The following is a 144,179-nucleotide window of genomic DNA, read 5'->3' on the forward strand; positions in this document are numbered from 1 at the left end:
AGTGTTAGGGTACTTTTTACTATCACTTTATCACAAAAATTAACAGTCTCTTCTCTTGAACTTACGGGATTAAAAAATTCTTGTTTGGCTATAGCAGGATTTAATTCTGCTTCAGACCCTGCCAAAATGCTTGAGCCAGCACTGATATTACAACTGTCTTTGTCCAAAATGAATCATATTGCAGTCTTTGTATCTGCCTCAGTATGATGTAGTTCTAGACAAAGTCAGTAGGGGGCAGCATGACAGTACACCTCTGTTAAGTATGAGATCATGAGAGTATTAAATGGAAACGTAAGAGTGAATGGTGTTTCCTTTCCTCCAGCTCCGGCCTTGAATGGTGATGGCAGGTCATTTGCGGTAGATTTAAATTTGACAGCCATTTTGATGGTCCAGTCTAATCCTCGGGGGCCCCCTGCATTGCGAAAGACTCTTGATGAAAACGCGGAGGAGCGAATTGGGAGAGTGTAGACACAATCTGGCAGCTAAGACTCCTGTAGGGTGCTGGAGAATATCAGTGGAGGGAGAATGTGCAGCCTGGAATAATCCAGGTATTTGTGTGTGTGTGTGTGTGTGTGTGTTGTGTGTTGTTCATATGTGTTTTGTCCTGTCTGTTTTGATTTGTACAGAACTCTAACCTCCATCAATCACAGTTTAGCCTGCCAGTTTGGGTTGAATGGCCAGGACAGAGTGGTGCTAACACAGCTGTCTGGTACAGTAGCTGACACACGCAAACACACACAAGAGCATTTATTGTAAATCAGCACACACACACATGCCATGCCATGAGACCAACATCAGACCCATAAATCAGTCGCTTTCATACTCCTGAAGGACAAAGAGGATAAAATGAAATTATTCACTCATATTTTTCCTTCACTTGTCATATTCTGTGTTGTGTAAGAAACATAAATTTGTTTACTTGTTCTGCTGATTTACAGAAGAGCACAACATAACATCACATGAATCATTTTCTTCTGTTATTCCCCCCGCGGTGGCTGCTGCTGACAGCTCTGTGGGTACATTGTGGGGAGGTGTTAGCAGTGCAGGCTCTCTGCTGCTCAGACGCTACTGAAGAAGGATTAGGCGAATGTGCACCATTGTGTACCTTCACTGGGGAGGAGGATACTGGCTTTGTAGGTGGGGGTTTGAATCTAAAGATGGACTCAATCTAATGGGACTGCGCTGCTGTTTGCTGCAGAAAATGTCAACCTTTAAATGTATTGTTCAAAATGCTTTCTGATTTCTTGTGAAGGTTAAACACTTTAAGATAAAAAAGCTGCTTTATTTTTCGACTTTAATTTTTCTCTATTTCATTTCCAGCATGGTTTTGCCCCTCTGACCTTTTCATTGTCTCTGTATTTTGTTATAATAATAATAATAATGAAGTTTCATTTCATAACCTCAGTGTCAGTTGATGTATGAGATGAAAACAGTCACCTGATTCGAAAAGAATAAACAGGGTTTTCTTAACAAAGTGTATAAACACTAACATAATCTGATGTCAACTATTTAAAAATAACATTTATTATCTGAGTGATGTACAGATCATTTAATGGGAAGATGTGGCTTCATTACTGGACAGACCAAAACTCAAAGTCAGAGGCAGAGGTGTGACTTTGGTCACAAAAGCTCACTTAGCATACATCACACTATGCATACGCCAAAGGCAAATGTCTGAAATGTAATGTAAATGCAGTGCCTCTTGGTTAAGATGGTAGAGATGCTCTGCGAAGGGGAACTAGAGATGATTATTCAATAAAACAGCTAAGGAGGAAGCAACTGGGGTGCAAGAGAGAGGACAAAATAGACAAAAAAATAAAAAAGTCTGGGGGAAGAAAATGATTCTTCCATATCTACCCAAGGATTTTTTTTAAAAGCACCTGTCTTAGGGGACACTTTAAGTGTGTAAAAATAGAAAATCATCAAGCCTACGGCCTCCTCCTCTTCCTCCCACAGCCTTTCGAGACTACATCTGAGACAGCAATGGTAATTGGTTCTGAGAGTTTTTGCACCAGCACTTTTAAATGAATTCTTAATTTGTGAGGCAAACATTTGTGGCAACCCCCGAGGAAACTGAATCTTTGCGTGGGAGCTCTCATTCCCCAGCCTCAGGATCTGCTGGCATTGGCTGCCTCCAGCTGCCTCACTGTCATCAAAGGTGAAACACAGATACATCAGCCATTCACCCCACAGCACAGCCAGCCAGACAGAAGGAGAAAGATTGGAGGAATCTGCTGCAGCAGGGTATTTAGAGGCAGACAATCGAAACACCACTGTGGGTATACCGACATCTGATATCTTCCCTTAACTTTTGTGATTTCTGGGGCTGGGCTTGAGGTGGCATCGACTGGATTGCGAAACATACCACAACAATTACCTGAACTTTGCTACTTATTTGGCAATCTTACTAGCCTATAGGCAACTAGCTAGACATCTAAAATGAACTAAATAGAGAGCAAAAGTGGCGATCAAAAGGACATTTAGGTATTGTTAATACCCAGCTTTCATTTTAATAGAACTATACCGAGTTGTTGAACACGCTCATGGGGGCAATACTGCATCATCAACTTCAACTTCAATGAACTTTGACATGCAAATACACTCTATAAAAAAGATAGCTTGCAGAAAGATGTGGAAGCTTGCTATGTTGGCTTAACTAGCTTAGCATAACATAGCTTTAACTATGTACATTTCTGAAAACAGATGCCCAGAGTAAAGAGAAAATTGGAAGGAAGCTCACAGCACTATTGTGACTGGCTAGCACTAGCATGTTACCTGTTGGCTAACATGCTAATAGTTAGCTTGACCACTACACTGGTTCACCAACTAGCCCTGCAAGTGTCTTCATTCTAAGCTTCTGTGGTATTATGCTGGAGGCCTACCAATAGTAATAGGCTGTTTTATGAGCACAGGTGAAGCATGTTTACAGGCAATCAGGATTCAGGACTGTAAAACCTGTTGAGGTTGTATGAGGGTGAAACCTCTAGGAAGCATATATGATATAACATGAGACATTATTACCGGTACATGAAATTGATTTTCATGTCAGTGTTACAAATGATCTGGTGGTGTTCAGTACTGCATTGAGATTCACCTTACTGTTGCAAAATACTGTATCTGTTATGAACGTCTTGGTAAACTGGAATAAATGGATTTAGAAAATGTCGCTTCATACCAACAGGTGATAAGACATCAGTGCAGATTCTTAATTTCTAATAAATTTTCATTTGTGGAAGGATAAATGGTTGCATGACGTTATCCTGCTACATACCAGGGGGCATCCTTGCTTTTCCCAGTTCTACTTTCCAGATTAGAAGAAGAAGAAGAAGAAGAATCAGCTTTATTGACAGTATATATATTTTTTTTTAGATACACACACTGAATTCGTCTTCTGCATTTGACCCATCCTTAGTTGAACACACACATGCATCACCCGGCAAATTACATGCAGTGAAACACACACAGGAGCAGTGGGCAGCGTCAAGCGCCAGGGGAGCGTACTGGGGGGGGGTTAAGTGCCTTGCTCAAGGGCACATCAGCCGTCTAATGTGTGTGTGTGTGTGTGTGTGTGTGTGTGTGTGTGTGTGGGGGGGGGCAATTTTTCCTGCCCGTCCGGTGACCCTCCGATCACAAGCTCTAGGCCACGGCTGCCCTCTGTACCATCAGTTGTAAACAGACACAGTTGGCATAAGGTTTATCGATTGCAGACTACTTCCTTTCTGACAGTTAGAATTCCTACTGACACAATCTGTCAGAAAAAGTGAGACATCAGAGAGGCTCCCAGCAGGACTGAACTGCTGAGTAACAGAGGGAATATCTGGAGCGAATTCTTCAGCATCTCTAATAATCAATTTAGGCAAGGATGCTGCTGAAGTCAGCAATAGATTAGGGAGAATCACAGTGTTCCTTAACCCTAATGACAACTTGTCCATCTGCCAGCCTGGATCTTAGCTTGCAACACACATACACAAGTGCACAGGAACTCACATTTCTCAATATAGATATGAGTTTCTGACCTTTCTCACTGAACGCAGTGCAGAACCCATACTGTTTTATTTCTATAGAGCTATAACATCCCATTTTTTAAAATCTTTTCCAATTCCCCTGCCCCCCTTTCTTCATCTATAATTGGTGTTGCCTGAGGTAGAGGGGAAAGGTGAGACAAAGATACGGACTAGTTAAGGGGCATAGTGCAGGATGCATTGTCAAGTGCATTAACTGCATGTACTGCATATGAAAAAATCTTAATTTTAGCCAAAAACCTTCACCTTTTCTTGAAAGGATTTTCTTTACAGTGCTCCAAATGTTCAAGTGTAAAGCCGAAATGGGGGTTGGGAAGCCGCTTTTCACTCAGCCTCATTATACCACATGCAGTAGGGCCTTTGTCACACAGTTCAAAGTTTTGTGTTGATAGATGTTTTTCTGAAAGCAGAGATGTGATTTTAACAAAAATGTTCCAATTAAAGATTAAAGCCCACTTTGTGATATTTTCTCAAACGGATAAAAGACCAAAGCTCTTAAAGGGTGGCAGTTTCCCGGCATGCCGTGCTTTCCAAGTGGGATATGAATGGTCACAATGACTGTTATTTCTTTCTCAGAAGGCAGTTTGCCATTTTCTTACCAATTTACTTCCTGCAATATCCCTTTTCAATCCAAAGGACTTGTTATCGCCTGACTACCTTTTTGACTTCCTACAACCCCCCCCCCCCAAACACACACACACACACATACAGAGAGAGAGAGAGAGAGAGTCTTGTTTCCATCACTTTTGGGGACATTACGTAGACTTTCATTAATTTCCTGGAGGCTTAACCACCACCTAACCATAACAACAAACATTATTTGCCTAATCCTAACCGTAACTTCAACCTTAAAGCAAATCTTCACTCTAATATTTAATGATATACATTTTGTCCCTATAAGTTGTTCACATTTGCAGCCCATTTGGTCTGTTTATCTCTGGGGTGCAGTACATTAAAAATTCCTATGTTATATTTTGATAACACACAAAAGGATGATCTTCAAGTGAGCTACGCTCTCTCCAGCTTTATTAGTCTCTTTTGCTTTGGCAGCCAACAGTACAATGGATTTTGGAGAGAACAAAAGTTTTGATGTGACTTTTCGTTGAACTAGATTCACGAGTAGGTTTCTGACATAAGGATCCACCTAATGGGCAAAGAAAAAAAAAAGAAAAAAGGACCTGTGAAAATGCTGAGCTAACTGTTACACATGTTTACTGCAGCAACAAAACAAAAGCTTTTGATGGCAGATTATTGTTTCATGTCTTATTAAAGCCAAATTAAATCTGAAGTTACATGTTTATGTAAGACACTTTGTATGTGAGTCTCTGCCATTGTTTGCATAATTAGATTTTCTCTTCAACTGCTTGAGCACTTGCTCTGCATACTGCTGAGAAAAACTCCATTTGGAACAGAATTTTTCTCATTTTTTTACTGACTGCTCACTTGTAGGGTCAGCTGTGTTGGCTATTTTGAAGAAACATTCCACAGGAACAAAAAGTGAGAGAGGACATATGCTTCAGTACTTCCAGTAACAAAACAACTGCTCATAGGAGTACTTATTAGGGCAAAACCTATCCTAACTTGTAAAATCCTGCCACTGTCAATGTGAAGTACCTTTACCAACATTTCCTTACATGTTGTTCATCTATTGATATTTGTTTACTTTATTAAATATATCTTTATTACTTACAGGTTACTTATCTAGGTATAAAAATGACAAGAAGACAACCTAAAGATAAAGTCTTCCCATCTATCTGCCCGTTGAAATAACTTTCTGATACACACAGTTAAACAAACCTATTTAGGGAGATTTTGGAAGGAAAACAAACTGTCTGCCTCCCTCTCAACAGAAGCACAGTAAACATACTCAGTTTGCTTCTGGCACTGTAGGACTTGCTGTACTGTTGTTGAGAAAGGGAAATGTGTTTTTGGTACTGAATTTTTGCATGTAAATGCTCTCTGAAACTTAGACTCGATGTTAAATAATATGAAAAATAACAGGTTCCTTGCTTTAAAAAATCCTCACACTGACTTACGACTGGCACAGTAACTTGACTCCACAAAAGGGTCACAACCTCCCAACTGTGTCAGACATCACATAACCTCCCACTGTAATCCTCTAGTGTCTCCATAAATCATTGGACCTTAAGACTCTTGACGTAGGATGGAGCACACGACTGTCTGAGAGACAAACACTTACAGCGATCTACAGCTCAGTCAGACACATTTAGACAAGTGATTATACTATTAGATTTATGTCTGGAAATGCTCTTTGAGGGAGCTCATTGGTCCTGAGCAGCAATGACAGAGATAATCCTGCTTCACCAGCACACACAAAAACATTAATCTACAACAAGGCCCAGCAAAAATGTCAGTACCTTAAGAGAAGGTTGTGATAGCCATGATCAGTATGATCAAACATGGTGAAACTCTGCCTGAGCCAATGCAGTTCCAGATCCATTTCAGTCATTTCTTCCCTTAAGATTCCTCATCCTGAGTTTGGTATCCATTTATTTATTACCCATGTATTTATTCAGTTATCAAGATGGTTATCAAGATCAAAATAGCTATCTAGACATGTCTAGGATGTCCAGAAAGGAGCAATTCAATGTAATATTCCTCCAGTGCCATCGTCCTCAAAAATTCAAACTACACAGATAATTGGTTAGTTAGCCATTTGCAAGCAGCAGTGGATGGTTAGTGTCCATGCTGCTCATTAGGAGGATTGACAAAGTTGGAAGAGGTGACCCTCGACTGCTTTACTTTAAAAAAGGGGCACCAGTCATAAAAAACACAAGGTCCTCATTACTTTCTTTGTTGTTTAAAAGCAGGTTTTTCCACTTGTCGTTGTTGAGTCGGTGGTGCACAGTGCGAAGCACAAAGAACAAAGAATCAGATCAGTGTGATCTGAAGGAAAGCAGGTCTCAAGACGAGCTATTTGAGATCAAGCAGAAGATACTGAGCATAGACGTGTTTGTTATTTCAGAGTTAGAGGTAAAGAGAGCAAGTGAGCAAATTAAGCCAGAAAGAAAGAGAGAAAGCCAACCTACAGACTGTTTGGAGAGACTGGGAGGACATAGGGAAAGAGAGAAATATGAAGAGATGAAGTTTGTCTGACGTGTTAACATTTTTTATGGCTCCTCTCTTCTGTCAGAATGACCTGTTGCTATGGAAACAACACGGACCATATGTGTGAATAAAAATAAATTTCACCTCGTGATTACTACAGAAACCTAAATTGCCATCCAGTTTTCTCCTGTAAAAACATAACACACCAAATTTAAAGCCAACCTCACGACATTTTTTTTTTTATTTTTTACAGTGAATTTTGTATGTACATCTGTATTACTCTACACACTCAATACACTGACACTGTCCAGTCTTTGCACATGCTGACTTAAACCTCACACAGCTGCTTTCAGCTGACCAGTCATTAAACTCATAATGTGCAGCCAAATATCGTTGTAACTCCCAGAACTTTAGTTTGTTTACCATTAGAGCTCCTAGCGTTTCTGCGGATATAAAATGTGACACAAGCTTTCATTCTTGATTGTCTTGGGGTTTTAGTTTTTCACACTGTAATGACAATATTGCTTCATTAAAGAACCACAAAAAGCTAGCCTGAAGCTGACTGAATTTTATTTCACTTCATTCAGACTGCCATTGTGTTTGTGTCAGATGATTTCTCATTGGAGTGGGATGGTGGATTATTTTGTTTTGCCCAAAATTAACAAATTATCAGTCAGGATTTGCTATTTTTATGATTGATTGGAAAATGAAATCACAGAAATTTGACACTTTGAGTGTCAAATTTGTGTGTCTGTTTGTGTCTGTCTATCCTGAGCTTTATCAAATGGAAACTATCAAAACAGAGATTTCCCTGCCCCAAGAAAATGTTCTGTGGACATGAGGTCTTATTTCTGAGAGCTAACACACAATCACTTCCATAGCTGCTTCAGTCTCATCCACACGTTTGTTTTTTTTTCTTTTTTTGAAGCCATTTTCCTTTTTTACTAATTCCACTTTCAAAGCTCTGACTGGTCAGCTGTTTCTCCAACCAAGGGAAATATAGTCCTCAGGAAGCACAACTCCAGACCTGTTTGAATTTCTTTAACTGGACATATTGACAGCAATTCAAAGGTCTTCATCCAGGCTACTTAATGATGGCTTATTTCTGTTTGTGTTGCTGTGGTATTGTTATTGTTGTTGTTTTGTTTTGCCCCGACCACTTTCAGTTGAAATAGAAACTGCGGTACATGTTGCTGGTTAAAGTTGATTTTTTTTTCGTGACAATCACAGAAATATGCCAGTTAAAGAGTTGCTAGTTCTCTAAATCACTTACCAAAGCATGTGCAACATGCAAAGCAACAGTGTTATTATTTTGACAACCCTAACTAGCAAAATACAGGGAAAACTGGATCATAAGGGGTTAAAGATTAAGTTCCCTGCTCAAGAAAATGTCAAAGGGATTAATGACATCACAAGAACAACTTGAGTCTCCACTCACCAATGTTCTTTATTGGTTGGGGATTTCATGTGGCACCTTTTTGGTCACAAGCTTCACCCCGAGTCTGAAGCTGAGGCTGACCCAATTGGCCTTCATTGCACTCACTCTGTTTGATCTTGCTGTGCTCTCCATCTGAGCTTTACCGTTCAATAATGCCAGAAACTCACCTGGGAACTGCGGCTACGTCCTCACACTTATCAGTAGTCGGTTCAGCTGCAGGAAACTGTACTGTAGAGTCCACTCTGACCTTTCTAAAGCAGTGTGTTAAGGAGGCATGCTGTGTTGTAGGCAGTATGGTTGGTCTCAAAAGGGAAAACAGCAACTTGGCATCGAACAGTGCACCTGTAGCAGCAGCACAGAATGTGTTAAAAATGAGCAGACTCCAACTTTTTGTCTCTTTTCATTCTCTGCGTCTTTCTCACTTTTTCCTTCCTTTACATAACTTACCTCACTGCCTTCTCTCAAAAAATATTGCATAGCTTTATTTGGAAGTCAATGTAATAAATTTCTCTGTGTACAAAGACAGTGGGAGGGAGGTGGTTATGAAAGGAAGAAGAAGAAGTCTTTATCATGTTGATTTCTTGGTGACAATGCAGAAACCCTGTAGTGCCGCCGGTATTAAATTTAGCTTGTGTTTTGACTGCTTGTATACACTTTGCTTATTTTTGTCAGAAATATCATGAATATATTTTGCAACACTCCATTATCATTATTTTTATCTTTTCCACTTAATTAGAAGCATTGGAAATGACTGGGCAAAACAAAGGCAACAAGTTACTGCTGCACGCTATATACACAAGATAACATGATGGGTAAAATGTACTGTACAGTATACTTTGGGTGCAGTTATACTGAGTAACATATGGGTTGGCCAAGTTTCCATCAAAATTTAGTTAGTTAGTTTAAGTTAACTGAGTTTCCAGATAATCTGCAGAAGAAAAGGCAAATAAATGCACTTTTCCATTGGGATAAGGAATATAAACAGTTGGTGGCACGAATTGTCTAACTGGTGTTATTAAAACACTGCAGAAGAAGAGACTGCAATGAGATGACATATGGGATTTCTGTTGAGGAAAGTAATGGTCTCCTCATCAGTAAAAACAGAACTGATTTTTTTTCTCTTCAGTGGCGCAGAAGTGATGTTGGAATCACATGCCTCTTTGTGTTTTGTCCTTTTTGCTTTTACTGATATATCAGCTTCTCAGCCAACATTGTGCAATTTGAAATGTGCTTAAAAACAGCTGGATGGAAACATACTGTCAGTCAGTGTATTAATTGGACAAGTGCTAACAACATTTCATCACACTTAAATAAATAGTTGATGTATGTATAGAAACTGCTGTTTGCATCGCTGAATGCAAACCCTCATCACAAATAGCTACCATGCGCTGAGCTGCTCTCTTCCCATCAGTGACAGGCTTTAAAAAAAACTCTGAAGCTGATGAATGCATCAGAGCCAAACAACTGCACAGCTATTTGCATATACTGTTGACCAGGGGAAGCCCTGATTAACACCAGGGATGCCCATGGTCCCCGAGCACAGTGTGTTGGTACACCTGTGTACTATTTCCATATAGATTGCCTGTCCACCATTTCCATTTTGATATTGCAGGAAAGGTGGAACATATAGATTTGGACAGAATAGACTGTGAGAAGAGCAGGGAGTGGAGAGAGACTGAGCAAGCAGAGGATATAATGTCTACTTAGTGTGGAAAGTACAGCTGCATATTTCATGATCAGATATTCTGCCTCAATATGAATGCCAACTGACAAAAAGGAGGAATAAGTCCAAATGTGTTCAGGTTCCAAAGCCCTCAATGACCCTGTACATCTAAATGCAGAAAATTCTCAAACAGCACAAGTGGGTTGGTGTCATTGAGGTCACAGATTTCATGACTATTGATTTTATTCTGCAGGTGTGGTAAAGAATTTACAATATCTGAGGAAACCATATTTATTAAACAGTTTTCTTAGTTGATATTTTGTGTAGGAAATATTTCTCCCCTATGATAGTCAACTGTACTTTTCATTTTGGTATATAATTCTTTTTGCTACATTCAACATTTGTGAGGATCCTTTGTGCTGTTAACATGGAGAATGGAAGCTAGCAAGCTAAGCTAACTATTTGCAACTAGACTGATTCCCATAATTAGATAAAAATCAGAATCAGGTTTATTTCCATGTGTAAAGATATTTTGGTGCAAGTAGTAAGAGAAAGCAAAAAAATGTCACAAAGCATACATTTCAAAATAGAAAAATGTACAATAATAATATGAAAATTCATAAACAAATATGTAAAATATATTTGTACATTGCCTGAATATTTAATACCCTGTTATCTCAACATGTGCTGAGTCATTGTCAGCTACTGCACACTTGCTATTTTCCTAATTGAAATGAGGGCGTTAAGTTAGTGTTAGCTGTCTTTCAACTACAACTCAGCAACTGCAAGAGGAAGTCCTGTAACCTCGTAATTCAAATTACAACCCAGAGTAACATGCAGACAGTGAATATACTGCAGAAAGTGAGGAAGACATAGATATAAATATCAGCTCATCACACCCACTAAAGAACACTGACGCTGTCGTAAATAAAACTTAATCTCCAGTCAACTCTGAAAGCTGTTATTTGATATTACGATGATATTATAAACCCCACTTTGTCATGTGTGGTTTCTTAAAAGCTCTCATTACTCCCACTACAACATCGAGCTCACCTCGTTTAGTCAACACAGCATTTAGGTCTGCTCTGATATTTTTCACTGACACCTTAACTCTGTTGAGCTTGATAGTGAAACACAATGTTTCACGTGTGTCATTCATGAGAGGGCACCTTGTCCCCTGAACCAAGATCCTCATTAAGAATCCAGCCCTGACCCCCATCACCCCAATTATTGCATACATTAATCCCATCACTCTTCCTGCTGAAAATCCAACCCCCATACACACACACTCACACCAAAGCTTCCCTACATTGATGGCTCACTGATTGTTTCTTTTGTGCTAAAATCAATCAGGGCACAGGGTTTATTTGCGGCTTCCACTGAATATGCACTCACTTAAAGTAATTGGACTTTGCTAATGAATGGTACTGTGACTGTCACGTGTGCCCACGAATAAATATAACAGCCATCAATGCACACAACACATACTCTGAATTTAATAGTTTTTACTGGACCTGCATACTATAAAAACAGAGCAACTCTGTCCTTGGTTCAGTTTTATTTGAGCCACGCTTTCCTTCCTGCTGAGTCGCACTGCTTTTAATCTCTATTTCATGCCACTCAAAGTCCTGTTGATAGGATAGTTGTGCGCTTCTTCACACCCACTAAAGCAGTGACAAGTGTGAGTGAACATGATGTGCCCAAGGTTAAAAAAGTCATCCAGGCATCTTTTTTCCCCACGCATTTAGCTCATAAAAGCCCATCTGTCTCCCCTCTCTGGTTCACATCTCTCTCGACAGTCAACAGGAAGACAGATTTTCAGTCCTAAAAATGAGGAGGAGAGAGACTTTCTCTTTAGAGGGATTCAGAGTGCACAGTGGATGTGCTGGCTGCCAAATACTTCAGACTAAATGGATCAAATTCTTATCTTGGAGGTTGGGTAATTGTTAACACTCCCCACTCTCTCTCTTGAGGTCACTCCACAGTAAGCCTGTTGGAGATAATTGCCCTTTCTCTGTCTAATGAAGATCCAAACAGAGAGGAGAATGAGGAGTCGTAGGTGCACATATAAATAAACATACTGTCATTACACATCCAATGGCAATAGGGTTAATTATTTGTAATTTTTTATTCTACATTACTGGAAGCACATTTTTTTCTATTTGTGCTAAAAGTTAGCTTCAGTGATGGATTATAAAAGGTTTTTCTGCCTTTTCTTGAACACAAAGAAGGAATAATATAATAATTTAACTACTATTTGAAAGCAGATAACAGAAGCTGCCAATTTTTGTTATCATGGTTGTTCTCACACAATGCAGTGACATTTTTCACAATTTACCCATGAGAACATGAATTCTAGTTATTTTGTGTGTCCTGTGTTTGAGCAAAGAGATATAATAGAATAAAATGGCCTGGTTACGCTGCGGTGGAGAGCCCTACTATGTCCACGGGGACAGTGTGTTGCTCTGCAGAAAGAAAAGTCACGAAAAGGTCACCACTTCAGTGCACCTGCTGCAGAGCACACATCTAAAAAACAAAATGAAGAGAGCTATCAGTGTTAGGATGAACTGATTGAGTTTAACAGGGCTTTTTTTTTTTTTAGAAACTCTTATGCACAGTGCTGGTTTTACTCGCTTTAAGAGCAACTACTATGTCTTCACACCATTAATCGCTTAATTTGTCTATTTTCTTGTTGGAGATTAAGTAGCTGAAAAGGTCACCTGTCAGAGCCTGAATTAGTGGTTTAATTTATAGAAAAGGTCTTCCTCTGTTAAAAATTAATGCTGTATATATTAAGGCTTTTCTTGCAGTTCTACATTTTAGTAAGGCATCCTTTGCAAAAAGTAACATATGGCTTTACTGATGGCTAGTGAATATGTTTTTACTCACGTTTTTTGGATCAGCTTTCAGGCTGACAGGCTGTGACTCAGTAGTTGTAGTTGTCAGGTGGACAGGTACATATCATATTTGACTTTCATGCAGGAGACTGGTTACAGATTTGAAACTGAAACCGACTTGCAGTTGAGTGACTGCTTGATTATGTAAATCAAACAAAAACCTTAATAAGAAAGAAAGTTGATTGCTGAGTCTCATTGAGTCTCCCCTGATGGTCAAATTACCACCACCCCAAACTATTGTACGGACCTCCAAGAAATCCAATGTAGATATTCATGTTTCCAGCTGGTGGTGATCCCTTAGCTTTTCTTTTGCTGCCATTACTGGCTCTACTGCTTTGGTTTATGAACAAATTCCTGCAAAACTAATGACATCGGGCTCAGCTATACTTTGTGTTCAGTGATAATTAAAAAATGTCAGCATGCTGACACGCTTGAGGGGTGAGTGTGAACATGGAAAACATTATACCTGCCGTTTAGTTTGATACATTGAACATTCATTTAGAATTCATTTAGAACTTAAAGCACCGCTGTGCCTCTGATTACTGCCACACAGAGCTGTCAGCATGGCCGTAGACGCTTGCTGGCGCAGAAAAAAAAGTCCTTCAGTGCAATGAATTGTGGTCTTGTGAAAAGTAGTGCGGGCTACATAACATGGACACATTTTTTTTTGTATATGCTGAAATGTTTTAGGCTCTGTATAGTGGATGAATTTGCACACAGTTCAGACTATCAAATAAAATGGCAAACTGTGATTAAAATTCAATATCTAGTAAAAAGTGAGTGACTCTGGACACAACCATAGCCAGTCTTGCGTAGCTGCACCAAATGTTGCTGTGTTTATTTATTTTGCCTTATGTGGTGTTCACTTAGGGCTGAAGCATGAAAATATGAACAGATTTCCACAAACAAGAACTTTATAAGCCATTCCCCCCTGTCACTTTCTCTCCTGCTAATTACAAGCACAAGTAACAGGTAATTAACTTTGCATATTTTGTGAGGTCTTGTACATAAACTCATTGACTCACCTGTTTCCATCTTGGCACATAACACATCCCCTCATGTATGTAACTAAATATTCACTCAACTGTAGCAATAAAAGGATGCTGCAAATCCTTCAATGTTTTAGGCAGAGCCTGAAAACACAGAGAAAAACAAAACATTAAGCATTCATCTTCCGATCCCAATTTGTCATGGCAAGAAGGAGGAAGAGAGGGAGTGCCGGCAGCAGACTGTAAAGTGAACGGGTGAAAGGAAGTGCGAAGGATCTGTTCGGCTGTGACATGTTGTCTAGCTGTGTCAGAAATCGCAGCTGTTGGTCCTAATTACCAAACTGTTACAACAAAGCGTTTGAGGAACTTTCGGGTCTTGGAAGGAGACTGTGTGTTTGCGTCTGGTGAATAGATGAAGCGTGGAGAGCCATTATTCACATCAAACTCCAAGTCTGACACTCTTGAAGGAAGAATGCAATAATTCATTATCACAGATTCATCCAACATTCAACAAAGTTGCTGACTCATGTAGCGTGGCCCTGCTTTTAGGGGCTCTGTGAGAACCAATCCAAAAGCCTTTTTTTTGTGTTCCACTTGTACTTTCATCCTTAAAGTAAGAACACTGTGCCACAAAACATTTCTTCCTGTCTGAGAGCAATTTCCTGTCAGGGAGTTCACAGGTTGATGGTGATATGATTCCACACATGGTTACCTTTGGCTCTTTGAGATGGAGCCCAAAAGCACGGTTGGCCTATCACTGCAGATCAAGAAGAAGCAGTGAGGGGTGGTCTTAAGTGAAGCCTGAGTGTTGGTGGCTGATAAGCTGACATGTTGTGGTGCCCCCAGGAGCTCCCTCCCTGCTACCTCTTTTTCTTGCAAACACACACCCACACTCACACACAAACACACCCACACACTCGATGTTCCTCCTTATCTCCAGGGAATGAGAGCCCTCTCTCCACCACACAATCGTTCTGCCTTTCCCCTCTCTTTATCTCCTCATAGTCATTTATTTGGGAGATGAAATCAGAGCAACTCCCACCGCTAACATGCTGTAGCTCTGGAGATGTATTAAAAGAGGAGAAAAGATGGGAGGGAAGAACAGAACAAGTGAGAGGCATGTGAACCATTATGGACATGAATTTCCCTCAGGATCAATAAAGCACCTATCTATCTATCTATCTATCTATCTATCTATCTATCTATCTATCTATCTATCTATCTATCTATCTATCTATCTATCTAAGGAAGGAGGTCAAAGGGATGGCTGAGAGCAAGAGATGAAAAGGGTAAAATGAGGGAGTGAGGTGAGTACAGGGAGAAAATAATGGATAAGGGAAGGTACAAAGAGGTGTATACTATTAGCACCAACTTATTTCCCTCCCCATTGTTGATTTTCAATAATTTAATTCAGTGTTGAGTGGAAGTGAGAAAACTCGAACGGTGAAAAGGGCTTAGTGAGGCAGAGGATAAAATCTGGATAAGATGAGGAATAGAGCTGTTGGATTAATCTTCAGTAAAGGGGGCTGACACAGTAAAACTAAGAAGAGGAAATACAGCGTAGTATAATAGAGTCACACCAGAGAAAAATATCACGTGGGGGAAGACACCAGGCTGAATTTGTCTGTGGGTGCACACAGGGGCAAAATGATGGAATTGCTGTGATAAAGAGAGTAATATATGACAGGCTGAATCTGAGGAGAGTCGGGCTCTTTCCAGGAAATACGACCCAGACTGATATTGGAGTGGGCTGTCATTTCTTCTCTATTTGCCTGATAATTGTGGGTAGACTCGCCTCCCTTAGACAGCCTAGAGGCCAGATGATATCTTGCACTTTTGTCATTGGCTGACCAAAGGTTACTGTGGAATAAGAATCGCCTGAGGAAGCTATGAGAAGATGCATCCTAACATCAGAGGAGCTTCATAGGCAGTCATCAAACATTGGTGAATTAAACTTCTGTCCTTTTGCACATTAAACAAGATATAAAATGTTAGTTAGTGAGCTTTAGGGGTGCTAGTTAATGGTTTCTTAGGTCTGCACAGGAGCTGGCTAGCTGTGCTCTCCTGTTTCCTCTGATCATATGCAACAGTATGTGCAGCTGTCTGGGACATCTCACTTTTGGCTCAGTCTGATAAAAGTAACATCAGGTGAGAGAAAACTAAGCTTGAAAAATAAGATAATTAATCCAAATCAGTATGCCAGATGCCAACACACTAGCTGTGCTGTGGGAGCAGATCCTCTTACCACCTCGAAGGAGGATTTTTCTCTGGTGGTGCTGAAGTGTCTGTAGCCAACAAACCATAACTATGACTAAATAACTTGATGGGTTTTCTGAAATTAGAGAAGACCAAATGCACAGTGGGGTGGAGGGTGGGGAGATGGGCCATTAATTCTTTAAATCTTTCTTCCACCTAATTGCACAAATTTTGGCTTTAAAAGCAGCTTTCAGAAGTGTTTTATTTGAGCCAAAAGTCCATTTGTTTCATACATTAAACATTGAAAACCTTATCTAAGATTCTTGCTTTATTGTACTTCATCTTCCATTGTTTGTTGTGTTGCTTATCTCATTTGCTTGCCGAATCAATTTTTTTCTGGTTTTGCAGTTTCTTAATGATAATAGCTCCTTATGCTTTTCTGTGTCTGCGGTTGAAGATGGAGAAATAGAAAGAAAAAATCAGTTTATTCATGCAAATATCCTTTTATCTTTGCAAATGATTTTGTGAAATGATGTTCTGTCACTTTCATGCATATTAAATTTTTTTGTTATCTGACATATTGGTTTACAATCTCAAAAGTGAAAATTCTATGTTTTAAAGAGACTTAGCATCGCTGGGAACTTTCTTTCTTTCTCCCCCACTCCCTTTGGTGCTTTTCTTTTAGAGCACCACATGGCCTCTGCAGTGAAACACTAAGAGTTTCTCACACTCATTCTGCTTAGCTCTTATCGAAGCAGCTGCTGTGAACCTCATATTTGAGGTCAAAATTTGGGCATTAATTATCTTTTGTATTTACTTTTTCATGAACAGCAGGGATTTTAAGTAAGATATGCTGTCTTATATGAAGGTAACAGGCACTAATAGGTCACTCAGACAGATGTTTTACCAAGTGAGGTCTTTTAGTTTTTATAATTTATGACAGCAGAAGTAATTTGGTATTTCTAATTTATAATTACATTCATGTGATATTCGGAAAAGCTAATTACAGCTACAATACTGATGAGCTGCTGATTATCATATGTTTGATTAATTCAAAATGATGTAATTAAAATTGAAGTAACTGTTGCGGTGATAAACAGTAGCTGGAGTGCAATAGAGCAGCAAGACAGTGATGGGAGTGATGCAACAAACTATAAGAAGAGAACATATTGCACCCAGAAAAAGGTGCAATTGTTTTAAGCAATTTAAAACAAGATCTACAGATCTATACTGTTCTGCACAGAGTGAGTGCAAGTGTGCTGTGCTGCCTCCCTACATTATTAGATTTGGTGGGATGATATGTACAAATAGTTCTATAAGGTTGTAAGTATCCAGATACAGGTAATGTTAGATTTTTGCAGTTACAACAGACAAAAAGTTTCGATCTTTTATTTGCATCTTAAGTACGCAAACAAAAAAAAAGCCACTCAGTGCTTGATGACACAGTCTCTGCCACAGCCACATAGCAAATATTTAAAGCACTGTCATAAAACTGACAAGACTGACCTCACTTGATAAAGTGTCTGTTGACAACTTTTAAAACACAAGGCTGTGGACTTGAGGCAACATGTGTGCACAGGGCAGAAATGTAGCATATTTCTGTAATGCATGCATATGACATTTTGTATTCCCTGCTTTATTAGTTTTTATGACAGTCTCGCACCAGCTTTTCAACAAGCACCGCTTGTAGTTTCACAGAATAAGAATTCGATAATTCAATCTCCCCTTTATGAATTAAACATCCATTGACGCGTAATGAGCTGCATTTTTTCAGAATGTGCCTACTATGCGCAAAGGCCATGTTAAAATGACATGCATTATGTTTAATGCACACTTTATACTATATGTGAAACTCTTTAGAAGTCAAACAATCATGTAGAATGTGTGAAACATTTGCATATTTTATACTTTCATGATTCACTTTTGCAACCTTGAAAGAACTTACAACTTACTTTCATGGTAATCTCTCCCACTTGCACACAGCTCAGGAGCAAAAGTCATACACAATCAGACTCATACATATAAACACGCTCACAAACATGCAGGACATAAGTTCTGACTGACAGCAGAGAGGTTATGAATTTAGGCGCCAAAGGAAGTGTGCCTTTTTTTTTTTTTTTTTTTTTTTACTCCTACAGGGTAGAAAAAGGAATGATGAAAGGAGAGTTGTGTACCTATGGGAGGTCAATATCGACACAACCCCAGCTCAGTAAATGACTGGCCTGAGGAGCTGAGTAGTTGTTCAGGGAGAGGCAGATTGAGTACATGGCAGCACTGTAACAGTAATACTGCTCCAAGCCTGAAGGCTCTTGGTCACTGCCATCACTCCTCCAGTGATCCCTGCTGATGGTGCTTTGCTGTTTCATGGGGCAGAAGAAATGTAACTGTGATAGCTGTTTACAGATTTGAGTTGGACACAGAGAGCTACAGAAAAGTTTTCGAGCTAGATCCTGAAAACAACAACAAAAAAACTCTTGCAGTATTGTTGCAGGTATTTTTCTTCCAGAACTGGTATAAGCTAGCTGAGCCAGGAAAACCAGGATGGTTACAGAGCTGAACCAATAACCTGACACAAGGAACAAAGTCAAACCAAAGAACCAAAAACCAGAGACCTGACCAAAATGTTTGCACAGAAGAAATACAACCAACTACGCTGCTATAGAAATTCCAACTTGTTGCAAATTTTATGTCTACATCAAATTAATCAAATAAAACCAGAAGTAAAAAAAAAGAAGAAAAAGATGTTTTAAAAGCTCAATTAAGGCAGCTGAGGGATTTAGGGAGTTTTCACACCTAACATGCAGTTCAAACAAACTCATTTGGTTTTGATGGTTTGGGCTTGTATGAAATCAAACCCCCATGCGGAATCAACAACCAGGTGGTCTCAGTCCACCCTCAAGTGGACTGATTTGTGGTGTGAAAGCAGATGGACCAAAGACAGGATTTGTGACAGTAGGTAGGTAGGTTATATGATTGTAGTAGGACTGTACCAAATCTAATTTTTAATATGTGAAGCTTCTAGTGAGATTTTGAATGTTGAATGTTGCATTTTTTTTTTTACACCAAAAGATAAAATATCTCTAACCAAAACCCTCAGTTTGAATAAAGGAAATCAGATTAAAACCACAAAGCAAATACATAATTGTCTTATATACTAACAATAGGTGCTGCATGCCAGTCCCTGAAATCGTTATGGTGAGTTTGTGTATCGATGATGATACAAGATGACAGCCACCAAAACTGTACAGTGAGTTACCTGTCAGTCCATGTACAGCAATAAAAACTTTGGCTATAAAAAGAACTTGTGCAAACATGAATGAAAGCAGTAGAAAGCAGTCACTTTAGGATGTGAATATCTTAGCAATCACAGCAGACTAGATTCTAAAAAAAACAGTTTACCACTAGATGACATCAAAGTGATAGAAACAATTGAATGCATCATGAATCACTTAATACTTCCAGTCACATAGTGTTTCTAACAAGTATTTGACAGTCGCTCGTGTAATATCTTTCAGAAAATCTTGGATCAGACGTTACAGCAATCAAAAGATCTAAGAATATAACGCCACAGAACAGAGAGTTATGGGTTACAGTGTATGATTCACAATAAGGCTAGTACTACTTTTTTATTTTTTTAACACCCTACATACTCACTCATCCACCCACCTCATTTTTGGGCTCTCCTGCCCCCACAGTGTAATTTGAAATAATTTGCCATAGTGAAATATGTCTTTAATCCAGTCCATCGAGTGGGGAGGAATTTGTGAAACAACATGACATGCTGCAAAACCCTCATGGTGCCATATTTATTATTTTACCGCTGCAGGAAAACAGGTGCTATACACCTCAGTATATTTCATTTACTCTGTGTGATGTATTCTTGGTCTGATCTATCCATTAAAAACGCACTGCATGTTCCCTGCTTCTCTCTAACACACACACTGACACACTCACTGAGATGATGCTGGGGTAACAGGTCAGCCTTAAAGTGGATGTTGCTGGTTTTTCACTGGTAGTGCAACACAGTCTGAGTGTGCATCATGTCCACAAAGAGAAAGCAATAAAATCACACGTTGCTGCTGCTGTGTCAGGTGTCAAGCAGACACAAATTTAAAAAAAAAAAACACACACTCAGTGGAAATACTAAGAAATACATGCAAGTCAGTGCGCTAAGAAAATATACCCAAGTGACAAGCGAAGGAGGAGTGAGACAAAAAGAGGCAGAAAGCAGGCTTGATGTGGGCTGCACTGTTTAAAATGTCACCTAATATGGCTCCCCTGTGTTGTACTGAGTCTTCCTATTGTCTCTGATAACTATGAAGTGATGCTGTGTCCTGCATATTTATCTCTACCTTCATATCTTTAATACTGGTGTTTTCATGGTTCTTACTGTACAGTATGTTGGCTATTGTTGTTATTGATCAGGCTGACAGAGGCAGAGGGGGCTGCAGTCAGGTGCCACCCTTGCTATTGATCAGTAGCTGCGGCAACATAGAAAAAAAAAATCCTGTAAATGTCAAAAGGAATCCTTTAGAGTCTCTGAAGACTGTATGTATAGGAGGTTGCATCTGCGTGTAAGTCGAAGAAATCAAAACATAACAAACTTTTCTGCTCATCTGTGACTATATGTTAGATGTTTTCATGTATGTTCAAATTTATCTCTTCTTTTTTTATCCCATCTGTGCATACATTATGTGTGGAATGCAAATATTATTTTTTCTATGTTTGGCTCTGTGTGTGTGTGTGTGTGCTTGTGTGTGTTTTGGTGTGTGCGATTTCCCTGAATTCATGAATTCAGAATGAATGCCGGAGCCAGCTCCCGCAGTGCCTTTTATTTAATGTGCAACTCAACAGCAGAGTATGTTTACCAACACACATATACAGTACAATCTGTACTGTAATACTCAATGTTGAACCACAGAGTTTACTTGAGTTGAAATTAACATTCTAACTGACTGAAGTATAGCAGCAAAAACAGCAGAATTATAATTCACAGGAATGTAAAGTAATACAAAAGCAGGGCTATTTATGAATATCACATGAAAAGACACACTCACAAACACTCCTCACATAAGATAAGATAAGATAAGATGAACTTTATTGATCCCGCAGTGGGGAAATTCAGTTGTTGTGGCAGCTCACAAGGACAGAAGAGGAGTGCAAAGAGTGTGCAAAAACAGTTACAAAAGAATGTAGAGGTAAAATAATTTAACAATTTACAAGGTAAGTAAAAACAGTAAACTATACAGCTATATAGAAGTCCTCCCTTTTCCTTTGAACCGTGACACCAAGTTCACATTCCTGAAGAAATTCAATCCCTGTTGCATCATCAGTGACGTCGCCACTAACAATGAGCTTCACAAGCTACTGTAATAAGAGCTATTATGGTGGAGGGCAGTGGACAGGGAAGAAATATTCTTCTGAGGAGCCAGTATCAGATTATAGACTGATGCCACTGAGTGCTACACCAAGTCCATCTTTATATTTGTGTCACTTCTGTGGTTGGAGTCTTGTCTCTCTAATACAACATTCTCTGCTTCTCATCCTCTGCTAACATCCTCCTTGTGGGAAGTGTCCTTTTCTCTCCATATATGCTCCCATCGGACCACGTAATGCACATATCTTTTCTTATCACTGTTATGCTGACAAGTCCCAGTTATATACACCTATCATCTATAATGTTCCCAATAGCCTAACTCCATTACATAACTGTCTTCTGACTGAACCGGAATAGTGGCTGTGTCAAGAATACATGCAGTTCAACAACAAAAACAACTTAGTGGTCCAACATGTGGTCTCTATAGGTGCTTCTCTTAGATACCTTCACTGAAACCTACACCATATAGACAAAAGTATTAAGACAGACATCTTTATGGGACTGTTTTTCAGATATTTTGTGGGGTCCCTTACTTCCAGTGAAGGGAAATCTTAATGCTTCAGCATACCAAGACATTTTGGACAATGCTATGCTTCCAACTTTGTGGCAACAGTTTGGGGAAGGCCCTTTTCTATTCCAGCATGACTGTGCTCCAGTGCACAAAGCAAAGTCCATAAAGACATGGTTGGATGAGTTTGGTGTGGAAGAACTTAGACTGACTTGCACAGAACCCTGACCTCAACCACATCCAACACCTTTGGGATGAACTGGAACGGAGATTGTAAACCAAGCCTTTTCATCCAAAATCAGTGTCTGAATTTGCAAATGCTCTACTGCATAAATGGGCAAAAATTCCCACAGAAACACTCCAAGAAAAGCCTGTGGAAAGCCTTCCCAGGAGAGTGGAAGCAGTTATAGCTGCAAAGCTGTCTGTATTTAGAATGTAATATCATTAAAGCCCCCACTGGTGTAATGGTCAGGTGTCCCTTTTTGTCCATATAGTGTGGGTGTCATAACTGATTGAGCAGCCTTACCTTTTAAGGTCGAGAAAGATGCTGAACCTGTTTTCTACAGCATCTCCAAAACACAGTCTTTCCTGTCTTTCAGTGACATGGAGAAGGTCAAACAAGCTTTTATCTTTTTCATACTTGACAAATGCTTCTCTCGTTATACTTTTCCTGCTAAAAAATAACTTTTATGTCTGCAACTGGTTCAGGATTCAGTTGGCAGGCATAGCACCTGTCGTGCTGACATTATGTTGGTTTCCAATATATTTTAGAACTGATTTTAATTTTGCACATACAGGATATAATATAATAAAATAACGGTTTTAGAAAAACAAGAAGGAAAAATGAAGGAAAAAGGCTTAACTTTTGCTCTTGTTTGAAGACAGTAATGAGTAATCCTGAATAATAATTAGAAAATGTAACTGGTTAAAGACCATCAACATGTAGAAAATAAAAATAGAACCTTTTATTTCCACATTAACAGCTATCACCTCATGGCACAGTGATGCCTTTGATGGTGAGAAGGTGAGGTGACTCAGGGCTGGCTTGTGTACCTTGAGACAGGAAGCACATTATCCACTTCATTATTCTTTCCATGTAGGAAGCGAGTGGTGCAACATTATCCTACAGATTTCATCAAACAACATGTCAAGGTAAATGACAAGTGTTGTGCTTGAACTTGCACATCTGAGGGGCTGAATGGCAGGAATTTCAATCCAGTGCCTCAAGGTGAAGACATTCAGTATTTAACATACAGTATGTTTGTTGTCAGTTAGATTATTAATATACATCCTTGCTTTTTAACTGAGCAATATGCATGAATTTTGGATTAAAGAAAGTTTTCAGAGGGTGTCTTGATTACATTTCAGTAATTATTTTATAGCTTTTACGCTTTTCTCTGTGTGTGTGTGTGTGTGTCTCTCTCTCTTGTGTGTCACACACACAAACACAGAGTCACTGACCAAACTTAAAAACAAAGCTAAAAAGAGACGTTTCATATTCGGAGCACATTATGTTCAATAACACTGTGAGAAAAAAAGTGGTCTCAATTTTCGTCCCTCATTATCTATAATTGAAAAACAAATAAAAGCACTGTTACTTCTTCATGGATGACATAAAAATATTTATTTCCCCAGTCCAAATTGCTGTGACGTTCAGCACACCATGCATCTATTACAACAGCCTCAGGGGTTTGGACACACACAGTGTCAGGCAATCACAGGAAGAGTGTTCTCAGGTAATTTGCAGAAGCTATTTGTCTCAGTGCAAAGGCTACAGAGAGTTTGGAGTGTGACTGAGAGGGCAGGGGAATGGCAACAAGCCAGGAAAAGCGTTTTCTGACTCAATGTGGGAGGTTGGATTTACTTTAAACATTGCTGCAGCCACAGCATTCACTCATCACCCATATGTAAATGCTGTTTACCCAGCACTCAAAGTGTGATTTAACAATTACACATGTCCCCCGGGGGTGTTTACACAGAGTTTACCCAGGTCAGTAATGCTGTCTCACACTTTTTCCTCCTGTAAATCCTAGGGTTTCTTGTTTGGTTGTTGATGAATGATCCTCATGTGAGTACAGAGCAGCCTTCAACCTAACACCTACAAGCCAGAATGAAAAAGATATTTGGTCATAAACCAAAGTACTGATGATGGTCCTAAAAAAGTCTTTCTGTGGGGGACATAAATGTTTCTTTAAGCCTAAAACAGCACTGAAATGTCTTTTGTTCAGAGATAACATCGTCTGATCACAGCTGCTGAAGAACTGTAGGGTTCCGTCCTCCTTCCATGCTGCGTCACCTTAAAGACCTCTATTCTGGTCATGTGAGGAGGCTTTTGGGGAAGGTGTTTTGCTCAAAAGAAAGTGAACATTATAAACTGCATTCTGTCATCTTTGTATAACCTTGCTCACCAGTCTGGGCGAACGCTTTTATCAACAAACTCAAGTTAGTGTGAAGAAAGGTCAGCACTGTATAGCTGTCAGCAGTGTAGACCTAAAGCCATATTCTCTCAGCAGGATATAAATCAAAGATGTGACTGTAGCAGCTCACTGATCTGTATGTGTACCTGTTTGTATATGTGTGCCTGTGCAAACTCAGAGGAATTACCTTCTTCTAGTGACTCTTTTTGTTTTTCCTTCCTTTCCTTCCTGATGTACAATCCTAAAAGGTCTGCTTTTGATGCACATGATGATGATGAGGACGATGATAAGCTGTCTGACATTCACTGGACGGGCAGAGAGCTGAATCTCAAGTAGCACAAGATTATGTGTTGTGAATGTTATGTGAGATATAAGCTGATGCATGCAATAGACAGAGTTCGTAAATGACTGTGTCCTATCCATTTTAGTGAAGTCTGGAAAAATGGTCAAATGGCCATTTTTGTCTTGAAATGTAATCTAATGTAATGTAAAGTATGATGACTGAGTAGGAGCTGTCAAATGTTGAATACTGATTTTTCATTAGTACCTTCCACATCCATCTCTGCAGACTCTAGTGGCAGAACTAACTAATCTCCAAGACCCACATTTATTAAGAGGTCTCATATTATGAAATGCTGGAATAGAATGACTAATCATGGCTTTCCCCAAAGGGTCTGCAGGAAATTTAAGAATATCACATTTAATGCAAAGTGGATTACCTTTTAGCTTTCATGTCCTTTCCAGGCATGGTTCATTTCATTTAACTGCCTCTCTGATGAAATAGATGGAAAAAAATATTATTTTTTTTAGTTCTTACAAAGAACAAAACACATTAAAACTAAACAGCAAAAATAAAAAGGGTTGCTGAAAGTTTATTCCTTTTCACAGATGTCTCAAAGGAAGCTGTCAAATATGCAAAAATTATCCACTTTTTGATACAAAGGTACAGAGAGCAATTTCTTGTACGAAAATATTTGGTTTGATGAGTTGCTGAAAAACTAATTTAATGAAAATTTCCTCAAGGCTACAGCAATCCAACTGTAGTCTGTCTGTAAAAAAACATTACTTCATGTTTAGACAGATTTGTTTTCTCTCTGCTGTAGTTCTGTCGGACCTGATTTATACTGAGAAGTTGCTCCAAGCTGATGGATTCTTTTCTCTCTTTTCTCTGTCTCAGAAGAAAGTTTCTGTTTCTCGACTGCAGTGACAAGCCCCTTAAAAGATTACTGTACGCACAGTAAAACCTGACCGAGAGGCTTTGTCGTCCACTATGGCCAAAGTTAAGCAACCCCCCCTCCAAAAAAGCATAATTAAGTTGGTTTATTATCTAAAGCGACATGTAAACTCATCTAACCAGCTCACCACCTCGACGCCCTCTTCTGTACCTGTTTACTCTTCTCCGTGTCAACTGAAAACGATTTCCAAATCAATTAACTTTGAGAAACACATTGAAGCCTGAGGTGTAGCAGAACCGGTGGCATTGATCATGAGAGGCGGACAGGCAATTTGCCACTTGTGTGGACTTTAATCATGCAGTCTAATGTTTAGAAGGGAGGCTATTTGGATTCACAGTTAAGCTTGGGAGCTGCAATGATTTGTAACTGTGCAAACAATAATAATTTACCGCTTAGCCGATCAAGGTATTTAAAATAAACTGTTTAAAGTTCTAGTTCATATGTTGCTTATAAATATGACTTTATGTACAGGTATAAACTGGACACTGTTACCATGGGAACAGGCCTGGCTTACGTAGGCCACGAACACCAATAGTAAACAAGAGATGATATGTAAATGTAAAAGTCATTATTATGACATTCATCATCTATCTAATTAATACTTTCATGCATATCAGCTAATGCTTGACATTTGTGACAAGTGATTGTCTGATTAGCTCCATTTATTAAGGATGCCTTTAATTTTATATTTTGACTTGGTGTAGTTTCCTGATAGCTGAAACATTTTTTTCTTTATTGTAGTTGATTAGAACTGGTTAGATGGTGAATGAATCAGAAGCAGGCAACAGATATTCAAAGCAAGAAACAACTTTGCAGCGTGTAGCCTACTGTCAGATCCACTGTATGTTTTATGTTTGTCTTCATTAGCATTTTGTTTGCTTGCTCCCACATATGCTAGCTGCTTGGGTTGATTATTTATCTTCTGTTTACCACATGTTTGCCCATGATTAAACAGCAGAACAGTTTTTGTGCTATATTGCAATTAAGGAAAACAGCACTATGAATAATGCATGAGTCACAGTGAGAAACCTTGAATACCTTAAGCCTCTTTCAGCTCATTGTTTTGATTTGTCGACTGCAAATTTATTATTTGGGTTGACTCACATACAATAATTATTTAATGGATTGCATTAAGAAGCATATACTTTAATAGATAGCTTATTCTGTTATTCTAATGTTGTTAAAACAGAATAAAGTGCTGGATTATAACACACAGCACATGGCGACATATGGGGAACTGCATGCATACATGCAGCCCCATAAACTCAAACAGCAAAACAAAGCACTTTGGAAGTAGTCTTCAGTTCACCTGTGGTGACTGTAACATTTGTTTAACAGGAAAGACTCTCTGGCACATCATTTCCCATCCTGTCTGACTGTTTCCTCCTACCTCCCAGCCTCACTCTCTCCACTGTTTTCTTTGTTTTTCTCACTAATTACAACTAAAGGTGAAAGGACTGGTGTTAAAGCAAAGGCTGTTGTGTTGAGGAAATGTGTACAAATCCATTGATTCGCCTGTTTTGACCTGACATTCTCACACCTGTTTTCCCATCTCTGTATTTCACACAAATGTCACTTATATATTGATGCATAGACAAACACTTTCTCTCTCTCTCTCTCTTTCTCTCTCTCACACACACACACACACACACACACACGCACACACACACTGTAACACACAAGCGTCTTGAGGTAGTTCATTGTTAAACTACACACACATACACCTCAGAGCATGAGGGACATAGGGAAAATGCATCAGGTAGGGTGGAAGGGCAGGTCATTAACTGAACCAGCGAAACATACATCTCTTACCTGTCTTGGCAGAGAAGCAGCCAGCAGTGTTATCACACACTCCATCGCCCAACCATACTTAGACCATCTGGGGATTGTATTCGTGTGCATATCTGTGCTTGTGTGAGATTGTGTGTGGGTATCTGTATGCATGCCCTCAGGTTGCCCTCGAGGCATACAGTCACCCACAGACTTACCTTGGTTGGTGACTGTGGAGAGGAAAGGGCAAGGCTCGAGTCTTGACCTCAGTGGTTTTCAGTAGATTATGAACAGGACTTCAGCATTCATACAGTGAGATGTGATGATGAACCTTTTATTTTGTGACCTTTGTGCTTCGTGTGAATGCCACAGATGAAAAGAAAGAAAAAAGTGGAGAACTGGTGCACATTGTCTGATAACAGATAAAAATGGCTTTAGCTTTGTTTTAAGGCCTTTTCCATTGACGGTCATGGATACAAATGTGATGGCTTACAAAATAAGAAAACGTAATCTTTAAAGCTGGTCTGAGAACTGAGTTTGGCTCTGTAGTTATAAATTCAGCAGTACAGTTCATGTAAAGAACACATTTTTTAAAGCTTGTCTCAACAGAACTCTCGCATGCTTAGATATGTAAGTTAAGAGCATTTTAGCTGTTCTAATACATATTTATACAGTAATTGACACAAAGCTAGTAGTAAAATCGCAAGTTTTTATTGGCAGTGTTTCAACCCAACACAGGTTATCTTCAGGCAAAGTGTTGAAGAATGTTCTTTTGCACTAATGTTTGGCTGTAACTGTTGCTGTCCATGGTGCTGAACTAGTACTTCACCATAACATCCTCAGTACTGGCGGGGTCCATATTCAATGCCATGATAGTTTGCACATCATTATAATAATCTTATTTGCTTTATAATTAGGATAGGAGGTCCTGTCATGGTCTTTTCCAAAGGACATAAATTCACCACTTATGTATGCTGGTGAGCGTTAAACAACATAATCACATTACAGCAAAGCACAGATTTAATTCTAACTGAGCGTATTTGAATCAGGCTGTGAGTTTCATTAATATTTATTAACAGATAAATGTATTATAAAGGACAAAGAAACCGAGAGGTGCAAAGTGAGAGAAGCAAAAAGTAAAGCAGAGACAGAAAGAGAGAAAAACTGAAAAACAAAGCTGTTAAGATGCTACACAGATGAAGGGATGAAAGCTGTTAAACTCTCATCTCTCTCATCTCTTTCTGTTCTCTCCATGACTAAGCACAACTTTGAAGATGATGGTACTGATTTCACATTCAGAATAAAATAGCCTCTCCGTTGCTTGAGAAAACTTTGAAAAGAATGAGATTTTGGTTATAGTTATGAAGGCGAGACAGTGGAAAATTGGTATTCTTAAGTTACAAAACTGCGAAAGGGTTTGTTTCAGGATACGTTTTTGCACAGCTCACATTTGAAAGAACAGAGCACGCAGTTTATCAAGTAATGACCTTTTCTACAAGCAAAATGATTGGCTGCCATTTTGGGTAATTAAGTTTTTGCTACATCTTATCACACTGGAAAGTACTACCAAAAACAAATTTGTGAGATAAAGCAGATTTGCTTTTTCAGTCTCTTTCACAAGATGGGACTCTGAAGAAGAATAACTGAAGATAAATCTCAATTTCAGCTACTTTGGTCAACAGCAAACAAAAAAAAAAGAAAAAAAAAAGTTTGGATTAATTTTGTGCACCAAGTCTTATTTTCGCTGCTTTGAAGTCAAGTTGGCTTGTTTAAAACTATTGAATACATGTTTTAAAACTTCACTTAAAACTTTTAGTTCCTCTGTGGCCACTTGTCCATTTGTTTGTTAATATACTGCCATACAATATAATCCATTCTATATTACTTTACATGTATATTTCTTTGCTATTGAAAAGAAACCTGCAAAGAGGATTCTTACAGCATACTATGACACTATATATAATTTACAACATAATCCTGAGCCAAAAGCATAATGCTGGTGAAACAATTGCACCTGCTTCTGACTGAAATGAACGAAGTAGTGCTCACAGCATCAAATTGCTTCTGATTGGAAACGCAATCATCAGTTACTTCATAATTGCATTTTCGTGCTGTTCTGATCGTAATAAAATAATGTGTATAACGGTGTGCATACATTATAGCTAAATTACCATTAGATCTGCAGTAGCTCATCACCAGGTAAAGTGTTAATTACAGGGGAATGACAGAAGTGCTCCCAGGGGCCCCTGCTGAATGGAGTTTCATAGAGAGAATTAGCGGGCGAGACAGAAGATTCATTTTCCCTCTATCTCTCTTTGACACACACATACAGAGAAACGCTTACACACTCACACACACAGTCTGTGTCCACGTGTGTGTCCTTGCAGTCGCAGCTGTCACGAAGCTTTGGTTTCACCCCGGTCGACCCTTTGCTTTCATGCCGTCGTGTGCTCCCTTTCAATTTCAGTCCGCCCCACGGTGGATACAGACCATTTTGGAAACTGCTGAGTATATCGAACTTTTCTGCATGGCTACCAAGGAAGAAAAATCAGCTCATCAGAAAAAAAAAGCTCTCAGGGGTTCCAGTCAGGATGAGACAAGGAATGGTCAATTTACACCTTGAGAAGATGTTGTCTCTGCAGCCTGTGTCTGTGCTGTGGGAGTTTACTGTCACTAAATTGCTCTATTTAGAGCAACACTGATGAGTCATGTCCATTTTATATTAATTACAGTGCATATGAATGGTGCAAAAGAAGTTAATAAATTATGGCTCTGTTATGCATGGTGATTTATTATCTGCATAACTGAATATGCATTTCTTTTGTTTAATATTTTATTTAATAATCTATGGATTAGCACTTATTCTGGCACACCATACAAATTTTCCAGATGATCTACCTAAATGCCTTAAGGGATCTCCTGACTTAATCCAGCACCACCATGCGGTTGGTATTTGGTGGTGAACGAATATGACTTTTCATCTAGCACCTTCAACAAGTCAAAATACTTTGCCTCTGCTGCATTTCGCAATTTTTGCCATTTAGCAAATGTTAGTATTTTAATACCTTAAACTTAGATGGTGAATATGGTAAACATTAGCATGTTAGCATTGTGGTTGTGAACATGGCGGCATTTAGCCTAAGCTACAGCATCACAGAGCCACTGGCATAGCTGTGGCTTCTTGATCTTGTTTATACAGTTGATATACTCTCCATCAATCGTGATACTCTGCTACCAGGGATTATATATACATACATCTATATACTCTACCAAGCACCATGTAAAAGTTTTTTTTCCCTGTCACTCAAACACTGTCTATAATAAAGTTCACTCAGCAGTGGGTGTTTGCAAAGCAAAGACCGGTCTGAATCACTTTTCCCTTTTAATCATTTGAGCTACTGAAACTATCACCACATATTTGCTCTTTCATCACTGTTTGCTTTTCTTTCTCCCCAGTATCACAATTCCCCATCTGCTTCTATTTGTTACCGGAGATCACCTATTTCTACCTCCAGCTGCTTCATCATTATATTTCCACTCATAACCCTCCCACATCTCCACACTGCAAACACACACACACACAATATCTCTCCCCTCCTCCCCTCTCTTAGATTTTGATTTGGGTTCGGCCAGGGCAAGTTTGCTTTTTTCCTTGTGCATGGCAGCTAATACAGAAAAGGCAGGATAGTTGATTATTGTTTGAGAGATGTGTGTGTAGGAAGACAGAGCAAAGAAAGAAGAAACAGACAGGGGTGTGCAGCGATTGTAAGGATTTATTTCATAGACAAAGCCTCCTGATGGGATATGTGCTGTTCAGCTTTTCTGTGCCTGGCAGGAGGGTTCATGGCCCCACTGTGCTGCTCAGGACTGAAAAAGGCAAAGCACTCATCCACTCATCAGCCTTTCACTTGTTCCTCATCTGGCTGCTACCCCTAGTGCAGCACCAAACAGTGCACACTATGAATTGGTGGTGGTGGGGGGTGTTTGATATCCCTGACACTGCAGGGTCTCAAGGCACTTTAGAGTGTCACAAATAATCTATTTATATGTGTTGGTCAGGAGAGAGAGCTCAGAGTGTTATAAACAACCGGTCAAGAATGTTTCAAAAACATTACCAAAAGGAACCAAAGGTTAGGACAGTAAATCTAACAATTTTAAAAGGCTAGGTGAAGAGTTAGAGGGACAAAACACATGGCTTTTAAGTTTAGGTATTTGAACAAATATAACACAGAAGTTTTTATCACATCACTTTCACTGTGTGCAGTTACACAATATTGTAACCAAAGGTTGGATGGAAAGGTTTATGAAACAAAACAGGTGTGATCAACGTCATTTAGATTAGTTCTAGCTTTTGAGAAAATCATTTTGCCTGCTTAAATGTGCCAAGAAAGTAGAGATTCCATGTGCCTATTTGTTTGGAAAAACAATATTTTCAGCCAAATTAAAAAACAATGGTTTCCTACAATTTTTTTTTTCATTTTCACTATCAGTCAAATTATCTTTTTGAAAAGATTAACTGTATCAGAACACTGAGCAAAAGCAATGACACAAACCCATTTTCTTCTTCCTTTCTTCCTTAACAATGACCTTTGTGTGGACCCTGCCAACTCCAGAACTGATCAGACAGAGACTGGTCCAGCGGGGCCGCCGCCTTTTTGGTGTCTGCCAGAGAGCTGTTGCCCTTTCCGCTTACAATTGCACTTCCATTTCAAGCAACTGATTGTTGTAGCCATGCCCAGGGATTCTGTAGAAGAGACATTTAAAGCTGTGCCCTTCTGCTCATTTTACGGCCGACAGACCATGGCACCATTGGCTGGACCCTTGTGCCAACTACAATTGGACACTGAAGCCATATGAATCAAATGCTTACACCTTTTTGGACTCAACCAGGCAAAGGGAACCAAAAAAACCAAAGTAAAGCCAACATGAGCGTCCAAACTGCACAAAGTGTTTTATGATTGCTTATCTGGGATGGCAGGGAAAAGCATTTGAGTATAATAAACCTGGCTGAACTAAGCTTGTTTACACAATTGCTTTGTATAAAGTAACTTCTTCTTCTGTTTTTACTATTTGTCATGGACTGTGTGCTTATCTTACCAAGATGGTGAAAGAGAGAGAGGAGAGAGATAAAGGTGTAGGGACATCGCTCCGAGCATTGGAAAACAACGAATAAAACCATACTGTGAAAGAAAAACATAATCACTGTGACCACTGTGAAGAAAGCATAATTGGTTTCCATCCTTGTGGTTATCTCACATGAAGGTGGATGCCAAGATTTAGTGAGAGGATAGCCAGTGTCTCTGTAATGGTGGATATGAAGAAAGACAGAAAGAAAGAAAGATTTGAAAAAGATTTAATGACTGTTTCGCCATGGGAACTCTGTGGTAAAGTCCTTGTCGTTTTAAAGCTCCAGAAGTCTTTGGGATGCTAGATTTAAATATGGTGTGGCAGCACTTGTTACCCCTGGTGGTAAAGGACTCAATGTCCTCAGACACACCACAACAAGAAAGACAGACAGAGAAACGAAGATAAAACAAGGAGGAGCAGGGGGAAGATTAGAGTACCAGTGAAAAAAATCTGAGAGTGCTGGCAAAGAGGAATAAAGAGAGGAAAAGAAAGTTGAAAGAGAAAGATAACAGCCAATAGAATATTCATGAACGTCGCCTCATATTCATTCATGCTCTGCTGCTGGGGATGATGGGACCTTGACACCAGAGTCCCTGCTTTCTGATAAGCGTGTTTTCACATGCTCCCACCCACCCCATAGCTCCTCATGGCCCTTGCATCCTGGGCCCCTGCACCCAGCTAATCCTCCACCTCTGTTTGCATCCCCAGCTATAGGGACCAAACTGTCTTCTTCGCCAGAAGCCTCTGAGGCGCTTCAGCAGTAGTACTTACTGTGTAATATGATCAAGCTGGAGCAGAGCCCTCCACCACTGAGGACAGCTTGCTGTGGAGATAATTTGGACCGAAGGAAAATCACAAATTTTTCCCCCTTACACGACTAGCTGGATCATGGTGCGTGCGCAAAAGGAACTGAACCAGAACACTAGAAAGAACCATGACCAGACGAGTTACTGCAGTGGCTTTTGTCATGCTTTTCCTGATTTTTCAGCAACAAATAATTTGTGAGTGCATATGTATGCAGTCATGAGGATGCCTGTAACCACACAGTTAGCTCTAATCCATGGAGAAGGTATAAACTGTGTATTAGAGGCACTGCAGCATGCAGTACCATATCCACCATGGTCCTCGGGGTCAGGGTAAGTGTTACGTGTGTGTTGTTGCATGTGCAAGCACAAGGCGATTTCATCTTACATCCAGGTGCTTTTCAGTTTCTTCGGACTGTCGTGAAGTACATTAAGAGGCTCATTTTCCATACAGGAGAAAGGTGTGTTTGTGCCAACACCAACACCACTACCTTACCTGCACTATTGAATACCAGTAAAATGTTGCAGGTGCCACTTGTGAAAAGGGCCGAAGTATACTCCTGTCAATGACATCTGCCTCTAGTTAGCTCCTCTTTACAACATACTCAGCTATTCAGCATCCCCCTCTCTTTTATTCCCATTTTCTGCACTTTCTGCATTCACTCTTATTCAGTTCCTCTCCTCTTTCCATGCTACCAACACTATTCAAGCTCCTTTGTATACATGTGTTACCATGGTGACTGGCAAAAGAGCTGTATAGCGTCATTCAACATTCTGTGTTAGATATGTTATTTGCTAAATGTACATGGGAAAAGGGCATTTTTACATTTATCATAATTTTTATGTATACAAGCTGTATATTTTAAAAAAGAAAAAGAAAAGTTCAGACTTTAGACTCCTTTTGGTCCATAATCTGTATTCATTCTATTAATTCTTCAATCATCAAATGCCTACACTATGTTTTAGAAACCTCCACACCTATTCAACTACCTTCAGTTTGCTGGAATTCGCATGTGGAATCTGCATTAGTCAAGCAATTTGTTTTGGTGTGTGAATTTTTGTTTGACATATTCCCACATGCCCAGTGCCATTCCAGCAGCTCAGACTACATCTCTGACGCCTTCATACTGTATGTTTGAATCATAAACATGTGAATAGTTCATGTTTGTGAGAATGATTAAAGCATCCAGAAATTTCATTAGACTGACTAACCCTGCTGATGAGCTACCTGCAGCATGAAGTCTGCTCTTTGATGCTTCAGTTCAGTGCAGGGAGCTACAGTCTATTCCTCCCTTACTGTCTGAGTTTCATCAATAATCATTATGGTCTGCTCTGAAACATTAACATCTGCATGGTTGGAAAGCTGATGAGTTGAAGTTCAGTGTTTGTCAGAGATTTTTATTTTTCAGGCCAGTGGCCTTTGTGGAATGATGCTGCTGGTGCATGCTAGACTTAGTGTGAGACTTAGGCACAACAATACTTTGAGTTGAATGCTTATCATCATCATGCTAACATGCTTACAGTGACAATGCTAACATGCTGATTTTTGCAAGTAGTCTGAGTCACCAGATGTAAACTTTTTTAACTTTTTCCGTAGAAGTCTGGCCGCCGACTCCAGCATTACAAGTTGCCCTTAAGTTGCTGTCACTCACATCAGTGCACACGTCAGACACAACTATCGTACAGTATTTCTTCCACAAATAAACACATGCATGCACACGCTCTAAGAGAGAGAGAGAGACTTACTCACCATGTTTTTTAGTTAGCGTAGTTTCTCAGTTTAATCCTCAACTCTCAACTGTCCTGCAATATCAGTCGGCTCTAAACGATAGAAATAATTGTATGTCCAGTTGACATTTTGCTCATTACAAAGACCTCAACTGAAATTACAGCCTATGCCACAGATGTAATTGATTTGCCTTGCATCTGCAAACAACATCATAACCACTGCAAAGTGCAGGCTTGTGTGTCAGTATTTCAATTTATCAAACTCGCATGTCTGTGCAGGCTTCCCAGGTTGAAACCTTCCTGTGCTGTTCCACCTTTTACAACCACCTGACGTAACTCCTTTGCACTGACATGCTATCCAAACAGGTCTGGGTTTCTCCCTCTTTTAAGCTTTCTGACAAAAGCCCTGTCTTCACTCATCATCTGTCGCTCTCAGTGAAGTTCGTATGATCACAGTCCATTGTTGTTGAGGCTGATTAAAGCAGCATCAAAGTCTTGGTCTCTGGCTTTGAATACATCACATGTCAGCTTTATGTGAGAGTGCTGAATGATAAGCATATCTTAAACATCCCTCTTCAACCGAAGATGCGAAATGCATACTTACTAACAACATCCTTTTTTGGAAATATATCTCACTTTGTGCAACCCTCATAATTGTTCCTATTATACCGTGTGGAAAGTTTGTCTTCCAAACACATTCATTAGTTGAATTGTGCGGTTTGACAAACACGCTTCTTATTGTTTCTGTTTGATTCCTACAAACCAGGGCCTGTAATTAAAAGAGAAACAGACAGAGGGGAGACATATGGAGAGTTAAACTGCCAAAGTGATCTCCAAATTGCCCAAACAAGTAGAGGAAATAAAGGGTAGAAAGTGACCTCTTCACTGATGCTAATTTTGTTACCTCAAAACCACACAATAATGACTTGCAAGCCTGCATGAAATTTATGCACATAAATCCATATTTATGCTTACAGAAATATTGTGGAGGATGTTATTCACCCAGACTGAATGTTTGTCAACAGGGCAACTAAACAACAGCATACAATGTTTTTTCTTCCCCATGCAGTCTGGAAATAACCCAGTATTAAAACCTTTACACCACTGAGACAACAAAGTTAGATGTTGCCTGTCCTCATCTAGAATCAACACACAGGAGCTATAGATGAATGGTTACACCCATAACAAAAAACAAAACAAAACAAAAATAATAAAAATATAAAAAAGGAAAGAAATAGTCACTGAAACCATATTTTAATCCTCTTTTATCTGAATGTGTTGCTGTAGTAACTTCATATAATACAGTATTAAACCTGACATCACTATCGTTGGGCATGTGCCACCAGGCCAGGTCCACTTTCCATGTTACATAGATAACCATGTTCACATAGTGGAAATATCCTGTTACACATATTTTTGGTCACCGCCATCAAAGCAGCATTATCTCTCTGTTGACCCACGGGCTGACCTGTTCCGTTAACGGGTTATGCTGAAAAAGTGCTGAGTGGCTGTTTCCCACAAATGGGATTTCCTTATCTCTAGTCTGAGAGTATTCTGTCAGGGGCAATAGATGACTCTCTCCATTCTGCTCTGTAATTCATTTCCGGGCTTTCTCTTTGCCTCATATTCTCCTCCTTCTGAGAGGAGAGATAGATAAAATGGTGAGAGCCAGTTGCTTGCTGATGGTTGTTGACGATCTCAACTTCACAAGGGCAGATAATATGAATGCAACAATCTTTCCATCAAGATCATGAAAAGGAAAAATGGAAAAAGAAATAAGGAGTACAGAGAACATCCAAATTTTATTTCATAATTAAAAATTCATATACATATTTAGTTATTTAACATGCAAATTATAGAGATAATTTTTAATTTTTAAATCCAAAAGAGCCTTTGCAGTGCTATCAGCTCAGCTGATTTATGCTAATCTGCTGTGTATATAATTTAACATTTGCATTCTGCAAGAAGTACACTTATCAAGTACCACACACACACACACACACACACACACACATACTGATACTGGCTTCAGTGCAGTGGTCTGTTGGTGAAACCTCTGGGCTCCATGCCAGCAAACTGCCATCTCATTATCTCCATTTACACACATGCCGTGCAACTGGTGAGAAAAGTGCAATTCATTGCAACAGTTGTAAAGGACAGGTGAAGTCAGGACAGTCCCTGCACAAGCAGCAGCAGCCAGCACAGCGTGGCTGTGGTAAATGTCTGTTTTTCTTCCTCAGAACTCAGTATTTTCTGACAACTTAAAGACACATTTGCAATTACAATGCATATGTTTTGGGAAATATCTGTCTTAAAAAGAGCGAAGGGAAGGATGCTGGTTTGAGATTTTATTTTTTTCCAAACTGGATGACAGGAAACCTTGAAGATGGAAGAAACATATTACACCATGAACAAAAGATGTGTCCTTGTTTTGAGTTCAATGAAGAAAAAAGGAAGTAGTCCTGGATGAACATGGAGTGCTTTAATAGTCTTAGATTCTTTCCTCACTCATGTCCTTGGCCATATTGCAGTTCATCATGTTGACACTCCTCTTGCTGCCCAGGTAGCAGCACACAAGAGCACCCTTTACTAAAGTTGCCAGTCAAGGTCATTAGTGAGTCATTATAGCTTCCTCCTCACACATTTTTCACCCTTTTAATGATGCGTGCATACACCTGCCAACAGACAGAGAGACGAGAGTGAAAAATCATCCGTCTCTTTTTCTGACCTCCTCCCATGCTCTTGCTCTTTTAACTCCCCGTCTCCACCCATCTATTAATGCCAGCTCTGCTCTCCTCTCTGCTCTGTTATGTGGACTTGGTGCAATATCTTTCCTCTCCTCTTCCTTGACATTGATTCCAGTGATTTAAATCCTCCACCTCATGACACAAATTACTTGTAATTTACAGCCACCCCTCCATTTCACTCATAATATGCTCCAGTGAGAATTCAATGTTCCTTCAGTCTCTTCGTCTTGTTTTTTTTCTCCTCTCTATTCTTTGTTCTTTGTTCCCCTCTACCCCACACCCACCCACACACACACACACACGCACACACACACACACACACACACCCCAAGTCACACCTTTACTGCCTCACGATTTATAGTCTTGGCCGTTCCTCGTAGCAAAGAGAAAGCCTATGCAAGCACAGGGTGAACTCTGATAAAGTCTAACACCTTCCTTTTGAAAGGGTGCAGGGATCTAAAGCTGGAAAAAAATGAAGTCTCAGCCCTGCCACTTAAATAGACAAAGGATGGATCCATCAATACTCAGCAAAAGATAATGTTGGCATACATCACAAGAAAAGCCTATTTTACTGTAATACCCAGGGTATTTGTTCATTCTCTGGTTTGAAAAAGTCCCTAAATTGATCAGCTTCCCCTCAAAGGCTCTTCAGAGGCTCAAAGGGAGAGAAGGAGTGAAAATGTTTTAACTTAGCATGAGCTGAGGGATACCGTCAAGTTTTTGGGGACAGGTTTTTTTTTTTTTTTAATCTTTTTTCCGTCATTCTTTGGAAACGTCAAAAGCAGTTTGCTGGTTGATTCAACTTGTGACAGCATGAGTCTTATTGTTTCCCCCAAGGAGAACATTTAAGAGTACATCAAAAAGCATCCCATCAGATGCATTTTTCCCTCAAACTGGTGAGGACCTCACTTGGAAAAGAGAAAGGGGGTTGGACTGTGTCGCAAACCATTGAGTGGAAAATGCTTTGTGTCTGCAGGTAGAAGGCTTGCAGATATGGCACTTCAAGAATGGAGGCTCCAATCACCTCTGAAATGGAATTATGGAACACTTCACAGCTCAGTGACATTTGAACGCTTTCAGCAATACACTATGAAGGAGAAGCGGCTTAGCCAGCTAGAAAATGATACACACAACCGTTGTACAGACACACTGAAAATGCACATTAAGTATTCTTCTTAACTTTTCTTTGTATGAAACCCACTTTTCTCAGTTTCTCTTTTTCCTTTCTAGTCTTTTTATTTTTTCTTCCTTGACCAAACAGCAATATCTCTACCCCAGATTGTGATTGAGACCTTGTGAACTTCAAAGTTATGGTGTCAATAATGCGCTGAGGGGGTGAATACAGATATTTGGGAGATTGTCGAGGAGAGCATTGTGAAATAAACTTTTCTTGTCAGAAAATGTTCAAGCAACTGAATGCTGAATAATACATGTCTTAAGCGGTTTCTTTGACTGAGAAAAAGAATGTATATAAATATTCTCCAGGCAATGGTAGTTTTCTGACCTTCAAGCGCTGATTAAAAGAAAATACAGCTCCTCAGAGAGTGTAGAGTGTAGACACTGCAAAGATGGACAGGTATGATCAAAAATGAGCAGAAGATAAGATAAATGGCACCGTTATCCATAGGTGTTACACCATTTAAATAATAATGCAACTCTGAATTGTGGTCCAGCTTGGCTCACAAATTCCACAAAAACAACATCAAGAGAATTTAACACAATCACATTGAAGTCCTGTGTAGAGTGAGATTTTTGTGTTTACATGTACTTTGTTGCCAAACAACAGAATGAAGACAAAAACGACAGAGGCTGCGTTATATCTGCGTTTTAGACATCGGAGATACTTAAAGCACAAAACACTCAAAGATTTCTCTCATTAAAGTTTTATCAGAGTGACGGGAAAGCTTTTGATATGCCTCTTTTTTCTTATTTCATTGTTCCTTTTTGTCTGTTTGTCTTTTTTGTTTGTTTGTTTTACTTAGAAATGTTTGGCTTATGAAGACTGATTTAATTTTTAGTTAGAAGCATTAAAGTAGAGTGACTGTCCTGCACTTTCATTGTACTTAAAATATGCCAGCAATACTACAGACCAGAATTCCCTTTTTATGTGTGGCAGCTCAAATAGCTTTCTGCTTGGATGGTGGCTGATTAAATTGCTGATGTTGTGTGTGTGTGTGTGTATGTGTGTGTCCGTATTGATTGGAAGGAGGAAGGCTCATTATATTTTGCCTGTAACCACAAGAACCACCAAGTACTGTGTTATAATTCTAAATTTACTCCTATGTTGAAACTGCCCCAAGACTTTTTCTGTTATTTTGTGCTAACTTGATGAAACAAATGCGGTATATGCACCATTTTAAACTTAATGTGAATAACAGTATTAGATTTGGCACAGTGTCACACATGGGGCCCTTAACAAGACATTACCTGGTGATTTTGTAAAAATGCACGATCTACTTTGAGGCTCTCTACACTTTTCACTTTATACTACTATAGAAATTTGCAAGCAATGTGATTATCACAAAAATAATTGTCACACAGTGAAGACTCCATGTTAAGTAAAGTGGATGCATTTATGCAACACTTTTCTCCAGATCACTTTATGATTTGCCTCTCTTTCAGACATACACACACACACACACACACACACACACACACACACACACACACACACACAAACAACTTCAATCGCCATTGAACAGTTTGCTCCTGCCCGATATTGTTATGTTTTACAACCAGCAATCAATCCATGCAGAGCTAGGGCTGGTTTCTGCACCAAAGGGATTAAAGTGACAGCCCAGTTTTAGCTTTAATATTCTACTGTCATAGCCAGAAGTAACAGTTCAGTGCCAATGTAATTTTTATTTGATCTCTCTGCTTTATCTGTTTCCAAATGAGCCATAACACTTTTATCTTTACATATTTGTAAAATAATTTCTTTATAAATCATAACACCTCTTATTGCTATTGATCTAGAAGCAGATATCAAGCCACCCTCCTGGTCTCATTTACTTTCTTGACCTCACCTCCTGTTTCTCATCCAAAAACAGGTCGGCTTGTTGGAGTTGATCCTCTTTCCTTCATGATTTCAGAGTAGGAGTGATGAAGGAGTCTGCAAGTCTCCTTAGAGTTGACTCTTACAAACCTCTTTCCAACTGTGGGCTCTGACTGGTCTTCACTTTGCCCTTGACTGACTTCATAAGGAGAATTTAATTACTAAAAGTTCTGGATTCTCTCAGGTACGAACGTGGTGACCTATCAGGACTTATAATGAGTGGCAAAAGGGTGAGTGAAGTACAAGGGGCTCGGGGGTTATGAGGGTGTCATCCAATGAGAGTGTGAAGCTGGAGAGTGAAACATGCCAATGAGCTGAGCTGAAACTCAGTTCATTGCTGCTGTATATCTAAAAAATGGTGGTGTAAATCCACAGAGATCCATTGTAAACACAGTATACAAAGGTGAGAGTAGATGGGAGACTGGGTTTTTTTATTGTTATGCAACAAAGCTGGCTTCTCTGTGAATGCAAGTTCAGCTAGGAACACCTACATCAAGAAAAAGCTATACAGTTTTTATAATTTATAGAGATTTGGTAGGATAGATTTTTGGAGAGAGCTCTCAAAAGGAAAAAAAACTAAACAGTAACAAGGATCCTGCTGAGAGAGCTGATATCGATTCACCAAATAGAAATGAACATAAATGTAAGTTAAATAAACAATAAGCATTGCAAAAATACAGCACACAAAGGGGTTTGGGTGGTGGGGGAACTGGAGCATTGGTGAATATTTTCAGGCTGTTATGGCTCGACTGTACACCTGTGTGAATATTACTGGACATGACCGGTTTGCTGGTAGCCACACAGCTGATGACGATAAAGGTTGTGAGGCATGAATGAAATCATTACTGCTCTCTACAGTCTCAACCTGTCATTAGCTCTCAAAAATAGCTCCGGTTTTAGCTTTGTGACAATTGATTTTTTTAAATGGTTTGAATGTGGTTGTTTAGCTAAGAATTAGGATAATTCTCTTAGCACTTAGAGGAAAATTAAATCCTTTGATTTATCTTCTGCACATATTTTCTACAGGTGTGCCATCACCCTGCAATGTTGTCCAAGTATAAATTAAGCTCAAGACTGTGTTTCATTAGTCCTAGCGTGGTTACAGACCTCTGAATTACCACCCACATGTCAGATTTGTTCCACAGTTCGAATTGGTTTGGTGTTGTGCACATTGATTATTTCCTCCTGCTGGAGACACAATCGATCGTTCACAGTGCAGCTCAAAAATTAACAATGGAAACATCATTTTGTCCGTTCTGTGCATATTCTCATTAATCCAGGTCATATCTATCTGACTTGGTTATATATCTCTTAAAATGTTTCACCTCTCATCCAAGAGGCTTCATCATTTCATGCTCATCAAGACTAGGCTAGGCTAGGCTAGTCTCCCAGTCATCTTGTTCCGAGCTTACAATACGCCCTATATGAGTTAAAAATAGCAACAGAACAATAGTGAATATTGTGGAGAAGATCAGTGCCCATACAAGTTGTTGTGAGTTGCCTTACAGCAATAGCAACTCTTAAGTTAACATATTTCATGGCTCAGCTAGTCTTATTGTTGAAAATGATGTCAGTGGGATGAATACATCAAAACACACAAACACACACACATAGACACATGTGACACAAAACACGATGTATGAATGAAAGTGAGACAAAATGGAAACATACTCTGATCATCAGGCTACATTAGTACACTATCTTCAAGTATACACTAAAGCATTATTAAAATAAAATATTGATTTGCCTAACCCAAAACCATACTGCACACAACAAAGACTCTAATAATGACTCTAATAATGATGCCTTCAACAGCATGTAGGAAAACAAATAATTTAACGACTATGTTTTTTAGTGACTTGCAAGGATGTCGGATGTAGTTTTCAGTTTATAAATTGGTGAGTGTAATCTCTTGAAAATGAGTGACATGTGATTTGGTTAAACCCAAGTAAAGGCAGGGAATGAGGATAAGTATATGCAATTATACTCTTTTTCGAAGTGGTCTAGTGAAAAGCGTGACAATACAATTGGACCAGCTATAAACCCATGCTGTAACTGTATGCAAAGCAGCCAGACATAAAATCTATTCTGAGGAAGCACAAAATGTCGAGCTGGTCTCTCGGTTGTCAGAATGGTAAATGGCTCAGCCAGACTATAGAATTCCATTACAATTGTGATATCTGTTCATGATGTCAAACCAAAAAGGTAAGGAGCCCCTTGGCATTATCCAAGGTGCATTTGATTTCATTTTCACCTCCAAAACGCAAATGGGACATCTCCTCTCCAGAGAAACAAAAAGAAGAAAGCCTCCTGTGTCTTCAGTGAGGAGACTATTAAGTACCTGAACAGGAAATGGCATTTAAGCCAAGACTAGGCTGTCAACAGTGGATATCCAAGCCACCAAATAACATATCCTCAATATTTTCAGTGCTTTTATTTTCATTTTTATAAGATTAATGCTAAAATACTAAAATATCTTTCAAAACAAGTTATTTAAGACATCTGAACAAATATTGCTCTACAAAACTTCTTCTCTTGATGTTAATTTTACTCATTTTATTCATTTATCGCTGGACAAACCCTAAACCTTGCCAAAATGCTTGTAGTGTATTTCGAAGATGCACAGCCAACATCTGTCCAACGCACAGAAGTGAGAAAATTTAAATATGCAGAATATGGGGAATAACACTGGCCCTCAGTGGCATGAAACTCGCAGAAAATTCTTGGGTGAGGAGGAGCATCAGTCTTGAAATGTGTTACAGTCCAGAGTAAATGCTGCTCAAAGACTTTATTTGAGTTCTTAATGCCACTCAGGGCCTGTATTTTTGCCCATAATTAGCATATTTTCTTTTACTTTCCTCTCCTTTGTGTGTATTAATTCAGACCTGTTAAGGCTGTTTCTGTGGATTCCTGACCAAGATTTTTATGACCAAATATTTGCTAAACTGATGATATTCTTTCCATATTATACCTGCTTAACAGTTTTAATGTTTGCATGTTTGCATACTGACAATAGCCTAAATGCACTGCTGTGCTGTAAGGTAGCACGTGTGTCACTAAACCCCTTCTACTGAGTCACGTGCCCCAGTAAAATCTCACTGTATTTAGCTTCTGAGAGGGTTGGCCATGAATTTAGAGTGATGCCATAAATCTAATGTTAAAGTTAAAGTCTAGGCTGTATCGCAGATACGTTAAAAGAGGGCCATTCAAAAATAATATTCCAGGTTAATTTCTGCTAGCGAGTGTTGAACATCAGCAGTAGCCTATTTGACTGCATCTCTAACCAAGCAACAAATTTGGTTTACTTGTTGGTAAACTTGTACTTGTAGGTTGTTTGCAAGCAACATTAAGTATCACAATCAAAATGCAGGTTAAATAAATCAGTGCACCTCATCTTGTCAATGTTGACTGACCTGGACAAATAGAGGAATTCTCTTGTAGCCTGACATGATGTTCTGAAGTGGAATCTTGACTAACCTTAACATCTTGAGCTAGCGTGACTATCCTGGTCTTCTCAGCATTTGCTCACAACTGCTGTGCCGGGATTGATCCCATATATGTGCCTTGTGACCATATAAATTAGTCACATAAAATACAAAACAAAATAACACAAAAATAGGTCTTACAGTTTAATGCACATTCTGAATTAACTTGTATGCTTTCACATTACAGCATGTAAGGTTTCCTTGTAACATACAATAGAGACATACTATGGAGAAAAACAAGAAATTTTATTCTTACAATTAGCTTTGCTTATGAAACTTTGAAATCCTTTGTGATTCCTGAGTTCAAGAGGCTTTTATTCTGTTATGTCCAACTTGGAGAACAAGGTATTTCCATGGTATCAAAAAGCATTAATTTGCTTTTGCAAGAATACTGTGTACACGATGCAATTATCTATGCATAATTACCTCTTGCAATATGATGGATTTCACAGCTTGTATTTTACAGCATGTGAACTAATGCAAGTTGACAGGAACAATTCCTCTTCATTAGAGCATTCCAACAACCTCAGTGACACGAGATGTCCATGTTCACACGACTGGAGAAAATACATGAACCAACACTACTGCCATATGCACTCTTCTCCTGTCTGCAGTCTTTATTAATACTGAGCACGATATTCCAGTGTAGAAACACATTCTTATAACTTGCCAGCAGTATCCTCCGAAACAGAGGATTCCAGACTTTCATCAGAGGGACAGATGCTGGCAGGTGGATTCTTTAGTCCAGTCACAGTGGAGCACATTTGCCAAAATGTTTCATCAGTGTCATACGTTGGCAACTGTGACAACAGAGCTTACTGTCATAGATGCTTCTGTGGAGCTGCAGCAGTGGATACACTGCTCTCTGAAGATAAGTGATAGTCACAGTCCCTGTACAGGATGAAAACACAGTCCCTTGGATGTGTTGTGTGTGTGTAACGTGACAAAATTGAAATCCAAACAGGAAACTGTAACATTTACGTTGTACTGTGTAAACACATGCTCAAGTTACAACTTGTGTGTGTGTGTTTAACATTGTCTTTATGTGGATTCTATCATCCATTCAGGAAAATGCAAGTTTGATTAAAAAAAAAGGTAATGTAAACAGCAATGTCTGAAATCACTACCCTGGAAAATTAAAGTAGCTGTTCATTTACATGCAAAATCCACATTATGTGAGCACTACATTAACTTTATACTAATTTAAAGGCATTACGCCAACATTACACCTACGTTACTGGTGTTCAACACTTCTACTTCCTATCCAAGTCTGGGAGTGCCTGGTATAATTTTAGAGCTTTATACAGAACTGTATGTGTGGATTAGGACTGGATACCAAACCACACCCACTAGTGTCTTCCCATAGGACCCATACCAACTGCATCCATGGTGTGTGCACCTCTGCTTGTTTATGTGTCATCAGCTGTGTTAGAGCTCTTGAGGATGGTAGAGTGTATTGCCTGTGAAATATATATATCTATTTTTTTTGCTGAGCCCTTTTTCCTTAGCTCATCCTTGCAGTGTGAAGACCATTTGGGGGCCTGTTGGAGGGCTGGTAATTGAGGACATGGAGGTTAGAGACAAGGCCCTCTTGGAAATCCCCAGCAGATCAGCCATTATCCTGCACTGAGGATTGCATATCGGCTCCACTGCTGACATTTCCATTTATACCTGTCACGTTTAAAATCGCAGTAACAGAAAGAAAATGAGACAGAGAGAATGGAAGGAGGAGACAGTTGGTGTAAGCCTTGTTTATGACTGTAAACAAAAATTTGAAGTGTCTTTCAGTGTGCCACAACGTTAGATAGGGCTCTTGAATTTCCCTCGGGATCAATAAAGTATCTATCTATCTATCTATCTATCTTGGTATAAATGAGCGCTGGTGGAAGGTGTGTGTGCCATGTATGTTCTTTTTGTCTTTTTGTTGACAGTGTTTCACAGGGAGATTGTGATGAGGATTTTAACCTGTTCTCTCATTTTCTCCCTAACAATTTGGGCATAGATAAGCCTGAGAGAAATTAGGGTATCTTTATAATGCATTTAAATAAAATTGAACTTTATGAGTTCGATTAAAAAAAAAATTATAGTGCTACATGCTTCAGGACATGGATTATATCAGTCTAAATGTGTTCCACACAGAAATTAAGGCAGGCTTACTTGATATTATAAATTACGATTGTAAATTTTTTGAAAAACTGTATCCTTCATAAATGGTTTGACTGCTGCTAAATCCTTTCTCATTGTACTGAGATGTAACAAACCAGTAAAGACTAATGACTGTAATGAAAGATGCTGTCACTGCCACCATTATAAAACATTACCCAGAGCTTATGTGGGAATTTGCAGCAGCAATACTTCAATAACACGCCGAGAAAGAAATCGCATTGGCAGCTAATGCAGTTGTATAATGTCCATTTATGGCTTTAGGTGTTCTGTGTTTACAAATACACTGCCTGTTGTTCTTCTCTAAGACCTCAGTATTCCTACCAGTCAAATTTCCTATAACACCCCTTTTTTTTTTCTTTGAATTCACATAAAGTGTTTCCAGAGAGGCTTCCATCAGCACCAGCTTTGTGTCAGTTGGCAAGATAATTGCGCATGTGAAGTTGACAAGCAATCACGATTATAGGGGAAACAATTAAATGGAGCAGGAGGAGGAGGAGGAGAGAATGAGAAATCTATAGTTTGAGATAGGTGTACCAGTATTATTTAAAGTAAACTTAACTGATGCACTGACAGTGTACCCTGGCCTTTTTTATATGGAGTTGTTGATTCACCTTTGACTTTAACATGACTTGTGTAAATTGGCCTTTGTTTGCATTCTACCACTCTTTCTCCCTTCAATAATCTGGCAGCAGTCTGGAGGGACAGAGTGGAAGATCACTCTGCCTCCCTATGGAAGCAAAGGAGGTGAGAGGTCTCACACGAGGAAGAAAAAAATTACATCCAAATCAAAACAGCTGCAATTTATATGTGCCAGACACCCATGGGTCATGAGCGGGAGGATCTATCCACTTGTCTTGGAGTAAAAGGCCCAGGGGATCAGCACAGTGGTAGGATGAATGAGGTGTTGTGCCTGACACCACGAGATTCGAGTTAATAAATGGCGTGCTTGATCTGGGGCTAGCTGTGCAATTGTATTTGGACAGTCTGATGAATTGGGGACCAGGAGCTGTCCTCACTTTTTTCTTAAGCAGAGGTGATAACTCATGTTGGGAAACTTGGTGGTGTCTTTAAACTGTAGGTTTTTCTGTCAGAACAGCAACAGAGAGTCCTCACACTGCTGGCTGGAATACAGAGTGAGTGTTAATTTGCCACTGAAGATTCTTATGAAAAATATTCAGAGAAAACTCTTTTTTCCCCCACTGTGAAAATAATAATAAAAAATAATGACTAAAAAAAGTTAAATTAGAAAAATTTTGTAAAGTGTGAAAGACTGCACAAATTAAGCCCAAATTATCACATTCTCAACCAGTGAAGGGCATGAGTTCAATCACTTCTATCTATAAAGCTGTGCATAATTCTGATTGATTAAATAAGATCCTCCACCTTCTAAGTGTCCCCCCTTTTAGGAATGGATTTAGTTATATTCTTGACCTGTTGCATTAACAAGCAGGAAATACAGTTTCTTGCATAATGTGCTTTTTTGAGCTACAAATCATGATTATTACATTTGGTTGATAAGAGGTATACTTGTAACAACTGACTCCTACCATTCCCAGAGTCTTAGTTATCTGACAGCAGGATTTCAAATTGTTCACAAATGTTTTGGCTTTCCAAGATGACTGAAGTGTATGAAAAATACAGTATTTGATTTTTGTTAGAACCAAGACTGTTTGATGCCAGAAATGTCCTTTCATAACAAGGCATGTGACTGATATCACTAACCTGTGTGTCAGCTTCTGACTGCTGTCAGGTGATCTGCAATGTTTACAGTCCACAGACTGAACCAGGACCCACTGGCTGATGGGTGTGTGACTGTGACTTCCAAATTTAATTTGATCAACTGAATTGTTTGTTTTTCTCTCCATTAGACAAATGTTAATCTTATTCGATTGAATAAGATGACATTATAATTGGAAATCATTATCACGGCTTTGTAGAACAACAACAATTACAGTAGTGGATTAACAAATTGCGTTTTCAGAATTGGATGCAAATTCGTTCGTGCCGCATCCTGCCATGTTTTTGTTTCTTTTCCTTTTTTGTTGAACCCTGAGGCCTGTACTACAAAGATCGTTAAGGCACAAGTAGATCTGATTATAATTACATTTGTGTATTCCAAAAAATTCATGTGTTGTTTGAATACATTTTTATGGTATGTAGGATATAACAATTTATCTTTATTTTTACAGCTGAAGCCCTGGTGGTGTCGAATGGACTTGGGAGCAAAAAAAAAAAAAAAAAAAGTGGTAAGTACTTTTATATCTTGAAAGTGCAACTAGTTCAAGACTTCAGTGATTTACCATCCCACACAGAGTAACAGTGAAAGCATATTCATAGTCATATCTATACTGTCATCTGTGGCTGCTAATCATGGATTAAAAAAACCATTTATGTTTATTTTCTCCCCATAATCCACAGCATGTATAAAAGGGGGGGCTGTGGGACTGTAAGCACACAACTCTGATGTCTCACTTTTGCTTTTATATGTTTTGATCTCTTTTCTCGAACATAACCTGCTGCGGAGCGAATTAGTTGTGCAGAATAAATTTCCATATGCTGATTAGAAGTGAACCTCCTTCATAACTCTGAAAACCCAGAGTTGACCCTGATGCTACCTCACTAGGCACAAATCTGCTCATAAATGACTCAAAATATCTGTGAGACACACTTCTTACACTTTGCACAGTGGGACATCCCCAAGCTCTTGTTGAGTTATGTTATCAAGAACTTGCAACAGTACATGTGATTCAGTGACCGCAGGCCCTGAGAACTGACTTTGTCATGCTGCTGAATTGTATAGGGTGGCCACAGATGCATGAAACTGTGTGGGGTTATTTCTTTGAACCACATGCTAGATAAGACCAGATTGGTCTCTGTTGCGATATCGCCTGAAACAACAAATCACATACCTCTGATTCATTTCTCTCCAGCAGGGACAAGGAGTACGGAGAAGGACAAGGTGTACTCTTCCAGGTACAGTCTCCTCAAAGGAAATAACTCATAAAGCAATGTGTTAATCTGTGAATGTTATTGTTTCGTGTTTATAAATACAGTATGTCTCTTTCTGCATGGTTGGAGCTGGGAGATTGGGATATTTTTGACTATTTAGCGCTCTCTGCCTCATATAGATTGGGTCAGTTTTCCAAATGTTCATTCGCTTTCAGTTTACCTGTGACTATGCAAGCTACCAACTGCACCCAAAATTACTGAATGACCTTCATTGTTGCACAAGAGACACAGCTATAATTTTTCCAAACCATACATGGGCAAAATCACTCCTTCATTTTTGTATTCTGAAGCAAGCCTCAGCTGAGCTCTGTGCCCAGAATAGCATGTGAATGGGTACTAGACAGAGCTCGGTATGACTATGGCTATGCCAAATTACCACTTGCTTACATGGACACAAAACATGAAACAGTGCTGCTTGATTTGAGTGTCTCATGCCAGATGCATAATGCATCAAGAGTATGAATAATTTACATAAATAAGTGGGGGGAATCTGTTTGGTGCTCTGCCAATCCTTTTCTCTTCTACTTCTACCTAAAAGGCTATTTTTTTCTTTTGTAAAAAATCAAAGTAAACCTTGATATTGAAGAGACAGATGGCAGACAGGGTGAAACTGAGCCTCCTATCCAAAATCACACTGTGATGGTTGCCATGGAAATCAGGAAGTGGAGCAATTTGTTGGATTCCCCATAGAGGACGTGGTGGTCACTTGGTGCACTCACAGAAACTCATCCACATCTGTAAATATTTATGTACTGAAGTGTTAAAGTGAGATTTTAATGTATTTCATGGACAAACAAAGAAGCAAATTTTCAGTTGTACTTAAATTTTCACTTGGTAATTATGAGTTAATTAATACAGGTAATAAGAGGGTAATATTTTGACAGGTTATTACAGGGGTAATATCATGGTGCTTACAGTGGTAATAACACCAGAACCAGATTCATCCGCTCACAATAACAATAAAGTTGTGTGGGTAATATTTCTCAGTAATAAACAAAAGGATATGTTTTATAGCATTATTATTGAGATATTTTTGGCTCATTAGATATCACCAAGAGATCCCTATTGTCATTACTAAGTATTATTCTCATTTTTAATGAATAGTTTACATTTTGGGAAAAATAAAAACTCATGTACAGTATGTACAGTATGCATAGAATGAGCTAGAACTTGGTTAAATTAGCATGAAGACTGAAAGACTTTCTGTGTCCAAAGGTAACATAATCTAACATAATTCAGAAGTAGATATGAACTCAAAGCAAGAATTACAATAGTAATAAAAAAAAACTAAAAGAGTAAAAAGACTAAACATTAATCTTTAAGATGTTGCTGTAAATTATTCTTAATATGTTAATAAACCGAATGAGCCAGACTGTCAGGTGGTGATGGTGGAGACAACATGTTAGTTTTATTTTTAGTAGAGAACCTCCCTCCCATCCAAAGTGCCATGTAGTGTCTGATTTTAATCAGAGGCGGGTTTGCTGCTGGTCTTGCAGTCCTCAGCTCCCATTAAGAAAAAAACAAAGAGGAAGAGTCTTGAATACGTTCTGTTGCTAGGAAACTGAAACATCATTATGACGACTTCAGTGTAAAAAGCGTGAAGGTTTATGTCAATTTCTGTTCATAACTCACTCATCAATTTGATTACGTTAAGCTAAATGAAAATGTCCACCGTGTAATGTCCCAAATTGGATGCATTTTCGTTTTGATTGTGTGATGATTAAATTAATTGCTTTAGTGAGGCACAGTGTTGTCACTCTTAATTGCCTCATAGGTGCAAACTTAGGCAAATTTAGATCAATAAAAGCATATAAACTCATCAATACCATCAATCATTTATTTCAGTTTTTTTGTTTTAGCTCCAGTGTGACTTGTTAGCAAAGTTTAAATTATAATGTTCCAGTCAACCCACACTTCATCCCACCTATGTCAGTATTCGCTTTAATGTTATGGTCTGTACAGCCTGTGTATATTTGCACCACATGCAATATCTTTATTTAGTAAGTATCAGCATTAGATTTTCACCACCCACATGGACAAGAGCCAGAACATGTGTTGTTCAACAGAAAAGTACTCAGGGTGAGAGCTTTTCTACAGCAAATGCTTTCCCTTCAGTCTCAGCCCTCTTTAAGATGTCTGTGTTATTGAAAGGTATGTATTTATCTGTACTGCTGGCCTTGATTATTCATGGTTCCAAAATATAAACACATAGGAAGCCAAATGTAGACAAATTAATGATACCTTGTAATAACATAAAGGATAAATACGGCTGTGGTTTGATAGGAAAGCTGACTTGGTTAAAATTAAAGGAACAAGATAACAATGAACTTCACATGTTTTCAATGCTTTGTTTGGTTTGTTTATATCTGGACAATCATTTACAGTGGCATCCTCTTGGAAAATAATCCATTTAGCACTCTTCCTTGCAGGTAATAACTATTAAAGGTTGAAAGCATACTATAAACATTTAGTTTTTCTTCTTTCTAAAGTTAAAGAAATCTATCTTGTTCCGAGCCATGTGCAATTTCAAGTCATCAAAAATTACTGTGCATTGTTTTCATTGTGCTGCATTCATTAATGTAGTGGTGCAATTGAGCATGAGGTTCACCACATCTGTCAGAAAGCAGCACATTTGATGCAATCATTTTTCCTTAACCATTCGGTTTGTTGTAGATTGGCAACACTTATATTAGGCCATCCATATTATGCATGACCTGCTATGCTTCCAGTTTACTGGATTACCTCCATATTTCTGTGCAGAAAGAGACAGTCCTATATGGTCCTTATCATCAGGATATAGTAAAGAATATAACATAAGCATGAAATGTGGCATGATGTTTCATGTCTTTTCTGGACAATCAGCATCATAAGCCTTGCCCGGAGCTAGGAGCTTCAGAGAGCCTCAGTATCACTGCTGGGGATGTGCTAAAGTCCTCCTCCAGCTTGGGGATAAGGGCAGCACTGTACTTCATATATCTGATTAGATATGCAAAGCATGTGATCATGCTGCACATTTGGCTCCAGTGGGCATCTCGAGGCTCTGCTCTGCTGCCGGACTCGTCAAAGAAAACCTATCTCTCAAATTGTTTCACAGATAGTTGGCACTCTCACACTTGCACTTTCATTCCTGTCCTGGGCGTCCATCTGGCTCCTGCTGATGTGAGAGCTGTTGGTATGGAGGCACTCTGCAGGTGCTTGTCTGAGTGCCAGTTTGGACAAATCACGGCAGGTAGCCATTACAGACACTTGTCTGCTTGTTAGGCGGCGGCATGATGGGACAGCCCACATGTCTAGTTCACTGTTGCTTCCAAATGTCACTTATTTCAGGCTGCCATGTTGGAAGGGATAAAACAGGTACAATGGCGGGTTGACACATTGCTGACACATGGCTTCATGTTCAATTTATATCGGGACAGACATGCAGTCTCATACAGATGGATACTCACAGGAAAAACTCCCACCTTCCACTTCACAGCTACATGAGTACTTGAGATTTTCTTCTTCTTTGTCCACAGATAAGATTAGTCATGTGGTTTTAGTGACAAAAATAACTCAATCAATCCTATGTCACACTGGAAGCTAATTTGCTGTTGCTCAGCAGTACTACAGACATACGGGTGAGCAGATATAAGCTGCTGGCTAAGTTCACGGCTTTACAGTAGTCAAAACACAGATGAATCACAGTTGCCCGGTGATTAAGGGCAACAGACAAGACAGACAAGCTCTGTTCTTAGTCCTATAATACAACTACACAGCTGTTTATTTGCTATCCAGACTAGTCCATAATAAAGTAAGCATGTTTGCGCTAACACACTCCATTTCTAGTAATCTGAAATTTGTCTTGTGTTGTGCTTTTAAGCTGTTTAAATATATTTAGTCCAACAAATGGGAGGAACACATACCTAATCCATTTTCTTCATATAGGCAGCAGAGAAGGCATTTTTCAGAAATAAAATGACATCAGGGCATTGTGTGGAGCCCAGGGAAAAAAAGAAAAACAAAAACAGATCTCATGAATGAGAAATGAGTAGATGAGTGAAGAAAAACCCTCTCTCTCTCAATACAGGGAGACAAACAGAAAGAAATAAAAAAAATAGTGAGAGATGGTAAATGGAAGTTTGTCAATTTATTTGTCTGTGAGACTGTTGTTAGAGAGTCATGGGAGGAAGCCACTGGGGTTAATTAAAGCCTCTAAGAGGCAGAGGTTGAGTGGAGGCTATTAACAGGCCTGAAGCAGCCACTTTATACCTACAGGGCACACTATAGTGTCTCATTTACATCCCTCTCCGAGATGATCAAGCTGCCATTGTTCTCTCTCAATGGAGTGGACTGGCCTGTCATTTCATTCACCTCAACATTAGGTGCTGCAGCCAGTGCTGCTGTCTACCAATAAGTGTTTGTGCATCATTCAAGTGAAGCAATGAGCATGCTATTCTACAGAGGGTGCATCTTTTTCAAGGAACCTCATATGAAGGCTGTGCCCTCAATGACCCCTCACCCCAACAGCAACTATTCATTCATAGATTAGCTAGACATAGTGACTCTGACAAGCTTTAGATTTCTTTTAGATATCTCTGCCTGTTAAATGGGTATGAATGGGCATAAGAGTTTAGGTATTTCCTTTTTTATTTATCTTTAAAACCAAATATACAAGAACTAAAGTGCATGGAATTAATTGAGCTGTTTTTCTTCTGTAACATCAGCTACAAATGTTAGCATATCCAACTAACTAGTAACGTACAGCAGCAACTCCACACCCAAAGTGCATTTCAGGATAAACAAGTACACCATTATCTACAACCAACTAAATTATCTATATCTGTATTAATACTCAGAATGGGTGGGGCTTAAACTGGAAGTGGATAATAATGAGTTGATCTGAAGTTACAACTACAGATATTGACTCAGTTTGCTCAGATGATATTCACACTTGTAAAAAGTACATTATATGTAGTGGATACTCATTTAGCCGAGTGTCACTCAACCCTTTTTATATACAGATTACCAGAAAAAGCCCAATTCAAAATTAAGGCATTCACTGTTTGGAAGTGCTACACTGAAATGTGCGGACAGTGGAAGGGAGATGGTGAGCGTTGTGCATGCAGCTTTAGCCTCAGTCTCTTCGTTTGATATCATGTAGCAGTCAAGTGCATATTCATTTAAAAGGTTATCACTTCACAGTCAGATAGAGAAAATAATAATAAGTCTAGAGAGCATTTTCAGCCAACTCATGAGGTTAAACCTTCTTAATTAGCTTTGTAGATATAGCTGATAAAATCAACTGATATTCGCCAGCTGAGAACCATAAATGTAACACCTGTAACCAAGGCTTAGGTCAGCTCCAACATACTTTTACTTACTTTTGTTTCAGCAATTGTCAATTAAGTTGCATGACACAGTTATCATAGTTGTCAGTATTTACCAACTGCACTGTGTTAGTTGGCTTCTCTACCAAAGTGCAAGCACATGCATGTATATTTGAAATGTGTCGCTGATGAATGAAATTTTTGGATTGACACTGTTGTCCCCCAGTGCAAAATACAAAACTCCCAGCTGGGAAAAATGTGGACAGTGGAATGACAGCTTTTGTGACAGTTCAGAAAACACACAAAAATGGAAAGACCATTGAAGTATTTTTTTTTGGGGGGGGGAGCTAAGTTTTTGTGGAAGCTTTGACATTTAAACTTGACTGTAGTACTTTGCAGTGTGATGTCTTTCAGTTAATGCTTAGAATTGACCTTTTTTTTTAAACTCTGAAAATAGTGCTTTGTCATCATATGGTAAAAATATGTAAAGAGCACAGGTTCTTTGACAACGAGTGAGTTAGTAACAATACAAAAGAAAATATATTAAAAAATAACACAAGTCTTTAGAAAATGGTTTGGGGGTTGAAAGGAATGACAAAAACAAAATGTGAGCAAAAAGATTTTCAGGATGGTGGGCAGGAAGTGGAAAAGGCTTCAAAAGAAGAATAAAAAATGAAAAAAATAACATGTCACTTGTCATATCTTTTCAAAAGAGAGAAACCTGGTCAGAATTATTAAGTGAAATCCAACTACTAAAGTTTTTTAGAGAGCTGAATTTCCTCTAAATGCACAAAAAAATCAAACAGTTGTAGAGCTGAACAAAACGTCTGTCCACCCAGGGGCTTTAATTTGCCTCAGTTCAATTCTGGAAATCAGCTTTGTATTTTGAAGCATAAAGGGAAAAAACCCTCTGAGGTGGTGTTACAGGATTATTCCTTTTAAAACATCAGACATTTCTTTTCACGTGTTTCCAAATAGGTCTAAGCTGTTTAAGGCAGCTCATTGAAATGCTTGATATTTCTCTTGGGATGGACCACATATCCACCTATAAAATGGCCTTGTGGTGATTCTCAACTCACATTTTATCACTGACAGACCAGACAGCATTAAAGCAATAAAAGCTTTGCTGACAAAACCTAGAGAGCACAATTTATATTGCAGTTTTGATGATGAAAACTGTCAGTGAGAATAAGAAAATTATAATAGTGCTATTTCAATCGCATATATAATTTCACAAGAAATATAAAAAAGACCAAAAGGAAACTCATTATAAGCCTGAGACAGTTCAAACACATCAATTAAAGGAATGCATATTGTGTTTTTTTTATTATTTTATTTTCAGTCTCTTTGTTCATGGCTCCAACAAGCCTTAAAGGCTTTGTGATTAGCTGAGGAAGTCAAATGGCAAATGAGAAATGTTTCCCTTTCAGTGCCACAGGTGTCTGGCAAAGAAAATAATCTTCAAATTTTGCTTCTGCATAGATTCATGAAAACCTTGGACTCTGTCCACATGAGATCCAAGCTGTAGAGGACAAAACAGAGAACTGTGGAGTTAAAATACTTTGCCATTGTAAAAATACATTGGACATGTCGCTGGATTACAAGTCTCAGAAATAGGAATTGGAAAGCATACATAATATCATATACTGGGTCAGTACTATTTTATCCATATGGTATCAATATATTTTAGGTGAATCTCATCAGGCCTATTACATTACATTGACATATTTCTGGGATTTATTGTTCTTCCCTAAAGGTGAGAAATCTGTGAAAGACCTAAAACACAGATGGTCAAGTTAGTGCAGAGGCTGAGATTTCTTAAAGGCTCACACAGTAGTGCTCCCACAGTGAGCAAACAATCTTTATTTCTAAAACTGTACAACATAGTGTGAAGATTAAATCAATTGCAAAGTGTCTAATTTAGCATTTACAGCTAAATGACATTAGAAGAGAAACAGTTCTACTTGATACATTGTAAAAGTCAGTCTCAGTAATGTGCAGCATATACAGCATATATTAAACATGACTGTCATTTGATATATTTCTCAGTCTTTGACTTTTAAAACCGTCCAAAATTCCTGTTCTGGTTGCAAGTTGTGCTCTACTGAAAGTATCTGTGGTTTGATCCTCAGAGAATTTAAATGTCAGCTGCTTTGTGTGAACTCCATTTTCTCCTCTAAAAGCACCAGTTCACACCTCCAGTCATTCCCTGAGGAATCAGTTTAAATGTGCTCAGCCAGTCAGGACAGAGCGCAGGCAAGTGATAGGGCTGACGATGTTTCATCTACACTGGAAGGGAGGGTGAGGCTTCAAACCTGACTAATTAAACAAAGTAAAACACAAATAATGTTGACACTATTCCCTTCAAAACATGAGCTGGTAAAGATGGAGCCATCTGTGAGTATAACATCCTGATTGCAAAGTATGCTCTGTAAATAGCCAATGATAAAGAATTGGCTCACAACATCATTGCTAAGATTTGTATGTCATTCCTGCTTACGTTATAATATTATATAATATGATATTGCTGTCTATCAATAAGCATATTAAAAACTTAAAAACAGAAAAATCATAAATAGTACGACATGATGTGAATTTGCATGAACTGCCAAGGGCAGTGGTGTGCTGAGGGCCATGATCATATGCAGAAAATGAATGCAAGTCCTTCAACACATGCACTGGCCACTACACTGCCGGGAGGCTTTGAAATACAAACCAGGGTCTATATCACTAATGAAGCTCAGCTATCTCATAAACACAATGCAGGGTTTGTGGTCTATGAAAAAAGACCAAAGACGGAGGGACACCAGCTTCCTTTCTTTTCCTCCCATGGGGGCAGGTGATTCTGTGGGCAGGTGGGCCTTAGGGAGCATCTCTGGTGGCTCGGCCACAGAAAGATAGCTTATAGGAGTGAAAAGTGACTTTAAAGACAATGAGGTAGAGACTGCATTATTTACTTGCATTTTGCTGCTGGTACTCAAGAAGTGGCACATTTTAAAGTGAAATAACCACTGGAGGTAATTTCTTTAAATGGTATTTTTTGTTGCAGGTTTTACAGAGTAAATCCTTATTTACTCAAACATTTAGATGTGCAGGATGGATTCTCCTTGTTACTGAGGGGATATGTTGAAAATTAAAATTTCCTTCCATTCCAGTTTTCAGTTTCATGTTGTGACAGCTCTGTGTCTAATGTCCAGTTAGGTTTAAGCTCAGAAAACACTTGGTTGGGGGTTACAAAAATATCATGTTTTGATTTAAAATAACCATTTGCCACAAATATGGCTGGAAACTCTCCCAACTTGTCATTCAAAACATCAGCTTTTGGTGCCACGAACATGGCTCTAAAATGTCTGAAAGTTTGCTATTTTAGCACCTGGTTTGGTACCTGGTTTGTTGGTTGGTTGAAACGGTCTTTATCTTGGCAGTTGTGTCGCCCAGGTGTCACCCCATTGCCGTCCGCCTCCAACTCATATAAATGTAATCTGAGTGTTCTGATTTTTTATAATTCATTTGGCACACTTCAGGGAATTTCTATACTTTGTCTATGAACAATAATAGCATCAACATTATGCAGTGACTTGAAAGAGAGCCCACAAACAAAGCTCGGTTGGCGTTCCATCCGTAGGCCCGCCTCCTCTGTTACTGTCTGTATCTTGATTCAAAATGTTTCTCTGCCCCTGGCTGCCAGCATTCCAACTGGTTCTCTGCACCGCATGTGGTCACCAGAGTGGCTTTCAGGACAAGCTGAAATAGTGTGAACATTTTTCTAAGTAGTTTGAGAACTATAAAAGTTGTTATACCTAAATCAGTACTGGTGCTGGTGCTTTTAAGCCCTCTGATAGGATGCTCCAAGGTTACACAGAGACAGCCAGAAATCTAGCGGGGAAGTGGAATGATTGTTTCCTGAAGCTCTTTAAAGGTGATGAGGATATTACAGGGCAGCTATTCAGGTAAAAGAACACCTACATTTCTTTTCAGCAAGCATTTTTACAAGAGTAAAATGTTAATAGGCTCCAGGTCACTGTGATCATCTGCTATTACTTTCTGTTCAGATAGGAGATATTTTTCAATAATGATAAACCACAGCCACCAAGTTCTGTGCAAAAGGCCAGAGAAGTTTCCTGTTATTATTGCATGTATTCCAGGGAGGAGATGTTTGCTTGTCTGTTTGTTGTTTAGCAGGAGGACAAGGTCAACAGATTGCAAAGACATTTAATTCATTTTATGTTAAGAAATTTCTTCAGAATTATAAGATTGGTATTTTCTTATGAACTACTAACTCCATGTAGTTTTAAGTCTTATAGGAGCATGGCCAACAGGTCAGGAATGTATCTTCTTCAATTCATGTTGCAGAGGGAAGTTTGAAGAGTTTTTATTTTATTTTACTTTACTTTACTTTACTACCACATGCAGTCAGCCTGCTTCATCAGTATAAATAATAGAATCAGTAGAATTGAGTTCTTTTGTTTCATCAGCTGAACTTAAAAGAATGGTCCCATTGCACTGCAGCAGTTTTGAAGCTGTCTTATTGTCCTGATAGGTAATTAGCTAATGTAATACGTAATATATTATGTAGTTAATGCTAGCACTCTCCCTGTCTGTCTCTACTATGAAGATTACATCATCTAGTAGGCATACAGGCTAATGGACTGTATAATTTTGATTGCAGGCTTTTTATTTAGAAGAAGGGAAGAGACAAAGATATGCTGTCTGTTAAAAAGTCTAACATGAATTCACACATCCATTTTTTTATACCACTTTATACATACAGGGTCGCAGGGGACTGGAGCCTATCCCGGCTGACTACAGGCCAGAGGCAGGGTTCACCCTGGACTGGTCACCAGTCAATCGCAGGACCGACACACAATCACACACACGCTCACTCTCACATGTAGGGACAATGCAGAGTGGCCAACTGGCCTAATGTGTATGCTTTTGGGACTGTGGGAAGAAGCCGGAGTACCCAGAGAGAACCCACACAGACAAACTCCACACAGAAGGGCCCAGACTGGGATTCAAAACCTTCTAGCAGTGAGGCAACAGTGCTAACCACTGCACCACGATGCTACCCTTATTATAAACCGATTTGAAAAAAATTAAAGCAGTGTCTATTACTCCTCATCTAAAGCTTAAGAGCTGCTTTTTTAGAATTATGGCTAAAAGGCATGATGTCTTCCAAGTCTCAGTGTTACGATATGTGAATTATATTAAACTAATTTGCTGGCACACAGTAACAGTATCTTAGCCATACAATGTCAGCATCTTCTTACTGCCCGTTATTACTGAAGTAATTATGCTTTCTATGGCGAGGCTGTAAGAGATGAATGCGGAAGTGACAGAGAAGGAAGCCATGCAGCCAGAGCAAGTGAATCTTTGTCAGCAGTATTAATCTGAGCCTCTGCAAGTAAGAATGAGGGCTGAGTACAAGTTAGGCCGATTAACACATGACCAGAATTTAGTGAAATTTTGTGGTGTTTATTATTAATTAACTGTACTGTGTGAACCAGCCGCAGTCGTGGGTTTGTTTCCCTTTAATTGTGTAAAATTAGTGCTTCGAGGCATATGTTTAATTAATTATTTGCCTTCTATGAATTTGGGCCCTTGTCCTTCTAAGATCCTCTACATGTCCTTGTGCTAGACTCCCTATTTAGGTGCCAAGATCATGCTGAGTTACTTGTGGTCTTAAATCATCCATCCATTTTCTCTATTGCTTATCCGTCAGGGTCACGGGGGCGCTGATAGAATGTCAAAATTACTCCTGTGGAGGATTTCAAACTGAGCGGCATACAAAAAAAGCACCAGTGGTAGTACATTTAATCAAGTGCTCAAGTAATCAGTTACTTCAACTTTACTTGAGTAATTTAATTGTATGCTACTTAATACTTTTATTCGACTACATTACTTGATAGTCTAGATGACCACCAGCAGCAGATACGTTCTGGTTGAATGAGTGACTGAACAGTCATACTAACCCTGGAACCATGAAGAGCCTCTTATAGTGCATCTAAAAACCTAATCTTACTTACACTAAGTAACAGGCCTGATATTTTTCCTCTCTAAAATATCACTCTAGATCAAAAATATGGTCCCATGTGGCTGCTGATAATGTACTAGTACTTAACAGTTTTATGTCAGAGTGCATGTCTATCCAAACCTGTTAGCGTACGACACACAGACATGCAGCAAAGGGAGTTCAAATCCCTCACCTGGGAAGCTCTAATGACCTTAGAAGTGGATGACCAGTCTCTCTGAAACCATAAAAAGATTTCAGTGAAGCTACGCTTGTTTGGCTGAGATAGTAGCAAGGGGGGAGTCACAGCTGTAAGCCCTGACTCTGCACGCACCATGGGGGTCAGGCAGCAGCCACAGAGTCCATTAGCACGTTACACGGCCTTCTCAGCCAGACAACGAGAAAAAGCCATTGAACATCCCATTCCACCCTGCCACACAGAATAGAGTGATCCTAATGCAGCCTCAGTAAGGTATGCTACTCATGAAAGGGAGAGGGGAAGAAGGTGAAAGCAACAGAGACTGAGCAAGTGAGGGGGAGAGGGAGGCAAAGAGAATATAAGGAAGAGAAATGAGGAAGTAAATGAAGTGTGCACCACTGATGATCATTCTCTTTGATGGTGTATCGGTGTAGCGACCAATAGACCGCACACTCATTAGGGGCAGGGAACAGAGCACAGTTTCGCTCCTTATGCCTGGTGAAAGCAGGCCAGAAGTTAGGATAACAAAACCAAAGCATATCACCTGCTTTGTCAGCATAATGGTGCAGTTCTAACAGTGTTGTTCTTTTATTTATAGCTCTCATGATGAGGTCTGTGTAACAGAAAGCAAGCTAGATCTCCCCCTGGGAAAACAACGTGAAACCTGTCACCCATATGAGTTGAATGGAAGGGCATATATGGTATCATTTTAATAATTTTTGCTTGTGGGTTTCTGGGCCACTGCAAGCGCACCATGCATATGTCAATGCATTTTTTTTGTGTATGATGAATTATCCAGCTCCCCTGATCCTAGTTTGAAGTGAGCATAAAAATAACAAGCTGATCTGTGCTAAAGTAGAGACTCCTAAATGACTCTAGAGTGCCCTATTTACTTGCTGTACACCACATTATCACCGCCACCATCATTATAGTGCTATTCTCCTCATCCTCTTTTGTCATCTGGGCTTACTTTGTTCTTTTTTTTTCACATAATGTAATAAATATTTGTGAGAATACATAAAAGGGTAGTTGCATACTTTTATCTCCAACGCAGTCTAATATCAGCCAGAGACTTGGTATTATCATGCCAATGATAATGCAAACTGGCCTCAGAAGCAAATGAAATCAATCCCTTTAATAAACTTTGTGAGAGTTCCAGAGCGTGTGCTGCGTTTATAATTTGCTTGGAGTTGTTAGACAAATATCACACTTGTTCTCTTCACTTCTTGTTTGTCTCTCATATCAGATGATGCTGACAGAGGCGTTGGTTCAGACAGGCTTAGTAATACCATGCAGACAACTTATCTCTCATGCATTTATGTTAGAAGAGAAGAGTGAAAAAATTGAAAGTATCAGAAGGGAGGGGCCTGGTTGTGCAGCAATTCATTAAAAATGACTTGTAAGTTTGGACTGAATTTTTTTCTATCTGTCCCTGCAGACGTGAAATGCCTTTGGGTGCCATGTCCAATGAGTGCACAGATGGACAAACAGATAAAAGGTGAGCACCAGCAATCTATAATCACTTTTGATATACCCCTGTCTGAAGTACATGCAGAAAGGAATCTATGAAAATGTCCGCTCTCAGAAGCTGTGCATGCAAACAACCATCAAAGGATGCAGTATCCCTTGACCGCCTCTCATAAAGAATTCTTTATGTGATATACCAAACTTGATGTTCAGTAACCCGGGAAAACATATTTGATCATGGTGTCACGGTAGTAATATCATCCAGGGACATTACTGATATTCTATTAAACTAAACAGTGTGCTGTTAGATTTGCAAGCAGACTATCAGTATGAAAATACCTCCTGTCACAACACCCTCCTAGAGCTAAAAGTCATGTGTCCTCACATGATTGGCTAATAAAGATTTCTCATCATTTAAGTTAAATTAATTAGTAGTCACTGCACAGCGCTGACAAATACCTTTCACTGCACTGCATCAAAACAGGATTTGGGATAAAATGTCAGAGCAGTTAGGCTGGATTAGGTTCTTCTTCACTACTCATGGTATAGGAATTGAAAATTCCTTGTTGTTTCTTGGTCTGTTTATGTGTTTAGGTGTGTGTGTGTGTGTGTGTGTGTGTTTAACCAAAAGATGCACCAGCCTCACCTTCACATCTCTGGTGCATTTCAAATCTAGCACACAACAGAAGTTGACATTTTCTCTCCTAAATTTATCTCTCTGCACAGAGACTCCCGCCTCTTGTTCCAGACACAGAACACTGGAGGCTCATCCATTTCAGCAGAAGTCTGTCAGTTCCCATAACATGCCCCCTATGACTTAGTTGAAATGCCAAGCAATGGCAAAGGTATTGCAGAAATACCGCCTCGTTTTAATCATAGACTTGTCAGATGCAAATTAAAATGAAACTTTAGTTCTCTCTCAGTTGTCCTACATCCAGCTGGACTTCACAGGAAAACTCATCCTTTGGAGAGCAAAAACACATTGGTGGATTTAACATGTGAAGTTCATGCAAACAAATCTCTGAAGCGTGGAAGATGTTTCCCTCAGACATAAACAGAACATGCGTTCAAAAGGAAAATAAAATGAAGTTGTTTCCTATATAATTATTAAACACAGCAAACATTAAGTTTGATATTTTTTTGACAACTGCTCTCAGTTTCTGTGTGAAGTAGAGGTTTTATCTCTGCAGATATCATTTGACTGATCATAAAATTACCCTGTCTACTTTGGAGTTAAGTGAACTCAAGTTTCTTGCCAAAAAGTCTGTAATGTTCAACTTTGCAATATTCTGACTTAAGAAGGAAAAAACAAATGTGAAAAAGATTCATCAGTTAAGTCATTGATTCAGGTATTCATTTACTTCCACTGCTTCAAAAGCTGTGTATACAAAATACTCACAGTGCGATACAGATTATTGTGTAGAACAAGACAAAGACAAAGACGACATGTGACACCACTGTCAGGTGAATGACTGTGAATAGCTTGCATCAGTAGCAGTTCCTCTGAGAAATGGATGTTTGTAATGAAAGAGAGTCTCTTAGAGAAAAAGGCAGGCTTTGCAAAGACACAAAGACCCAGACGGGAGGGATAGAAAAGAAAACAAAGCACCTGAAACCCTGATGCCAAGACTGCTGCCTCTCAAAACATCCTATTCTAACCAGACTCTGACAGACACTGTCAATCTCTATCTGTCACTCAGAAAAGCTGCCTGCGTTTTTGTGCCTTTTACTGGCTGTTATTTGTTATTATTTTGGGCAAGAGAGAGTGCGAAAACGTTGCATTTGAAGGCACGGTGTGGTTATATCCTGTATTTTTGTAGCCTATATAAATACTGTCGAATACAGCCTGAGAAGACAACAAGCTGATTTAAATAGCCGATTTGGTCGACAATGTTGCACTGCTTTAAAAATAGACTCACATGTAAAACCATTTAAAAGGCTTGGCTTGTTCTGAGCTTGTTCATTTAGACTGTTCAGCTTTTCATGGCATAATGGAGAGAAAATTGCCTCTGCCTGCTCAGGGATGAGGATTTTGGAAGCCAGGAGCAGAGTGGGATGGTGTTGACATAAACAAACAAACAACATGCTATTTTTAAACGGATTTCTCAATATCAACATTGTGCTGATTTGGGGAGATTCTATATATAACTCCGGTGTCTAAAAGATATGAACACGCACATGAAAATCTGAATCCCAAGTAATTTATTGCAAGCATGGCACAAAAACTGCACAGTGCAGTATAACAGATGTTAATAACATGCAGAACTGTATGCAGATTAAAACTTTGGCTCACATTTTTTCAAAGCTGAACATATATTGTTTATACTTTGTGGACAAAACTGAGATGCTAAGAGAAACAACACAAAACTGTCCGCTTAATGAGTATAATGTGATGTCACGTAAAGTTTTACTGCGTGTAGTATTTTTTTCCCAAGATGGTGAAGGCATGACTGGCCCTTCTCTGCCTGTGATTGCCTTACCCATATATTCTTACACCAATACTAACCATTTTCACTTGTCGGGCCTTAACCCAGACAACCTAACCAACAAGACAATGAGTACTAGCCATTCAGAGACAGAGTAGGGCGGGTCATGACCTCAACATTCAGTGGAAAAAAATTTGCTTAATGCACATATTCATATTCTACATTTACTAGTTATAGTAAATGTATCAGAATGTACAATGAATAGTTTTATCAAGAACACTGTAGTTCTTAAGGGCCTCAATGGGGATTTGGGCTTTGGGGCCTTGTTTATAGGCAGATCCTGCTTTTTCCTAGAGCAAATTAGCCAGGTTATGAGTCACTGCTTATACGTGTTGTGAGACATAATGCTGGAGCACTCAACATCATTTCAGTAATCATCCACGACATACCTGGAGGAAGGTGGTGCTGCTGGAATACTTATGACCTCTGATTGTTATCCAACAAGGAAAAAAAATCTTTACAGATGAATAAATCTCTCCCCTGACAGGACTAATGGTTTTGCAGCTGTATTAATCAATCTTCATCTGTGAGAAATGGCAGATTTATAATATTCACAAAGAGATGCGCTTTGTCTCTGTCTGTGCACTGAACCGAAGTTGACATTAAAAAAAATGTAGTTGATTCATCTTTGTACACAACACACAGACTTAATATTATTTTTCATTTAATTGTGATGTTGACTTACCAGCAGGCAATGTGAAAAGAACAAAACTAAGAAGATAAGCAAGTAACTATCTGTCTGCCTGCCTCAATATACGTTTATGCCATTTCTCTCTCTTCTGTGTATAATAGAGGGACAGACACTGCAAGTGATGAATAAATAACACTTGGAATAACCTGCAACAAAGGTAGTTTCCTCATGTATCATATGCTTTTAATTCTAATAAAGAATTTACATTTGTAGTATAAACAAATGTTCATCAAATTATGCTTTTTTTAATACTTTGCCAAAGAAAAATTCTCTGCGGTATTTGTTTGCCATATTGTAAAAAATCAAGCAAACTTTCATTCAACTTCTTGCCTGCTATTCCATATTTCTGAGGACTTTGTTACAAGCTGCGTTATAGAAAAAGTAATTTACTTACAGGGAAACCACTCAATCGCCAACATTCCCACTCCTCGCTCTACTCCTCTGTCTCAGAAAATATATAACACACCCTGGTGTTATGCATGGACCAACACGGAGTCTGACATTTTAATTGAATTTACAGAGAAAAGGCCTTGATAGCCAGATTCTCCAAGCATGGTATAGTAACTCCAAGTTAAGTTTTATTTCCAATATCCACCTCTGGCTGAGTCATTCCATCATAATCTCAGGAGCTGGAGGGTGTCATCACTTTCTGCAAAGTGAGAGCAAATTTATTGCACCATACATATCCCCTTTTAGTCGTCAGTATCTTTTACAGGGAGATTAGGCTATACGAGACATGCTTAGTTAGACTTTAATTGAATTGGGACATTACCAAGAAGCATATGTCCACAAATCTATTCACTCTAATCAACCCCTTATTTGATTTCATTCAGTGCTGTAATAATTGTGGCCACTCTGTGGACCACAAAATCACAGTGCGATGAAGAGATTTAAATGTGCCACTATATAAATAGACAGTACCGACATCTGAATAAATATCAAGGTGATAACTCTGTAATACATAACTAATTGGTTTTCAAGAGAGCAATTAATTATTAACAAGTCATTTTATATTAAGGCAACACTGGGAAAAAGAGACAAAATTAATAATTGTAATATTTTTTGATCTACTCTGTATCATTATAATCACAGCAGTCACATAAATTAATTTGCAAACACTCCTTGATACTGTAATATATATATCTGTGCTTTTGTTCTAAATATATATTTATAAAGACATATAATTTAGCTATTTCATACACAGTATGGCCTCTGAAAGAAATTAGTTTAGAGAGTAAATTCTGCAAAGTAAAGCTCACATAAATTTTGTATTAATGCCAAAATGAGCTCAGTGCTAGAGCTAAAGACCACTGAAGCATGATCCTGATACTTTGCCTTGTTTTTAGTAATTCTGATGTCTCCAGGTGTGTGTGCGTGTGTGTGTGTGTGTGTGCATGTGTGTGTGTGTCTTTCTGTGTGTTTCTGAACTCAGTCCTGGCTGGTGATTAGATTCCCTTGACTCCTTCACCACTCAGCTGTGAATATTCCTCCTGCAGTCTCTCATTGTGCATTCTGACTCATCCAGAGATTTCTTCAGATGTCTGCCCACAATGAAGGTGACTCCAACAACCACCTCTCTGCTCAAATAAGATAGGTTCACATTGCCTGTTAGAGAGTTCTCATTTTTCATTGTTTTGATGCTAAAGCTATGCAGGTATGTTTCAATCCCCTTGAATATTTTCTTGATCTCAATTGTCAAGTTTATTTGTTACTGTAAGCTCAATTTCACACAAGTAAGACTCAGCATTGCTTGTTTGCTGGAGTTCCCCAAATTACAGTTAAATTTCTTATGAATTATATGTCCACCTTTTGTCCACCTTTTTGCCCAGTTTGTCCTAAGAGTGATTATCAGTTAGCTTGCCAACTACTGCTGACGAGCCAAAAAGTCTGTAATTCATTGTTCACCCATTCTACAGCATCTACCACTCTCTCTCTCACTTCATTCAGATTAGAGGAAAGCCAACAGGTCACACTCCTCTCAGAGATCACAGAAACTAAGGGCAATATACAGCTGAGTGGCATCTGCAAACAAGCTGAAATTTAAGAAATATAAGTTTGTTTACAAAGAATTTAGAAGAACATTGAGGTATGAAAGCTTGGGCCAACATCATCCTCTGCTTTTCTTTATTCAGAGATACCTATGACCCTACACAATACTTCTACACAGCCTCCAACAGGTTTTACTTGTGGAATCAGGTGCCAAAGCATTTAAGAGCTTGTACACGACAAACTCTTGCCTATAGTACTGAAACAGCATCCGGTTGATATGACAGTCATTAGTCATTAAGGCATTATTTCTATGATGTATACTGAAAAAACTCACCTCATTCTTGGAGACTCTGGAAAGGGCAAAAAGATCCAAAGATAGACGTCACAGAAGATGAATGGTCATCTGTCCTTTCACAAGTGTGCTTAAGTGTGCTCAAAATAGTGCAAAAGCTTCATTTGTTTAAATCATGGCTGTCAAAGATGTATTCAGTGTATATCTCATGTAATAGATGTTGAAACATACACTATATAGACAAAGTATTGGTACACAAAGGATATAGCATTTTAAGTGCATGGATATTGGTGTGGAGTTATCCCCCCGCCTTTGCAACTGTGGCAGCTTCTGCTTTCCTGGGAAGGCTTAGATTTTGGAGTGTTTCTGTAGTGGGTTTTGTCCATTATTTGCCCATGCAGTGGAGCGTTTGTGGAGTCAGGCACTGATGGTGCACTGGGGAGCCTGGCTCAAAGTCTCCGTTCTGCTTTGTCCCGGGAGTGTTCAGTGGGGTTGAGGTCAGGCCTCTGTGTGGGCCAGTCAAGTTTTTCCACACCAGACTCATCCAACCATGTCTTTATGGACTTTGCTTTGTGCACTGGGACACAGTCATGCTGCAGTAGAAAAGAGCCTTCCCATGGCTGTTGCTGCAGAGCTGAAGGCATAGAATTATTCAAAATGTCTTGGTATGCTGAAGCATTAAGATTTTCCTTCACAATAAGTAAGGGGCCGAGCCCAACCCCTGAGAAGCAACCCAATACCACACCTGAATTAAAAAATAGTGTAATATATAATATACTAATATAGTGTATTTTGGCTATGTCCCAAGCTCTACAGTTTCAGGAATTCCATGTTTAGTGTTTTACTGAAATATTTGGAAAATCTATTGAATCCAACCTCTTTGCCAGTCAGTCAGATCTGACTCCAAAATACTATTTGAATCAAGACAATCGAGCAGCTGGTCAAACACAAATGATTCAAGGATTTTCAGTATGAATGTTAATAATTTGGTCTGATGTTATTCGTACTGTTTGGGTCTGGAGTATGATTGCTAAGGCAGAAAGCACCCTGAATTTACCAATATTCACTAAACTCGGGAAGAATGTTGGGCATTATGTGGTTTGGATGAAAAGATATCACCTTGTCCAGAATACTCAGACAACTGTACCACATGACTCATAGTACAGGAATGATGTCCCAAAATTCTGCCAGATCTGCAGTTCGTGTTTCCCAGCCCCAGCTGAAAATATCTGTAGGCATCTGTATGTCATACTGAGTTAGACAAAAGAAGAGAGAGAATGAAAAGAAAAAATCAAAGTCAGCAAGATTGTCTGGGAATGCGTGGTAAATACTGTGAGAGGATCAATAAATACAACTTGCATAGGTTTCAGACACTTCCACAGAGCAGATTACATAATCCCAGAGAAATAATATCTGAAAGTTTTAATTCATTATTACAATTTTCCACAGGGAGCTGCATGAAATATCAACTGTGCCCTTTGACTGGCATTTGGGCACCCTGCTCTACTGATTACCCACAGTAGCCAGGAAAGTATTCTGCTAATAGGGCAAAACTGACATGCTGTTCATTAGTGCGGCCTAGTAATCAAAGGTACACAGGCCCTCATTAAACAGTTGCCAATCATGTTTCCAGGATCACGTCAGAGGTAGCCACAGGAGGCTTGGCTGAGCACTAAGGATGGTAAAACTAGGCCTGGTATTCTGACAGGCACCCCTGTTTTATGACACCATACCAGCTGAAAGATATTTTGAGTTGTGCTTTCATGTTGATTCTTAACCCTTTAAGAAGCAGGTTTTCTTTCACGTGGTGATGTTCAGAGTCAGTATGCGTCACTTGTCTCCTCTGGATAACAGACACTGCATCAAATTAAATTAGACTTTAAAAAATAAAAACAACAGATGCACACCCAACAGACTGTTTCTGTAATATACTTTGGTTAAGCTAATCAAATTTACAGTTTAATTAATCACAGGTGTTGCTCACTGGAGAGTATGTTTGTGAGATGCTTTTTCAAAAATCGATGGCTCTGCTTGTTGTCCCAGCATTTATTGGTGGGTGGGACATGTGTGTGCGAAGCAGTCTTTAGGGGTTATGCATAGTCACACCGGCAGTGTAACTGGCTGGTGGCTGAAACAGCCATGGCTAGGCACAGCACAACAAGTTGTAAAATCAGAATTCAAATTCCAAAAAATCAAACAACCAAAGAGAGGCTCTTAATAGAACACCCAAAGGCTGGCAGTGATGCAGGCAGTGATGCAGAGATGGAGAGGGTCCTATGGATGGAATGGAAAGAACTGCTATAGTACAGTACAATGCACTACATGTCTGGTATCTGGCTTAATATTAATGCCAAATGCAGACAAATACACTCAGACTGATATGTACAGCACATCAGCCTTTATTAATGCTCAGGAGGAGAATACAGGCTTAATGCTCAGTACATTGTTAGTTATGGTAGAAGAATCATCGTTTCACCTTCAGACCAATTCTCCCATAATTTTGATATTTTTTCATTATTATTAAATGGATCCCTTTATGCCAACATTTTACTGTATATTCATCTTCCTTAGCAGCATAGTGGCAGTGGCAGGCTATTTTACTCTTATCAGTCATAGCACTATGAATCTGTCAAGTGAGTTAGACACTGGAAAGGTTTATTCTATTTGTGACTGAACAAAAAAAAAAACCACTTAATTCTCTTATCTTGAAAACTATTCATTAAAAGAGGTGACAGTGAAAAATTACTATGCACAGCTGAACCAACGGAACCATGTTCACTTTGCTCTGACAAGTGACTTTGTGGTAAAGGATTAATCTCAGTCTAAGTAGCTCTATATGCCTGAATTAACTCCACTTTTTTCAGCTTTATATGCCTACTTCCAGTTTTATGCAGCAGAATTCATCTGTATAGCTTCAAAAAAGATATCAAAATTTGAATAACTTACTTATTATCTGTGCATTTAAAATTACTTTCAAATGCACTGAATCTTTACCTTTCTTTCTTAAGAATAAAAACCACTAAATATAGAGAGGTGTGATGTTACTCAGACTAGAGACTGAAAAGCAAAGAGTTTTTTTTTTCAGCGCTTTAATCAACAAACAACAGATAGATCTCTGGTGGAAAATGAAATGTTGCTGCATTATTTTTAAAGGCAATAAGAGGGCAAAAATGTCAATCTCAACAAGGGACTGAGAAACTATTAAAATGAGAGGCTTGATGGGCTCCCAGTGAAGCTTATTAGTGAAAGACCAGTTACTATAAAGAGAAGGGTGCTTACAAGCAGAAAAACAATTACTGTTTGACATGGGGGTGGGCAAGAAGGAAAGCTATTACTGTGAACTCGCCTCTAAATCAAACTGTGGCCATGAATGTATAGTAAAGACAAGGCAGGAGTGGAGAGATATGTCTAAACGCAGTCTGTTTTGACATTCTCATTGCTTCATACAGCAATCAGCTATGACTGAAAAAAAATGTTGAAAGACTCTCAAATTTCTTTTAGAGCAGCATGTTTTCATCAACACAGATCGCTTTTTTCAGACCTTTTTTGTTCTCTATTTCTTTTGGTGCAGAGAACACAAAGCTTCAATTGAAAAGCCACTGTGATCTGCTCTCATTCAGCTTGTAAAATCCCTCGAATGTGCACGAGTAAGAGAAACCTCTAAAAATGAAGGATTCATTTAAATCACTGAGGCAAGTGCCTTTCATTTAAACAGACTTAAAGCAGAAAGATGAAACAATTAAAAAAAAAATCCTGGCATTCTTTGTGTGCTGTGTTCAGAGGGATGGCAATGGTGTGTTGATAGCATACAGGCACCGATTCTTTCTTTCTTCACTGCCTGAAATTCCCTCAGAAGCTGCAGCACTGTTGTGTAGGCTCTCTGCTATAGTTCGTCACTGGTGGTCTTACCTTCAGCATTGGGTTTAAAGGGATAAGGAGCCCACGAAAACACTGATTTCTTTGTTTACTTGCTTACTTACTTTCTGCAGTGGTAACATTAAACACACAAAACAATGGTTAGACTTTACCTGCTTTACAGCTACTATGAGACACTGAAGTGTGATGGTCATGAATGTATTCTGATGGAATTCAACATGACTAAGGGTAACTTTCTCCACATACACATTATTTATTTAGATGTTTGAAAAAAAATCCTTATCATGAGGTCATTTTTCTTGCATTCATTGCAAGGCTGCTTATCTACTGAGAAATTACAGCTACGTACATTATTGGTTGATATTATTGTTGTTGCTTTGTTTACTGTGGGCTGGAGAGATGAGCATTAAACATTTTGGGAAATGCACTTATCCACTTTCTTGTTGAGATGAAAGATAAACGCAGACATCCATCCAGACATAGAGACATACAGCAGTTAGCGTATAGCTAAGCATAGCATAAAGACTGGAAGTAGGGAGAAGCAGTTAGCCCTGCTCTTCCCAAAGGTTAAAAAAAAAACAGAAAACAAAACAATACCTCTTAAACTAAATAACCTTTGTTTGTTACTGTGTCCCAGTCTAACAAACCTTATCTCATTTGTTTAATCTGTACAATAACCAGTTTCAATTCAGTCTGCTTTAGGGAGGTTTATGTGTTTGGTTGGAATAATTGCAAGGCAACAGGAAGTTTATGGTTGCAGCCAAGACACTGTTTGGCATGTAACCTCACTTAAAACTGCTCATTGTCATTTTTACATTTTTGAGCTTTTGAGCCAAGCTATGTGTTAACCTCTATTTCCAAGCTACATGCTAAGCTGCACTAACTAGCTGCTTTTCCCAGCTATATTTACATACTATAGAACAGAAAACAGTCATTTCCCATATAACAGCCCTTATATTAAATGCAAGCACGTTATACTATGATGTATAATCATTGTTTATAGGTTCAAAAACAGATGGCAGGCTTCACCTGCACATTTCTCCTGTTGTCAACACTGGGGAAATTTTTGACATATATAACACATCTATAACCTTTTTGTATGATGTGTCACAAGTTACACAAATATACATATTTTTTGATGAAGAGATAAAAAAGATAAAAAATTAATACAATATACATACATTAAACACATATATACTATAAACACTATAATGTATGATGAGATACGGCAATGATTCAGCCTCTGTAAACATGGCCATCGTCTGGCTCAGCTGCTTTGAAGTTAGGGCTTCTCAAAACTTTATTTTCACATTATTGCTCATTTGTATTCCATTCTGTTCCTCCCTCTGAGTGTCGCCTGAGAGGTAAGAGTGACTGTGGATGTTGTAACTCTGAGCACGACACTGTAGATGAGCCTTCTGCCTTCTGAACTCATTTGGGAGAAGGTCTCTAAAGGTGACAGATGAATCCATGAGGGAAAAGCAAGAAAAAAGGTGGGAGGCGAGAACAAGGGTTTATAAAGACAAGGTAGCTCAGGTCTTAAGAATTCTCTCCAAACGTCCACCATTATCCCAGTGTGCCTGTCTCCTGTCTCGAGAACAGACCGGTGAGCCGCTGAGCCCAGGGATATTAATTTGCGGCCCTAATGTTCTGTGGCAAAGGAATTGGAGTCATCTCAACACAAACAAATTGGATCTTGCAGCCCATCTGTAATGCAAGGCATGCCCACGGCTATGGTATACGCGAGCTGAATGACCCCCTCCAACAAGCAGAGGAGGATACAGAGAAATTCTCTGACAGCGGTTCAGTGGTCAAGCTGCGTTCAAAATGTAAGGAGTAAAGGAAGGAAGCCCAACTGTGTGTGATATCTATGATTGATGGGTTTCTGATGAGGTCCTTAGTGCAGCTGGCCAGTGGATCTGAATCTGTTTGTCAAATACAACTGCACAATATTGAGTTTGTGACGGGTGGGGGGGTGATGGGGGGGTGGCAGAAAAAGACAAAGAGAGAGGAAGGGAAATAACAGGAAACACTGCAGGGTAAGAGCAGAGGGTGGTTTGGGAAAAATGCTGAAATGGAGGTGTGATCAGTGTTTCAGAACACTGAGGCTATTACACAGCCTGTCAGAGTCACCTCCCTTTGTGCTTGCCCTCTTTTCTCTCCCATGTTGTCCCTCCTCTGGTCATCCTCAGCAATGATCAGCGCAGCTACAAGACTATTTTTGATCCTCTCACTTTCTGGCTATTTGATGACCTTTTTTCTCCCTGTGTTGCTCTGTGATGCATGTGCGCAAATGCCAAATGCACAATCTGTTGTACATGAAGGGAAAGAGATGTCAGTACTGCAGATCTCTTGCTGCAAATGTAGGAGCTTTTTCTTGAAAGATCAAACTGAGAAGATTGTGGTCAGGACTCTACTTATGTGCTCTTAAAGGAGATTTAGATCCCAGATAATGATATGGGATTTCAGACCTGGTGTCTGGCTACCTTTGAAGTTCATTCACTTAAGTGAGCAACTTGAACTATGCATTAACCCCATGGAGGCTGTCTTGAACTTTAAATAATGAACAGGGACATAAACCACACCTATTTAACAGCTATAGCCAATAAATCAGAATGTATTCACATTTTCATGTATATATTAACATTCAACACTGTCAAAATATTAAGACATGTTTTTTACATCAACATTAAATTATAACAATGCAGAGACGTCTGGAGCAGCTTTTTATAGTCATATCAGACTTCTAAATATAAAAACACCGGTAAAATTTCACCAGTAATAATGACACTGCATTTATGGAGCAGATTCCTTCGGCACAACAGCAGGAAACTGCTGCACTGCTGCAGTTTTCATTTCCACACAGCGTTAATAGAATTCCCTATCAGTCTGAATTCTTCTGCAGATATCTGTGGAATTTTATTATCTTCAACTGCTGTCTTCTGCAATAATGTCTTGCCTTATTTGAACTCCTTAACCTGGTTAAAAACATCTCATGTGCGCAAAAAAAGTGAAATGTGTGCACACAGCACATGAATTTGTCAAACTGATAAACTGTTTCACCTTTCACATCATATGATGTGTAGTTTGTTTTGATGAAAAAAGTGAAAGAAAAGAAAGAAATGAAGAGCACACTATGGGTTTCCAAGCTCAGCGTTTCTTTTTTTATATGCCAACAAGAAGACATTCAACACAAGACAGTTAGCCATATATAGAAAATACCATTGTGTTGGCTCATGTGTACATTACATCTACAACATGGATGGTTGAAATAATAATCTTATTAATATCTGTTGGAAAGGTCAGAAGGAGATTTACAGTGGATGATCAGACATCAGCTCTATCTGCAGGGAGGTTGAAATATGCAATAAATGATTCCCAAGTCTCCCGAAAGCTTGCGGTGTGGTGTTGAATAATGTTCATGAACTTTTCCGATAGAAATGATCAGACATTATTGAACATCTCATCCAGATGCAGAAAGGACACTGTACTGTCTGTACAAGATGTTCCTGGCTTTAATGTACTGCCACTGTAAACCCATCTTTGTCAGGATGAGTTGAACAAAGCAAGAAACCCCCATGAGTGATGGAGGGTGGCACTGAGGGGAGGGTCACACACATGACCTTCACCCATGTAGACAGGGGTCAGTAGTCTCCAGCCTTTTCTTAAACCAAACCAAGTAGTTTTTGTGCCTACAGCCACAAATTTTGATAAAAATGTCCCTAAAATCTGACTGGATGCAAATCTGACTTTTATCCATCAAAGAACAAAGAATAACAAAAACATAGTATACAAACATGGACATTTGTGATGTAAAAATAAACAAAGCTATCATAGCTTTGGCAAAATGTCAATAAGAAGCTGAATGAGAAAATGGCTTTTGGGGGTCTTCTCTCTGGGTCTATATTAAAACTGAAGCAAGTTCAACTTACTAATCTGAGTGACATAAAAATGTCAGCCAGTGCGTTCTTTGACATTACTGTCGTCTACGTAAGCTAATCAAATCAAATCAGTGGACTCATAACAGACATGACTGGTTCCTCTGAGTTATTGTAGTGGCTGCTTAAGAAAGGTACTTTTGTTGCAGCCGCCTGCCTTGAAAGAAACTCCAGAAGGAGGGCAGTCCTGTTCACCTCGACAAATACGTGCATTAATTTATACTCTTCTATCACTTTTTTTTTGTTATCATTTTTTATGGCAAACAGGCTTTCCATCTGCTTTCAGACTGTTGCAAATCGATTCAAACAAGGAGATGTCTGAAATTATTGTGCAGTTCTCCAAGACGGGGGCTTTGGGTACTGCTGCCTAAAGATTTATGGGGTCAAAACATGCTCTGAGAGAAGATAAACCTCGTTCACAACTGGAAGTAGTCAGGCAAAGTAAACGCATGTATGTAAGCAGGCGGGGTGGACGCCGTTTTCTCCTTCAGCGCGCACTGCGAAGCACAACGGACCGCTCTCCTCCTCCTCCTCCTCCTCCTCCTCTCTCCACCCGCGCCTGTCCCTGAACCTCCCGGCATGAGAACCCGTCTCTCTCTCTCCTCTCTCTCTCTCTCTCAAGTTTCCGACATTTCACTCGACTCTCAAGGTAAACGCTACGCTGCGAAGAGAGACCTTCATAATTTAGACGAGAGAGATTACGAGAGTATGACGGCGGCGCTTTGCCGAGCGGAGAGCTGTTCTCCAGAAATGATTGGCTGTTTGTTCAGATGAGAAAGTCTCGGAGATGTCTTCTTCCTTGGGCGACACCTTCAGCATCCCAGCCACAATGTACAGACGGAAACAAGCGAGTGTTTGCGTCTTCCGAACAATGTTTGGACTGTCAAGAACTCAATGGTAGGGAAATAAGCTTGTTCATCCATTAAAACAGCGTTTCTCTTGATTTTGTTTTTGTTTGGTTGGTTTGTCCACAGTTGTTATTGTAATAGCGCGCGCGTTACGCTCCGTTTTAAGGCTGTGAAGCATGTGGTCATAAATGTTTAATGACGGGTCGTAAACTGTCCTTAGGCAAAATATGTTTTTACATGTACGCGCGTGTTTCTTTATCAGTGTTAAATAGCAGTAAGTGTTGGAAGTGCCGCAATGCAATGAATCTATTGTCACTGAGGATGTTGTTTATGAAGAACTCCGCACACAGTTTCCACCTGCGCCTGCTGGAGCACATTTCCATCCCCTCGTCTTTGTGCTGTGATTGAGATATACTTTTTCTCGTGAACAAATCAAGTCATTGGCTCTGTGCTGTAATAGTGCCTTTTTCCTGTGTGGACAATAGTCACCTGGCCGATGGTATTCAAGAATGTGTTTCACCCTGTAAACAAAGAAAGCCCAGAAAAACATCAACTTAGCACATGAAAAGGAGTGGTTCAGTGTTTACATTCAAGGTGTTTTTATTATAGTCTTTGTTTTGAAATAAGTCATTGTTTAGTACACTGCAGGGATAACACACACACAGGTATCAATTCCTACCGTTTCCCTCTGATGTACCCCTGGTGCCTGCAACAATTGGAATGACACAAGCAATTTCAGGTCTCATCGCTGCTTGAACTGCACAACTGCTTTTAAACTCACTGCTTCATCAGTCTTTTTGGAAAATCAAATTAATCCCAGACTTAAGCTACTCCGTAGCTATCTATCTGTCTATCTATCTATCTAGGCCAGGATCAATAGGAAATGAGGACAACTTAGCCAGAGCCTGCCTCTCACCAGCAACAAACCACTTTAGCAACAGTGTAAATGGCTCCTATTGACAGCAACGTCTCACTGAATAATTCAAACACATGTAGGAGAGAGAGAGTCCGCTGTGAAAGGTTCCTTTCTGGCGCTGTAATGTTTTATCAGCTCCACAGATAGACATGTCGACGGAGGAGACAGACTATCAGCAGCGGCTGCTGACACAGGAGCAGGGTTAAGATTAATTTCAAGTGGATTATGACATTCTACACAGTCTCCTTTGATGATAATAGTTCATAAAAGGATCAGTCAACATGGTTTTAAGCCCATTACTCACTTCATCCCTTTCTGTTGCTTAATCTGTCAGTGGACTTTAATGTGTTGAAGCTGTGTGGGGGGGTAAGGTTCACTGACACTCTCAACCAGTTTGGGGGACTAGTTTGCATTTTCTGTAGCGAGGTCTTGTGCATTATGCTGATCCCTGATCATCAGTAACTACCTGGTGTTACCTTATTATACATATTATATGCCAGCCACTGCTGTCAAAATTATATTACAAAATGATGAATTTGTTATTGTCGTCGAGTGCAATGAGGAGACTTTCAGTATCCAGGAAAAGCTGTGAGAGATATAGGCTGGATGTAAAGGGTGGATAAAGATGGCTGACAAATAAGACACATTGGTATTCAGCTGCGTCTGTGCACACTGGCCTCAAGGCCTTACTGATAATACCCACTCTCTGCTTCAGGGTCAGAGGTCTGGGGTTGATTGGCAATGCGCTGACACAGGGAAATGAAGTGTGCTGACAGGAGTCTAATGGGGTTGAGGCACACAGACGTATCAGCGAGGCTGGCATGTCAGCAGTGCCACAGTCACTCTTACCCTGGCGCACCTGGATGCATAGAGGTTGTTCACTAATCTGTTCGCCCCTTGTCAGACACCTCCGGGCTCTCCTACACGGCAGCACTGCAGCACACTGGCCTGAGCTCGTGCCATCTCTGTCATGCTGAATTGTTTTCCTCGCAACAGCATTTGCTCTGCCTCATTCGCTTTCAGCCGTACCTCCCAGCTCTTCATCCCTCCCAGCCGCTTCTGTCTACCAACATGCTCGAACGCACTCAACCAGAGAATCACGTATAAGTGTGATCTCTCTCTTTCCTTCTCTCTTTCTCTCTCTCTCTCTCTTTGTCTCTTTGTTGCTATCTCTCTTTCTCTTCCAAACACACCCGCCCACACACACACACGTATATTTACTCACAGAAACACAAATGCCCACCAACACATGTGCACACACATAAACACACAGGACAGTGATTATTTCTACCACATTCATCTTCACTCACTCTGTGGTGTCCTACATTGCTTAGCTTGCACTGAAATGGCTTATTCACACTTAACTTCCCATTAAGAGAAAAAAATCTCCTCTTTGCACCGACAACACAGCAGCAGACATATTTGGAAGCATGACAACACAGAAAAGATTTTTCAGAGCATCCCTAAATAATGACACGAAAAATAATCCGCTGTCAGCTTGTAGCTTTTGTACAGAGTATGAGTCTTGCAGTGGCAGAAACAGGAAAGTATTTGGAAGAATACTTATTATGACTCTATGCATGACAACCACTGTATCTGGATCCTTAATCCATCCGTCAGCCAGAGTGAGTTCATTGGCATTGATCTGTTTGCACTGGTCTGTTCGGGAAAACCATACTGAAGAGAAAACAAAATAGACATGTGTGTCTGGGCTCCACCATCTGCCACTATGAAAAACTTTCAGCTCTTTTTGGAAGAGCGACATCCTGTATTGTGTTGTTGATGCAAAAAATCTGAGCTGCAAGATTCTACCATCAAATCTAAAACTGTCCCTCAGAGCCAGTAGAAGCAGCTCGTCCTCTTGGAAACGTGTCACATGATCATGCTAATCACAGCGGCACTTCACTATTAATGCAGTAGTGATTTATTGATGTTAAAATGCTATTTGGAGCCCCTTTAACTTAGGCGTCTATCCTTTGATTTGAAAAAAATGCTTTCTGACATTTTAAAAACTCAGGGACACGGGGATTACGTAAAAGTTGTATTCAACACCTAGTTGGAACCAGTAAATAGATGCAGTTCATGTCCACAAAGTCTGCTTTGATAATTTATCAACTACACCCAGGAGGTCACAACTAATTTTCAGCAACAAAGTTGGCAGAGGCAGTATTTTAAGGACACTTTAGCGAGACAGATGCCAGAGACCATCCTGCCCCAGAAAGGCAGTGCAGCAACAGCATCCTAAGTAGACAGCAACCTCAGCACCTGCTCATCTTTAGTTTTTCATGAGAATTTGTAAGTACTCACACTTTCAGCCAACTGACTCAAGAACTGCATGAGTGTGCGATCCCCCAGAGCCATGCGTGGTCCAAAGGGCACATTGGTGTGGAACAACACTGTCAGCACGAAAAACTTTGTTGGCTGTCCGGTGCTTACTGAGCTTCAGGAAGCCTGGGAGTCTGGGGCTCGTATTTTATTAATGACGCAGAAAACATGAAAAGTATAGCAAACAGAAACCTATGTTGGAGGAGGGATTTAGAGAGACTGAAAGAATTGCAGCATAAAAAGAGTGAGGGAAGGAATACGGTACACAAATGGGGATTACATTGCAAATGAAGGAGAGACAGGACAGTACAATTCCACAAGATCCCATAATAAGATGAAGAGGGATCTATATTTTTTCATTACTTCTCCACAATCTCTTGTAGTAGGTCATGTATACTGGATGTCTGCTCTTTTCATATAATTGTAAGACACATAATGTAAAGGTTATGCAATCTAAAGATCTATGACTCATCTATGAGATGATTTGTGTACAAGTTATTAACCTGTGCACCAGCAAGCTACTATCCATATCCCATCGTCACAATGCTATTTTGTATTATGTATAATCTTGTCTTGTCTGGAAATACCTTGAAGCATTTGAAAGTAGTGCAGTAAGCCAACCACACACGATTAGGGTTGGGACCCGAGGAAATAATCTGCTTTCAGCATTTCTATTTTAACCGCAGATTCATCAGACTAAGGTTAAGGGTGACAACTGCGAAACTTCTATAAACAGACTATTTTTTGCAGTTGTGCAAATAGCTGGGAGGTATAGAAGTTTAGAGTTTAGCACAGCCATAATTCTTTTGTAATTGTTTTATTTGGAAGGGATAAATGTTCGGAAGCACTTAATGACTTATTAGAATCTGAATACCAAACTGTAAAAATTGATCACGCCTCAGTTCTTGTCTTTATGTGAACTCATGGTCTGAATTTTTCTCAATACAATATTCAATAATGATATTCTGTTCTATGTTTCACAATAATTCAGTTTCTTGAAATATTCACATCTTTCTGGCTATTAGTGACGCCATAGAAATGGGGCAGATTTGGCCCTCTCAGATAACCCGTCACCATTAATGATGATGAGGACCGTTTTTGATGCTCATCTTCATCCTCTTTTTAAACTTGTATTATATATTTGCAACACAAAGACAAATTTCAACGGATGCCAAGCTAATTTCGGGATAAATATCAGTCATAAATGTAGACAGAGGTGGAAGATTACATCCTGCTGAGCTTTGCAGGTGTACAAGGGCTCAACTAATCCATGTCAGGAAGTGAGGTTGATGACACCTGAGAGGGCCCAAACAATGGTGCAACAACGATGAAATTATATCTTAGTAGATGGCAATGCTTTGATGTATTGCTCTCACTGCTCTGGAATGTGTGTGTGTGTCTGTCTGTTATTCTATGTGTCAAGAGTGAGGCAGCAAATTAAACTTAATTGAATCATCTGCAGAGTGCAGCTCTTGACAAGTGGGATGCGTAAAAGTTGTTGCTGCTGAGGGAACGACAGCTAAACTTTGATCTGATGTCGCAAGTGTTTGGTAAACTGTTGCCTGGTGGTGGGTGTCAAATAAAATTTTACCCCCAGATTTTATACTGAATCTAAAAACTCTCCCTCTATCTGCTGCTGTTTGTTTCCTCTGTAGATCTCAGAGTGCTGACTGCTAAATGCCATTAACACCTTTTCTGACATCAACGCACACCACTGAGGAGCACAGCTTGTCTTATTTCAACTGTTATTTTCCAAACTCCCTGCAAGAACAAACGTCACCGAAAAGCTCCACCTGCTCACTTTTTGACCTGTGTTGCCATGGAGAATCTCAGTGAGCTCCAAAACCCATTATTGGACAAAAACAGTAAGCACATGGTTAATGGTTATGGGGGCGATTTCCCTAATAACCAGTACCAGGAAAACATTATTAATTACTCTGCTGGAGGAGGTGGTGGAGGTGAGGGAGGAGGAGGAAAGGTGAATAATGGCAACGTAGTGAGCGGAGGTAGTTACAATACCAATGGGAAGATGAAATCTCAGCAGCTTTTGGACGCCACCTCACTGCATCTGGCAGTGGAGGCTTTCTACAGGCCCAATTTCATTCTGTACAAGGAGGACAGCGGCAGCATCAAGGCTAAGGAATACAAAAGTGAGTGCTGTGAGACCACCTTCACAGAGAAAAAGGCAAAGGAGGTGTCCAACACAGCAGGGGCGGACACGCCCGGCACAGAGGATCCCCAGGCGAAGATGCTAGAAGATGGCGAGCACATCAAGATCCAGACAGTTTCCTATGAGGTTGAGGAGGAGGAGTATGTGGAGTATGAGGTAAGTGAGAAAATGCATGAGAAGAATAAAGAAAGAATCAGTAAAGCTTGCATTTAATGAGAATTCAATTTTTAGGCTGATAATATCAGCTGTGAATAGCCTGTTTTTGCAATATTCTGTGTCAAATTTAACTCTTTCATTGTGAAAGTACTTAACACTTAATCTGTGTTGCTAGAACATTACAAATAGACAGATATATTTAGTAAGATATTTAAAGGCAGGAGAGCTGCATGTCTTTGAGTATCAATGAGAAACTTGTGTCATTTTAGTGTTTTAAATCAAAGGCCTGTATCAGACTTGCATACCTGTGGTTTTTTGTGTTGAATGAGAAAAGTATAAGCATGCCTGTGTCCCTGGGGTATTTGTACATTTGTATCATCACATGCTGGGCTCAGTGCGTGGATCAGACTGACATTTTACTAACCACAAATCCCATTTGATCCACTGACCTTGGCCTCAATTCCCAACTCTAAAATTCAGCGTTAGATAATAATAAATCACCCATGCCTGCCTCACCCAGGGATATTAGGTGCTACAGTGCTACGGCATTAGCCACAGTATTTTCACTCTCAACTGGCATGGCCAATAACACAAAGCACTCTAAAGGATTTAAGGGATTGGGCGGCGGAATAGGGTGTTGAGTTCGACCAGTTGTTCTGCAAGAGTTAATGGACTGACTGCCACACGCCCCCAAGTTCACTAGAATTAACCTGGATTGCTGTAACAAACATGTAGCTGCTGAAACGCAACGTGACATGGGTACACATAGCTTGGGGCTTCACTCTGCTGACAGACAGTACATTTTACGTCACAAATAATGAAATAGGCAAAAAGACATGGTTCTTTAATAGCTTCAATTAGAGAAAGAGATGAGAAAAACAATAATGTGCAGATGCCATTTTCTTCTCTTCACTGAGATAAAGGCACACAGATGAATTAGACAGAATATTTTGCATCAGCTGGAGTCTGGCACCAACTGGAGGCTCCTTTTTGCCAACCAAAGGTTAAGTGAACACATTACCATACAGTTCATATTTTTCCTGCTCACAAATGAATAATCTCATGAAAAAAGCATCAGGCACCACAGCCAGTTTTGAGATGTAAGGATGGAAATACACAGTGGGGCTTATTATGTAGCCTCCCAGCAACAGACCATTGACACCACAAAGTTCAAGGTGTTTCCCACAGTCAGACACAATGCAGATCTCAGACAAGAAAGTCCTTGGGCTGATATGCACCAGACTACGGTAGCTGGCATTCTGACTGTTAGCAGCAGCATTTAACAAGGCACCGCTGTAAAAGATGTATTTATTGTATGAGCTGAGTCTGAATTTCATGAGAGCAAATGTAGTTAGTCTCCCAACCATTTCTTTTGTTCATTATTTATAAGTTTCCCTTGTAAGTGGTTCTATTTATCAAGTTGAGGGCAAAATATCGTTTGTGGGTTTGTTTGGAAATAATGCTAATTAGCTTAAAGGTACTTTGTGGAGTTTTATTGGAAACAAAGAAATGTTATGTTGATGAAGGTACTTTATATATCATTGAATTCTAACAGTTCCCGTGAATGACTTTGCCTCTACATTAAACAATGAGAAAACTGACTTTCTGAATATTTTAATTCTTGCAACATTCACTCACGTTTGCAAGCTTGCAGTCTTACTCTTCATTACCTATGTGGGTGCATGGCTACACTTCTTTGCACATTACTGCCACTGGCTGTTGATGAGTGGAACAGCATGAAATTAGTGCCAGGAATGTCTATTTTGTGGCCCACTTACTCACTCACACATGATACAGAAAAACCAGGGTAGCCCCACAGTGCTACTAGTGGTCAGAAACTCCACAGGGTACCTTTAAAGGCCCACTCCAAAATTACAGTTTGACCACAGCTGTGGAAAAAAAAAAACGTCATCCCTGTGTGCAAAAATACTTTTGTTTGCTCCATTCTGAATTTCAGTTTCTAGAGCTTTTGATATGAGGACATTAGATGACATCAAATGCAAGATTTGTATTAATTTTGGGGATGTTTTTTAGTTTCATCATGTCTCTAGATGCTTAAATTAAACAGGACTATAAGTTGTGTGTTGTTAACTCTTTTCATAAACAGTATGATGCGATCAGTTCAAAAGATGAAGACTTGCCGTTTAAAAATATCTATTTTTCAAAGATGTTTACCCTGTGTCTATAGATACTCATGGGTGTTGTATTTTTAGCCGTCAAAGAGAAAAAAAAGATTTCTCAGAAACAAAATTGAAATAATAATTCTGGCGGTCATAACATAAATCTTCAGGACAGTCACATCATCAGGGAATGTGTTATATTTCTATGTTAAATAACTCTGAGGATATCATTGAAAGAAAAAAACTGAAATGGGAATACAAAATGAGGACAAGCTCTCAAGAACCTTCCCACTTCACAACTCTACTGGTTATGAATTAACCATTATAACATAGGCAGTTTAAAACATTTTCAAATTGTTATTGTTGCCCAATTGCTGGTCATGTTTTTAATTTAATTTTATTAACAATTTAATGTAATTTAATGGACATTAGTTGTAAATGCCAAGTTTATTTGTATATGTGCACATTTATGAGTTTGTTTTTTCAGCTGTTAACACATTGCATACAGTCACCATATTAGTTCACATGCAGTGTTTTATAAAGTGCAGCATACTGCATTTGTCTCCAGAAAACCTTGACTTACAGGAATTGAATGGCTGCTTGTTTTTCATGCTTCACATTCTCAACTGTCTTTACATTTTTAAAAATCTCTTTCTGTTATGCTCTATATGCAGCTCCCTCTTTGTAAGCTATATTGATCCAATAAAGAAATCAGTAAGGTGTAGTGGCTTTGGCTGATTCAGCACAGAAATGTATTCTGCAAGAAAAGAGTTTTTCACCAATCATGTCGCTTAGCTGAATTTTGTACAGTGTCTAATCCATAATCATTACAATCCTGAGATGTGCAATGATACACTAAATAAGACAAAAATAGTAACATGTCAGGCAGCTGATTAATTGTTGCAGCTTTTCTTACTATAAACTAAAACACATCTCTCACAGGTCACTTCATCAGCAAACACATCATTATAGTGCAGTATGTAATCTGCCACACTAGAGTGATTATGGTGACCGGTTATTATTGTCAACTTCACTAAGACTTGACTTGAGCAATGGTTTTAACAGCACAGAATGCCACTGCTAAGCAGGTGTTGCATACAGTACAGGAAATAGTGTAAAATAATAAGCTTTCAGTCCTCACCAATTTATAAATGGCCATTAACTCCGGGGAGTATAGGATGTGCTTGTTTTATTTTCTCATTAACTTGGAGATGTTTAAACCCTTGTGTTTTCAGTGCTCATCGCAAAAACTTGAAAAGAGGAAACCGCGGCAGTGGAATAAAGAGTTCTGTCTTTTATTTTTAAATGCATTTATTAAATACAGCACTAATTCTCCAATTATCAAAGTGCGTAAGTAGATTACAGAAAGCCTCCGAGGAGGATCAGTAAAGGAGAAGAGATGTTTCATCAAGAGTATTTAAATCACGTTTTTTTCTTGTTTTAATCTCCCAAACTGTCAATCTTGAAATGCATTGAAGTGGGAGGTGTTTTTGGTAAGCTATTGCTTGAGAATTTTGCCATCCTTGATTTGAATGATTTGATTTAACCTCTCATTCTCACGTTAGAGTTCAGTAACAGCTGCAGATGACAAACCTTTTATTCAAGCATCAAAAACATCCAATTATCAATTGTGGGTAGACTTCACTGAAAGTGTTCTTCAAAATGTGTCTTTTTACATCTCCACGTAACAATTCCCTTTATTAGTTTTTTCTGTATTACTTTTAAATCTTCTGAGATTTGTCTGTATCATAAAAAGTAACATTTTTAGTCTTTCTCCTCCCTTTTTATTAACTTGCCTTATTGTTTTTGAGCAGAATATTGGAAAACAGCACTGCAGTTTGTAAGCAGAAGACATAATAAATAGAGGGTCCGTGATAATCAGTGCTGACCCCGCTGCAGTGCCCCTAAGCAAGGCACTGAATCTCTTACATCTACAAGGTTGCAGCTGTGCATTCTGTCTTCCATGTAGAAGGATAAAGCAAAAAAAACTTTGGCTAACACAGAGGAAAAGTCAGTCTATGTTTGAAGCCTCTTAACAAGTACACAGTAAGCACTGGAGGTCTGCCAACCGGACCCCAACCCCCATCTCTGCCTCCTAGTCTGACAGGTGAGATCATGTCCACACTCTACAAGCTACAAACATCTCTGTTTTGGATTTCTGTCCACATTCCAAAAAACATGGGGGCAGGGATGTCATACTGTATGACCATTCACATTCTTAATGTAATCCCTTTGTGAATGCCAATACAACAGATTGCACAAGAGAAGCAAATCTGTATTTATGTATTTGCTGTCTGGAAGAAGGAAGAAAACTATATTCAGTCATTTTTTTCTGTTTTGTTTGTGAGTGTTGACAGAAAACTTTGAGTAAATGACAAGTAGATGCTGGTGTTGCAGTGATCTGAGAGATGTCTGCCTTAGACATTGTTAGATAAAGCAACACAACCCTGGCTGAGTGGCGACAGCATACTGTTGCTTCTTACTAAATCGTCATCAGCTTGGAGGATTGTTGGTGTGGACCTGTGGACCTGTGACCAGAGTTGTGTCAGGTTCTTCTATATTCTATAATTGGACACACCTGGCAGAGGTACTGCATCTAATAACAAAGTAGTACAGAGTAACAGAGTAGTAGTTCCAGGAAGAGGAAGGTGGTTGAACAAGACAGACTAAAGGTCTAAGCTCTAATTGAAACAACTCACCCCTGTGAATAGTGCTGTTAGCTCCAGACTGAGGAGTTAAATGGGTTTAACCAGATCCAATTACTGCACTACTGTCTGGGTTTGCAGACAATGTCACTGTTTGTAAAGTTAAATTTTTTAAGACTTTGGTTCTAGTTGATTTTTGGATATTTGTGTTTAATAGCGATGCTATAAACATTTAAATAATACAAGTCTCAGAGTTCCAGTTGAAATGACATGTTTATCAGTCACTTGGGGCAGGGGACTGGCTCATACAGCTTGTGTTATTTATACTATAAATTGCTGTAGCCTCGCTGCACTGGTGTGGTTTGGAGCCGACTGTGAAGCAGTCAGAACGAAACCTTCAAGTCTGAGACCGTGGTTCTCTGCCAGAAAATGGAGAATTGCTCCCTCTAAGTTGGGATGCTACCCTTGACCAGCTGCTACCTCTAGTCAAGAAGTTCAAACATCTTGTGAAGGCAAATTGGAGCTTGAGATGGACAGGTGGTTTGCGTATGGTCACAACCTTTGTGTAGTATCCAAAGAATTAGACTGCACATACAAGTGCCCGAAATGACTTTCCTGCTTAGTGTAGCTGGGCTCATCCTTAGGCTGAATGGCTCAGGCATCAGGAGGAGCTCAGATAAGAGCTGCTGTCTTTTCGTGTTGAACTCGTCAGAGCCATTCCTGAGCTTTAAACAGTGTGTCCTCCTGCCTGACCCACCAGTCATGTAGACCATTTACAACTGCCAACCAGTCACACCTGACACCCCTGTGCTCCCGCCACAATCTTTGCTCCTTTAAAACAGTTTGCCCCACCTGCTGATCTAAGAACGAGTAGTTCTATAGCCAAACAATATTTATTGAATGGGATATCTTCTGTAGCAAACATTAACATAAACATTAATTAGAAAATGCTGAAAACATAAAATGTCGAAAATAATACAATACTATATTGAGCTTTGACTGTACTGCTGGTAATTAGTCCAGTCCTCACAAAATTGATTGGCTTTGGCTACACAATGTCGCAAAATAGTAACATGAACACAATGCTTGTGCGATTAGCTTTGCCCAATATGCCCAGGTATTCATTCAGTTTAAAAATTTTAAATATATTAAATCACTAGCAAGGTTGCACAACTTCATAAATAAAACAAAACAAAATAAAATATTGCAGTTATTTTGATTTGATTTATTTAGATTTCAATGTGATCTATTGCCTTACATCTTGCATTAGTCCAGATTTGTAACTGAACCTAACAAGAGGCAAGATGATCATTGTTGTAATCGTGGCTTCATCGAATTGCTTCAATAGCTCAAAATGCAAAAGAGAGGAAACTAATCAGTTGGAAATACATTGAATGGTTGTAAGAGAACAAATAATAGTCATAAACAATATAAATAAATGGCTTTGATGTACTGAAAAATTTAAAGATTTTAACTTTAAGGACAGTGTCACCCAGCTGATGTGACCCTGTATATTTTTGATCTTTGAGTCATGCTTTTGGTCTATTACAATTTTCATGTATTTTCACCTGCATAAAAGATAGCACTTGAACTAAGGATAAGAGCAACTGTTTCTATTTGTCAGCCATCTGTTACACCATCTCCAGTGCATGAAATTAGCATTTATCTTTGCATTTCATATTCACACGATAATTTGTTCATGTGGTAGTCTTGCCCCCATGCAGCATTTCAATAAAATGCCCTGTTATCAGCTTATCTGATTGAACCCCTTTTTTTGCTGCACAGTCATTGGAGTGTTAAAACCATGGCTGTGGGTGTGAAATCAATAGAGAAGTCAGTTGAAGTATATTTGTAAATGCCCTCTGCAGTATTTTAGCTCGGACTCGGTTTGAATGGAGGGGTTATCCATTCTCACTAAATCTGAAAGGATGTGAGCGCTCATGTCTTCATTAAATCTAAAATGTAGTCATGTTGCAGTTCAGTGCACATATATTGTGCCTTTCTGGAGTCCAGCACCCAGTACGAGCCTATGTCATATATCTCATGAAATATTTCAGAGATACCCCATTTCTCATTTAGTAGTAAATGACAAACCGATCCCTTGGATCATTTCAGTTCAGCAGCAAGATCAGTGGGTTTTAAAGCTTTCTCCTCTCTGCTAAACGGGGATATTTATCCCCTGCCTTGGTACATCTTTCTGGACTATAGAAATTGTAGCACTTGCCTGAAATGTAAATTAAGGTATGTCAAAAAATGTAACTTAATTCCTGAATGACTTTTGTGAACGAAAAAAGATTCCTTTATCCTCATTTTCAAATCCCATAAATGACTGATTGCACATGGCATGATTAAAGCAAACTCAAAAATCTGATAAAAAAATAAACAAGGACAAAGACATAGTCTTCATTTAAAACATTAAGGAAATTACTGTCAACGGAATCTCAGCGTTTCACTTTTTGGTGTTTTGTCCCATGTTTTGGTGCCACTGTCAGCCCAGTTGTTAAACATCTCAGACATCTGATTATTTTCTGTACTAAACAGCTCTTCTCAAGGTTTTTAACCTAGCAGCCTTAGTGAGAATTCCTTATAAAATTAAATACAGTTTCTGCCCGCCACTGCAGAGACCTTGGGTTAAATAGTGGCAGCAGCTCTTCAAAGACAGTTTGAAGAGCTGCAGATCACAATGTTCCCAGTTGTGAAACTGTTTTTTTTTTTAAATTTGTGCCACAAGTATAGTGAGTGGTACAGGTTGATTAGTTATCTGAACTCTACCGTCTACTCTACACCATCCTTTCCCAGAGTGAATGGGAGTTAATATACCCATTTCTCACCTCACAAATATCTTAATTGACAAGCCAATTTTTTGTTAACAAGCAGCATACTTAATTTTCTACCATGTGAGGTTTCAAAACATGATTTTACACCCACAACCCTCTCTGATTCCGGTAACGGGGTTCGGAGCCTCAGAAGAACTTCTTGACATAGCTGTTGAGACATCCTTTGACCCTGTCAGACACTCTACATGCTTTAGCTACCTTCAAATTCAAGTATATCAGAATGATTGAAGTGGATCATCAGCAATGTCTTCAACAAACAAATATGTTGTGGACTGATAACCATAACTTGCACTGCTTGCTATCGGAGTTGGGAGCAGGAAACAACTGCATATGCAGTAGAAGTTCTAGAGCAACTGTAACCAGAACTTGTAAGGTCAAACCCAACATAAGACACACACCTTTTCAACAGTGCAGTTGTTTTTATGCTCCATCACATGATGGAAATAAACAGTAGATATAAACAGAATAAAAAGTAGTGTCGTCACATGTGACAGGTCTCCACTCACAGCTGTCAATTTTTGTCATCTCTGATAGGGTGTGTCCTTGTTTGCCAAGAAACAAAAAACTCAGAGCTAGGACTCAGTTTTATTCAAAATTTGTCATTGTTTAGTATGAAGGAATATTGAAAATGTGGTCTATTAAGATGCACTGTACAAAAACATAAAGGCAATACTTTTGTTTTCAATGCCACTTTTCATGGTTGAAGTAAATAATCAAACTTTTTCTGTGCACACCAAAGGCTTCTTTTTTATATAAAATAATTAATTTGTTAAGTCTGTGTTCCAGTGAGTAACATGTTTGCCATTTTAACAGATAATGATTTGTAAGCCCCAAAAGTTGCAGTTCATTGTAAAAATAGTAAACTACCGTCTAGTTTTGTGTGAAAATGCTCAGTGAACTACATCTCTCATCTCTTACAATATACAGCATCAACATCGACATGGCTGTTAGTGTGGCAGGGGTACAAAAAGAAACTTGCAAGAAACAATTCTGTAATACCATATAAACATATTTTGTGCTACAAGATGTAGAAGTCATTTTGGGCAAGCTAGCATGCTTGTCTTGGTTTCATAGTGGTCACACATTGCTGGATACAACCCCTAAATTGGGACTCATATGTTCCAGTGAAGAAATGTTGCCCCACATTCAATAATACACATTTTCAATTGGAATTGTGGCACATGTGTTATAAAAACATGATCACAGTCGCCACCATAATGCATGTCATGAAATCCTTTAAATAACCGATCTACATCATTTAGTGTTGCTGTATTTAATCTGTATTCTGAGAAATTGATCATTTTGTCTGATTAGAAAAATTTCTTCATTCATGAATGCTATATATTTTATCAGCATTTGAACATTTTCATTCAAAATGTAAAAGTTAATGCCAAAGTGGCTGGTCTCAATATCTGGTCTAAGTAGGTTTAAGTAAAGAAGAAGACGAGACGAGATGTGAGACATGTGGCTGTATACAAGATAAGAAATAAAATGTTCTCCTCATTCTTGGTTTTGAATGAAGTTCCTGAAAAAGAAATAAAGTAGCCCAGTGTTGTTTCTCTATGCCAAGCTTCACTGCAGCTTCCATAATCCTTGTCTGAATGGCAATGAATCGGAGTATCAAAAAGTGAATAATGAGAAAGATGCTTCTGTAATGCAGCGAGTTTTGAGTAATATCAGCCCTTTGGAGATCATTACACGCTTCAAATCTGAGCAGTTTTTTGGGGGACAGATATGTAATGATTGCCTAGCAGTCTGCTGGATTTAGATGGATTTAGATTTTTTTTTTTATTCAAAAACAAAGTCAAGGAAGATAATACTCTTATTGCAATGCAAGTATAATCGGTACAATACCTTGAGGCCTGTCATCCTCATATCCACTGTGTTGCTCCCCATTAGTCGGGAGCGTCACCTTCTCATTGGGTATGAATATGTAATACAGCTTTGTAATATCCCATATTAAATGGCTATAGGCACAAGCCAATCAATTATCCGATGAATTATCAATGCTAGCAGCTTCACTCCAGTGCTTCATTCTCAGTCAGAGTGGCACTTGCAATGTATTTTAATTAATTTCATTCAACATATTTAGATCAGGTCAGATTTCGAGATGAAGGCATATAGTGTGCACCTCCTTGTTGAGTCCTTATTGCTGTGTTTATATATTAATATGCACTTACTTTCAGCAATCGGTATGATCGATTTGTTTTAGTAAGTATGCTACTCACACTATATTTTTAGTAGCTTCTACCCAATCTCTGAGTTGACCTATGGATTATGAAAGTTTAACTCTTATTACAGATGTGATAGGAAATTAGATGAGACATAAGTGGTGGTCCTTGCCAGACTCAAACCAGGCACATACAAACACCTGTGTTTCTAATAACATAAAACATACAAAAGATTTTCTGGTTTTATAGAATTCTTTATTAAGTCTGATTTAATCACTGATTTCTTGGCTGCACAACACAGTGCAGCCAACCATTTCAACCAGTTTATGGAGCATGGTGTGAATACTAAGCGTGATGTCTAGTGTTGTAGCCTTATAACAGCATCCTCAATTGCACACCTGTCAACAAGATGCCACTGGAGCAATGGGAAGAAAAAACAACAAATATTTTGTTCATTAATTCCCCATAGGTATTACATCCCTACCAACGATAGCAGTACGTGTTTGAGAGGACAGCATCATGATGAGGCTCTTGCTATTGTCATCACACACACTGAAAGTTAACGCTCTATCACACTGCCTGACAAATTACCTACTAAACCCATCTGGGGCCGTGGGCTCCTAACCCGGAATAACTTAACATGACCATCTGGAGCATGGACACAGACCCACGTGTGTGTTGCACTGATGCTGTATTAGAATGCAGAGGGTGCAACTGAATGTCTTGGCTTGTTCTGCCTCACGACAGACAGGGAGGCCAGATGACCTGCAGATGACTCTTATGCAAAGAGAACAGTCATCATCATTTGTAGAAATATAATTAAATGAGAGAGGACTATTAAGAGGGCACAGATTCTAATGACTTACGCTTGCTCCCTTTTCACATAGCACGTTTTCTCATGGACATAGGAGACAGCTGCAAGAGCAAATCTAACATAACGTCATAAATAGGTTCTCCATTAATCTATATCATATACCTATCAGCACTGTAAATGTGCTGAAAATGTAATTTTGTGCAGTGCTGCATCTTTGGTGACATTTGCTGACTAACTTTGCTTATGCATTCAGCCAAGTAATTGAATTCCCTTTGGTTGTGAAGTAGTCTCAGACTTCTCTATAGGCTTCACCTTTGTGTAGTTGCACAGTAAAGCTTTTAATTTATGTAATCACAACCAAAGGCTTTTGCTTTGTGAAATACTTGAAAAGACAACATTAATTTCTGTGGGTGTGTTAATTACATTCAGTTTGGTCCCTGGCTTTTACATTGTGATGTGTTTGTGGTCTGTAGTTTTTTTTCTTTTGTTTTTTTTTCTCTCTCTTTGTCTCTTATGCATTTAGGCAAGCAGCTGCACTGCTCAGATTTTTCTGGCATACGTGACTGTACAGTTGTTATGGATTTACGCTGGCGATTTTTGATGTATTGGATAGCATAGCAAAGGGAAATGAAATATTCTTTTTTCCGTATAGAAGCTGGTGACATCTGAATTACCGGTAAGAGCTCAGCTTTCTTATGATTCTGCATTCATAAGCACACCAAAGACATATATATGAAGAAAACTGTGACAGACATATCCTCATGGACAATGAGCTTCGGATACATGTTTTTATTTATTTATTTTGTTTATTGGGAACAGAAAAAAATATGATGACAGAAACTGAGAATAGGTAGGATTCTTTTGCTAATGTATTCAAAATATGCAGTGAAAATGTAACAAATGTAAAATAACAGTGCTTTTATGTTGTCCTATCCTGATTCACTGTTTCTTTTGCAGTCACTGCATGTGGACTTGATTATTTATGTTACTGTCTTCAGAAAATTATGAGTAAGGATCATCTCTGCAATGCTCAGTTTGGATTCGCAAGACACGTTAGCACATCACAGATAAAAAAGAACATCAAATAAATGTAACAACCTGTGAGACACTTTGTACGCCACAGAGTAGTTCAATTCAAAGATACATTAAAATTCATGTTCACCTTCATGCCATCTTCATATGCCTTCCAAGTACATGCAGGAGTTATAGTGCCAGGTATTCACCTGACATGAAATCAGGACAAAAATAAGTAAAGGTGCAAAGACAAATCTCCAGGGGGGCTGGAGAGTAGGGGGTTAAAAAAAGTGTGGCCACATTTGTGGAGGCAATTTGGCAACAAATAAATTACACAAAACCTCCTCCTTGGTTATGCTGTCATGGCAGAGTGGTGAAACCATCCATTAGCTCTTCATTACCTGTCAGCCTGTTGCCTCATGTTGACAGGATTTACGCCCCACAAGACATATCTGAGCACAGCTAGCAGCACCAGCTTGCATAGTCATTAGGGGTTTCTAGTAGAGGGGAGGTGGCGACAACACAAGCACACACTTGCTCATTGAAAGTCAGGTAGAAAGCTGGTAAACAAAATTCTGTTTACTTTAAATCAAATACAGCTTCTCAGAAAATCCAAAGCTGGTTCTTGACAGTGTGATATGAATTCATGGATGACGTGGATTTAAGGAAAAAGAAAAGATAATGTTGTGATCACACCCTAGTAACTGCTCCATGATGCAGCTTTGCAGAGGGATTGGTAGTCTGTTTCCATCTGCTTTCAATCTCCTGCAACCATTTGAAAGGTTTTTGATCAATACCCTTTCTCTGTATCCAGATAGGTCTGCATCTACAGGAAGCTACATGCAGACCTGTCAGGATGTCCGACTGCTGCTGACCTCGTTGTTGGCTTGCTGAACTGACAGTCTCTGCTTCCTTAACTCCTCTCTCTGCTTTCCCTGATAATCTAAGCCAACCAAACGGCTCCCTGGATGATGTGTGTTTTCATCCTGCAAACAGCCAGAAGGCCGTGCAGATATTGTCAGGGAGCTCGAAGGCATAGAGCAAAGCAGAGCAGGGCTGGCTCTGCATAGATTGCACCATAGAGCTTGCTTAAGGCCATGAAGGCCGAATGACATTATGCAAAACCTAGACTGCATTATGACCTTTTTTTCCCTTCAGCATTACATTATGAAAAGAATGAAGACATATCGATCATCTTAGTAGGGGCCTCTGCTCTTTAACATATTCAGAAATAGAGCTTGACGACACAGTGGTCTTGCATCCAAAGTTTAATATGCTTGTTTTGTCTTCCAGAGGTTTATTTTTAGATTAAATTAATCCAATGTGGCCCCTACCATCAGTGGGCAGCACCCCCCTCACATTTCAACCACCCACCCACTAATCCCAACTAATCAATCAAGGAACATGTCAACACTGCTGCATGTTATTAAAACTAATTGAAAACTGTTTCGCTCCTCGATGCAAATGCATTCCCAACACTCTCGCCCAGTTACAGCAATTTAACTTTTAATACAAAGCACACACGGCTGTACTGCACTCTTCTTTACTGAAGTAAAACACAGTGATGGGGTACACAACAAAATTACATGTTTTAAAAGAGTACTTTGTGGTTCCCTTGTTTATGCAAATTATTCAGATGCAAACTGTAACTTTCTATTAAGTTAACCCCAATGAAATTATTTGTAGTTTTTTCACATTTTTCACTTTTTGTAGTTTTGTTTCCTAAAATATGGCATCAAAGTTAACAAGATAAAAAATATCACTGAAAATCTGGCAAGCTCAGCTTCCCATGTCTTTGTCTTTCATTTACTTGCATTAACGTTCATTATATGATACATGAATAAAATACCCCAAAAAATAACAATTAAAACATGAAAACAATTCCCAAGTCCTATGCCACTGGAATTTTACAGCACAGAGATCTGAAATGTAGGAGCAAAGGGAATGATGCGCCGGATGCATGTTAGTCAAAATGTTTTTGTTTTTTTTTGTACAACACTTGCCCAAGAAAAACCCTCAAGTCTATCTAACAAGGGCAGGCAACCCCATCCAGGCCTGAGGCCAGCACACACACATCAAGGTAGGCTACAGCTGTGGTCTAATACTGTAAAGAGTGTCTCTGTTGGGAAGATTTCAATCTGTGGTCGAGAGCAAACACTGTAATCTCTGTGTTTAAAATGAAAGTCCAAATTCATTAGGTACGCCACAACCACAAAAAACACATGCAGGGATTAAGAGCTACAAACCCACTGAAAATATGAAGACAAATACGGATTACATAGTGACGCGATGTCCCAGGAAAAGCAGTGGTTTTGACAGATTACCATCTTAAATGTGATGTTTTGACTTTTGATTACAGCTCACCACAACTTTGTCCCATGGTCTGCATGAATTCTCTCACCTCAGATGAAATATAAATAACTGAAATATTAACCTATTTTTTTCTACAGTATTTTACTTTCTTTCATTTATTTTTCATCTTCCACCCTCATGCTGGATCATCCTTCAAACAGGATCATGTGTGAAAGATTTATTTTAATAGCTCATGTAGAAACTGTGACCTCAATCTGTGATTTCTTTTCATTACAGACACTGCAGAAAATAAATCTCTGTTCTTTGTCTTGTCTTTGTTGTGGGGGACGGCACACAGATATATAGTGTGTGTGTGTGTTAAAGGTTGTTTGGCCAAATGCGGTCAGAACAATCCAACTTTGAAACTGTAATAAACCCTAGTATTTTCTGCTGTGGATCAGGGACTGAGAATCTGTTACCCTCTAAACAGTATGCAGATCTATTCTCTTCTACTGAAAGGCAGTTCAGTTCCATGTGAGGAATGTTGCGTGGTGCATGAAATAGGTTCATAAAGCTTGAGGGAAGAGGTGTGCTTGATTCATAACTATTTCACATCTGAAATGAAATGTACTTTCAACCATAGCGTTTTTTTTTTATTCCATCTGTTCTTTAGATGCAACATGCAGGAATGTAGGGATCTGCATATCTCAAAACTAATGAGAAACTAATGGGCCATCACAAAAAGTCTATGAATACAAGCTGTGACATTACGTAGAAGCAAATGGTCCTGCATGCAGTGACTCGTGTATGTTTTGTTTCCTATTACCCAATTTTTTTTATTTTTTTATTTTTTTGATGTATGCAGATTCCTTCTCCACCCAGTTGACCTGTACACCGATTGTTGTACTGCACAAAGGAAAACTTTTACATTCAATTTGTGAAATCTGTCAGCGATGCACTGATTTGTTGGAAGGCAGCACTATAACAGGGGATGCTGCAAATTTCTGTGGGGCTGTGGTATGTTAGGGATGGAGGAAAACATTAAACTGCCAAACAGTGTAAGCTGTTTAGGATGGTTTTTCTGAAGTTGCAATTTTGGAAAACATACTTATTCTCATTCTTGGCCAACAGCCATTTAGCTCAGTTTAGCACAAGGAGTGGGACAGATGTAGCGTAGCATCACATCTAATATGATGTTAACAATTTAACACATCTCATTTGTTTAATCCATGCAAAAGCAGAGTGTAAAAACCAAAGCCATTTCTTAGCTGAGAGTTTGCTGCTCCTGCACAACCCCGCATAAAGCCACAACTCGTCAAAATAAACAGGATACATGGTAATTACTGAAGTTCAGAAATGCTGATAAGTGGATTTTGTTTTTTTACCTTTAGGTAGGTTTGCTGTTTCCAAATGTTTCCACTCTTTATGCTAAGCTAAGCTGAGCTAATAATAATAAGAAGAAAATACACACATTTTCCAAACTGTCCAACATTTTTTTCTTACATAGTTGGAATGAATGTCATATTTAACTTGACATCTGGTTGTTGTCCATGTACAGGGCACAAAACATGTATGATTTGACCTGAGTTTCTGTTCCCTGTGCAGACGGACTGCTCCAGCGACAGTGAGAGTGAGGACAACTTTATAGTCGTCCCTCCACGAGACCACCTGGGCCTGGCCATCTTCTCCATGCTCTGCTGTTTCTGGCCTCTGGGGATTGCAGCATTTTACTTCTCACAGGGGGTGAGGACACACACATTTATAAATATAAATAAATACACACACACAATGCAATCGAGGATGTCCCTTTTATACCCAGCCATGATACTATCACCTCTTAGCAATGAAATTGCTAACCTGTGGAATGTCCCAAACACGTTTGCTTTTTTGGAACATGTTGCTGTCATCAAATTCAAAATAAGCATTTACTATAAATATATATTTATTTACAACAATTAATTAATTAAAAGGGATTAGCACATTATTACATTCTGTTTTTTTATTGACTTTTTCAAAGTTGTATGACTCATTACCAAAATGTTAACGGCTACCATACATAAAGAAGCGCTCACAGGTGACTCTTTTACTGCCAGCACAAGGCCAGTTTTTTACTGAGCTACCCATCAATAACTCAAGGCCAGTCCACAATGGCTGCTTGATGCTCTGTAAAGGTTCAAAGCCACCTGTGGGAGGGGACATAAGTCACTTTCAAGGTATTGTCTGTGAGATGGCCTTTGAACTAGTGACAGTTTGAAGAGGATTGGAGATGACCCCAATTACAGGTGTGCCAGTACATTAAATGTGATGAGCTCTCAGGCACATGAAACAGCCTTGTCTGAGCTGCAGCTTGGAAAGCAGAATTTGTGGGCATAAATTCATGAAAACACACCAAAAACACCGTGTCCTTCAGAAAATTTTAGTTTTAGTGGTTTTTTTTTTTTTTTTTGGACAGTTCTTGGACATTCAGTCCCTCGGTGGGGTACAGATTGGCATTCAGCATTATATATTTACAAACGTAAGGAAAATTGAAAATTATATTACTGAAAGATATGTCCTTTACTGTAAAGATGTAACCGCATTATTATAAACTGGAGAGGCAGCGGTCACTTCTAAAGCCTGTGTGATTTTAGACTGCGATCTGTCAAGATAGGACAAGATATCAATGATTATCTTGAAGTTTTAGTCAATACACCCTTAGTCGAAGACATCTGCAAACAGCACTTCCTTACTCTTTTCAGTTCTTTAGAAAACAGCTCTGATGATGGGATCATCAGAGGAACAAAGAAGGGATCACTACTTGTCTTGCTGCTAATCAGTTCTATCTCTCTTGTGTATGCCATCAATGTGAAAAAGCTAAACATGAAAAAAGGCCATCATTAGCACACACATAAACATACAGTGTGTGTTTAAAAGCATATATAAACAAACACATTCGCGAGACAGACAAGCTTTTTCAGTAAATTCTTCAGTCTTTGACTATAAATTCTTATCAAAAGCTTGAACATTTAGCTGTCTTATCTGTGGCCATGAGTAGTCCAAGGCAGATAAAGGCAGTCAGTGAATTATCTTGTCAGGAGCTAATTTGATTCTTCCTGAGTAATTATGGGGAAGTGATGGCTGTGTTTAGGGATGGATGGCTTTTCTGCCAATCTCCCTCCTTTAGAAGGTGCCATCCAGAAGAGCTGTCAGGAAAAGATATGGTGGGAGTCTGGCATTGCTTCATTTTATCGCTCAGCAACCAACTTCTCTGGCCACTTCACTTAATTCAATAGAGTTAGCGTGAGGATATTGTAAGTTTGTACGATTGTATAATAGATAACAATCTGACTGCTTTTTACTTGACTTATAGTTTAAAAAAAGGGTGAAACATAATTATACCACAAATCAGCTGCCTGTAATTATAGTATAAACAATATGACAGTTAGTTATAAGTTAAGGGTCTGTGACAATGATTCTTCCACATTTATTTATACAGTTTGTATAATTAGACTGCTAAATTCGAAGCCTTTTTATCCTTTTAACTGTTCTTTTCACCTTGTTTGTAGGGCAGTCTGAGTGGATGCATTATGGGTTAAGACAAGTGCAGCAGAATGACCGAGGAGAGAAGTTTAGGAATGACATCAGCTTACTCTTGAGGACATTTACAAACAAGCAGGTTAGCGACTGTAATAGAGTCTGTAGACAGCAGATCAATAGAGTTATTGTCCCACTGGAAGGTCAGGAGTAGTCAAACAGAGAGAGTCGCTGCATGGCTTCCCAAAGAGTAGAGTTGATCGAGGGAATCAACTAACACACACCCAGAAACAGACATGCATTCATCTTCATTTAAATTTCTCATATCCCATTGCCAAAGACTACGTCATTAGTTCTGTGTAATGCCTTTATGCTAATAGTGATTTACAGTTTTAGAATTCAGCGCTAACCGCCCACACACACACACAACTGATGACGACGAAAATACTGTGAATATCTGGGGAAAATTAGCTTGGAGCATTTGATTGGGAAGCAGAATTGAGTTTCAATTATTGCCACTAATAGGGTGAGTGTTTTGTTTGGAGATGCTGATAAATGTTTCTCTCAGCTCTGAGACATCTGCGCTGGTAAGTGCAGAGTTGAGAAACCGCAGCGATTCATTTCACGATTATGCAAATAAGACTCCCCTGAAGTTATCTTTCAGCATACAAGTCATCATAATGGATGAAAATGAATGAGCTAATTATTGTGAAACAGTTTATGTATTTGCATATGTGCCTGTGTGGGGGGGCGGTCGAGAGTCAGACAAAGAGAGGGGGAGAGAGAAAGTGAGAGATTGGCAGCTTTATGTTTTGTTTATTTGGAAGACAAACCCGTTAAGGGCGCGAAATTGACTTCCAAGAGTGCATCGCAGTATGTCTCCCGCTATGCAGCTACGTCTGAGATGTTATCTTTTTTTCCTATGACACCACATTTCAATCATTTTGTCAAGGTTGTGGAGATAAAGCCTTAATGCTTCCTACCATTTTCTTCTCAAGGGGATTCAAGGAAAAATCCTCACACTGGCGTACAAGGTATATGGTGCTTCATACACAGAGAAGAGAGCATCGGCACACACACACTTTCATCCTACTGTACTCATCTCTTCTGTCCACATTATAGCATTATTTTATTTAGTCTTTCAGAGTCATGTTCTTCAGGGAGAGCCACAATATGCTATAATTCAATTATTTGTCGCGAAGTGGAGATCAGTCACTTACAGTGTTTTCACTGAAGAAATGAAATAACAGGCATGTGTCCTTCAACTGTTTCCTGTCAGTGATGGAGAGAATTAAATCATCCACTGCCACATTTTGACTCTCTTCAGGATCTTGGGGGGGGGGGGTGGCTACATATTCAAAAAGATGTGATAATATACTCTGACTTGTTTTGAAGGCAAACTGCAACCTACAACCTACTTTCCCACAAGGCCTCCATTACAGTGCTTTTGCTTCAATAATTACTATATTGACATGGAAACTGCCTTGGATGCATGTCTTTTGTCTAGATTTGCCTCCTGACCTTTCGAGGCATTTGTCTGAAGAGTCTTTCTCTCCGGCTGTCATCTGGCTCTCTTTGTCTTGAACTATTAGGCATTGTCTTCCAAAACCTTCTTGGCACTAATGAAACACATGGTGCACAGTGGAAAGACCCCAACAACCATTACTGATAAATGGTTAACTGACTCTTTCAATTTTCATATTTATTATTCTGTAGACAAAGATTCTGTAAGATGGAAAGCTGCTTGCTTCATGAGGAGAAGCTAATCAGCAACAGAAGTCACTGTGCCCGTAACACAGTGCAGGATACACTTAGTCTGTGCCAGGACTGCCTGCTGAAATTCAATTATTTGAATAGTAGTCGGTTTCCTTTTTTTTCCTCGCTGGGTTGTTGTCCACAGGAAAAAATAAATAAATAAAAGTCACAGAAAAGTCTTCCTACCCTAAACACAACCAAAACAGTGGAAGTTCCGAAACAACCAAATCCAAGAACGTATCTGACTGTTCTGCATTTGCTTTGTTCAAATCTGTCGAATTTGGTTTGTATCTGTCTTAGGCAGGAATTACATTTTCCACGTATGTGAGGGTGAGCTATGGTCAGCTGGGACTGTAAAGTCTTGTCATCAGAGGGGGTACACACAGGTTCTGTCTGATATCTGTGTATTTCCATTTTGCTGTACCACAAGGGCATCCACTGCGCATTCGCAGGGAAACCAGAAAGGACCCTTAATTTGAAGAGGATGGGAAGAGACTCATCACTTCCCAAATCTCTAGAAAAACAATTACAATTTATACAAACTTTTCTTTTTCCTTTTATTTTTTGTGATTGTGTTAAGTAGAATAGCTCTTCTTCTTCCTCTCCCTCTTGCAAGGATGTCAACATTTTAATTTGTTTTTTTGTTATGAGCATGCGAGGAATACGTCTCCTGTACACAATGATCTCTACTGTGCAAGTGTCCTCCAATGTGTAGTCCAGAACCTAATATAAACACAACTACAAACCATCTATGTCATATGCATCTATTTGGGAGTATAATCCAGGCCTTAATGACCTGAGAAACTACAGACAGAAAGATTCAGGATGGTGAGCCAAGCAGAGAATAGTAGAGTCATACTCTTGGGTTCTGGCTCTGTTTACTTAACCGTAGTGAAAAGAGGTTATGAATAATACAGTATTTTTCATAATTATAGGTGCAGTGTATAGTTGAAAAGACAATAGTAGCTTATATATTAAATATTCATAAAAAACACATCTGTATAAATAACAAAACATTGGCACATATTAAAAATGGGTTGACATGTATCCTGTGTGTGAGCTTCGTCTTGTTATTGTTTTGTTAATATATTCTAATATAATGAAATTGTTATCCGCTGTATAAATAATTACAGTCAGTGTTTTTGGTTTTTGTTTTTTTGTTCCAAACTTGACTTGTCTGTGCCAGTATCAAAGTGTCAAAGGGTAACACCCTTCAGGTCCTCCGAAGAAATGTCAGTGCGCTCTAGGAGTTTCAGACTGTCCGGTGTGTGTTACATGTGCATCAGACTACCCCCACAGTACATTAGTGGGGTTTGCAGAGCACACCTGAAAGAAAAGGGGCCAGGTGCCTGAACCAGCTGGCTTTTCTCAGTGAGGAAAAGCAGTGGCTCAGTTCCATTATCCCACCAGATTTCTGATCTTCTCATTCTGCTACGATGACTAAGGTTAGACATCCTGAAAATAAACCTCATTTTAGTCCCTTTTATCCACGGTCTGAATGCTTTTCTGCGAAAAGTCAAAACTAGGATTTATGTGGCACCTTGCTTTGGTGTTTAATTTGCTATTCACTGCCAATGTCAGATATAAAATCCACATCGCTACAGATCCTGCATCTAACAGTCACAGTCCCTCTTAACCTTCTTCGTGAATTAGAAACGTAACATTGTCCACTTTGCGCTATGGCTAACTTTCAAAAGGAATGGGTTTCAATGAGAGATGGCCATGGCCTTTGAGTTGGAGGTAGTGACCCCGAAACCAACTTTATCACATTCACACATCACACACATCAACTGCACTGTCATGAAATTAATTTAGCAGAAAAATGAAGGTCATTTAACTGTCTCACATGCTACGTCTCTAAACATGCCGGCATACATTCAGCACATTAGTGAACCTGAGGTATTTGGTTGTAGGTACAATGAATTATGGTTGTGATTCAGCAACTGTTGGCACCGGTTTTGGATGGATGGATGGATGGATGGATGGATGGATGGATGGATGGATGGATGGATGGATGGATGGATGGATGGATGGATGGATGGATGGATATGGATGGATGGATGGATGGATGGATGGATGGATGGATGGATGGATGGATGGATGGATGGATGGATGGATGGATGGATGGATATGGATGGATGGATGGATGGATGGATGGATGGATAGATAGATAGAAACAACAAACAGCAAATCAAAACAGGCGTCTCTCTCTTCACTCATTTACTTCATGACAAACAAGGTCATTCATATAATATAGCATCTTTCACACGATAAACGTTCATGCACCATCAGTGACTTTCAATATTCACACAAGCAGCAGCATTCAGGAACATTTCCATCTTGCACCTGTCCAACAGATGGGTGTAATACAATATTTATGGATACTAACTGCCATAACACTCAGACAGAAGAAGAAAATGAGAACAAGGCTTTGTATGCAATAGAAGAGTTTTCAGGAAAATGGTAGGCAAGTAGGCAGCAGGTTTGCACAACAGAAATGATGCTGACATTAAGTGAGAGCTTCTTTCATCAGATGAATTCTGATTATGTATATGCTTGTCGTGGCATTGTTATGGCTTTCATTCGCAACAGCCATACTGACATTTTCCCTGAGATGTTACTAGGTTTAGATGTGGAACACTGGCACTGCAAATTTCTTTGAATATCAATGCCTGCTCCCCTTTTAAACATAAACATCAGATTCAAGTTGATAACTAGTATTTACAAAGTTATATTTGTGAGTGTTAGAACACATGCTCTTTTTTGTATGTATTTTGTGTGTTGATGATTAATACTGAACGTAAACATAACATTTTTCTATGTACGAGATAAGTTTCACAGTGTGCATCTAAGTTTTTAACTGAAGTATAATATTTAAAGTTGCTGTAATTAATATTTTTACATTAGCAATGGAAAAGACAGCAAGTACATAAATGTGTGCAAGAAGACACAAACTCAGAAAGAATTATCACCCAACACTGCAGTTCCCCTCATCTGTTTTGGTTTTGTTGCTCACAACTGTAATGTTTTGGCACAGTCTCACTTCTCTCATCAGCGCTGTTGTCAGCCACAGCAAGCAGCTTTTTTCCGGAAAAAAAAAAAAAACGACTAAAAAATCCATTGCAGTCTCTAATTGCCCAGCATTAGACGACAGGCAAAGAAAGTTAATGACTTGCTGGTGAACATAGCAAAACATTTAGCTGTCAGAGCCAGGTGTTTCTCTCAGAACTTGGTGGTGAGCAAAAACAGAACTAATAGGAATTTGACTTGGAAACGACTGAATGTTACTTTTGCTGCCTGATGAGTGAACAGACATTATTTAGCCATATCGACTTAACAAGGCCATAAGATGTCAAACATGTGACCTTTAGCCCAAAAAAGTTATAATTTTATTCACTATGAATGGATGCATGTAGTGTTAAGTAACAGATTATTAACAAAGCTAGTTTTATTCTTTCAACATCACACTAAATCCAAACACTGAATGTTAATTTAGTTGTCAGCAATAAACCATTTAAATATATAACACCATATTGATCTATAAAACAAGGATATGAACAATTGATCCATCTATTTTAATTTAACAATGACATGATATAATTAAGTATTAAGTGAGTTCCTCCTTATTTAATAATGATTCCTTTGCAGCTTACTGACTGGTTCTTCAGTTGTGAGTGTTGTGTGGGCTTTGTGCCTTTTTGAAGCACAGAGAGAAAGAAATCAGAGGAAGGAGGGAGATGGTATGGCAAAAGGCCACGAACATAATGAGAAAGGTTATAGTGCAATGTGCATTAAGCAACATTGGAAAGGTTGGAATTTCTAGTTTCCAGTGATAGCAAACATGTTATTGTAGATTGACGATTGACAATTATCCTGGGTGTTTTGAATACAAGTTGTTACTGTCCTTGAATGGCTCACACTACAGTATTACACAGTAGTAATAAGCAGCCCAGTTAACACAACAGCACATATATGAGGATCTATATGTACCTATGCATGCCACAAAGCAATGTGGACACATGAAGACCTATGCAGGCACTCAGATTTTTAGCAAATGTACATGTTTTTGGTTTGTCTGAACAGATTTTGTTCTCGACCAGTCTTTGATTAAATTATGACAAATCTGCTCTTCTTCTAAATTATGAGAGATCTGTTCTTCGTTTATCATTCAGTGCTAGCAGCTGATTTTACCCAAACCTTCCTTGACATTTTCACCCTGCCATTTTCTTTAGCCCTGCCATGCATGATGAGCTCTCCTGGGTTATCCGGAGTCGCTCACTCAGTGGACACATCCTCCAATTGTACTTTTTTTCCTCTCACCTCCGCAGAAATACTAGACAGCTTCTGTAATTATGGTTCTTTTGAAAAATGGGTCACTCTTTCTCTTGAGGTCCCATCAAAATGTATCTGACTTTCTTCTTCTTCTTCTCTTGCATTTTCTCCTTTCTAGACTACCAAGGCAGTGAACAAGGGTGACTTCCCACTGGCCAACATTGCCTCCCGACGGGCTTTGTTCCTTGCTGCCCTCTCCATCACTATAGGCACTGGTGTGTATGTGGGGGTGGTGGTAGCTCTCATTGCCTACCTTTCTAAGCCAGGACACATATAGTAGCCACACCTTCCCTCCACTCACCTCCAGGGAGCCCAGGAGGAGAACAACCCCCTCTTGGGAAAAGCATTACTCATGCAGACTTTGAGGAAAGTTTTTTGGGGGATGAACAGTTTTTCCCTCCACCTACCTTTCTTTCCAGCTTTCTGTCCCTACAGACCCCCTGTCAGCCAAGGGACTGCAGACAGGTCCAGCTGGAGAGTGAGAGGGAGAGGGATACAGGGAGAGAGTTTGAGTAATGGAAGTATTTTGTGTTGGAGTCCAGTTTGCATCCCATTAACTTAACCCTGTTGGCTTCACCCTCTTTTGGCTGGATTTTTAACTTCCTAGACGCTGAAGGAAACACTGAGAAGAAAAGACTGAGATGATAACTTTGTGAACCTAAGCAATTATTAAAAACAGAGGTTGAGGAGGTTGAGAAATCAAAACAAAATCACTCTTACATTGTTGTAAATTGAGCTGCAATTAAAATTGTAGCCTCTCTGTGAATTCCTATCTCCTGTCCCCCGTCACTGCAGTTTGTCATCCAGGACTGTCTTTAATAGACCGTGAGCTTCCCTCCCTTCCCCCTCAATTCAAAATACCAAGACCATTTGCCTCTGGGCTGACGGCCTCACAGTAAATGACCACACTTTTTCTTCAGTCATAACAAAGGATGGCTTTCGTTTCTGGATAAACTGTAGAAAAAATTATAGAACTTCTGATAATTATGAAGAATAAAGCTCTGAGAAAAAAAAAAGATCAAATACAATCTGAGGCCGTATCTTTCTCATTGAACAATATGTACTGGCATGAATTGCAAGAATCTGAATGGAGCCTCAGCCTTGTATTTTACCTCAGAGAAGGTGTCCACCCATCAAAGACTTGCCCTGAAAGCCTACAAAATCTGCTCATACCAGATATGGTTTGCCTACATACATGCAGATGTGCTTTGTTTTTATGTTTGTCTTCTTTGTCCAGTCCCCTGCTGTCTAAAGGCACCTTGATTAATCTCACTTAAAGGAATGTTCATTTATAGCCTCTGAAGTAAAGCACAGAAGAGAGGTGGCCAGATGGTCAGAGATTCAGGGGAAAACAGTTTCTCCCAAAAATGCTGCATCTGGTAGCACAATGTGAAATGAAACATCAGCCGTCCACAGTGAAATCAGGTAGATAATGTCTACAGGTCTTACATATTCTCTGGGACTGCACATATAAACTAATGTTGCGGTCTGATTGCTTTGTGATCAGTCATTATTTGCTCAACTCTAGCAAAGCCAGCAGTGTACTGCTACGCAAGATTGATTGGATTTCAGGCTTATATTTGTCAGCTCATAAAAACGGTACAATCAAAATTGATCAGCCTGTGCAGGGGCTTATATTTTGTGCAGCCCTTTAAGCCAAATTTCCCAATTAGGCTATTAAAAACAGACAGCATTTTATAGTAATAAAAGAGTGAGACCTTTCAATTTTGTCAACACATTGAGTTCAGTTTGTTAACAAATCAAAATGTCTCAATGTCTCAAACTATTCCTTCGCAAAATTCCTTCCCAATTTTGAAAATACTTACTCAAGTTGAAAAACAGACACTCAGCACATAAGTCAGCTGATTCTGGTTGTATGAAGGGCTCATTAATTACTGAGATTTTAGTTAACGTTTTGATATTGTAGACAGGTAGATGCTAGTTCAAACAGTGAGGCCTCAAGAGGTGACGTTATACACTTAGTTTTCCTGCACAGGTCCTGCATTAGTCATACCTGACATTTATGGTGCACAATTAGCTCCCTGTAATGGCTTTTTTTCTGAAGGAATGTGTAATCTCTGGAGCATAGCCCTAAAATAGCACAACCACATTAATTTCACTAATAAGCCACTTTTGCTGTCACTGGTTGCTGTCATACCCTGCAAGTAAACAATCCATTTTCACATCCTTGACTGTGAACATTTTAAAATAAACATGTAAGTCAGTTCTGTGGTGCTAATGAAGAATGAATGTTGCTCATATTTTCCTGTGTGCTTTGCTTAAGCAAGACTGTATCTAAGACTCAAAGCTTTTCTTAGAATTTGAGTTTTGCTCCCTTTATGAGTAAACATCCAGTAGACAGTAAGTGAAATGCCAGTTGATTTCTAGGTATTTGTTTGGAGCCCTAAGAATCACCCCACTGAGTTTCTGGTCATCTGAATAGCTGGTCATTAAGCTCTATGTGTTTGGCCTTATAATCTCTGACCCCTTCTTAACACGCATTCCAGTGATCACTCATGAGCTACTGATTCCATGTCAGTGTACGCACACATCATGACCATCACTGTAACTATACTGAAAGTAGGCTTGTACGTTTGTTTTCAACTCTTGGAGAAAGTTTTATTGCTGATACAGATGAACATGCTCTGTGTTATGTAGCGTGTCATTCAAATGATGTGTTTTTGTCCGGCTTCTTTGGCAGCCTGGTATTGTGCAATGTGTCACAACAGTATCAGTGCTTTTGCAGTGTTTCTCCTATGTTGACAGCTTTGGCCCGGAGGTGGATGGACCAGAGAGGGGGGCGGGTTGTCAACGCCTGCTGCCTACTCTTTGGTTTTATATGGTTTCACATTCATGATTACACTTACAGTAAAGAACTGTTGGCAGTAATTCAACAGTAACACCATTTTCAATTCACATTTTTCATTTGCTCTGCTCCATTTATTTGTAAGTTAGATTAACACAGGGCAAGCCAGCTAGGCTAGCTAATTAGTTTAACACTTTTTAAGGCTAATTTCACCAAATATCGACTTGACAGTACAACATCATTAACACAGAAAAAGAACTGAGTTATATTGCTGCATGGACCTAGCAGTCACCCCAACACCACCAAAAATGACACAGCAGACAGACTTCTTAGAAAGAGAAGGAAGTAGAAACCAACTCATAATTTCAAAATAAAATGTAAAAATCAATGAAATCAATGGATATCTTTGGGATTTAAAAAGATGACTGAGCCTGGTGGATGTACAGTTATAGGGGAAACACTGTGTTGTTATTTTCTTCTCATTGTGATGAGGCAAAGTACACATCCAATCAGCAAAGACGTTTGGCGAATGCATTGCTTAATACCAGGGTGATATTGTTCTCTTTGTGTCATGCTCTTAAATTAATTTTTTAAATTACATTTACATATATAAATTTTTTTTTTCTATCTTGTGTGAAGGCAACATGTATATAGTGCAAATAAAGAACTGTTCAAATGTAATGACAAATAAACCAGAAAGGAAGGATGACCTTTCTTAAAAGCAAAAGTTGTTTTTCTCTGTGATTTATGTTAAGTGAAGCTCTATGGTCAGAGTTGTATCCGAAAAAAAACCCTCCACAACCTGAGAGATCTGACTGAGTAATTGAGATGCCTGAGTTGTCCTTAAAGCAAAAGCAAACGCAGACTGAGTCATGGGGTGTAGGTGGTTGGGAGATGGAGGATCAGCTCTGAAATTTGTAGCTGCACTGTTCTTATAGCTGCATTCAGGAAAGAACACTTTTCTTTGTGCTGTCACCATCATGGTTATTGAACATAAACGCAGAGCTGCACTCGACACGTCACACACCGAACTGGAAGGCTACAGGACACACTGATGTTTCACTTTACGTTTGATCGTCACATTCACACAGCGTAACAATGCGGAACATTTTAATTTTTAGGATTTAGTGGTGTAGCAGCATATCGGTACTGACGATAACTGCAATATTTGAAGAAGTAAAATATAGATAGTAAAAAAATAGATAGTTAATAAGCATATGATTATATGGTGTAAATAATAAAGCACATATGTTCAGTTCATATTGTCGTCTTTTCACTATTCACTAAGTGTAATTCTTGTTCTTATACACTTTTGTTTAGTTGTGATTACAGACTTTCTCCACCTCCCCACACTTATATTTTGAGTGTGATTTATTTCCCAAAAAAAGACTAAACACAAAACAAACAAAAGATTCATTTTCCAGATTTTTTCCTTTTTTTCAACTTTACAATATAAGCTACAATAATATTGTTATTGTGAATTATTTTGGCCATAAGTATACTGAAAATTTGACATCACAACTTCATTATTGCAGTGGTTGTTCACCTTTTTGTCCAACAAACCCCTTCAGCTACATTCAAATGAACTTAAGTACCCCATCATCCACACCACCAAATATATTGACTTTAAACTGGATGAACTGTTTCAGCTGTTTATGACTTCCTTTTAGCTTTTCAGTTCCAAAAGTTAGTTACTTCATGAACTTACCTATTTCAGTTTCCCACTTATTTATCAGGGTATGTCTGGCTATCTCATGTATTTCAGTTGTTTATGTAGCACTTTTAATTTACTTTTAAACTTCTTTGCTTGTTTGCAGTGGTAATGCGCTCTCATTTGTGGCACATAGGTTATTAGAACTTAAACTGATGAGTAGTTTATTGTTGCTAACCTACTAAAGAGCATAATTGCATCAATTTGTAATCCTATTTGGCAGTTTGATTTTCCTCCTCAACACAAATATGTGGATAGATGTTTTTTAATCTAATCACAATTTTCAATGTGAACTAATTTCAACCAATTTGAAGTTGAATTGACTGAGTTGTGAGTACTGCCCTGGAGTACAGTACCCTGTTAGGGAATCTGAATACTCACATCAGAATAAGAAAATCATCCCGTGTAGGTACTAAACCCTACATGCAGCCAAATTCTTCTGAGTCAGAGGTTTATGGTTTATTATAGGTTTAACATGGCCATGTTGTGCCAGCGTACATGCAACAATAGCGGCTGTGAGTGCAGCACGAGCTTGGGAAGAGCTCTCATTACAGGAGTGAGTAAGAAGTGAGTCAAAAGCTGATGTCTTTGTCAGTGAACACGCTGCAGCACAACCGACAATGCTAAGATGCTTGCCTAGTCATCAGGGGTGAAAACTGCTCAAACAAAACAAAACAAAGAGCATGTTCCACTTTTTTTCACCAGGATATGCTAAACAGCTCAACACCAGACACACAGGCAGATTGAATTAATGAGCACTATAGATCAAAAGAAGACTGTTGTGTTTCGCAGCATCCAGTGAGCTTGCCTGAGCAAACAGACATTGAGCAGAAAAATATTTTTGCTTGTCCTCTGGTGTTCTGTCTGATTCATGCAGGAGGGATTTCAAACACTTCCTTTAAAAAAACAATGTGTGAAGTTATAGGTTTTTCAGGAATGGGCCCATTATTACAAAGCTGCAAACAGAATCATGACAAGCTTTCAATAATTGCTTGATCTGAGAGGTTATTTTTAGATTTGACTCAAAAAATCTGTTCCTCTCAACTGTGGATTAGTCAGTTCATCATTTCAAAAACCATTTCAAGTCAGTTTCAATTCAGTTTATTTATATAGTGCCAAATCATGACAGAAGTTGTCTCATGACATTTTCTGATTAGAGCAGGTTGAGGCCAACAAAATTTCTTGCCTGCATTAGTGGATCATGCTAAAGATTATCATGGGGCAGCGATACCATTTTTATTTGCTTTCCTCGTGTTTCTAACTGGAAGCTACAACACTAAACTGCAGTCTTTTTCTGCAAGTGCAGTTTCAGAGATTGGTTATTGTATTTCACTCAAGGATGGTGCAATACCCTGGAAACAGCCACTTTTTGAGCTCTCACACTTGCCCACACATGACAAAAATTGCAAGTCATTGGAGTTTTACAGCTTCAGTTATATTCTTCACAGGTGGATTAGGCAAAAAGAGCTGCGAAACAGCTTCCGCACTGTGGTGCAATTTGTAGTTTAATTACAGCTTGCATGGCACATGTCGCTCACTGATTGCCTTCTGAGTCTGATGCTTTTCTTGGCTACCATTGTTTTCCTTGCAGTAAACATTTGATAATTTTTTTCCTACAGAGGTGGAGATGTCAGCCTTTTAAAGCCAGAAGACAGAGACATGAATGGAAAGATAATGAACATTATTGTAAATGATACAGGGCCAATCATATTGTTTTCCCAACCTGACAGAAGGTTGGGGAGTGTAATACCTGGTAATCCAGAGGTTCCAGACTCCTCTTAAATCTTTTTGAATTTTGTTTGGGGAGATAAAATGCCTTCAAGGAAGACATCTTATATAAGCATTTAATAACAGCGAGGAAGCAGAGGAAAACGGAAAATGAAAAGCAAGCCAGTAGCCTCCTCCCACTGAGGTCATGCCCTACAGCTATATAACAAAAAAAATGCTAATCCTTTTTCAAATATCTATAGTTTGTTAACATATTGGATTTGTTGTGCTTCATGATGCTGCCTTAGTTTTTCATTGATCTGGTTAAAAAAAAAAATCTAATTTTAGGTTTAAAAGGGCTTTTGGAAAGATTGCAGCCTCGGATAAAGAGGCTCATTTAGCTTCTGTGACTCAGACACTTTATAAAAAATAGAACTATGAACAAGTGCTGGTTTTGAACATACCTTGTAAATTTGTAATGCAAGACTCTTTGGGGAAAAAAACAAGCTTTTTGCCTTTTCTACTGAAAGGAAACTAGATGTCTCAGAAGCTCAAAACCATAAAAAACAAAAAGGTATGCAGATTTTATGTTCTCATCTTGGGTGACAGCACTAGCCAGGCTCCAGGCTGGTCAGCTCCATTTCCATAGCAGTACCTAAGGCTGCAGCTATAGATCAGAAAAGCATTCTGGTCATGAAAAAACCATTTGGTACAAACTCATTCCTTTCTCCAAACTGCACACCGAGGTAGAGCTTTACCTTTTCCTCCATATCCAGTCTCTATATTTAGAGTGGATATTCTTTATGGGTACATTTGCTTTTCCTTATCTCTGTCAATAAGGAAACCTCAGTGGACAAAAGAAAATTGTGTCCCTGCTGAATAGCACTGATTAGAAGACTGTGCTGTATTTGTCAATTATTCATGAAAAATAGCTGGCAATCTCCACAATAGACTCAGAGACATGAATCAAAATCCTCACTATTTAGTTTGGCTGTATTTAACATTGAAGCAAATGTGGAATTATTTTATTTCGTCAGCAAAATGTTAAGATACTGTACACACGCAAAGTAATAAATAATGTGAAAGCTTTTCTGTTATTACATAAATACACAATAATGAACTTGTGGCAGTTTGATTCAAGGGAACATACATGAAAGAGCTCTTACATTGTGAAATTATTTGCACATTTCCTGTATTTTTCTTGACAACATTAAGATCATTGTTTATTTGGAAACAGCAGCTTCTTTGTGCAGGCAGATATCCAGGCTGTTACTGCTGCTGAAAAGCAAGCAAATAATGCACGTCTGCCTGAGAATCTCTCATACCCAGAAAAAGCTCTCCCATCAATGACTGTGCACACCTCTCACAGAATATATGTGGTGTGCTTCCAGGAAAGCCCTTTCAAATGCAATGGAAGTGTTTTCACATAATAATGTTTTCACATAACTCCGACTTTTATCTTGCTTCTGCACTTGTCGGTTTGTCTGTAAGCAAAGGCAAAAGGGGGCAAGATGGAACTAATTTTATGGATTTTGAAGCCCTTGGGAGAGAGCCAGATACCACTGTAAAGAGTTATTTATCAACTCAAAAGCAAGCAATGGAAAGCGGCGTCAGAGAGGGAGAAACATGAGATTGTACAGAGGAATCTATGTACGTACAGCTTTTCAAAGCTGGTCAGAGGCAGCAGCTAGGCAGCTGAGGGGAACATAGTCGTTTTTTGGAAGATAAGATAAAGTAAAACGCCGACAAAGCAATTGTTGCTGTGGATAACTGTAATAGTTCATGCAACAAGTTATATTATCCAGCAAACTGGTGAAATAGAATATTAGTGAAGCATGTGCTTTACTTAGGAATGGATGACAATGACACTATAAAGTTTGTACACTAACCGAAATGCTATGTAAAGACCGTAAGATTTCCAAAATGTGAAATTATTCATTTAAAGTGGAGTGATTCAGCCATTAATCAAATGATGTCTTCATTCATCAAAATATACAGTAAGCCCATCAGAAATGAACACATTTTATTAATATATCTCTTTGTGTAAACATTGGCTTTCTCAATAACAGCACTACTAACAATAAGCCTAAAGATGCCATAATGCTTCAGATCAGTCTTCAACATCTTCAGATAATTCATGTCTCGGAAATAACTGGTTAACATTCTGCTGTGCACACACAAAACCAAGAAAAACACACACAGTTATTTAAATCTGTTGCCTGTGGCAGAAGCACGTCAGTCCATGTTTTAACAGAAGTGAAAACTAATCTCTTTTTCCCTCCATATTGTGTGTGTTCAGGGTTCTCTGCTGAATAAACATTTCCATGCAGTCACGACTGTCTATGAAATTCAAAGCTATCTTCCTCAGGACAAAGAGGACCAGGATGCGGATGAAACATAATGAACAACCCAAAGCGACCTGCTCAGAGTAGTGCTGCTGGTGTCTGGTGACAGATGCCAGTCCTGAGGAACTGTCTTCAAAAGCATCTATTTTTCTTCCATTAGTCATAAAAAGGACAGGATTTAGACGTTCTCCCTCTGTCCGCAAAATGAATGCTTTTCATGCCAGCATGCGCGACAGATGCAGCATCCCTCTTTGTGTTACAGGTTGAATTAAAATGCTATTTCATTAACTGAAACGTTAAAGAGGACTCAGCACAACAGTTAACGGGGCTTAGACTTTTCACACCCTCAGAGGTATGGTATGCTGCTAATCAAAATGTTTGCCTCAAGCAGTGATACACTGCAGGGGGAAATATGAGCATTCATTGCTTTTATGTCTCTATAGCACCAATTTGTACGTGTTAATTGAAAGCAACTGAAGGGCAAAGCTGACTTTTGAATGTCAAGGTTGCCAGAATATGACCCCCAGCTGAGTGAAGTCCGTTACTTGGTTCCTTTTCTCACATTCACAGATCTGCACATACTGCTATACAGTATATGTAGTCATTAAACGCCATTGTGGTGTGTGAGCCAATTTAGGTAAGAGATCATGATAGACAGTCTCATCCCCGCAAAGCGTTCAAGTGATAAATCTGTCCACTTCCTTTAACTCCAGCCAAACAACTGTCACATTAATGATTCCTAAAAGATTACAGCGTGTGAGACAGATGACATCTGGTCCTCCTTGTCTTCAGAGTGCTCGCTTGATTGAGTTAACAGCATCTTAGCAGGGGTTCTGCTACAGATTCTTTCTGTAGACTACATGAGGTCTAGAGTAGGATGCAGTTATAGGCAGCATGAAATGGTAATAATGCAGCAGCCACCCACACACACTTCTCCTGCCATTATCTTAAACAATGAATTCTGCTCTGTAGGAAAAGTCCCCTGCAGCTGCCACATGCAGTTCTTCTTCGTCTTTCATACATGAGTCTCCCTGCAATGTTGGCAAGTTTCAGATGTCGACATATGAACCAGTATGCAGAGTTTCCTAAGATTTGTTTCAGGTGATATTTGTCCCTTTTATTACAATTCAAAAAAAAGCTGGGACACTGTGTTAAACATCATTTTTGACAGACAAACAGCGTAAACATAATATATGTATTGTTTTACCTCATCAATTTCATTTACTTTTTTCTTAAATTTATACTTATTCTGAATTTGATGCCAGCAACATAGACAACAAGAGACTGCGAGGTTGTGCAGTGCTCAAAACACACCTGTTTGGAACATTCCACGGGTAAACAGGTTAATTTCATCAAGTGTTCCCGACTAAGAATGTAGCAAGGTTCAAGATTCTTGTGGGTAAACACAGTTTGCAAATGATTACCTTTTGTTTTTATTTACATTTAACACAATGTCTCCACTTTTGTGGAATTGGGATTGTCATTTGGGAGTGCATTTTCATTCTTCCAGCTTATAGCTCAGGAAACAAGAGATTGTTTGCAGGAGGCAGCACTTAGCACTCAATTTTTCCAGCTGGCATCAACAGTCTGATTATAAGCCTGGCTAATTGCTTCAGCGCTGGAGCCTCTTTGATTAGCAGCAGTGCTTTAAACAATTGAGAACTCAAACAACATAAAAAAATTGAAGAATTTCCTGCTCTGTACACAAAAGCAAACTTGAATTTTGATCAAACTTAATTTCTGGGGGACATCAACTGGACTGTGGGTTTGTTACAACTGAAGTGCATAAACTGGACCATTAAAATGCCTCTTAAATGTGTTGACTGCCTCACAGCACCATGTTTGGCCTTGTAAGCACTGTCAAAACCAAGCAACTCAGTAGAGCTTACCTGGATAAATGCCGCTTCAGTGCCACAAGCACGGTCAGATCTCACAATGACGAGATAAAAGGGGGTTAGCCGCATACATACATGAGTCATTGTGTGTAACCTGGGGAATGCTGCTGAGACTACTTGGCCTTCAAGCAAAACAAGACATGAGTGGTAACAATCAGCTGGTGGCAGGGGGAGACCTTTAAAACAGGGACCATTCACTCAGTCGTTTTGACACAGTGAATGGACCAATCGCTCCACTGAAAGGTCGAGAGGAGAAACAAAACGGTGCTGTACATACAGTGAATACCATCAGTTGTGTGTGTGTGTGTGTGTGTGTGGAGGGGGGGGAGGTGTCAGCATGAGACAGAGAGAATATGAAAAAGAAGGATACTTCAGAGTGTAAAAGAGAGAATAAAGAAGGAAAGTGAAGGGAATGAAGACAAGATCGGGTGCAGCCAAGGCCGTCTTGACAGACAGGTAGTGATTTACTGCCTTCCTGCTGACTCTCACGTTGTTGTCTCTGTCCCTAATTGACAGTCAATTATCTCCTGATGACAGCCTCATCCAATGGCAAGTCAGACTGCATGAAGGCTTTGTAGACACCCCCGGGGCACGGCCGAGCTTATGAGTCTTGACTCTAGTGACAAATCAATCCTGCCTGAAGACATTCTTCCCTTCCCATCAAGAATCACGAAAAGCCCCATTGTAGATGTGTGTGAGTAACGTCCGGAAGAACACACACACCTACACTGCAGGAAGAAGAAAAAAGGGTGATTTTGAATGAGTAAAATAGGTTGATTACAGGGTGGGTGACTGTGCTTGATTATTATGTTTTACAAGAAGGGACAGTGACGATGACGAGGAAGACAAATAGAAGTGCTCTTTAAAAAATGTCAGGACACGCTGTGTTTGGAGGCGGACCATCCAGCTGAGTTGATTGACACTCTAGGTTGGACACAATGGACATTAACATAGCTGCACTGTTTCGAAATAAAAATATATTCTTAGACTCTGTGGGCTCTGAGAGAGACAGATGGAGATCTGCTGAAAGCTTCAGAAAACTTATTTTGAGCATGATGCATTTCATAGAACAGTCGGCTACTAATCAATTCTTAATTATGCCGCGGGCAGAGGAATCCAGCTGTTAGGGTTATTGTAGAAAAACTCTTACCCCGGGGTCAAAGGGTGCCTGTGCAACATGGTGACAGTAGAATCAATGTATTGATAACGTTGCAGCAGCAGGATCTCAGCAGTAAAAGCCTGAAAAAGTACATAAGCACAAATAGATAAAAGAGACTTGTAAACAATAGCTAAGCCTTGATTTGCTGCATACAGTATATGCTGTGCATCTTTTTCTGGCCTTCAAGACACAGCTCAGGTCCTAGGGTTTCCTTCAATCACAGATGTTGTTGTTGTCAATGGCTTTTTTATGCTGGGTTTCATCTCCTATCATCGATGAAAACAGCCTGATAAGGGTGTGCACTCAGTCTGGTAATGAAAGTGCTGTGTGCTGCCAGGCAAAGAGAGCTGTTGCAAACAACCCCCCAACACCTGTCCAATCAGACCACAAGCCTTAAATGTTTTCCATCAGTGCTGCTGGTGTTCAGGAGCTCAGAGCTCACAGGGAAACACTAGTAATTGGCTTCTGTTTGTTCCTGGCCTTATCAGTGTATTACTTTCATGGATAAGTTGGAACTAATTAATCAGGGTATGGAGGGAGGGATGGGATTTGCATTTCTCTCCTGCTCTCTTTCATTTTCTTTTCATTTTCTTTCAAACACCAACACTACTCACAGTTTTCCACAAGCCCTTTTGGAACAGACATGTACTGAAGTGGTGGAGACAAAAACTCTTTGAGTATTTCCCAATTTAAGAGGCTTTGTTTATACACGCATAATCCCATGTTTGTGTCTCACAGTGCCACTGTTGTTTTGTTTTAATGTTGGTTGGTCCACAACATCGTTTGAATGCAAAATAGCTTGATTTAATTTTTTTTAAAAAACATCACTCTATATTCAAATAATTGCTTTGATACAATCTAGGAATTTCATCTATTAATGCCCCGGGAAGTTATTTAATACAAAGTAACTGAGTGTTGTTGAAACATTGTTGTAGAAATTGATTCAAAATTACCTTGGTACACATATCTAGCAACATATAAACGTCTTCTTAATTTCTTTACTGCCACAACTTATCATGGACCTTGGTAAGATTCATTCTCAACAGATAGTAAGAGATTACAGAGCAAAACAAAACCAAGACTTGGCCACACAGATGTCTACTATCACTGTTGCATGAACAGAGCCCCTAAAACCGGCATACTCTTGGCAGAAAGTCCTCCCTCCTGGCTGAAAAGTCTTCACATATCCAACGTACGAGCTGTTGTTTGTACAGACAAACAGCTGCTGTGAGCTTTCCTGACATGCTGTATAATCTGCATGACATGCCAAAGTACACACAGAAGTCTTCCAGCCTGGTGTGGGTTGGAAAGAGAAAGGCACTGAGGTGCACAATATTATTGCCAGACAAGAATGTTGCTATTGGACAATTGTGCACAACCCTGAATTATATTTGAGGTCTTTTTTTTTTTTTTTTTTTTTTTTTTGTACATCCAATTCCAAAGTTTTTCAAAATCTCAGTTCCTACAGTATCAGACCATGGCCACAAAGATATGGTGAAGGTTAGGAGAAGGCTGATACACTGTGGCTCCAGTGATAGTTAGGGGTGGAGTTTGGGTTTGAGTGGGAGGTTGACTGTTGGGTCTCATTTATGACTTTCACCCAGGAGACTGAAGTTCATGTCCCGTAACACATGTCACCTGTCGTTTTCTAAACTTAACCAAGTAGTTTTTGTTCCTAAATGTAACCAAAGTGTTGTTTCATGTTAAGCACATGTCAGGCTTTGTGCCAGGAAGGCCTTGTGCGCTGGCCACATGCATGAAAGTTATGAGTTCTTGTACAGCATCTGTGTGGAGTCCTGGGGTTGTGGCAAAAGGGCCTGTCAGCCTGCTTCTTACTGCAACTGATGATAGCAAGGACGTCAGAAGAAAGAAAGTGCATACACAGTTTAATGCTGGAGTGGTGAATCTGTACGGCAGGGAAGCTTGCAGATGATCCATTACCTGGAAGAAACAGAGGGAATATGCCCCATTAAACCTGAAAAACATTTTAGCAGACTTTCAATACTTCAGCGTATGTAAATTCAGCTAACAGGAACATAATTTGCATTTGGCTTCACACCAGTATTTGTGGTGCAGTACGTTGCACAGTGCCATTCTGAACTTCAAGGACAAAAGTTATTTCCCAAAGGAAGCTGTCTGTCCTTTCCATTAGAGAGCAATTTTCGTCATGCATTTCAATGCTTGACACCTCAACCAACTCTTTTTGGAACTGCACGCTGCACAATGAAGAAAAAGGTTATTGAATTTGACTCAGTACCCAATAAGTTTGCAGGCGGTGTGAGTAGACAGATTTCAGTTCTACCTGCATTTTGACCGGGAAGATGGTCATTTCATGCCTAAACATGCAGTACAGATAGGGCAATATATATCAAATAATGAAATTGATTGATTACAGTAATGCTGGAACTATTGGGAGATTTTTTTATGTTTCGAGTCACTGTGTATTTAATGCTATTTCCAAATAATTGCATTTGAATATTCTTTCATACTAAATTATCAAGAGGGAATTCAAGCCTTGAGGAGGTCTTCTATTATTTAAGAAACAGCAGGGATCATATTTTCGGGTATAAAGCACTGTGACACATTCCTTTGGTGATGAAATTTATCCTTACGCTTCTGCCGAGTATGAAACATTTTCTCTACAAATCTATCATTTGAGTTGCAGCCCATGGGAGTTCCGCCTTTTCTTCCAACCCCCCCAACCCCCGATCCCACCCCTCTCTCCTCAACGTTAGAGTGTAGGAGGAGTGCAGGAGGGCCTCACATTAATGCCTCGTGCTTTCAAATGGAAGCCCATCGACTGGGGATGCGTGTTCATTTCATTTGCTTGATATCACTTGGAAGGAAGGATGGGAAGTGAGAGGATTAGCAGGCAGACAGACACACAGCAAGGAGGTTTGTCTGGCTCTGTTGACTCTGTTGGGATCCCAATAGGCTCACACACACAAGGGAGCCAGAGGGTTGCGGTGAGGCAGCTGCTGATGCTTGAAAACATGCACATGCAGACAAGTGAGCATGTGCACACAGTTGCACACAGACAAATGTTAATTTGTACTTGTATGTATTAACTATCTAGCACATAGATCGCTTTTCATTGGGATATGTTGCCGTTATAATGGGCTTCCTTAATTTTGGAAGTAGCACAGTGTTACATTTTTTGTGCCCTCTGTGAAAAGCGAATTGACTTCCACCTACATGAAGCTCAGTAAAAACTCTCAGCACACTGTGTCAGAATTAAACACATATTATCACAGCATTCGTGTGACACGCAGGGAAGCATTCTGTTTATTTAAGCTCATGCTTTTGATTGCATGATGTTCATGTGTATACTGATGTATACACAGTCATCAATCAGTCTTTAATGTTCTTGTCTTTATTTGATTGCAATTAGAGCTATCAGCTTGTTGATCAATTAGTTGGCCTAGGGAAAATGATTCTGCAACAATTTTGGTTATTGTTATTTTTTCAAGCTAAAATGAGTCTGTAGTCTCAGTTTTGAGGGCTTGCTGCTTTCTTATCTTATGTGGTAGTAAACTGATTATGTGTAGGTTGTCTCACAATCTAATTTGAAGTGGCATTTGGGTTCATAAGTATTTTCTGACCTTTGGTGGACAGATATGACATTAATTAGCCCTGTCTGAGATACACATTAAACATTTAAAGCTACACAGATCAATAGTTCTAAAATAACAGTTCCGATTTTTAGAACACATCTTCCAGCTCAGAGAGAATAATTGTGCTTTACAGTTTGTTTCTGTTGCAAGAGCTAACTGCATTCAACATTACAGTTGGCTATTTCAAGAATGTTAACATGTTTGTGTTCGCGTAGGCACTGAAAGGTAAATGTATGTTTGTATAGACTTTAAATGTCAAAGCACAAGCTATTATGCATTGGTCAATGGATGTCCAGTACATTTAAGTAACGAGCAATGGAGAAGCTTGTGCATGGATACATGTTAACATATGCTCTCCACAAGCTTAAGCATAAACATATGCCATGTTTCTGCTTCCCACTTTTTAGGTGAATAAAATACGGAGGATTTCACGACTGGCTGCTCTCTCACAACCCACCGCAGTTAACATAAATGTGTGTGTTTGTGTATATGAGTGCAGCCATGTGTGAACTTCATATGTGTAGGCTTGTGTGTGTGCAGAGTGCAGCTGTGATGTCATGTGGTCCATGTGGGTGCAGGTGGCACATATTGGCAAGCTTTGCATGTGCGTGTGTGTGAGCCTGAGCACAGCTGTGCTATGGCTATATACTCAGCATCAAGTTCAGCTCAGGCTATTCATACATCATCCTCAGTTGGAAGATCATACAGTCATTTGTGAGGATGTGCTTTGGTAACCAGCTCATCTTCAGAGCCACTTGTCATCCGAGCATTCAACAGCGCTGCTAAGAATGCGACTGGGGCCTTTAATATCATAAGTGTGACAACTTTCTGCAACACCTTAAGAAAAACTCATGCATTTTTAATTGCTTCATGGATGTGGAGTTAGGTTTAACTGTTCCACTCAGAATCCTCTTTTCAGTACTCTTCAGTTTGTTAAAAGTTCAACCAATAGCTTTCTTTTGAACAGTGTGTGTTGGTGTGACTGTAGGTGTGTTTATATATACATGATTGGAGTGCTTGATATGCATGTAAATATGTGTGCATGTCAGTGCAGCTGTGTGATTCTGTGGGTGTTTTTCAGAGCTAAGATGAAAAGCTTTGAGATAAGAGTAACAAGTCCTTTATTATTTTCTCATAAAGACGTATGTGCAGTCTTCCACTGCAGCTCAACAAGGCCTGATGTTGGACGTCAGTAATCTAGAGCATGGATTTAGTGCCAGAGTCGTAAAGGTCAACAACCTCTCCAACCTGGCAGAACTCTCAACTAGTGATGGATAACAAAGGCCTCAGCAGGACACCAGCCATGTTGTTTCAGTCTATCAGTACTGACAGCACCTACATGTTAGTTTTCTCAGAGATGTAGAGACACTGCAGCATCACAGCAGCCACTGACATTTCTCTCAGGACCTTTCCTCTAACTATCCAGAAGACATTCACGTTGACCCAAATGGACTAATAAATGTTACTGGAAGGTTATGTATGTATATGTATGTTATCAAATGCCTATGATCAGTGACGTGATTCAGTGCCTGATGACAAAGAATAACAGAACAGAAGTGTGCCTCACATAATTAGAGGACTTAGTGGTGAATGGACACTAATTTTGACCACACACTTCGGCAGTTGCAGATTTTGTCAGATAATCCCCAAACAAAAACAGATTATTCACAGAGGGGAAATTAATCACTTGCCATCGATTCAAACGTCATGGAGGTTCCTTTCAAACTTGTACAGCAAAAAGATGCATTATACTGATTATAACATAAATGAACTTCTACTCAATTGCTCTACTCACATTCTGAGTATCCAGCACAGCTATCCCATCTTTCTGAACCCTCTTTCAGCCACATACTTTGAAAGCCACTGGGACTATTACTGAGACACATTGACACGAAAATGTAATTATAATGTCATTAAATGATAATTAAAAATGCAGCCATCATAATCCCAGCGGGGCTGCTACTTCCTTATTTGCCATCAGCACAGCCAGCTCAGCAGTGTACAGGGCCTGTGAGGCACATGCAGGCACTGAGAGCTGTTGGCTGCACTGCATCATTTCTAAAGAATTAAATTCCTTCACAAGACACAAATACTGCTTCACAGAAACCCACACATTCAAAGTGGCATCTAACTATTCATACTGGATTGCTGTCTCATTTGTCCACCTGTCCAGTTATATGCACATCTCCGCTAAATGACAGCATTGTATAAAACTTTCCACATTTGTTGAAAATTCCTTCCATACATCTTAAAGCATACATAAAATTCTCTAATATGTGTCTGACATGGTTTTTGTAGGGAAAAAAGGTATAATTATGTCATTAAAATCCTTAAAATGGCACCTACACAAATATGAATAAGCAAATATTTTTCATTTTGCTGGACATAAGACATCTCCCATTTTGCTGTGAAGTCCATTCTCCATGTACATGCACTGGAGGGTTCAAGTTCCCACATCACAATTGGATATGCTGAATAATGGACTGCGATTGGCTTCCGAACTATTTGCGATGTCATAATTCATGCTCATAGGCTCTGCCTCTCAAAGGCGAATTTTGACAGCAAAGAGAAAATGTACACTTTCAGCAATTTACAACTTTCAGCAGCTTTATAGTGTCAGACTCTGCACATACATCATTCTACACATTTAATCTCAAACATTCAACAACAAGAAAAACACATTTTTGGCTCAGCTTAACTGAAGTCACTGCAGTTCACTTCATTACATATGCCCACAGCAGTTCTTAAATTTGCAGTGCTTTTTCTTGAAAGTCACTAAATATGGAAAAATACATATTTCCACCAGTAATTTAACTTTGTGATCCAGGCAAAGTGTAGAGGGAATTACTAAAGGCCCAGAAAACACATTTTATCAGTTAGTATTAGTGATTGCTCCCTTATTCTGACAAAGTTGGGACAGTTCTGGTTATTTCACAGCAGATGCCCAAATAATAACAAATATTATCAATTGAAATTTAAAAATTTTGAAGTTTTCAGAGGCTGGTGTATAATGGTGTAGAATTTCTGCAACTGAGTACAGCCATATTTATGTCATGGCTAAGAGTTGCTGCCAGTATCTGCTACAGCCATCCTGGAATCAGCCTGTAGTAAACATACAATGACCATATCTTATATATAACTATATATATATATATATAACTATATATATTAAAGAAAACCAGGTTCACCCTTTTCTATCTAAACAGGGCTGCAGTGCTGCAGAGCTAGACTGGATATTATTTGTTGACCCACTCATTACCCTCCAAAGGGGGTTCATCAAGTTCAAGTTATTTATTGTTATATGCAATTACAATAAAACACTTCTTGGCAATGAAATTCTTTATCTCGGGCTCCCTTCAAAAGTACTCTTACAGACATGTAAAGTATGTCCGAAGAAAAATGGAAGAATGGAAGAAAGCCTAATTAGAATCAAAGTCATAAAACAACACAACATTTGAAATTGTCATATTATATTATACTAATTATATTATACTAACCCTAACCCTACTGTGGTAACCTCATGAGAAATAGTAAGTGAATATACATAAGACAGGTATGCATATAAACATTTGCTGACATTTAAACGGGTTGTAAAGGGTTGTAAACAGTAACTAATCAGGTAAGTACATAGGTGGAATCACTGTAATAATACAGTTGTAGTAACTAGTTTAATTTTGGCAGTAATGTTAAGTGTAAAGTGACATCCATGTATCAATATGGTGCTAGTAAAGTGACATAGTGATAGAGTTCAATAGTCTTGTGGCCTGACTGGATGGATGTGGCCTGACTGGATGCTGCGGTACCATCTGCTGGATGGCAGCAAGCAGAACAGTTTGTGGCTGGGGTGACTGGGGTCTCTGATGATCCTGCTGGACTTCTTCCCATACTGCTGGCTATAGAGGTCCTCCACGGATGTCAACCCCATCATGGAAATGTGCTGCGTTTTCACCACCCTCTGTAGAGCCGTACGGTTGAGGGCGATGCAAGTGAGGTACTAGGTTATGGTGCAACCAATCAGGATACTCCCATTGGTCCTCCTGTAGAAGTTGCACTGCATCATTCTTTCATCAGTATGAGGAAACTGTATTTGCAAAGCAAATTTGGTTACAGTCTTGTAAAGTACGGCTGGCTTAAGAAGCAGCTTCAGGCCTTATCTATATCCTCTGCATGTGCGTTCCGAACCTCCATCCACCCAGCCAACATTAGCATAATAGACTATCCATACACTGCAGCAGACAGTGATTCTGCTCATAAGACCAAACCCTTTCTTCAAACACCACTATGCCCTGGCTTTGCATGTGTAGTGGATCCATTTGTATGGCTGCAGACATCTAACCTCAGATGTGCTACTCCTTTGATGAAGATGAGAGAAACCAGTTCAGCCAGGGCGGAGGCTATTCTAATTCAGTGCTTCTCTCGCCCTTACTCTTCAGCAGCAGCTTGCCTAATGACAGGACTGGCAGATGTATGAAAGGACAGAGCTTTGCAGAATTTCTGTGAGTGACAGCATGGAGTTCTTGGCTTGTGTGACTCAAACCTCAGACAAATCAGCCCTGATACAGAGCACAATGTAAAATGTTTTTCTTTATCATGAAAAAGCTTTCTACTAAAATCCTTCCTTGTTGTCTTTTCTTCCTCCCTGAACCACTCACATTTCTTGACCTCTTCAAAGACCAGTCTACTTACTGAAAAAGTCCTGCATTTGTCACATTTAGCTAAAAGCTACCAGCTATGTGTTTTATTACTACATTAGGTTTTGCAACAAAAAGAGACAAATCATTTTAACTTGACTTGGCTCAGTTACAGACTTTTCTTCTTTCTGCAGGATCATGTGTAGACAACCAAACCTGAAATTATTGTAGAAAGTAATCTTTTCACCTTGTTAGAACTTTTTTTCCTTATCTAGGTAACTGTCATGCAAGTATGGCATGCATATGGACACAAACTCAGCAAGGAGAGAAGGTGTGTAGGGGATATTGTAGGAACATTGTGTAGCTCAACAGCTGTACGGCTTGTGTCACAACATCAAGTCACTGCCACTTACCTGCTCTATTGACTGTTAAACAACAGACCACAATAACAATAGACCTTGGAGTGGGGAACTACTCCTGGTCTGGTCATTTGGCAATAAAGAGTGTCTGCCTCATTTCACACCCTTCAGATCATTCTCCTGACTTTTATTGCTGCTGGGGACACAGCACTTAGGCACCAAAATAACATTTTTCATATAAATTAATGTGTTGATTACCTTCTAAAATTAATCAATACGTTAAGTCCATGAGATGGTGCTGTCCAGAAATGCAAAATTCTCATAATAATGCAACAATGAACATTTTAATGTAGAGACAAGTGGCATGTCCTGAAGTTTGCAAAGCATTTGGCAAGATAAATGACTTAAACGATTAGATGACCACACTCAGGATTACAGTGCAAACTCAGTTCTGGCTGTGCCAATATGGATTTGAAGTTCTTTGTATAATTATCTGGTTTTTAGGCACATATTGACACGACAGGCACACTCTCTTCTATACAAAATATTCTTCTACGGTGTCAAGAACTTGAATTTCTAAACTCCACAAGTGGCCACACAGGGCATCATCCTGCAAACATGATAGATGTGTGGAAGAATAACTCAGGCAATGGAAAAGTAAACAGCTATGGGTGGTGAGGGTATTAGAGAAGATTATACAGGTGGAGGGCTGTGGGCTGCCCCAGCCCCATTAGCATCAATACTGCTTTGGCTTTACAGCAGAGGCGACATGCTGCTCATAAGCCCTGGTTCTGGGGCACTCCAGGTGTTTGGTGCCACTAAGCTGGCCTACATCCAGTGAGGGGTGATAGAAGCTTAGCATCCCACTTTTAATGCTGGAAGTGAGGGATTTTGTACTTGTGGCACTACGATCATAAAATCAAAGTAGTGTGTTTATCTCACATTTCATCATGTGTCCCTTAGAGGAAATGCTTCCCTGTTGACGCCTATAGAGTATCAGGCTGATTTCTTGTATTAAACAGTATCAAATGTAATCCAAATGACATCTGAGCATTTGCGAAAGCATTTTACAGTCTATGACATTCAAAACAATGAGATGCCAATTATTTATCACAAGTCAGTTATAATGATTTCCTCACTGCTTATGCAGTGGCTCTATCTTCCATTGACGTCCAAATACAATTGTATAGAGGAGAGCGGAAAGAAGGAAAGGAAGGTTTCTGTGTGTCTAGATTGATTGCCAATTAAGACAGGCAGACAGCACTCTCTTGGTATAGGTTTTGGGACAGGTATTGACGCCCCAGGCCCTCTTGCTGTGCCTTTGTCTGGGATTTTTTGATAGGGTGCATTTGTGTTACCACGGGGGCATAGAAATGAACTGTTCTCTTATTTGCACTCCTCTGTTCTCTGAGAAGGAGGTGCTTTTTGAATGCTAAACAGTGTTGCTATATCTTCAAAAGGCGACATTGGATTGATCCCCTTGAGCAACAGAGGACTTTTCCATCAAATCTGGGATCAATTTGTCACCATGCCCCACCCAGGTTGCACCATCTGAAAGTGAAAACATAGACCTAATTTCAGATCAGGATCCAAACTCTTGGGGTGTTTACTTTTTATTTTATGCAGAACATATAAAGATGCTCAAATTAAACCATTATTAAACTGGGAAACTGCTAAGGAAAATGTACATATGTCCAAAATAAATATGGACCTTTGGTTATTTTAAATTCAAAGATACCTCAAGTTTATAAGGAAATGGATAGCTATTAATATGAACTACAGTACAAGAAGGCAAATCTAAAATCCAAAATTCAAAAACAACTGCACACACAGACACAACAGACTATAAAAATAACTAAGCTCTTACTATGTTGAAACTATTATCCATGTTGAAACATCAATCAAACATGATATAACTCACAAATATATGACAATTTCTTACTGACTGTTATGTGAGCAGCTGATGATAAACTTGCAGCATTTACATTTTCCAAGAGTATATTTAGATCCCAAATGGTATTCACCATCTTTGCTGCTCTGCAGTGAAAGGCTGAACCACTATTACTATTATTATTTCCTCCACTAAAATTGTTTCCAGCTGTTGTTAATCTGCATCAAATGGCTTAATCACATATTTAACTGCTCACAGCCGGAGTTCAAATAATTTAGGGAAAAGGTGCTGTAGCTACCTAATGACAGTCAATTTATACTGACTGGACAAATTGAAGGGAGTTAAATTTTCAAATGTCCAATGAGGTTGGGACTTACCTGTTCACTAAGAGGTTGATGAGCTATGCTTTCTAAACCTCCATCAGAGGAGGGGGCTAAAGTCAGGTTATTATTCAGGGGTCATTGTGTCAAATAGTTTCCATAGCACACCCAACTTTTGGAGTGCATTCAAAGCAACATTTATCTTAATTGTTAACATACAATATGACCAGTGTGGTAATGTTGCCTGCAACTGGTTAACAACTCTGCCGTGTGATTAATGGTGCATTTTATATGTGAGGCTTGAATGCATTTTTAACTATTGTATGCTTCTTCGATGGGTACATGCAATGGGTGGATGAATCAACTGGACTGAAAGTACTAAAAAAAATCTGTACTCGAATGAGCTAACTAAATGCGTAAAGATTTACAAGGATGTCACTGTGATTGTTTGCATTGTATAAACTCCAATGCATTCACAATCCTACAGCATGGAAATGGAAATGGTTTTTCTATACATTCTAAGCTCAAATGGATCAGGATTGGATAGGAACAGATGGTAGCTATATTGCAGCATCCGAGAAACAACTGCTCCCCAAGCACTGCTACTGACATGGTGGATGGGGTACCAAAGATGTTTTGAGGAAAATAGAAACCCCAGCAAACATGCAAAACCCACAGTGGACACTGGTAGACTTTAAACAATTCTCCTGCTGCTGTTTATCTTACCACATTGCTGCATAAATATTTGGTTTACGACCTTCGGATATCAGAAGCATGAATATTGTTATATTGTTGTTGTTTAAAATTGCATACAAAAAATTGTTCAGTGATAGTTTGCATAGCTGTGATTTGATAATTAGCACAGTGTCTAATTTACCAAATTGTATTGTAATACATGGTATTATAATGCATCATAATTTATTGTAATATATTGTAATTTTTTATCGTAATGCACTGCAAAGTTTTATATCGTCTTGTATTGCATCGTACTGAATCATGTGATGTGAGTTCAGGCCGAGTTGTTATCCTGCAACAGCAGAGACCATGACTTTACCTTGAGAAAGATGGGAACATTTTTGAACTCTTTCGCCTTCTCACGCATTTTTGCCATCAGAGAGATGAAGTCAGGCTTTGTGGCACAGATGAGGAAGGGATTCTCCTGCTTACCTTTCACACATTCTTCTGCTCCTTTTGGTTGTTTGGTTTACTCATGAGGGGGCATTGCGTCTGTCTGTATAATAGCTCAGTCTAACAATAGACTCCTTTACTATTCAAGTGCTCAGATTCTTTTTGATGCTCTCTGTAGCTTTGTATGTATGTGTCTCCTCACCCTGTTCAGTGACATTTGGAGGATGCTATTCACAGTGACTCTGCATCTAATAGTACAGAAACACTGGAATCTGATAATTCTTTGAAGTTCAGTCTCTGAAATGATATAAAAAAAAACACAACCTATTTTAAGACTCATTTGACAGCCAAAGTAATTACTGTTTTCCCTTTTGTATTTGTCCATCTCACAAGCCATTTCTTTGTTCTTCCCTGCTGTCGTTTAAAAGACAATGACGTCTTGGTGGATATGCAGCACAAATAAATCACTCTTTCACAGCATAAACAAAGACCTAGAAAACAGACTGGATGAAAGAAAACTTTACCTTGTTTTGGTGTTTCTGAAATTCCTGAGAGCGCTTCATGGCACACTTCCCGGATGTAGACTATTGATTTAGTTCAACAGGTAAAAGACAAGACAAGATAAACGTTCAGTGATTTCTGTGGGGAAATCAGACTATAAATACAGGCAGCAGATGTATCACGTCTCATTAAGGATCTGATTCTAAATTTGTTGTGTCTTTATTAAAAACTGAACAAAGGGATTTTAGGAAAGACTTTTGAAAGACAGAGAAAAGTTTACAACACAGCACTGAATTTAACAAATTAGAAGGAGGCTAAAAAAGAAGCTCTTGCTAATTATCAACACTACCACATACAGTAAAACAATACAATAGTAAGTGTTTAAAACAATAGATTGAGATTTGGGGATATATATTCTCTTGCTTCCACACTTAGTTAAAAGAGTTAAATGAGAAGGTGAGACTACTCTTTGCATAGTAAGCATACATACAGCTTAGCAGCTGGTTATCTTAGAATAAAGACTGGAAATAGGGAGAAACATTCATATGTCCAATAACAAAAAACAAAATACACTATGACAAAATGAGATTTAAGGTGTTAATTATTCTTCTTCTGTTACCTCTGAACACAGGTAGGCTAGCATCTTTTCTCTTTTTACAGTCTTGAGCTAAGCTAAGCCAATCAGCTGATGGCTGTAGCCTTACAGTTAGCTTACAGATATGACAGTGTTATCGATTGTCTAACTCTCTAACTTTCCGCAAGAAAGTGTTTCCCCTATTCCACCTAACTATTCCTGTAAGGTTGTGTTTGTCCAAAACATAAAGTTTTAGAGTTCAACCTATTATCTCTTTAAGTGTCAGTACTAAATCAAATTTCTTGCTGTGAAATTACCCACTTGCTTCAAGTACTTATTATTTTTCTTTCTGAGAGCTGTCTTTATTGGAATGAAGTGATAACTCGGTTTCTGAAGGCTGTGAAGTTGACGTCCTCATCTTGTTTCTTTTTGCCCTCTGTCTCTATAAGAGCAGTGAGCAGCAGTGGGAAAGGTTGATTAAAAAGCTATAAAGCTACAAAAGGAGAGGTAGGCAGAGAGCGAGAGAGAGAAAGATACAGACACATATTATTTAAGAGAGAGGAAGACAGACAGAGATGTATGATTGCACAGGGATCATCTCCTTGTGGCCAGACATCCTCTTGAGTATTGCTTTTGATAGCTGACTTCATTGAGTGTGAGTTTACTAGCAGAGACACTCCTGGCTGATAATGAGTAATGCAGTCAATATTCTCCTGACAGATAAGACCTATTCGAATTGGACACATAGGAGCACAGCAATGCTACAGTCTCTTGCTTCAAATAAAGGACCTGACCCAGGGGATCGGTGGGTCATCTGTTGCATGGCTCCCAGAGTTTGTTTCCACACCTAATAAATCAAGACAGATTGAAGTTTCAGCCTGCAGGGGAAATGCCTTTTAATTTACAGTTAATGAAAACAAAATGACACTCTCCTCTTCATTGTTCTCCTCTTCACCTGGGTCCACAGTGACTGTATTTATACAGAAAATGATCGATTTTAAGACCAAAGAAAGGGAAAGGCTGACATTATTGCTTTGGATAAATCTGTAAGTGCAGGTGTGCAGTAATAATACAATTGTGGTACAAATTCAGCAGGCTCAAAATAATGTTGTTTGAATCACTGGTCCTTCTTACAAAAAGCAAAGCAAACTTCAGATAAAAGCTCTTAATTTTTGATAAGAAATCTGTCCATGCCATAGTTTTTTACATACTTTAATGGTACGTGAAATAAAATTCACTATTTACTCTTGGCCTCAGATACCAGATGGCCATCTTTGTAGACAAGAGCAAACATCAGCAAAAAGAGTAACTGACAAGGATCATCCTGCATTAACTCCAATGGTCCAATAGGTGCACACCCACCCCCATTAAAACACACCCACCTCTTACACACATTTTACCCTCATCATAACCCATGAAAATAGAAATATATATCGGGCTATTACAGAAATACTTCAGGCAGCAGTGTGTCTCTATCGTTCTCTAGCTCTTTCACAACTACATGTTGTTTCTCGTGTTTTCTTGTAACAGAAATAACTGAAGGGTTATGAAGGTGACACCACTCTATAGAAAGTAAGATGAAACTGACAAAAGGGACTGAAAACAGGCTCAACAGGACTGAAAAGGTGCAATTATAAATCCATCTGCTAATTTCGCACCACAGACAGCAAGCTGGATTTATTAACACAGTTCAGCTACTGATATTTCAGAGCCATGGTCAGAGCCACAGATTCTAACCTACACAAACCTCAGTCAGATAAAGGATCAGAGTTGGGCAGATTAACTTGATCACCATAGGCAACTAAACAACCACTGCTAGGTGATGGAGAGGGAGGACACTGCTGTGCTTAAGGTCTGGTCAGGTTTAGGTACTAAAAACACTTAAGCGATAGTTAAAGATTATGTTTTGCTTTAAAATACCTGGTTTTGTTGCCTCCAAACACGGCTGCAAACACTCTGAAGGTCTTGCTGAATATATCCCCTTTAGTCACCCCAAACTCAGCTGGAAATTATCCAGATGTGTCTTTCAAAATATCCGATCTACACAGCCAGTTAGCACAACTAGTCCTTCTACTTCCTGATGAGAGATTCAGCTCATACACATCTAACCAGAATGTGATGTAACATATACTGTAGAAATGTTGCTGTGATACATGTGTAAGGCACAAAGCTAACATAACCGTGGTCTGTAGAAATGTCCAATTTTAGCATTTAACATGCAGCCAGCTAAGGGCAGCACTTTATCAGCCACATACATCTTATCTTTCTTATTTGCTCCTTTTGCACTCATCACAAACCATGATGAATTCTTCTTACCCTGATCTCTGCACATACCAGAACTTCATGTGCTCAGAGAACTTTGTGTCTTAACCAACAGGAATCTTAAATTCTTTTATCTTTTAACATTTTCATTTGTCAGCTCAAACCCCTTCCAGCACCTACATATTCTGCCCAGCTTGGAATCATTTTAATACATCACAAGCATCAGAGTGAAATTTTCATATCTACCTGTACTACATAAAAGAAAGTTTTAGTCTTTTTCCTCTTTAGTGATTTTAAGAAACAATATGTTCCAATTCTCCAGATACAATCAAAGAGTTCTGCTTTTAGAGCGGGCAGATGAACAAATGCACTCAGACAGAGGGATTTGGGACCCTCTGCCTTTGTGTGAAATATTACAGACTTGATTGGAAGTGACACAGCTATAATTCAGCGTGGTGAGAGGGACCAGTCTTTGCTCCAGCACACTCACACTCATACACACAGAACATATGGGCATTTGCAAGGTACAACTAATCTTCTCACATTTTCATCAGTATATCTTTATACTAATTAGAGCTGCAAAAATATATCATTTATAATTTTACAGCCTGGTGGCATGGTAACAGTATATGAAAATAAGAAGTGATATACAACTAATTTTTCACACAAACAAAAGCACAGGATGATGTTTCCAAATATGAATTAAAAACACTTAAGTTGAATGGTTGTGCTTTACTCTTTCAGTACCATCTTTACCTTTCTTTGTTGGTCCTGTGAAAGGCCTAATGCTTTACATACTCAATACTGCGTAAATCCTACATATTATAAGATTCTTAATCTTAATGGGTACTTTTACTTGATTTAGAGAATACACCTATTAATTAGTAATGATTTTAGATTAAAAGAGAACGTCTTAATTAAAAAGGACCAAACTACATGCCCAGGAATGAGGCATAGATTTTCTTTTTTCTTTGCATAAGAGCAATATGTTCAGACCTTCTTTAGAAGATCAGTACTATAAATGCGCAGATATCAATAGGCAGATATGAATTTGTTTTCATTATTGGCAATGGGGAAAAAGTCTCTGATTTAATGTTCTTCTAATCTCCTTGGATCAGTTAGTTAATAAATTAACCAATGGATTATGTTTCAAGGAGTACAAAATAATCTCTTTTTTTTCTTGTGCATATGCAAACCACGTGCCTCAACACAGAGTATTTTGTTTCATCAGAAATGTTGCTGCAGTACAGTCGGTGTTTTTGACTGCTTTTAATTTGCCGTGTTCTGTTGAACACAGACAATCTCATACGTCAGCATAAGTCACTATTGACTGCCTGTAAAACATCTGTCCTTCTTGTTACAGGACTTGAACTTTAATCTAAACACTCTCCAAGATCAAATGAATCCTCTTTGAAGCTAGGTCATTTGAAGACAGACCCTTTATCTGGGTTACATTACTGTCTGGCTGCGAAGAGTAGGAGGTACAGTGAGGACAGTCCAGGCTAGCTAGACCCTCACCTGACGTGTCCTCTTCTGTCGTAAAGAAAAGGAATCTGGATTATTCTGGTTTGTTTCACAAGGGCACAACTAAAATGAACACTTATGAAGTTGTGTAGACAGTGGAAATCAAAACTCTGCTGTTTGAATGCAAAAAGCTCTAAATTAAAGTGTTTGCTGGGAGTTGCTAATGCAGACAGCAAGTTATCAGCTGAGCTCTAATTTTCAGTCCTTACTTTGTAGTTATTCCCCTGTATGTCACTCTTTTCTTGGCTGGAAACAAAATCTAGCAATTAGCTCTTATCTTCTCATTCTGCAGACAATAGCTGTAGCTGAAATGAGTTCATGGTTCATGGTCACGGTGCTTTTAATCACAGACCAGGACATCAGCCATTAAGGGAACCAACAGCTGTTCTTACACCCAGCTCACAATAGAGCCCACAGGGTCATTATGGGAGGTTCATTTGCCGAGGTTGAGGTTACTAATAAGGCTGTCTTATTAACATGGAGAATCAAAAGAGGACATTACCAAGAGATATGGGGCATATTTTTCCCCCATCATTTTGTCAAGCAGAGTTTTCCAGCCTTCAGCCTTCACCCAGGAGGACACAGTAACACTGAGCCCTGTAGGAAGCTGAGGGCAAGAGCATGTATTACGATGGGCATGTTTGTTTTTACTCTGCCTGTTTCACAATATTTAACAATTAGCATCGGTACTCACATAAGAGTAAGTGTCCTGTTAAAAACTGAAAGTTAAAGGAACAATTTGACATTTGAAGAAATCTGCTTACTCATTTTCTCAAGAATTAGACTTCAATACAACTCTCATATCTGTACAGTAAATATGAAGCCACATGTAATAGATGGAAGAGCCTATCCCAGCTGACTACAGGTGAGAGGCAGGATTTTCACACAAAGACAGACAACCACACACTCACACCTAGGGGCAATGTAGAGTAGCCAATTAACCTAATGTGCACGTTTTTAGGACTGTGGGAGGAAGCCGGAGAACCCGGAGAAAACCCACGCAGGCACAGGGAGAACATGCAAACTCCACACAGAAGGGCCCAGACCGGGATTCAAACTTGGAACCCTCTAGCTATGAGGCGACAGAGCTAACCACTGCACCACCGTGCCGTCCATGTCCACTTACCATCACCTATAAAATTCATTACGGATAGCTAAATCTGTACAGAAACTGAGGTGTAAAAATGAGAATTTGTGGTTTTATGGGGGTGTTACACGCAGGACTATTCCGTGGCTGGGAGCAGTGACTTCCTGGAGTCTAAGTCTGTGTGAATTAAACAGTAAATGAGGTATAAATTAGTGAGCTTTACGGGTGCTGGTAGATCACTTCTTTCCCCTGTTTTTCCAATCTCTGTGCTACGTTAACAGGGTACTGGCTGAGTATTTCCAAATAAACTATTGTTTTGAGACTGAACTGCTATACACAGGTATGTTTGATGTGAAACCAGTAAAATACACAGAAATGAAAACTATAGCAGCCAAGTAAATAAAATCATAGCTTAGCCCAGTTACCCTTTTTTAGTTTTTTCAACAAACAAAATGTATAATTACTCCCTTGTGCCTCAACTCTATTCAAACTGTGTTTCCCCAAGAGCTCCTATGGGTAAGACTTGAGACGAGTAGATGGATGGATGAACAGGTGGATACTTCATCTTATCTTGAAATCCGACTTTTATTGAATTTCGCAGTCTGGCTGTTCTGCTCTCTGACTCACAGTGTGGATGTTGCACTGAGGGATCAAGCCTCCGGCTTTCACTAGCCCGCGTTGGATCTAGATTGAACAGGTGGTAGAACTGTACAAGACCACAAAACAAACATACACAAAGGATTATGTGATTACCCATCAAGGCCTTTATTTACTTGACCTTTAACCCTGATTATCATCTGCTGACATGTGGTCTGTTGCACTGGCAGCATCCAGGATCAGAGGTGCAATAACTGTTCTTGTTAATACACTGACAATCCCTCATGTCTCTCTCTCTCTCTCTCTCTCTCTCACACACACACAAACACTCATTCATACTCGCTTTCATCAGCAATAAAGCATCACAGCATAATTGATTCAGTTCAAACAAAGAGTTAAACAAGTGTCATAGGAAAAATAAGTCAGGGGTTGCCATTCATTGATTAACCTGTCAGTGCAGGTCTCTGATCAGTAGCTGTTGAATGTTGTATATGTGTGTGTTTGTTTACTCGCTGCAAGATGAAATGGGAGGCGCTGGACACAACAACAAGAGCAAACCTACAGTAAATCACTTCGGGATAAATGTGTGAGGAGATTGATCGGAGCAGTATGAGGCAGCAATAAGTAAATAAAAATACTTTTTTTTTTATTGAATTAACTAATGCTTTCCTCCACTTTTTTAAAAATTATTTAAAAAAAAAATCCTCTTTGCCATGTCTTCAAGGTCAAGGCAAGCTCACAGGCACAACATAATGCATAATTAAGCATACAAATTGCACATTACTCATGGAAAATTCATATAAAGCCTCGTCTCCTCGACTGACATGAACAATTCAGAAACCCATTTCATAAGCAGATACACACCACAAGAAAAATTAATTCATTCTTAACTCATTTTTAAGTCAAATATAAGATTACATTGTCCCTCTGTGACTGCCCTGGTCTTTCTTTCTTTTTTCAACATAAAATCTTGAAAAAGTATGCATTTGCTCATGCTTGCAAATCCTAGTTGCACCACCACCACTGTTTTCACCGTTTAATGTGACATGATGCTGAATCACATTAAGCTGTGGCAGCTACTGACAAGAATATGGATTTATTTGTAATTCAAGTGTTTCTTCAGGAGTCTCAGAGCATGAGGGATCTTAATTCAACAGGTTAAGAGAAAAATGTAAATGTGCCATTAAATGAAAGGGCTTTGCCCCTCAAACATGTTCTGCCCTGCATAGCTTTATGAGGATATGAATCATTTTACATGTTTGTTACTTGTCCTAAAATAACACTGCATTTAGGCTTAGCTCCTGTATTAGCAAAATGAAAGCTAATAAATAGGACTGCATAAAAAGAGAGTTTTTACTGAGCCTTAATGAACATACTGTTTGATTCTCAACTCCCTCAGATCATAGAAATGTATTTTTATTGAACAGCACCTAATTGCACAGTAAACAAAAGAACTTTTGATTGTGGGATGGAAAACAAATTTTAGTTGGGGTGACAAGTGAGGCAGGTGAATAGTCTTCTAGCTCTTTGTGAAATCCTGGCATTTGGTGCAAATACACAATTAAAAATATTTTTTGAATTACATTTACATTTAATAACTATAAAGATAAGAAATACAAGGAAACACCTGGGAGTGTTCTGCTACAAAATAATCCCCAACTTGAACTCATAAATGCTCTTTTTTATTTTTCTTTGTCTTCTCTCTGTACCTTTTCATCTGTCATTAAGCACTTTGTTTCCCATGTGTTATCTGGTTTATGCATTACTAGTGTTGAGTTATGTTTATTAATAGAGTTATCACCATAGAAATCTGCACTACACACCCTGAGCCATGCAGTGCCACACTGATTGGTGTCCACTGTGTACATGCCTTGAAGTGAGTGAACCAGAGTATAGGGACTGTTCAATGAAGCAAACCACTGCCACCTAGTGGACAAACTGTCTTTATGTCTGGATACAGACTTGCATGTGTTTGAAGGAAATACATCCATGAGTTATACTTAAAACTATTCTCCTGAAATGTATTAGAATATGTTTATTTACTGTAAATGTATGAAACATGTTTTTCTTTGGAATAATAGTACTTTGGAGTAGTACGTTGGATTGTATTGATCTGAAAATGTCACCTAACATCAAACTTCATTTAACCCACAAGGTCAAGTTTCTTCTGAGTTTATAGCACTGCTTCTGTCAGAGGGTAATTGGCAGAAAACCACAAGCCTAAATGGTCCCACAGGTCTGTTTGTTTACTTAGAAAATTTGGCATCCTTAAGACGCCTCTCTGCTTTATCGCTCTGTCTTTCTGAACCAACTGCAGTATGCTAATCCTTGAAGACTTCCGCTCCAACCTGCCAAGCCTCATTATTTTCATGCTATTTTTGAAATAAACAATGTAGAGTAGCTCTGTGCCGATGAGATTTCCTTCTATCATACAGTAATGAAGATGGAGACGGCAAGCCAACTCACAGGTAAAGAAACAGACGACGACTTCATCAAATATTTTGTCTATGTCAAGGTCAGTTATCGGTGAATCTTAGACACTGATTACATCACTTTTTAAAATTACTATAACATTTTTAAAGTCTAAAATGTTGTTGAATGCCTGTCAAATGTTCATGTTCATGTTCAGTCAAGTGGAATAACAGACACATCACACACAAAAAAATCAATCCTATCACAATGACAAAAATTAGTCTGATTACTTGCCCATTCTAGATGAATACATTTCTCTACTAATTTGTGTTCAGAATTCATATTAAAAAACCTTGAAATCAGTCTATTAAATCTGACTGTAACTGGACCTGATATTGCTCATGTGAAGGTTGAAAGAAAACTGACACCGATGTCAAGCTGATGAATACCAGTTGAGATCAGTGTGGGTTAAACATGTCAAAAAATATGCTGGTATAAAAATGGTTGTTGTGATTTTGCACATGCTGCAGAACTCACACCTTAAAAATCAGCCCACCTTGAATTGCTCTGGTGTATCTTGTACACTTGATGTGTCAGCATTAGAACTACAGTAGGGAATTCTCAACTATTCACAACTATTGTTTTTTGTCAATGACATCAGTGACATCACACAGATTTCTTTTGTCCACAAACATAGACAGTGGCAATAAACTAAATACAGAACAGGTAACACTGAAGACTTGATCAGGGTCACACCTCCTTCTTCACCTTCTACACTCGTGACCCTCCCCCAAACTCTTGGATGGTGTTGGCCTTATCTCAGACACCTCTATCAACATGCATACAATTAGCCCTCCCCCCTCTCTCTACTTCATTCCACCCTCTTGACCATTACCTTAATTAGCATAAGCACAATAGTTAAACAGAGAAACCACAAAAAACAGTTTCAAAGCTCTTTTCTTTTCTTTTGCTGCTGGTTTGGTCTGGCCTGTTCGTGTGCATGTTTGGATGTGGTTACAAAGTTATTTTGTTTCTTGTGCTCATTTGTACACCAGATGAAAGAACTTGTTGAAGGCCTGTCTTTTGGTTCATAACGTACTGCAGACCTCCGACATTAATGTGTTTATCTGCCCACTTTATCCCACCAGAGTATCAAATGAAGATGGAGCTGATGGGTCATAAGATTAGAAGTACTTAGAAAGGGGTTATTGATATCACTTCAGTCAGAACAATGGCTCACTTACTGATGATTCTGGAAAATTACAAAGAGATTTTACAGTTGCCTGATGTATTGCAATGAGTGCTTCCAGATATTGTGGAGGATAAAACAACTGGTGGCGTTCCACCATTTGTCAGGAGCAGCCTATGTTAATGAGCTAACACAATGAAGAACCACTTCCTAAGGTCATGTACAATACCCAGCACCAAAAATGTAGCATTAAAAAGGCCATGATATGAGAACCATTCAAACAAGAATGAAGCAAAGGGTTGATTCCGGTCAATAGTTTATTGATAAACGGCCGAACAGCACAGGTTTCTTTACCTTCTGACTTACTATAATGCTGGCTTCCAGTATCAACAGTACCAGTTTCAGACATGAAATGAGTGAGAAAAATAAATACATTTAAGTACAAACACAAAAAAAAAAAACTGAAACTGAGAAACTTGTAACAGTAGCAGTATGGCAAAACACATGTTTGTGTGCAAAAAAATAACTGGGACTTAATCTATAGAAAAATAACAGAGACAAACATAGCTTATGAGGGCAAATATTCCTCAAAATAACAAGGAAATAGGTAGTTTGAAATGAGGGATTGTACAAAAAAATAAAACCATGTAAACCATATTTCAAAAATAGAATTGCTGCTTGCCTTAACCAAAGGGTGCATGATGGTTAAGACAATACATTCAACAGTGTGAAAGGAACTATTTTAGTGCAAATTAAGTGTGACAAAACACACAGTCACAGTTTATATAATGTTCATTGTTCACAGGACGAGGCCTTTTAAAAGTTGGACATAAAAAACTTGGGTGCACTAAGTGAATACCTGAGGTGTTTACATTCATTAATGATAAGAGAAAACATGTCAAAGCACTGGAACCCTGTTTCTAGAGGATGTCTGAACCACAAGTGAATCCTTTTCGAATACTAGATGCTCTTTACAGGCAAAAAACAATAATCATAAGGAAAAACAATAAACCACCAGGAGCCTCCTAGGTCAATATTACATTCATCAACAAAAAAGCATACAATCAGCATTAACAATCTTACTACAATGAAAAAGGAAAAAAATCAAGAATCCCAAGTACAATGCTACAAGGATTAAAAAGGAATGGAAGAGAAATGGCTTCAAACAAAATGCCCGTAACTAACAGCTTTGAACTGCCTGTTGCCCTCCAGGCAACATGCAGGATTTAAACGCACCAAATTTCTTTTCACACACGTGCAAATGTCCACAAGGGAGGAATGAGCTGCGGTGGTGTGGCAGAGGAAGAACACGATGCATTTAGATGCTAAGCTAGTGTACTTAACAGTCTTTTAGAACCAAAAGTCAACAAGGTGTGGTTAACATGTTTACAAAACTGGAATTACAGTATTGCAGTTGTATGTGTCCTTGCACCAGTCAACTTGCTGTTTACAACCATATCTGTTCAGACTCACAATGTAGTGACTGATAGATAGCTACATCACATGGCACAACTACAATCAACTGAAGCTCAATGCCAGCAAAAACAATGAGTCTCTGGTGGACTACAGTGCCTCAAATATGAATGTTGCTGCAACATGGGTGCTTCACACACACCTTCTAACTGGGAGCCCAGAAGATCTGTACATTCAGCACCGTTTCAAGTTGGTCATCCCAAAGTAGTGTCACCATTTCTGATGAAATGCAAAATAGGGTCACAATCTGCCCTTCTGTGTTGAGTTATGATATTGAATAACAGCCACAAAAGTGTTTTTGCAGAAGAATGTAAAATTTTTAGAGCCAAGAAGTTCTTCAACAGAGCTTGCTTTTGCAACTGTAAGCCTATTTTATTGCATTTGCATATTTATCCATGAACCAATGACACCCCATGATACAAAGCTCTCTTCCACATGTAGTACGTTGAGCGTGGAGTGAAAGGAAAGTAAGACCTGAATTCTTTAAATGTGGGGAAGGATTTCTGCTCAAAACGCTGCTGCAGGAACAGCTTGGCTTTGGCCTTAAAGTTGGCCAGAGCCACAACATCCATTGCAAACATCTGCTCATCTATGGATGTCTTGCTGTGAAGAGTGTGCTTTGAATGTAGGGCATCAAAGGAGGGCATGGGGGAACTCTCTAGATATTTAGGACTCTCACCAAATGGGAGCATATGATGTATATCCATCCTTCTCTCCATAACTTGGTTTTCTGTAGCAGTGCTCTTAGGACTCTCAGGAAGGTGATTGTCCACGCTCTGTGTGACCATCTTCTTCTTGCGGTTCTGGCCACTGCGCCACAGCCAGTAGAAACAAGGAGACATGGATGGGAACTTCAGCTTGAACTTTGTCAAGGACCATTTGGATTTCTGGACTTGTAGCTTTGCAGCATCTCTGAGTTGCTTTTTACTCATGTACGCCTGCCTGAAACTTCTGTGTTTCCGTCTACAGACCCTCATTCTGGGCAAGGCAGGTTGGTTGGAGTTAGGCAAGACTGGCGACAGACTTTTTGGACTTTGGCTCTTGTCAGCATCAGAGCTGTCCTCGCTGCTGCCAACACTGCCTTTGTAACCTCTGTTGAACAGCATAGCCTCTCTCCTCCAGTTGTAGTAGGTTGACCTGGAGATACCTGGAAAATTTCTTTTGAAGATTCTGAAGGGGAGCGAGGCATTCATGGCGATGCAATTTTGCAGACAGCGCTTAGCTTCCTGCATATGAGTGACATTCTGGGCCCGCTCCAGATCGAGCTTGCCAAGGCTCAGGCCAAACATACTAGCTACACTGTCATGGTGGTCTGGCTCATCCTGCTTTCCTTCAGGTGAAGACCAGGCCTCCTGTTCTGTGCTCTCTCCTGGACTAATTTCTCCAGTGGATGATGAGGCAGAGAAGTTTCCCCCCGTTTTCATGAGCTCGTGCTTCCAGTTGTAGTATGACGACCTTGAGATTTCAGGGAAAAACTCTTTAAACTGGTGCAGAGGGATGAGCTTACCCTCTAAGTAGCAGGCTTGCAGGAAATACTTTGCCTCGTATCTGGCTGCTGACTTTTTGCAGTGCTCCTGTGTCTGCCTTTTCCAGCGGTAGAAAGTCCTCTTGGTGATGTTGTACTTGTCCTTCAGACTTGGGTAAGAAAGCTGTGAGTCCTGGTTCAGCAGCTCCTCACTCTTGATTGGTGACTCCCTAGGCTCACTATCAGGACTTCCAAATGTGAAGTCACTTCTCTGGACGAGTGCCACAAAATGATTTGGTCTGAACAACGACTGAGACTGCAGCTCACCAGACCACATGACATGGAGGGTTAATGGCTCAGAGTCACTAGGCCAGGTTCTTGGACGTATGACACGGTTGAAATAGGGTCGGATCTTGTGGTTAAACATGGGGTAAATGGAGTAGATATTAAACTTCAGGACCGATGACAGGGCATATACGTGCCACATGTTGGCATAGGAGCCAGGAAAACATGAGGCTTTCACATCTGCATCAAAGATGGCCTCCAGGACTGTTACAGGCAGGTTGAGCATGTCCTCAGACTCCTCAGCACAGAGACTGAAGCGAACAGCCTGAAGCATCATTTTTGAATCAATCATCCCAGACAGGTAGTATCTCTTCCACAGCACCATTTCCACCACTGTCCGAACCTGTGGGGGGGACAGTATTAATGCAGTCAATACAATCACTGTGTGCACATAAAAACAGCTACAAAAAAGTCTACATTCAGACTGCAGACACCGAGATTGTAAATCATCACTGCTCACCTGTAGCTCCAAGCTAAGTTCATTGTTGCCCAACAACAGCATGCTCACTGCATCAAACAGCAGATTGCCCTCTCCCTTGCAGTTTAGAGGCAAGAGGCCCACGGGTGCATCGCCTGGGTACAGGCCACGAGCCATGTCGTCCACGCCTGCCCACTCAGGGAAATCTTGACAGGGAGTCTTTGGGAGCTGGAAGGGACTGAGGACCTGTTCCACCTCCAGGGCCACTCTGGTCAGAGCATCTAGGCCAGAGCTCTCCGTGGCCTCCTGGAGGTCCCCCAGAACAGACAGCACAACCTCCTTCCTCTGAATCATACCTGGGGACCTGGTGAAAGCTTACAGAAGAAGAAGGAGGAAGAGATGATGACAGATAATGAATGAAAACAGAGAACCTTTAGCTGAACAGAACTAGAAGATTTTTGAGGAGTGTAAAACACCACGGGCTTAGGAAACGTGAACATGCCTTTGTTAGCAGTAGACTAGATTATGTAGATTACTGTGGTCTATCCACTGGCAAACAACAGCTGTAGTTTAATTAAATGCTGCTGGTGCAGTTTTGGCTCAGAACAAAATAAACACATCTCACTAATTTATTGCACTTAATTCCTGCATGACATGGCATTAAACTGATCTATAAGATACCTAAATGCAGGTAACTTTATTCAAACAAATGCAACAACATAGCTGTTTTCCCCACTGGGGATCAATACAGGATTACCATATTTTAAGGACAGGCCTGAAACAAATTACTGCCAGAAGCTAGAATTCAATTTTAGTATTTTGTGATATATTTTTCTAATTGCACACTAACTGCACTGTTTCAAAATAAATAAAATAATGAAAAAAATTACAACTAAATGAGAT

General features: G+C 39.2%; 2 protein-coding genes across 7 annotated transcripts in view; one reads left to right on the top strand and one right to left on the bottom strand.

Annotated features, from left to right (window-relative positions):
* Positions 1-49,468: 49,468 nt before the first annotated feature.
* syndig1l (synapse differentiation inducing 1-like) lies at positions 49,469-106,487 on the top strand. Of its 5 annotated transcripts, none has more exons than XM_046373458.1 (5): positions 49,469-49,665; positions 62,655-62,714; positions 81,700-82,370; positions 97,869-98,006; positions 105,982-106,487. In XM_046373458.1, exons 3-5 carry the CDS (start codon positions 81,864-81,866, stop codon positions 106,138-106,140), a joined length of 804 nt encoding a protein of 267 aa, XP_046229414.1. In that variant the 5' UTR covers positions 49,469-49,665; positions 62,655-62,714; positions 81,700-81,863; the 3' UTR covers positions 106,141-106,487. The 5 variants fall into 5 exon arrangements, 4 of the variants coding, with proteins under 4 accessions (XP_046229414.1, XP_046229413.1, XP_046229412.1 ...); XM_046373457.1 differs by lacking the exon at positions 49,469-49,665 and adding an exon at positions 60,467-61,917; XR_006841670.1 differs by lacking the exons at positions 49,469-49,665; positions 62,655-62,714 and adding exons at positions 76,487-76,852; positions 99,809-99,918 and having other exon boundaries at positions 105,982-106,076.
* Positions 106,488-139,874: 33,387 nt separating this feature from the next.
* The window catches only part of vrtn (vertebrae development associated), a 4,785-nt gene continuing 480 nt past the window's right edge, over positions 139,875-144,179 (bottom strand). The window contains exons 2-3 of one of the 2 annotated variants that reach the window (XM_046373876.1): positions 143,319-143,640; positions 139,875-143,201 (exon numbers count right to left, since the gene is read on the bottom strand). In XM_046373876.1, coding sequence (XP_046229832.1) covers positions 141,438-143,201; positions 143,319-143,630 — 2,076 coding nt within the window. In that variant the 5' untranslated portion in view covers positions 143,631-143,640 and the 3' untranslated portion in view covers positions 139,875-141,437. Of the gene's footprint in view, positions 143,202-143,318; positions 143,651-144,179 lie in introns of both variants that reach the window. The other variant, XM_046373875.1, reaches the window with a different exon arrangement.

This window comes from Scatophagus argus, chromosome 19, assembly GCF_020382885.2.
Source record: "Scatophagus argus isolate fScaArg1 chromosome 19, fScaArg1.pri, whole genome shotgun sequence".
NCBI classification, from domain to species: Eukaryota; Metazoa; Chordata; class Actinopteri; family Scatophagidae; genus Scatophagus; species Scatophagus argus.

Bases quoted from the DNA above. Each gene is read 5' to 3' on its own strand.
- syndig1l (XM_046373458.1), top strand. From the start codon at position 81,864: ATGGAGAATCTCAGTGAGCTCCAAAACCCATTATTGGACAAAAACAGT. The intron at 82,371-97,868 runs GTAAGTGAGAAA...TTCCCTGTGCAG, and splicing joins AGGAGTATGTGGAGTATGAG to ACGGACTGCTCCAGCGACAG. The intron at 98,007-105,981 runs GTGAGGACACAC...TCTCCTTTCTAG, and splicing joins CATTTTACTTCTCACAGGGG to ACTACCAAGGCAGTGAACAA.